Genomic DNA, 144,179 nt, shown 5'->3' on the forward strand with positions numbered 1-144,179 from the left:
GGTTTTTTAAATGCTAATTCCTAACTATATAAGGCCTGAAACCTATGGTTTTTTCAGTGAATTCCAAAGGTTTTTTTAAATGCTAATTCCTAACTATATAAGGCCTGAAACCTATGGTTTTTTCAGTGAATTTGCAAGGTTTTTTAAAATGCTAATTCCTAACTATATAAGGCCTGAAACCTATGGTTTTTTCAGTGAATTTCAAAGGTTTTTTAAATGCTAATTCCTAACTATATAAGGCCTGAAACCTATGGTTTTTTCAGTGAATTCGCAAGGTTTTTTAAATGCTAATTCCTAACTATATAAGGCCTGAAACCTATGGTTTTTTCATTGAATTCGCAAGGTTTTTTAAATGCTAATTCTATTAGCGGATAACGTTTTTATATATTAAAACGTTTTTTAAATCTCAAATGCCTGCTTTGCTAACAGAGTTTTTAAGCACAGGCTCTTTTGTCTCTGGTGGCCATCTTGGGAGACTGCATATCAGAATGTTTTTAATGAAATATAAGAGGATTTGAGAAGTCACTCAAAATGTGCCCTAATTTTCCTTTCTTCAGCACTAATCATAATTTCTATGGCAAAATGAACCCCCTCATTTTGTTCCTTTGCAAATTAAATGTTTTAAGTGTTAACACTTTATTACAATCAAGATGACTTCGGGTGTGCCATACTTTTGTCATAAGTAAGACTGTTAGCGCTCTAGTTGGTCTTTAGAACACTCTGGGACATTCTGTCATTGGGCTATAGTTGGGCTACATCTGGCTGATATTTGGGCTACATTTGTTTTTTTTTGTCTCTGGTGGCCATCTTTGGGCTACATTGGGCTACATTGGGCTACATTTGGGCTCTAACATATATATAGCCCAATGTAGCCCAATATATATTTTTTCAAAGTTAATTTTCGTAAAAACCACTGGAGCACATATCTTGAGACATAGCAAAGGCACATCGGGCTACCAGTCCCTACAATTTTGCCAAGTTTGGTGGAAAACCATTCAGCCGTTCGGGCTAAAAGTGAATCCAACCGCCCTATGGAAATTAACAATTAAGATGACTTCAGGTGTGCCATACTTCTGTCATAATTAAGACTGTTAGCACTCTAGTTGTTCTTTAGAACACTCTGGAACATTCTGTCATTGGGCTATAGTTGGGCTACATCTGGCTGATATTTGGGCTACATTTGTTTTTTTTTGTCTCTGGTGGCCATCTTTGGCCTACATTGGGCTACATTGGGCTACATTTGGGCTCTAACATATATATAGCCCAATGTAGCCCAATATATATTTTTTCAAAGTTAATTTTCGTAAAAACCACTGGAGCACATATCTTGAGACATAGCAAAGGCACATCGGGCTACCAGTCCCTACAATTTTGCCAAGTTTGGTGGAAAACCATTCAGCCATTCGGGCTAAAAGTGAGTCCAACCGCCCTATGGAAATTAACAATTAAGATGACTTCAGGTGTGCCATACTTTTGTCATAAGTAAGACTGTTAGCACTCTAGTTGTTCTTTAGAACACTCTGGGACATTCTGTCATTGGGCTATAGTTGGGCTACATCTGGCTGATATTTGGGCTACATTTGTTTTTTTTGTCTCTGGTGGCCATCTTTGGGCTACATTGGGCTACATTGGGCTACATTGGGCTACATTTGGGCTCTAACATATATATAGCCCAATGTAGCCCAATATATATTTTTTCAAAGTTAATTTTCGTAAAAACCACTGGAGGACATATCTTGAGACATAGCAAAGTCACATCGGGCTACCAGTCCCTACAATTTTGCCAAGTTTGGTGGAAAACCATTCAGCCGTTCGGGCTAAAAGTGAGTCCAACCGCCCTATGGAAATTAACATGGGGACCCCCCTTTTATCTCGGCCCCCGCTTGACGAATCCCCCCCAAACTTGCAGGGAAGGACTGGAGCGCCGCGAGGCAAAGTTAAGGAAAATTTCAGGAAGATTCCTCAACCGGCGACAAAGTTATTCCCAATAGAATGTTGCGATTTCCCTATGGAAAACAATCCTAACTATATATACCTACTGGCTGTCGCCAGTAGGTTACATATATATTTATATATATATATATATATATATATATATATATTCACTGAAAAAAACCATAGGTTATAGACCATATATAGTTAGGAATTTGCATTTACAAAACCTTGAAAATTCACTGAAAAAACCATAGGTTAGAGACCATATATAGTTAGCTGGACATTTTATTGACATAAAACCAATGAAATTCCATATATAGTTAGTTGCACTAACTATATATCGCGCACCCGCAATCCACTGCTGATGATGTCACATATTACATCATTCATGACATGGTCAGTGACATCACTGATGACATCACTGATGACATCTCAAATGACATCACTGATGACATCACTGATGACATCTCAAATGACATCACTGATGACATCATCTAGTGTCTGTGTGTTTTTGTAAAGTTTAAATATGTTTTACATATTGAAGAATGAGTGGATGTATGGAAGACTGAGTGTGTGTGTGGCTGGCTGGGAGGTGTGTGACTCTGTACATATCAATGTGTACTTGTATCAGTGATTGTATAAGAGAGTAAGTATGTGTTAGTATATGTGTGAAAAGTATGGTGTTCTGTGTTTAACTGTATAGATGAGGAAATCGAAGTGTGATTGATTCTTCACAGGACTGACTAGGTGTATGAGTGCATATGATAGTGTTGTAATAATGAGTGACTGTATGTATGAGTGATTGTATTCAGATGTGTCACACATTTGCCATAAATTCTGAATGTTAGCACTCTAGTTGCTCATTAGATCACTGTAGTAAAGCTAGTGCTCACCAGGGAAGTCTGCTGCTAATCATGGTTTGCAGCCATTTTCCCGCATTTTTTATCCCGCAGACTTTCAGTCCGCATACCATTATCCCGCAAGGTCATTGACCTCGCATACCATTATCCCGCATTTTTTCAAAACGCATGTGCATTTATCGCGCATGCCTTTACAAAGAATTACGTTTTAAAGGCATGTATGGTAAATGCATTTGCGTTGTGAAAACCACGATGACGAGAGAGGTAAGTGGGTTTGTGTTAATTTTTTCGTGGGTTAGTGATTGTGTAGTGTAGTGTAGTGTTGTGTAGTGTAGTGTTGTGTTAGTGTAGTGTAGAGTTGTGGTGGTTGTTTAGTGTAGGGTCATGGTGGGGGTAGTGTTTTAGGGTTTAGGGTTGTGTTGTAGTGTTTGCGTAGTGTAGGGTCATGCTGGGGGTAGTGTTTTAGGGTTTAGGGTAGTGTTGTAGTGTTTGCGTAGTGTAGGGTCATGCTGGGGGTAGTGTTTTAGGGTTTAGGGTTGTGTTGTAGTGTATGCGTAGTGTAGGGTCATGCTGGAGCTAGTGTTTTAGGGTTTAGGGTAGTGTTGTAGTGTTTGCGTAGTGTAGGGTCATGCTGGGCGTAGTGTTTTAGGGTTTAGGATAGTGTTGTAGTGTTTGCGTAGTGTAGGGTCATGCTGGGGGTAGTGTTTTAGGGTTTTGGGTAGTGTTGTAGTGTTTGCGTAGTGTAGGGTCATGCTGGGGTGTAGTATTTTAGGGTTTAGGGTAGTGTTGTAGTGTTTGCGTAGTGTAGGGTCATGCTGGGGGTAGTGTTTTAGGGTTTTGGGTAGTGTTGTAGTGTTTGCGTAGTGTAGGGTCATGCTGGGGGTAGTGTTTTAGGGTTTTGGGTAGTGTTGTAGTGTTTGCGTAGTGTAGGGTCATGCTGGGGTGTAGTGTTTTAGGGTTTTGGGTAGTGTTGTAGTGTTTGCGTAGTGTAGGGTCATGCTGGGGGTAGTGTTTTAGGGTTTTGGGTAGTGTTGTAGTGTTTGCGTAGTGTAGGGTCATGCTGGGGGTAGTGTTTTAGGGTTTTGGGTAGTGTTGTAGTGTTTGCGTAGTGTAGGGTCATGCTGGGGGTAGTGTTTTAGGGTTTTGGGTATTGTTGTAGTGTTTGCCTAGTGTAGGGTCATGCTGGGGGTAGTGTTTTAGGGTTTAGGGTAGTGTTGTAGTGTTTGCGTAGTGTAGGGTCATGCTGGGGGTAGTGTTTTAGGGTTTAGGGTAGTGTTGTAGTGTTTGCGTAGTGTAGGGTCATGCTGGGGGTAGTGTTTTAGGGTTTAGGGTAGTGTTGTAGTGTTTGCGTAGTGTAGGGTCATGCTGGGGGTAGTGTTTTAGGGTTTAGGGTAGAGTTGTAGTGTTTGCGTAGTGTAGGGTCATGCTGGGGGTAGTAGTGTTTGTGTAGTGTAGGGTCATGCTGGGGTGTAGTGTTTTAGGGTTTTGGGTAGTGTTGTAGTGTTTGCGTAGTGTAGGGTCATGCTGGGGGTAGTGTTTTAGGGTTTAGGGTAGTGTTGTAGTGTTTGCGTAGTGTAGGGTCATGCTGGGGTGTAGTGTTTTAGGGTTTTGGGTAGTGTTGTAGTGTTTGCGTAGTGTAGGGTCATGCTGGGGGTAGTGTTTTAGGGTTTAGGGTAGTGTTGTAGTGTTTGCGTAGTGTAGGGTCATGCTGGGGTAGTGTTTTAGGGTTTAGGGTTGTGTTGTAGTGTTTGCGTAGTGTAGGGTCATGCTGGGGGTAGTGTTTTAGGGTTTAGGGTTGTGTTGTAGTGTTTGTGTAGTGTAGGGTCATGCTGGGGGTAGTGTTTTAGGGTTTAGGGTAGTGTTGTAGTGTTTGCGTAGTGTAGGGTCATGCTGGGGTGTAGTGTTTTATTGTTTTGGGTAGTGTTGTAGTGTTTGCGTAGTGTAGGGTCATGCTGGGGGTAGTGTTTTAGGGTTTAGGGTAGTGTTGTAGTGTTTGTGTAGTGTAGGGTCATGCTGGGGGTAGTGTTTTAGGGTTTAGGGTAGTGTTGTACTGTTTGTGTATTGTAGGGTCATGCTGGGGGTAGTGTTTTAGGGTTTAGGGTAGTTTAGTTGTTTAGTGTATGCTAAAGGCATATTCGTTCTAAAAGTTTTCGTTATTTTAATTTGCGGCCTAATAGTACATGCGGGATTTTTTTTGTGGACTGATGGTATGCGGGATTTCGTCATATATTCGCTAATCATACTTTCTATGGCAAAATGAACCCCCTCATTTTGTTAATTTTTAAATTAAATGTTTTAAGAGTTACCACTTTATTCCAATCAAGATGGCTTCAGGTGTGCCATACCTTTGTAATAAGTAGGACTGTCAGCACTCTAGTTGTTCTTTAGAACACTCTGGGACATTCTCTGGTGGCCATCTTTGGGCTACATTGGGCTACATTGGGCTACATTGGGCTACATTGGGCTACATTTGGGCTCCAACATATATATAGCCCAATGTAGCCCAATATATTTTTTTCAAAGTTAATTTTCGTAAAAACCACTGGAGCCTATATCTTGAGACATAGCAAAGGCACATCGGGCTACCAGTCCCTACAATTTTGCCAAGTTTGGTGTAAATCCATTCAGCCGTTCAGGCTAAAAGTGAGGCCAACCGCCCTATGGAAAATTGCATAGGAAAAACACGTTTTGAGACCCCCCTTTTTTCTCGGCCCCCCCTTGACGAAACCCCCCCCAAATTTTCAGGGGCTGCTCAGAAACAAAATGTTCCATTTTCCTGAAAATTTCAGCCAATTCTGTCCTCAAACGCCATAGTTATTCGACATAGAATTTTCAAAAATCCCATAGGAAAAAAATCCTAACTATATATACCTACTGGCTATCGCCAGTAGGTAATATATATATATATATATATATATATATATATATATATATATATATATATATATATATATATATATATATATATATATATATATATTTATTTATATAGATATTTATAAATATATATATATATTTATATATGCAATGTGTGTTATATGAATGTAAATAGATTTTAAAGATACGCGTATTTCATGTTCCTTTCCCGCGTCTATCTATATAAAGCCTCGAGCCTTGTTACAAGGTAGGGTATACCTCCCACTTTGTTCCGGCTACTCCTTCTATCTCAGGGAAGGGTCGCCCCTCGGGGGGCCTACTTATCTGGGTTAGTATTTCGTTAGGGCTTAATGTTAGGCAGTGTGCTTTCCTGTCACCTGATTTAATGAGACTCTCTCTTAGTGGCTCCTTTAGAGGCCGGTCTTTGGAAATTTTTAACATCTGCACCAGAGGCGGATGTAGGGACTTGTCCTCCTCCATTATATTGGGGTTAGAACGTGATCTCAGCTTGTGTACTCCCAACATGTACGTTTTGGTTGCTGGTGACTTTAACTGCACGTTCGAGCCCCTAGCTGCAGATGATATCCTTGGGATAGCAGAGGAGGACATGAGGAGGGGCATTCCACCTCTAGCATTAGCACCCATAAAAAGATGGTCCAAACGTGCTACGCAGCTGAATGCCCTAGTTCTTGAGTATGGCTTAAGGGCAGCTAATGGCAGAACAAAGTCGGACCCCTATGGTTCGCATACATTTAATAGGGTTGGCCATTCATCTAGAATAGATTACTTTTTATTGGATTATAAGCTTTGGGCTTTTATGTCTGATATGGTTGTCATTCCTTCTATCGAAAGTGATCATAATCCGCTTTCCTTGTCGCTTTTGCCCATGTTGACGGCTCCTTCCCGTTCGCGGGAAGTTTCAGTCTTGCGGACAACTGGTGAAGTCTGTCCGGTTAATTGTGGGAGGAGACTTAAGTGGCAAAAGGTCAGTTTGGATGAGGGAAAGGTCCATGGAATAGGCATAAATATGTCTAAGGCTATGACCAGTCTAGGTGGTAGTCGCCTTACTTTCCCATCTGTTTCCTCCCTTTTTTGCAATACTATTGATGCTCTTGGTGACCTATTTGTGATTCGTAATAAGAATCCTCCTAAGAAGTTGTGTAGAGAATCTAGAGGGTCTCATGGATGGTTTTCTAACAAATGTCGGAGGGCGAAAAGGGTCTTGATAGGAGCAGTAAGGTCTAAGAGTCCGGAATGTATTGGGGTGGCTAGGAAGGCTTATAAAAATGGCATTATTAACGCAAAAAAAGAGTGGGATGGCCAGTTCTGGTTATACCTGAAAGAGCCTAGTGCCGGGAGGGACCCGAGGGGTTTTTGGAATCTAGTTAGGTCAAGAAATAGGCCGGTCGACTCCTTGCTAACTCGTAATATCCCGGAGGAGGCATTGTTTAACCACTTCCTTAAACTGTACTCCTCCTCCCAGGCCGACCTCGGTGGGTTGTTTGTCCTGCCTCAAATGAGCCAGGTTGAGTTTAGTGAAATTCAATCTTTTACACCTAAGGAGGTGGAGAGGGTAATTTCCTCCCTAGTACCTCACAGAACATCGGGTCCGGATGGGGTACCCGGGGATTTGTTTTGTTTAAATTTGACTGAATGGGGGCTACTCATCTCTTCATTACTCAATGCCTCCTATTGTGGTGCAGTCCTTCCTGACTCATGGATGGGTGCGGAGGTCGTTCCTATCTTTAAAAAGGGGGATAGGGACGACCCTGCAAACTACAGGCCTATAAGCTTAATTGATTCATCCCAGAAGGTGGCAGGGAAGGTGGTTCTGGGGAGAATACTCCAGTGAATAGAGGATAACAAAATTCTTTCAGATCTGCAGGCTGGGTTCAGGTCGCGTACTGGGACTATTGAGCAAACCTTCAGACTGATGCTTCTGTATTGGAAAGTGGTCACCTTGGGCAAAGGCAGTTTATATCTCGCCTTCATTGATCTGCGGACGGCGTTCGATCTTGTCCCCCGGAACCAATTGTGGAAGGTTCTGCTTGATTTAGGAATGCCATTTATCTGTTATCTTTGGTGATCAAGCTCCATTCGGGGAACTTTGCTCAGTTGAGGTGGGGCAAGTAGGGTGAGAAGACAGTAAAAATACCGGTAAATAGGGGTGTCCGCCAGGGATGTGTGCTCGCCCCCACTCTGTTCTCGTTGTACGTGAACGGAGTGGTGGAACATCTTATGGAAAATCCGTCCGATTCACCATCCCTGGCGGGCAGGAGAGTTTCTACCCTACTTTTTGCCGATGACACCCTGCTCATCTTTAAGTCGCCCATGGGCTTACAAACTCTCCTCCACAGCTTTCAAGTTTTTTGTGAGAAAAGGGGCCTTCAAATTAATACAGATAAAACCAAATATTTGATCCTTAATCCTCCGAAAAAGCTTGGGAAACCACCACTATTAAATCGGGTACATTTGGAAAGGGTCAAAGAATTTGATTATTTGGGCATCCGTCTGTCAGACACAATGAGGTGGTCAACGCACCTTCAAAAGATGCTGTTGAGCCATAAAAGGGTGGTGGGGGCTCTTCTTAAAGAGCAGCGTTCATCATCCTTTAAACCTATAGCTCCTGTATTGGACATCTACTCAGCCAGAGGGGTTAGTGGGGCCCTGTATGGTGCTGAGCTATGGGGTCTGGAGAATGTTGACCAGTTAGCATGCTCAGAATCCAAATTTCTGAAAGATTTGCTGTCCCTCCCTTATAGTACCCCAACCCTACCACTATTTTTGGACTTGGGATGTCGCCCCATTAAAGACCAGGCAAGGCTGCGCCCTTTGCTCCTCTGGGCTCGCCTCTGGAGAGTCCCAGAACTTTCTAGTTATGCAGATGGTCTTAGGGAGATATTAGAACTGCCTGGATGGTCAAAGATTGGGTGGCTACGGGATGTAAAATGACTGCTTGGGGAGTTAGGGCTTTGGGAGTCATGGTATTCTAGGACAGCCCCGCCTAAATCTACCCTGAAGAGGATTCATTGGGACTGGCTGTCGGGGAAGAGAAGTTCGAACCCCGATCTTTGTAGATCCTCTAGGGACTTTATCTTGGTAAAGGATGTGTTTTTTCGGGAATCCTATCTCGATGTAATATCAAAATCTAGAGACAGGGTCCTGTTTATTAAATTTAGATTGGGTATTTTACCATTGAGAGAATTGACATCGACCTGGAAAATCCCGGTGCAAACCATTTCCACATGTCCCTTCTGTCCCCAGAGGACTGAGTCGGTTCCTCCTTTACTTTTTGAATGTCCTGTCTATAAAGCCCCTAGAACTAGATGGCTAAAGCCTATTTGCAGGGAGTTGGGTACGAATCATTGTATGGTAGCTCTGAGAATTTTAAAGCACGACACTAGGCCCTTATTTGTGTGTGGCATTGCAAAATTTTTAAGTTGGGCCTGGGTGATCAGATCAAGAAGGCTTAAACTAATTATTTAATCTGACTTATTAATTGTGTCTGTTTTAGCTAATTTATAAATGTAATTTTTTTAATGGAAATCTTAAAGAATGTACTGTTTTGAATTCTTTATACTATGTACTGCTTTTTAAGATTTGATTATCGAAATAAAGCCTATTGACTGACCGACTATATAAAGCAGACGTTATGCGGCAGATACAAGGACCTAGTTGTCTGGACAGGTCGCTTGTTTAATCCAAGGAAGACACGTTTCCTGTGCTGGAAACACATCTTACTCATTAATGCATTTCAGACAAGTGATAAAAGCGAAGCAGCAATGGCAGGAGACTGGTGAAGTCAAACATCCATCACTTCACTAGACAGGTGAGGGAATGCAAGATGTCTAGTCAAATTCACCAGAGTTAACGTGATTGGATGGCTGATGCACCAATGTCGAGCCGCTCCAACAGCTGCAGTTCCGTAATGAGAACGGAAATGAACAAGACAACTGGGAATTTGACCTGCATCGCGAGGTGTATCTCTGCTGGGTACAGAGCTAAATAATAGGGTTTCGAATTGTTGCGAAAACAGTTTTATCAGAGCACAAGAAGCAAAACTATTAGCAGAACATGCCCAAGCTAATCAGTGGACTGCAGCTAGCTAAGTGCTGTCACTACCCCTTATTCTGAGTGAAGACAAGTCGCTCTTCATCTTTTTTTTTGTTTGAGTCGTATTACATTTCAGTGGCAAGATAAATGTAATCTTTGCAACACTCTTTTTTTCACATACAGTGAAAATCCTTTTACCAGATGCATCCTTAAGAGCATTTGTGCATGTCAAAGTTTCAGGCCCAAATGTATTACAACTTAGCACAAGTGCTCCAAGAAAGCTAAGCTACTGCGCATGACGCACAGCGAGGGGAACACAGCGCTGATCAACTTTCTCGCAAAATAGCTACTTTGCTGAGAAGGTTGACATGGCAGCTTCATCTAAGCGCTTTATTGCACAGTGACATTTGGTCTGGTAATTACCTAGGTCCCCTCTCACCCCTACCCTCTGCCCCTGGTTCTAGGATGACAGCCCTCCACCCCCAGGCGCACAGGATTGGGGAGACCACACCAGTTGTTGTAAGATTTTGGAATAGGGGGGAGTGACCCCCCAGGCCGTATTTATTAACAAATAAAACAAATATTAAAAACTTTCATTTTATACAACATTACGCAGAAAGTACAGATACATTGTTATACACATGTTGTACATCCTCTTCTAATGTATGCAAAAGAAGCATAATGGGATGGTCCAGTACAAACCGCCATGTCAGTGGACACAAAGTTAATGTACTAAAATATCACAAATTGGCTTTGAGTGAAACCAGATGCCATCAATAGGCAAGTGGAATATTGCATAATATTTCCCGGTATACTATGCAATTTAAGTAAAACTACTCATTTAATGTAACTTAAATGACAGCTTTTTGCGTTGAAATGGCGAAAACGGCTCAGAAACGTGGGCGAAGAGCAGCTATTCCGCATTTCAGGGGCAGAAATCATGATGGCCAGAAGCATAGATACTGGCAGGTGAACCTAATTTCAGGACATCTCCTCATGATGAAGTGTAAAGCCTGCTGGCATCAAAAGGCGTCCCGTGCAATCCTATTGAGCTCTGCATGCTCCCACGATGTCCCTCGAACAATTTTCAAGTTGAATGGCATTGCATGCTCTATATCTTAAGAGATCGCTATCACAATGCCAGCAAATTGTAAATGCTGCAAAGGAGGCCTGCCGTTTATCCAGGTTCTGTCCTAGGCTTTGCTATTTTGTGCAATGTGACACACAGTCTCGCCCCACTCAGACAGCCAGTGTGTGCCTTATTGCACATAGCTCTTTTACATGGAAATAAATAGGATAATATGTTGCTATGTAAAGAGTGTTTTTGCTCGCAGCACACAGTAATGTGCTCTGAGTTGTATATTTGAGAATCAAGGACAAGAAATTCATCTTACCTAATAGTTGTATGCGGCTTTGCAGGAAGATTGAGCTTTTATTGCATAGTAGCAAGAGCCTAAAAGTCAGAAAAATACTTTGACCACATTCAGTCATCCAGTTAACCATGTGAAACTGCCTAAACTTTACACTAGTTGTGGGACATTGGGTTTTTGATTGAGGTGGGTGAGAATCCTTATCAAGTAAGAACAAACCATGTCAAACCACAAAAGTCGCTTAATTAACCTGTGCATAACCCTCTGGTAGTTTGGCACAAAAGCCATCAGGCTTTACTTAGAGGCAATGTGTAGAATATGTATGCAGCTCAAAAACAGAAATAAAGTGAAAACACAACACAGGTAAAATACCACACCAATTTAGAAAACGATAGTACATTTAAAAAAATAAAATGATACCAGAATGACAACAATCCAATCAGTAGAACAAGAGATACACAGTTTCAAAGTTTTAGCTAAGTATAGCTCCTAAAAGCACGAAACGCCAATCGTGGTCATATGGTAATGCTAGACCGGGGGAAAGTCACACCTTCAGGCCGAATGTGATGAACTGCAGTCTGGTTACAGGCACCTGGTTAGTCCAGTTGAAAAAGGTACATTCTCAAAGTCAGGCAGGAAGAGTCTAGTTCACAGTGGAGGAGGCCATGAGGAGCAGGGAGAGCATCGCACACGGCAGAGAGTTGCGGACGGGCATCACTAGTGCTTCATGTTGGCAGTCACAGCAGGCTGCCATTGCTGTAGTGCGAAGTGTAGTTGTCAAATTGCTGATCTTCACTTGTGGTCACAGTAGCGCGAAGAGGGGGGTCACTGGAGTTTCACAATGGCGGTTATCGCGGGCAGCACAGTCTCGGTGCAAATGGGTAAATGGAGACGAGGAATCCACAACTTCAGAATTTCTCCCTTTTCTTAGGAGGAGTGAACTTTAATGCCACCCAAGTGTCCAGGATCTCGGGGGGCACCTCTTGAGGAGCAGGGACTCACTGTAGCAGAGGCCAGCATGGCTCAGGCAGGTCCTGTTGCAGGCAGCAGCAGATCAGCTGGGCAGTTACAGGGAGGCCTCTGGAGCTTGTTGTGTCCTTGTAGCTCAGAACAGCACACCAGCCAGCTAACACTTGGAGTCACTCCGGTGGTCCCGAGTTCAAGAAGCAGGTGCAGGCTTTCTTCCTCAGGCAACATGACAGCAGGGCAGTCCTTCTAGCAGCAGAACAGGCAACAAGGCAGCCCTTCTTCTAAGTCTGCCACATGTCCAGAAGGGATCTGATGAGTGATTTAAGAGGTCCAATATTTGTGCATGGTGCAAGCGTTTGAAGTGAGGGAGGACTCCCTATACTCCCCCATATTGCTACAGGAAAGTTCTTCCCTTCTCCTGTCAGGGCCTCAAATTGTGTAGGGTGACAAAAGACAGGTGCCAAGTCCCTTTGTATGTGTGCTGGAGGCAGCCATTTAAAATGTAAGTGGGGTACAGATCAGCTCTTCCCCAACCACCCTGATAGAAAATAGATGGATCTACTGAGAGAAAAAAGCCTAGGACTGGGTGTAGGGAGTTCCCCAAACACTAGATGTGCGAAACATAGGATTGGCATCCTACCTCCATCTTCTCATAACATTCCTGGACCTGAGATGAAAACACCTTGATGAAAGCAGACTCCGCCTGACTGTTAGTAGAAGACTTAAGACCTCCTTACACCTAACAACACTCTGAGACTGTAACTGAGGGCAAGTGGTTGGCCTCCAGCTACCTGCTATAGAAGAAGAAAAATAGGAAGGCTCCGGGCTCGAAGAAGGCTTAGCTGACTAGTGTGGATTGGATTCTGCAGGCGCCCTGGCAAGAGGAAGGCTTGGTTCTTACAAACCTACCTTGAGGACCGGAGAGCTGTAGGCCTGACCAGGACAAGCTTTCCTAGCAACAGGAGAAATGTGAGGCTGTTTTTTCATTTCTGGACCATTGGTGCAGGGCACTGGAGGTTACCTTTGGAAGACTCACTCTCAGTGGACAAGAAAACCAGTTTTTTTTCCAGCTTCAAGCTATTTACCATGCTGAAAAAAATTTCAGCAGTGTGAGATACAAATTTGAATTGCTATTTGGAAAGGGCGCCCTAAACATTTACTTTCTAAATCATTAATTATTAGTGGGTTCTAAACCCAGTTTGCAATTCGGTTACTTGTTATTGAACTGGGAAGTGGGTTTAGTGCAAAAAACTATTTTTCAGATGCAAACCATGTGATTTTCCAAATCAGAGGTTTTGTGACCACAAAATTAGATTGTACATCAGGCCCCGGGTTTCCTTCAGCATTATTGATATATAGCGCCACTGACTATATCAAGGCTAAACTCAGTCAAATCATAAACAGGGCCTCTGAAATTTTGTGAGTTGTGGCCACGGCATTTTCTGCATAATTATGGATTTGCTGCGTTTGCCATATAATCCATCATCTGCTGCATCATCTTTATTTCAGCAATAAAAAAAAATTGTTTCCAGCTCAAACAGAACACAAGTTAATAGTGCTATTACGTGTGAAAATAACAAAATAATAAGGTTGTACTATTACAAAATGTGCCACATTATGAAGCATATTTGCCTTTTCTTGTTACATAATTTATTCAACCCTGCACATAATTTGGTCCTCCTCTACCACATAATTCCAGTGACCCTGATTTAATACAAAGAGTTTGTTTGAAAAAATCCTTTTTTGTATGTTAAGTAGACATCAAGCAAAAAGTGCATATATATTCCACTTTTATATAGTTTGGTCTCAATAATTGTTAGTTTTATAGCTCTTTTTTGATATCACTCGACAGTGGGCTCCTATTCATAAGCTCTACTACAAATGTACTGCTTCTAAGAAAAAGAGAGAATTTTCCTCATCAAACACATCCATTTAATATGGTTATTTCAAATTTAATAGTTACTGATGTATATCAATTACTTGCACAGTATGTTATCATGCATACCTTCATGCATCCTTTTTGGAGCTCATTCTTCTATTATTGCTTCATATTTCAAACAAAACAAAAGCTTTTTTTTTTATTTTTAAAAAGCTACATTCTACAGTGCTTACTTTTGCAACTGGTCCATGTTGTAGGTCTGAACAATTAGAAACCCTAGAGCGATTGGATAAAAAATATCGACCTTAAATTACAGATAATTGTGCTTTGGGAAAGCCAAGCCCAACCATACCGAAACTCAAACTATTAGAAAGCCTTTATTATAGTGAGGGCCAGATATACTAAGTATTTTATCAGTCGCAAACACTTTTATACAATGTTTCAGACTGGTAAAATTCTGTTTTTAATGTACTAAAGCCATTTTAGGAGTTGATAAACATTTATCAACTCCTAAAATGGCTTTACTAATGAATACCGATTAATAATTTGGACGAGACATGTTGTAGGAATAACTTCCAAAATGCAAATTGGTATATGATGTATTAATGTTTAGTGACAGCAATCCATTCACAAAACATTAAAAAAATTACCAACTCCCGAATTGGAGTTGTATTGCATTTTGCAAAAGGGAAGGGGCCCACATGGGATTTCACGGTTCCATAAGGGTAACTGTGCAATACCGTCCATCAAAAGATTCTGGTGACATAAACCATAAGTCAGAAGGCTGATTGGTATGTAAACGTCACTAGAATCCCAAAATGGTCATATAATACATTGTGCCTGGTATGTATTTTCAATATTGCATGTTTATTTGGCGGCAGTTCGATTGACAGTTAGCTAACACTGGGCACTGGCTGGAATTGCAATGTTTAGGCTTTGTTTACTGTGCTTGAATACATTGTTAATAAAACAAGAGGCAATGTGAACCATCGATGTCCAATTGTAGCTTTAAACTAAAAAAAATATGGAAAATAATTGTAACAGGGATTTCCAAATGGTTCAGGAATCACGACGAATGGCCTAATTTATCTTGGCCAATAAGTTATTTCTATATGAAAGTTACTGTTGGGCAGGTCAGGATTTTTCAGAATCATCTTACTTCCTGTCCTGAAATGATTGTTTAAGATTCTCCCCTGAGGTCAAGTCTGGCACATAAGGCTGCTAGAATCTCATGACATCTGAGTATCATGGTTGATGGGGTCACCTGCACACAGATTTCGTTCAGCTAGGCCTGAACCATTTGAATCCTGTTCAGAGGCCAGTTTCCTTTTACAATGAGAAGAACATAATCATCTTCTTCCAATGCAGGCTATCTCCACAGCACCTTTACCAGAGCCCTGTCCCAGACACTGATGAGTCTATTGGCATGCAGAGTACTGTTTCTGCAAACATCTACCAGGCTGGATGTATGTAGTACCTATTCAAAGTCTAGGTAAAGTTGTTGGCTTAAGGAGACTGGCCCAAGGGGACTAGGGTTAATAATGATTTGGGGGGCTGGTGGGATGTCAGAACTGCACAAAGACAATGTTTTCTTCTTAATATTTCAAAATTTCCTCTAATCTTTACAAAGTACATCTTCCTGTGTATTCTTCTTTGGCATTAGGAAGGGCACAGGAGGAACATATACCAAGTGGCCAGGCTCTGGCACTATCCTGAAGTGAGGATCATGATATATTATATGGTATGCTTGTGCGACCTTAGTATGTAGTACACCTGCGAAACCATCTTGGATCTGGTTAGGCTTGTTTGTAAAACCTTTAGCTCAACCCTGGGAAGTTGCAACTACCAGCAGCTAAACTCAAACAGAGGAACTAGTGTAAATCATTTAAAACCACCAAACAATGGGTTAAGAAACCTTACCTGAAATATCAAGAAAACGAAAAAATAAGCCATCTAACCAGAATGTAGTAATGGATTAAACTGCACATTTATTGGAGATTCATGTTGTCTGTAATGATATTAACATTGTGAGTTCAAATGAGAACAGAACATTTGCAGTGCATCGCAGGTTGTATGTTTATGTAGTATGGCCACCGTTTGTTTCTAGGTGGACACTCCAAACTAAAACTGATGTTCAGAATCACTGGGCTGTTGCCAGTATGCTTACAAACATGAGCAATTCAGTATCTACACAATTTATGACACTTACGAAGATAGGCCTGTCTTTTTCCAGCATCTTCTGATGGTGTCTCAAGGACCGCCTTTTTTTTATTCTTTATAGACCTTAGCTAAATTAGGGGAAAATAGATGCCCCCAATGACATGATGAAAACTGAGTTTTTGGGTCTGAGTTGTGGTTCTGAAAATATATATTTTCAGGCTTAATTGATGCATGGTGCACTGAAAAGAAGTTCAGAAGATATTTTTTTTCAGTACCCGCTGTGCATATTCCAGACTGATTTTCCATTGTTTTCGAGCCCTATCGATGACATTTGTCAAGCTGAAATCCGTGAACCTATCATAACCTCTAACTACTTATCCCTCGCAGTTATGGTAGCAGGGGAACGGGGCATACTTTATCAGTTATAATGGACATGTGATTATTCCTTGCTTTTCGATTTTGGATGTATTCATTGTTTGGAAATCAATATTGCAGGACTATATTAAATTAACAAAGTGTATACCTGTCCTTTTGCAGTGCCAATGTTTTTAAAACAATCATTGTATGATTGATATGATTCTCTCCGCCCATGGGAATAAGATGAGAGGGCTTAGCCACTTACCTATTGCTCTAGTAGATTAATCCTGCCTATACGCTTCATAACCAGCACCTATGTAGTACTATATATTTATTTTTTTTAAAACCGCAAGTTCTCATTAAAGCCACCCATATAAAATGTTCACCGAGATCGAAGCCTTTTCAGCTTTTTTATTGATTGGAGAAAATATTTACTTTAATGGCAAAAGATATTAACTCCCAACACAAAATCACTGGCATACTGGATTCCCTGAGCCTTTTGTTAGCTCTCCTAGCACGTTGCACGTTTTCTTTGAATTAGTCAGAGCTCTAAAGTACCAAATTAATTTCCAGATAGAAGATCCTTATCTTGGACTGACCCTGCAACGATTGGCATCTTGGAATCTGAGGACTACCTGGACATGTATAATAAACCCCTGCTAAGTGGAAAATCTCCAAGTGCCAATGGTTGTCTGAGCGAGCTGCACAAGAGGATTTCTGGGGTATTTGGGTGCATCTCTCTAAACAGCATTTCAAGATGTTATACAAGGTGCTTGACCCATCCTTCTTGAAATGCGACCAAAATCGTACTTTCCCCCCAGGAAGAATAAACCTTCACATCATTGTTCCTCACCTTTGAACGTGGTATTCAAATCTACACACAATTGCTATCAGCTTGATTGTCTTTGGTTATGAGTAATCTGGGCTTTCCTTCAATTACCTATCCAAAAACAGTATAACTTATCAGAAAATGAGTCTGAGTAATTGGGCCAATGTTCTCAACGATCCTACAGCAACCACACAACTAACCTACACCTCGGTTCTATAATGTTTCTAATGAATCACCTCAGGTGGTGGTGCAGTTTACTCTAAAGACATAAACTATATCTATTTGAGCATAATAAATCAATGCACAGATTACCCAGCATGTAAGGATATTTGGCTCGGCAGCAAAGTTACCAACTACCCTCAAGAGAGCCTGAGTTAATGATGTATCTGTGACTTGGTTCACTTATTGGTCAACATAACCCCTTGGCCGCGGCGGTAATTCCGCTGCGGCGCTGGGGGGGAGAGGGGAGCGCGGCACCGCCATGCTCGGGACGGAACCACGCTGTCATAAGCCACGGGCGAACTGTACTTATGACGGCATGGTTCCGTCACGACTCCGCCCACTCACTAATTCCCCCGTACAGGCAGTGAATCAGTGAATCAGTGCCTCGTGGGCGGAGCGGCTGCAGAATGATGGAACCACGCTGTCATGAGCACATGCTGTACTTCAATTCCTGAGGTCTCTACACAAGTATGCATACATTTTAGTAGTCTCCCATCTGCCTTTCTGTGTGAAGATCTGTACTTCAATTCCTGAGGTCTCTACACAAGTATGCATACATTTTAGTAGTCAAAGTGGGAGGGATGGGGTGGCTGGAAAATAGGGAATACATTCTAATAAATAGGAGAGATTTGGCGTGGCATAAGGGCTTACTATTTTAGTAGTGCAAGGTTTTCCGCAGACACCCATTTTCCCAATAGGAGTCTGTGTTGTTGGTCAGAACACAGGCTCCCATAGGGATCAAGGGGAGTCCTTTCAAACAGTCTTTACAAGCATCATAATTGGTCGGGCAGAACTACCAACCGCAAGTTGGTCGGAACCAAATCCAACAAGAAGTCGGGCGGTTTTGTTTCTAACTGACATCATGATGAGAATCTAAGTGTGTGAGTGAGTGCATGAATATCTCCTAACTGTAACCACTAACCTCTGAAACTATGTGTGTGAGTGAGTACATGAGTTTCTCAGTGGGTGTATGAGTGTCTGAGAAGGTTTGTAAGTGGGTGTGAGAGAGTATGAGTGGGGCTGTAAGTCGGTATACGAATGTCTGAGTGCGTCTGTGAGTGGGTGTCTGAGTCTCTTAGAGGTTCTGTGAGTCAGTGTATGAGTCTCTGAGTAGACCTGTGAGTGAGTGAGTGAGTGAGGGAGGGAGGGAGGGAGGGAGGGAGAGAATGAGTTGTTCTCTATGTGCATGAGTGTCCAACTGTGTCTGTGAGTGGGTGTACTTGTCTGAGTTCATCTGTGAGTGGGTGCATGAGTGAATGGGTCAGTGAGTGTCTGTGAGAGTGTCTGAGTTGTTCTGTGAGTGGGGGTATGAGTGAAAACTGCTCATTTTCTGCCTATTCTGCTCACTTCTGACCTTTGTTTTACCCATTCTACTTGTTGCTTACCTTTATTTTCCTTTATCTGCTTGTTTCTGACCTATATTTTGCCTCTTTTTCTAGTTTCTGACCTTTATCCTGCCTCTTTCTGTTTATTTCAGACCTTTATTTTGCTTTTCTGCTTATTACTGATCTCTATTTTGCATCTGTCTGCTCCTTTCTGGTCTTTTTTTGCCTCTTTCTGCTTGTTTCTGACCTCTAAAGTTCCTCTTTCTGCTCATTTCTGATCTCTATTTTGCCTCTTTCTGCTAGTTTCTGGCCTCTATTTTGCATCTTTCTGCTCTTTGCTTACCTTTATTCGGCATCTTTCTGCTAATTTCTGACCTTTATTCTACCTCTTTCTGCTTGTTTTTGACCGTTATTATGCCTCTTTCTGCCTGTATCTTATCTCTATTTTGCCTATTTCTTCTCATTTCTCACCTTTATTTTGTCCCTATCTGCTCATTGCTGACATTTATTCAGCCTTTTTCTGCTTGTTTCTGACCCTAATTCTGCCTCTTTCTCCTTTTATACCCGGGACCGCAGGGGAATCCTCAAGGCACCTGCCGCCCTGACGGCTCCCTGCCTCCTTCCGGTATTACTCTCACAGACAGTGAGCTGCTAAACATGCAATTCCCTTTCTCTGAGAAGCAATCCTTTCATCTGTTTCTGTGCTGAGAGCAGAGTTTGTGTTTGCCCTGACCTGGCGGGAGCTATCAAATTCACACCAAGTCAGAGCACACAGCATTATCCCAGGGGTAGGCACTCGGGACATAGAAGGAGCAGGCCCTGTGGGTGATGGTCCCCAGGGCCATTATTGGCTCCAGGAGGGGGCCACGTTGCCCCCCTCATTTGAACTGCATGGGCTGGTCCTAAGGAGATGCTGGTACCAGGGGCCGTATATTTCCCGCGAGAGGGAGCGCATGGCCCCCTCCCAGTTTTTTAAATGATTGGGGCATGGGGAGGTGGTGGTCCCTGGAGCACGGGGGAGTCTGTGAAGCCCTCATTCCTTTTATATTTATCCATGGGGAGGTGGTAGTCACCGGGGCTTGTTATAAGCTCTGGAAGGGGGACCCCGTGGCCCCCTCCATAATTATTATGAGAGCCTTAGGAGGGGGACCCTGTGCGCCCCCCTCATTTTTTTTTTAAATGCCTGGGGACCTGGCCCACCTATGGGCTCATTTTAAAACAAGCGAGGGAGACCAAGCTTATTGGTTTTTTCATTTTTGCCACAAATCCGCAAGTCCACCCGAGTTCATTGCAAAAAAGAAAAAACTAATAATTCTGGGAAAGTCAGGAGGTCAGGGCATTGCTAGCCTTTCCCTCTTTTCTATATTTTGACTGTTTTTTGTGGGACTCAGATGAATCCGAGTGACAAGATGGCTGCCAACACTTCCTGGTTGAAATGCTGACAGTCAATCAGATTATAGCATGGGGATTGTCTGATCCGCGGAGGATCCACTCCCCCTAGATATGCAAATTTGGATTTCAGTTAATATAGCTAAAACTACTGAATGGATTTACACCATCCATTCTGACAATTTTGGTGTAATTCCTTCCAGCGGTTTGGGCTGTAGTCATGTCTAAAGTCCCTAAGGGAATTAACATGGGGTAAATGCGTTTTGGGATCCCCTTTTTCTCAGCCTCCCGAACGACGAATCCCTTGAAAACTGTCCTGATAGCAGCTGAAGTGAGCATTGAATTAGTCATCAAGATTCATCAAACAGGGGCAAAGTTATTGACAAAACGAAAAATGCTCTTCCTATGGAAAGTAGGTCCTAATTATAGCTTCTTACTGGCAACTGCCAGCTGGTAATATATATTTAATAGTGTAACATTATATTTAATGGGGTGTTAACTTAAAACACTAACACCATTATTTCCCATTATTTTCTATGGGGCTGTATTGCTGTCTTAGTGGTTGACCATATGTGGGGCTTGACTTATTCCAAGGTTAGGTGGAAGTAAATTTAAGTCTAATTTGACATTATTAGGGCTGTAGAAAATATAGAAATGTATTTTGTGAATTACAATGATCTTACTCTGTTGAGGGTGTGCATTTTCTCTTAGCATGTCCATCCCTAAACCCCTCCTTAAATGTCATAACCCCACTAAATAATTTATAGTAATTATTCCACATTTTTTTCACCACCTGGTCTCCCCCAAATTTAATACAAAAATGCATATCCATGTGCGTGAAGTTCTTCGCCCCCTCGGTGAAGATTTCTGTACAGGAAAGATAGCTGAGGCATAAGTAAAGATTGTCGTTTTTTAGGTTAGCAAACTGCAGCCCAGATTTATTAAGGTCTGTGTTCTCCTTGTGCCACAACCCTATTTAGCATATCATTTAAAACCAAGGTTTAAGAATAAATGTATGCACTTGAGGTTGGGAAGATATCCGGCTAAGGATGGCATACCGAAATGGGAGAACCAATGGTCATCGAGTATTTGCAGGCTTTGTGGGCAAAGTGATGAATCAATAATTCATATAGTAACTTTATGTCCAGCTTTGGCAGACGCTCGGAAGACCATTCTAAAACCGATCTTTAATGAATTAGGAATTAGAACATGTAGACAAGCACTTACTACCTGTTTGAGTGGAGCGCATATTAAACTTACTTATCTTTTTGTTAAGTTTATCATCATTGCAGAGAATAAACTTAAAGGCTTAGAACGGGTAAATAATTGTATTGCGATATAAAATACGTAAGGAACATAATTTAACGAACGTTATATGAATGCAAAGTGTTAAGCTAGCTTAAGGGTCTGGGAGTATATTTTAATGTAGTTAGGCACATTGCACTTTATTATCGCTTGCACATGGAACACAGCTAAAATTTGTATTTGTAACTACAACTGCCAACAGAAGTCACTTTATGTAAACGCTGCTATAATAGTTCTTGGTGCAATTATAAGGCATTTTAGTAAGTTTTATTTATTTATTTATTTATTGCATAATATATTACTGTTGTACTTTACCCTCGCCTGTACATGAAATACAGCAAAAAAATTGTATTTGTAATTGCATCTGTCAACACAAGTCACTTTAAAGTAAATGCTGCTATAATAGTTTTTGGGGCAAATCATAAGGCATTATAGTTGGTTTTAAGGATTTAAATTATTGTGTATTGTATGAACGTTTTGATGGAATGGTCAATTATCAACGTATTATTGGAGTATCACTTTATGATGTTAATAGCACTGTGTATAGTATATGCTTGTTTTATTCGGTTGTTTTATCTTTCCTTGTTTGTAATGATTTTAATTAATCAACAAATACATACTTTACTTCCTTACTTCCTTGTGCCACAGAAGGGGGTGCAGTATGGAACAAAACCTAGAATTAGATTTTCCAAGACACGCCAGGCCACCTCGTGTGGCCCTGGGTGACTTAGCAAATCTGGAGTAACAAAAAGCAGCACAAGCAGATACCTTGCGTTACTGTGTGTGGTGGGGGTGCTACATGGGTGGATCATGGGATTTCCCATGCATCCACCAATGTATTCTGAAGCATTTCCAGTTTTAGCAATTTGTCTAGTATTGTTGTATTTGGACATTAGTAAGTAAAAGCCAGGGTATTTGTTTATTTAAGCGTGGTGAATGAGATTTTTGTTTCAACTTTTTAAATGTTACCAATTTTGTAATTATAAATGTTATTCTTTATTTATGTGACATACATTCGTATTAGTGTTTATAATATATAAACATTTTACTGCTCAAATTTAATTAATTCCAAGCAATTGTTTAATGTTAAAAAAACACAATGCAAATTCCACATAATATTTATGCGGAAATGTTTATATCTGTTCGCGTTTTGAAATTAAAAAAAAAGTTTATGCACATCATCTGTTCAGTAGATAAAAAGCGAGGAGATTTATAATGGTTGGTGATGCAAGCAGTAACTTGCAACAGACATCTTCTCCCAAGAGAAGAGACAGATATCTTCACTGTCATCTTCTATAAAAATAAAAGATCTTTGTGGTTTATAGATAGTGAATTTTTTATCTTCCCTTGAATCGGCCACAGATTAATGGTACGAAGTTGTCCATGATGGTTTTTAACCCTGTTACTCCGACAAGTCACATGAAAGAATGGTGATTGAGTACTGGATGTTACTCTAGTAACAGACAGACCTGTGCAGCCCTTTATTAGGTCTAGCCTACTAGAAAGCAAGCCGCATGTCTGTTGTGAGGCATATTCTGGCTTACCTATAACCCAGAGGAGCTTGGAGCCCACCAGTAGCTTGTCACAGGTTGGCTTTCCCGTCACTCGTGTTGCCTACATCTTATTAGTGTCTCAACTAGTTAATCTTGTGGTTGATCCTCTCATAAGGCATGGCCTCTTTATCATCGCTTTATTTGCCTAGCAACTCCGCTTCCACTGCTCGCTTTTCAAGCTCTACTTTTTATGTGGTAAGCGCTTCATGAGAGTGCATGTGTTTTGGTGCTGTCGCCCTTGTGTACATCTCACTCCCTTCACTCTTTGTTGTTCCCTCTCACCTGAGTGCTTCCTTCTGCCCCGCTCCAAGTGCGCTCACTGTATGATTCGCTTCATTGCCTTCCTGCAGCCTCAACATTGCTTCCTCTACCCGCGTTTTCCACTCTCCCTGTTGTTTCTTCCCCCCACCCTCACCCTTCATTTTGCTTTCTACAACCCCTGTATTGATCCACCTTGTGCCACTTTCGTTGTTTTTGCATCTCCTTTTGTCTTCCATGAGGTTTCTACAACCCCCTTGCCCTAACCTGTACTGCTTATGCCCACTTGTTGCTTCCATTCATAACCCACTCACTTTGAGCATTTTATATTAATTTTGTCACCAATCGGTACCAAAAAAGAAAAAAAACCTGCTTAATTTTGTAGCCGTAAGCATGCGTAGCACGCACAGGTACAAAATGGTGTAGGAAGCTTCAACGGATTTTTTTTCTTTAAACTTCAACCACGCTGCACAGCATTGGCAATGCTGTGTACATGGCTAAAAGCCATTGGCAAAGCCAACAGGTCGCAAAGGCAATATCTATTAGCTTAGCCAATTCTTGTTTTTGAATATGTTTCTGCACCCTAAGATTCACCTATGTATCACAAGCCAAGCCAAACCAGTATTTAAAAAAGAGGATTATTAGTCAGTTTACTGTAGGTCATAAACGTCTGCTGGGGATATTATATTTATAAGCTTGCTATTTTGTACTCTTCTTTTGTCTTAGCTGTTTTCTATATATTTGAGCTTTACAGTTGTCTTGTGTCATACAGTTTAACGGAATATGTCAAACTGTTATGTTGGCTTAACCTACCCCATGTTACTGTTACCTCCTTGTTTTGAACCGGGAACACACTAGCCTATCCCCAACACACCACACTGTGGAGTGTTGCGCAGGGAATGGCCGTGGGAGTTTCTGGCTGATGCTTGTTTACCACTAAGCAGGAGATGAGCTGAAAATCCAAAGCCAGTTTTATCATTTGCTCAGCAGTCTTCCAAGCACACGCTGCTGGTGCACGTGTGTAGCAGGTAGACACGCGACAAGAAAACGGTGCCTCTGAGCTGAAATAGAGAGCGGTCTGTGGCCACAGAAAGGAGCAGAGCTGTCTGTTTAAGGAGCCGGGGGGATGTGTAATGCCAGCCAGCAGGACAGAATAAGCCCTGGGATTTGAGCGCGAGCTGCAGCCGACGCTGCCTGGGTGTTGTAGACGGGAACAATGCTCATTCCCTGATTAAACGCCGACTGCTGCTCTTGTTCATGTGTGTTCGTTCGCAGCGAGATGTAGGTCTGGGAGGCTAGCGTCTCCGATACAGGCAGGCAGCGTGGTTCCCACACCGACGGCGGAGCAGCTGCATGATAGATGACGGCGAGGACCGCGTTAGGCATGCCCACCTAACCTAACTTGAATCATGCGAGAGGGGAGCCGCTGGAATCCAAATAGACTTTCTGGTTCCCGGCAGCCGGCAATAATAGGATGCTTTCAGCAAGATGACAGATGCACGGGAAAGATGTTATTTTGCACTATCTTGATTTGTTACAGCAGCCAACTTATTGGCACGATGGAGTGACGAGAACCGGCAGCTGGCATGGAAGGTAGGATTAGCACTAGCCATTGCATCATTATGAATGTAATTATAAGCTGCCCGTGACAAAGCATATGTTGGGGCGAGCGGCAGCTGACAGGGGAGGATCTGGAGCCGAGGGCTCCCAACTCCGCGCGCACGGTGCCGCGCGGCAAACAGCCTTCCAGTCAGCTTCATGCCTGCATTACATGCCTGTCACCGTGCCGGCTTGCTCGGCTTGGGGGGGAAGTAACCGCTTAATAGAAGCCATTCCATTAAGATATGATCTCAAAATGAAGCGATGTGCCGCTGTGTTAATGGCTCCAGGTAGACGGAGCTGGAAGCCACCCAGTGCGATGCTGGAGCCAGTGCGACCATGGAATCTTATAGCACAATGTTTCATCAATATTTGAGAGAAAAAAATGTGCATGCCATCTAAGGAAGATTCAGGAAATGCGTTTCCGAAAATATCATCTGCGGGTGGGTTTGATTCCGTGGGCTCTGCCTGCCCTTCTGCGTGTCTTTTATGAGACTTGCGGCACTTGACATTTATTTAGTGGTGATTCCGCGCGATATGGAAAAAAAAAACTGAAAATATCTCCTGGAGGGGTTTCCAACAACTCCAGCATCTGTTTCTGCTGCTGAACTGTATTCATGTTCAGCCAACTTGATGTCTTCCCAGCTGGTCTATCATTTCCCGGTTGATTACTGTTCTTAATTTCTGTGTATCAGCTTGCTGGAGATAGGGGTTGGAAGGCTAATAATAGGAAGTGACAAACAGTGCTAAATTATTGTAAATCAGGGCATCTCTTTAATGCCAGTGATTTTCCATCAGCGGTATTGAAAACAAACAGCCCCATTCTGCCTGCAGCCACAGGTCTCCCATCCACTCCCTATTTCACGATCAAGTTTCACATCTTTTTAATGGCGATGTGATGAACAAAATTCCCAGCTCTCCGTCCCTAAGAAGTTGTCTTTTTTAAATGTAGCTTTTTTTTTGGATAACACTGTCAACTGTGTAAAAAAACAAATATATGTTTTTCATGTAAATCTACATATAAGATTATAAACATGTGCATGTGTTCGTTTTCACTTACCTCCGCATGATCTTAAATGTATATGCATATGATTTAATGAACGTCATTTCTAGTCATATATGTGCCAGCATGTACATGTGTGGTTGTAGATAGACAGATAGAGAGATCACTTAATTAAATCTATACTTCAAGCAATAATTCAGTGAGTGAAAAAACTGTGATCAATGATAATAGTCCCTAAATTAGACAGAGGCTGTGAGCGAATATGCATCTCTTATTATATGAACTGAATTGTCACTGTCCTTTGTAAATTGTTCAGACTGTGTCTGTCTTTATTGAAGGACGTGGAAAATAGTAATGCAGGATGGAATCGAATGTGGTACCACATCAGGACAATGTTTTGGGAACTCCATCTTTCCCGTGATATTATGCCCCAAATGGTGCTGTGGGAGTGGCCTTACCCATTTTTGGCTTGACGTTGCTATAGTGCTCTTTAGGAGTTTTCCAGCCCAGAATTGCTACTGATCGAATTTCATACAGTCCTGGTGTACCTTAAAATCCCATAGGCTCAGAAGCTTGTTAAGCAATGCCCGACATGATGGACAATGCTCAGCAGCCAGTTGTGGGTTCTCATGTAGTGATGGGTTTGGGCAGAAATGCACTGTTTGTCACTATCTGGAAAAGATGCACCATCTGGATGAATGCATCTTTTGAAGAATCTGGCTTAATTTCAGTGACAGAATTATTTACTAAAAGAGAATGCATGTAAATATAGCATGCCACATGATTTCTAGAAAGTTAAAATAAGTGCTACCCCGTGTTGGCTTTCTGACATATGGAAATCGTATTTGCATAATTTCTTGCATTTGTTGATATTAAGTATTTTGACTGCTGCTCTGTTCTGACTATGCGAAGTAGAAACACCAGGTGGAGCCTGTTGTTGATATTTGAGCACATCTGCGAGGAATACAGATGATTATGGAATAGTACTGTGACAAAAACAAAACACAACTTGGTTTGTTTGCAAGTCTTTGTAAAAATGTAATGACAAACGACTAGACGGGTTATAAAAAGCAAATATACTGTCGCCTTAACTGGGAAACCAGTCACCGAACGCTTTCAGAAAGAAAGGTTTCAGAAAGAAAGGTGTCATTAACGAGTGAAAAGGAGTAATAATTAAACTCTCTTTTAAGGCCACAACTGACTGAAGAAGTCATAGAGAAAGAGCTCTGATGTTAACGTGTTTTCCAAGAGCTTTTATTTTTTTAAATATATTTTTTTAATGTAGTTTTGTGCCCTGACTTTCACTAAGTTAGCTATTGTTAGAATCAAATAAAACAGATATCTCTATGTGTAAAAAGGTCAGGCTACCAACCAGAATAAAAGACCCTAAGTATTGCCCGGCGGTGTCGCCTCTTAAACCCACAAGATATAAATCAATGAAGAGGCAGGCGCTGGAGACTGGAAGGCAGGAAACAAGGGTTTTATTCTCTCCGGAGGAGAACACATCAGTTCGGACAGCCAGTATCGTCACGAGGTGCTCTAGCCGCATCTCTGAGGCCTGGCCTCTTATACACATTTTCATGATCTTTATTGCAGGTAACACATTCTTGTAATGCTTTGAAGTATGAAAGGACATCCTCTGAATCTCCCCTTCAGGCCCGTTCCCACACACATTTACAGTTGAAGTCCCCACCCCGGTCACAACAGGTGATGATTATCGCGCAGCTGGACATCCCGCCGATTCACGGGATGTGGGGGGTTGATCGGATATCATAGGGTGGGGGCTTTGATCAACTCGAGGGTCCTTTGATGAGGGAAGCTTCCTACTGTACGGGGGGGGGGCAATAAACAGTATCCGCAGGGCTAGGTGGCGGCCTGGGAACGAGGAAGACAAACGGGCACACAGGAAAGGGGGTTTGTATCAAAGGGCCTGGGACCATGAAAGGAATGAAGGGAGGTGTCGCTCTGGGAACAGGATGGGGTTCTGAGGCAGAGCTGCGCTGAAGAGGGGTTTATGACTCAGGGCATGTGAGAGCGGGGGGGGGGTTGTCAGCGCGCGGGGGGGATGCCTGCGAGGTTGAGGGAGAGTGACGCGCTGGCTATCAGCGAGGGGCAGGGAGGCCATGGTGCTCAAAATGGCTGCCGCTTACGTGCACGAATGGGTTCAAGGAGAGCAAGATGGCGCCGATAATGTTGACGTTTGCAGCCTAACTTTTAACAGTCCTCCCTTTTCAACATATCTAGCCAACTTGCCTATTCAATGTCAATCTTCATCAAATTCCTAACCTCGACATCATATAATGCTCCCATGCGTTCGTTTCCAAAGTCCACAGTCTTAGGGCAAATACAGTTTGCACATAATGAACACAGGGGTGGCAGACATTGGATTCCTAAGCATAGACCGCATATTACAACTACAGGAATCAGGATAATGGTGAACAGTGTCAGCCCCAGGTCTTAACAGTGTTCCAGAACCAACCACCAAGCGACCATTCTTCCTGATCCTGGTGGACTTCTGAAGAGAGTCTGTGAAGATGTTCGATGGCTTTGTACACTGAGGGCGAGTTGTCCGGTATGTATGTACAGCAGCTGGACCCAATAATGCGGCATGCTCCACCACGGTCCGCAAGAACCACATCTAGGACAAGGCGGTTCTGGAGGGCCACCAAGCGGACCGCTTGGAGTTCGGCGGTGTTGTTAGCAAAGATACCAGCTGTGATGTTCATCGTTGTCTCAACTGCCTGAGTCAGATGTCGGATGGCACGGCTGTTTGCCATCGGGCCCCAGAGAGGAACAAGTCCCTTCATAGCATCGAGGAACTGCGCTCCTGTTGAGTCGGCTTGCTCAATGTCCTTGGCTCGTTTATGTCTATGATGATTCGCTGGGGCCACATAAGTCGGAGGGAGGATGAAGGAGATGAAACAAGTGCCCCCCCAGCCTTTGGGGAGCCAGGTGTAGGCCTTTGTGCCGCAGACGAAATACATGTTTGGGGACGACACAAAGGAAGGTGGATCCGTGGAGTCCAAAGTTCTGGTAAAACGGCAAGTACTGCGGCCCACCAGCTGTGTCCCATGTCCTTCTATGCACATGTGGCCTGTGACGTTGATGACTGACAGGGCCACAGTCAGAGTGGCAGCCGTTCGTTTCCGCAGGTAGGAGAAGGTGGGTCTGGTTGGATTGTTGAACACCTGCATTTCAATTCGTTCTTTAGCAGGGATGTCCATGTGGATCGAGTCGTTGGAGGTCTGCGGGCAGAAGTGTGCCTTTGTTTTGTTCCGCCAGACCCCGTGGAAGAAATGCGTTACGGTTTTGCTGGAGGTGGCATTGTCCTTATAGCTTTCTTGCAGGAGGATCAGCCAAGCAAGGCAGGAGCCATGAACTGAGAAGGGTGAGGGGATGAATGGTATCGAGTGTCCAGTGGCGTGGGGTAGCAACCCACAGATCCAACAGTTGGTGGCACTGGTGGCGAGATTGTGCTGGTGAAGGAGCTGTACGAAAGAGTTATTTCAAAATTCCTTTCGCCTCTCTCTGAGTTGAGGAGAGAGCGAAATCAGATAATGTTCCTTCATGGTGGTAGGCTGAGCAGTGGTCAGGAATGTTTCGTGAGCAGGCGCATTTTCTTCCACAATCCAGAGTGTGGTCATGAGGAGAAAGCAGAAAAGGATTGCGATGAAGATTGCAATTGTCTTTGAGCTATGGAGTCTGTCTGTCCTTGGGTTTCTGTAGTGGGTATTTCCTGTTGCCTCCATCATCTTCTTATTTGGCGCTTCCATCATCTTCTTATCTGGCGCTTCCATCATCTTCGTTTTCAAGGTGCTCGGTAGTGGGCAGAACCACAGACTTAGTTTAGCTTCTCTCCAGGTAACCCTTGGTTGCTTTGGGTCACCGTTCTGAGATTTAACTTAGTTCGTGGTCTGCTTAGCCGAAGCTCCCTCCTTTCGACGCAGGAAATACCCTTCTCTGGATGGCACAGTGGGATCAGAGAATTTTGAAAGTTCAAGTGCTTCGGTATCGGGATAGCAGGTTAGCGACGGTCGGTCTTTGTTCAGGAGCTCTTCTTGGTTGTCGATGTTTTCCGTCGTGGCCAGGGTCGAGGAGACCTTCTTACAGTGGTGTGCGTGCAGCCAGTGCCGTTTCCCCTCCACACGAAGAGCCGTCCGGGTGGTGATCAACACTTGCCAGGGGCCCGTCCACCGGGGTTCCAAACTCTTCGACCGCTGAAAGTTCCGGATCAGCACGAAATCTCCAGGTTGGATGGCGTGACCCGGACCCCTGGAAGCATCGGGGATGGCCTGCTGCACCTGCTGATGAATGACAGACAGAGTTTCAGTCAATTTATACAGATAATCAGACATTAGGACGTCCGGGACGTCATGAATGGAAGTTGGTTTCGGTGCAGACCAGACACTCATGGGTCGACCGAAAACAACTTCATAAGGTGTCAAGTGATGTCGGGTGGGGGTGGAACGCATCGATAGCAATGCCAGTGGGAGGGCGTCTGGCCATTTCAGACCCGTGGTAGCCACTATCTTGGCCAGTTTAAGCTTTAGTGTGGCATTGTGTCGCTCAACAAGTCCAGCAGACTGGGGGTGGAAGACTGCGTGAAATTTCTGCTTGATGCCCAACCCCTTTAAGATGAACTGGATGACTTCGGCTATGAAGTGGGGGCCATTATCGCTCCATAAAATACGACAAAGGCCGTAACGGGGGAAAAACTCCTTTAACAGTACTTTTGCAGTGGCCATAGCAGTGTTGTCACGGGTTGGATATGCTTCCACCCATTTGCTAAATGCGCACACCACGACAAGTACATATTTCAGGCCTTGGCACCTGTCTAGCTGGATGTAGTCCATCTGCAGGACTTCAAATGGGTGATTTGGGACCCCAAATCCTCCCCGGGGTACTACAGTTCCTTTCCCGGGGTTGTGTTGCAGGCATATCAAGCATTGTTGGACCAGACGTTTGGCGGAATCTGTGATTTTATCATTGTGCCAAACTCTGGAGACAAGTTCAATCATGGGGGCTGATCCTATGTGGGCAGGGGAGTGTGCCATAGCCAGTATGGGAATCAGGTATGAGTCAGGTAGCAACCATTTGTTTGTGTCTCTTGTCCGCCAGCAGCCTTCATCATCTTTTAATCCCACCCGTGTCCATTCAGTCAGCTCGTGTTGTGTGCTAGCCGTTTGAATGTCTCTAATAGTGTCCCTAGCGTCAGTCCATTTTTCTGCTTGTGACCTGGTTACATACATATGTGTTGTCGTCCTATTTTCAGCTGTCGTTCGGGCCGTGATGTCGGCTAGCGCATTTCCCTGCCCAATGATGTCTGTCACCTTTTTGTGTGCCTGGCATTTGACGACTGCAAGCTTTTTGGGGAGAAGGACAGCTTCGATCAAGGCGGAGACTAGATCCCCGTGTAAAATGGGGGTGCCGTGTGAGGTCAAGAATCCCCTTTCTCTCCAAAGGAGCCCAAAATGGTGGACCACCCCGAAGGCATACTGGCTGTCGGTGTAAATGTTCGCTGTGGTTCCTGCTGCCAGAATGCAGGCTCGTGTCAGGGCGATCAGTTCTGCTGCCTGGGCAGATCGTTGCGCGATGCGGGCTGTCTCGACTACAGTTCGAGCCGTGGTGACCGCATAGGCAGCGGAAGTGGTGCCATCGGGGAGTTTGATGCAAGAACCGTCCACCCACAGCTCCCCGTCAGGGTCAGGGAAAGCCGTGTCTCTGAGGTCAACCCTACTTCTAGTCTGTTCGTCCGTAAGAGTCACGCAGTCATGTACAGGGTGCACATTGGGATCGTTCTCTGGCAAGGGTAACAGAGTTGCCGGATTCAGTGTGGTGCATCTTTTCAGGGTGATATGGGGTGCAAGCAAAGTCAGTTTGTATCCAGTCAGTCGTGCACTCGTCAGGTGTTGCGTCTTGGTTTGGTTCAGGAGGGTGTCAACTGCATGGGGTACCAGTACCGTGAGGGAATTCGAGAGTACGATCCCCTCACTCTGTCGGATAGAGATTGCAGCAGCAGCTACAGCTCGAAGGCAGGCAGGCAAGGCTCTGGCTACAGGGTCAAGAGTGGCAGAGAAGTAAGCGCACGGTCGTTGCTATGGGCCAATGGCCTGGGTCAGGACAGATAAAGCGCACCCCTCCCTTTCGTGAGTGTAAAGGGAGAAGGGCTTTTTGTAATCGGGGGTACCTAGGACAGGGGCCGAACAAAGGGCATCTCGTAGTTCCGTGAAGGAGGTTTGACACTCAGGGGTCCAAGGGAGTGGGAAGGGGACGTCTTTACCTAGCAGAGAAAGCAGCGGTTTCACAACGAGGCTAAAGTTCGGTAACCACTGTCGGCAGAAGGAGGTGAGGCCTAGTAGGGAGCGAACCTGTTTCTGGGTCTTAGGGACAGGAGTTTCGAGAATGGTTTGGATTCGATCAGGAGTGAGTTTCCTTCCCTCTTTGGACAAAAGGTGGCCGAGGTAAGTGACCTGGGGTTGGCAGAATTGCAACTTCTTCTTGGAGACCTTGTGGCCATTTTCCGCAAGGAAGCGCAGGAGTTGAATGGTGGCTGTAACTGCTAATGGAGTGGTGTCGGCTGCCAAGAGGATGTCATCGACATATTGCACTAACACCACTCCATCGGGTAACTGGACTTGATCCAGTTGTCTCTTGAGGGCCTGGCTGTAGATGCTAGGGCTCTCTGTGTAGCCCTGGGGTGCTCGACAGAACCTATATGAGCGGGCTTTTAGGGTGAAGCCAAAGAGATATCGGCTGTCTGGGTGGATGGGGATGGAAAAGAATGCCTTTTTGAGGTCAATGACAGTGAAGGTGGTGGCTGTAGAAGGAATCAAAGTCAGGATGGTGGTGATGTCTGAGACCACAGGGTACTGGGGTACCACCACTTTGTTGATCTCTCGAAGGTCAATGATAAAACGGTATGCTTTCTCATCTCCCTCTCCCTGTTTCTTGATGATGGGCAAGATAGGGCTGTTGCAAACGTTGCTTACCACTTCCTCTACCACTCCTGCATCTATTAGTGACTGAATAATCTTTACCAATGCCTTCTCGCCCTTGGGCGATATCCGATATTGTGGAAGTTTTGGGAGTGTTGCGTCTGGTCGGACAGTAATGTGCACTGGGTCAATCAACATGCGCCCTACGTCCGAATCCGCCTTGGCCCACAGATACGGAGGCAGAGTGTCAAGCAGGGATGTGTCAACGTCGGTGATGGAAAACATGCGTCGGGGAGGGCAATGTCTAAGCAGAACGGGGTTGTCGTAAAGGAAAACTCGAACTCCGTCTTGAGAACATCTGATCGTCGCTCGGAAGTGTTTCAATAAGTCAAGTCCCATAATGGCGTCAGGGCTATTGGAGGAAAGTAAAAACGTGGTGTCAGTGGTGTTGTTTTCTACGTCAAAGAGGATCGGGGCGGACAAAGGGTTAGTGGAGGGCGTTCCATCGAAACCTGTCGATGTTATAAGTGAGCCAGACAAGGGTGCCCTTGGAATCAGTCGTTTAGATAACGCACTACGTGTTGCGCCAGTGTCTACCAGAAATGGAGACTTGGTACCCAGGACCTTAGCAGTGACGTAAGGGCCTTGCTGGTCAACATAGAGCTCGACTGGATCCCTCCCTTGCCCTTGGCTGTCCTATGCAAAGTTGTGGGCATCATCGTAGTCAGATTGCTGGTATTGGTTCTGTCTGGGTCGATCAAACTTATTTGGTCTGCCTGATCTGTCGTTAGTCGTGTCATTTGGGGGCCCTCGCTGTTGTCCCTTATTTCTCGGTCCACTTGCTACGTCCTTGGGGTCTTTGTTCCTGATTATTTCCAGAAGGACTGGGCACTGGGATTTCCAATGGCCAGTTCCTTTGCAGAAAGCACACTGGTCCTCTCTAAGGTCTGTACGTCCACTGTGGGGAGTCAAAGTGCGGTCCTGGGGAAATGCAGCCTTAGGGGCGTTTGTCTGATAGTTTCCCCGGTATTGGTCTCGCCCTATAGTCACCCCTTGCAGTTGGGCCATCATCACCCTCTCTTTCAAGTCCTTCTTCTTTTTCTCTGTTGCCCTATCGTTTTCATTTTTCTGATGTTCATAATATTGGGCCATCTGGAGGATAGCCGTAGGTTTGGAGGCTGCCCAACTACTCTCGCTAGCCTACAGTTTCTGGGAGACCTCCGATGACAGACCCTTAACATAATTCTGGACAAACAGATGGTGTCCGGTTGCAGTGGTCATGTCCTGGCCGCTGTAATCGGAGAACACCGTTTCAAACCGGGAGAAGTATTCCGATACATCCTCCTGGGGTTTCTGGCGACAGGCCGTTACTATCGACCAGTCCACTTTCTTTTCTGGGATCAGGGTTTTTAATTTCTGTACGATTTTATCTGAAAGGTCTAGAATGGATTTCAAAGGCTTTTGTCCAGGTCCTCGTTGTTTATCGATGTTATCGAGTTGTGACCAGGTATGTCCAAACAGCTCAAGGTGGTCGACTTTCCGGATTTGCTTCCACACATCAGCTGGTAGACATAACCCGAAAAACAAGTCGATGTCAGCCAGGGTCATGATCGTTGAACCTAGGGCTGTACCCAATTCAGTGTAGAAGGCCGTGGGGTTTTTACGTAGGTCAGGCAGAGATTTCCGGAATGTCAGAATCTCTTGCCGGTCCCATGGCTGGTAGACCCAGTTGTACACTACCCTTCCCTTTGCATCTGGGTGGTTTGCATCATCGTTAGTCCCTGCACCTCGTGGAGGAACCCAGTAAGGGGCAGCCTCTCGTATCGGCATCATGGTGTTAGATTGCTCAGTTTGTGGCTCGGTCGCTACGGAGGTCGTGGGTTTAGTTCCCGATTCTCGTTCAGTGAGGTGGCGGAAAACCTCAAGCGTACGCGTAAGGAGGTCCGTCACATCACACTCGCCCTCATCCCCGATATCGACCTTCCGGTACAGAGTCGTTAGGCTCTCGGGACCTTTGTCTCGATATCGGTCCTCGTATGCGTTCAAGACATGGTAACACAGTCGGACGGTAAAATGTCGTCTGTGACTCCCGGTATACGAGTTAAACATATCCGTGATGTACTCTTCATCTTCCTTCCTTTCTACCAGTGTCCTTGCTATCTTGTCGATCCCTGTTCGCTCATCTTTGCTTAGTCTGTTTGTTCTTGCAGAACCAGCCCTTCGGGTCTCGGGGTCGCCTAACGTTGTCGTTTGTGTAGTATTTAATACAAGGGGTTCGGCCGGCACAGAGGCCATGGGGGCCGAAGCTGTGGCGCTACCTTCGTTTGTTCCTGGGGGTGGTGGGTGCTGTGCTAAGGGTTAGGAAGGGGCGTATGGAGGGGGCATGTAGATGGTCGGAGGACCTAACAGCAGATCATCGTTGGCTCGTTGTCTCGAGGGTAAATCGGGGTAGAGCATGGAGGACGTTCTAACCGGACACTGACTTGATGTTTCCATTTCTAGTTTCTGTTTGGCTTTCTCTCTTTCCTTAATCTCTCCTTCTAGTTTCTGAGCAGCTAGGTGGGCTGCTTTTCGCAGCTCTTTTCCCAACCTACTCTCAGTTTTCTTTTTACGTTGTTCAGTTTCTTTGCGCCACATGCCGAAACTATCAAGCATAGTGGGCGTTGTCTTGTTTTTACCAAGGGCTGTTTCTAGCGCATTTATTTTGTCATCATCGAAGGATCCTATCAGTGGCCACTGACTTTCTCGATCCTTTTTCGTATATTTATGCCACAGTTTGTTATAGGCTATAGCGATCAATCCATGCTTCATGAACATGTCCTTATTAGGGGGACCCTCCAGTGGAGCCGGATGGTTCACCTCTAATAAGCGGTCCGGGCTAAACAGGCTACCAATCAGTGGGGAGAAGACAGACATGACGGAGCACAATGGGGACAAAAAGTCAGCACTGCCTATCTTATCACTGCGTGCAAAGACTAGACAGAATATTCCTATTCTACGTTGTTTGCAGGCAGTGAATACCTCATGAACCAATATCAAATAGTCAATGTTCGGTCAAAACAATTCAGTGGCGAGAATAAGTAGGCCCGCAAAGGTCTGCGTTACCTACCCTTTCACTATCTGTAAAAAGGGGGGGGGGCTCTTTCCTGTTTGCAGACAGAGAATCTCCAGAAAACAGTCTGCGAACAATAGTTCAGTTTCAAATAATTAATCAGTGGGGGAGAAAGATAGGCGCGACGGTTGCATTACCTATCCTCCACTGCTTGCAAAGAGAGAGCCTGTTGTTTCTCCGTTTGCAGACAGTGGATCTCCAAATAAATTAACAAAGAGTAATACTAGTATTTTCTAAACAATTCAAATAATCATTTCGCAATTCGTCGTGTTTACACGACCTTACCCGGACCGCATGGACAGTTTCTTGTCTTCCGAATCCAGCGCCCGATCGTCCTCTTTTCTTCGTAATCCTCGCGGCACTCCTGATGGTTCCCAGTCAGGACCGTAGATCACTCGAGAGAGGTCTGTTCGGAACCAGTGAAGTTCGGATGATCGGCTGTCAGACGAGGGTCTATCGGACAGGTGCACTCCCGATCGTTGCAGTCATTCACTCTGTCGTCAGGACCTCTCCCACTGGATCCACGAGTCACTGATGGGCCCCACGTTTGGGACGCCAATTGTAAAAAGGTCAGGCTACCAACCAGAATAAAAGACCCTAAGTATTGCCCGGCGGTGTCGCCTCTTAAACCCACAAGATATAAATCAATGAAGAGGCAGGCGCTGGAGACTGGAAGGCAGGAAACAAGGGTTTTATTCTCTCCGGAGGAGAACACATCAGTTCGGACAGCCAGTATCGTCACGAGGTGCTCTAGCCGCATCTCTGAGGCCTGGCCTCTTATACACATTTTCATGATCTTTATTGCAGGTAACACATTCTTGTAATGCTTTGAAGTATGAAAGGACATCCTCTGAATCTCCCCTTCAGGCCCGTTCCCACACACATTTACAGTTGAAGTCCCCACCCCGGTCACAACAGGTGATGATTATCGCGCAGCTGGACATCCCGCCGATTCACGGGATGTGGGGGGTTGATCGGATCTCATAGGGTGGGGGCTTTGATCAACTCGAGGGTCCTTTGATGAAGGAAGCTTCCTACTGTACGGGGGGGGCAATAAACAGTATCCGCAGGGCTAGGTGGCGGCCTGGGAACGAGGAAGACAAACAGGCACACAGGAAAGGGGGTTTGTATCAAAGGGCCTGGGACCATGAAAGGAATGAAGGGAGGTGTCACGCTGGGAACAGGATGGGGTTCTGAGGCAGAGCTGCGCTGAAGAGGGGTCTATGACTCAGGGCATGTGAGAGCGGCGTGGGGGGTTGTCAGCGCGCGGGGGGGGATGCCTGCGAGGTTGAGGGAGAGTGACGCGCTGGCTATCAGCGAGGGGCAGGGAGGCCATGGTGCTCAAAATGGCTGCCGCTTACGTGCACGAATGGGTTCAAGGAGAGCAAGATGGCGCCGATAATGTTGACGTTTGCAGCCTAACTTTTAACAGTTGAGGCTAAGTGTAATCTAATATTGGACTTTTGGTCGGTATGCTTCCATCAAGGCCACTTTTTTTAACAACATGTATTTGCTTTAGTCTCCTTTCTCTGTTTAGCTTCTGGCTCCTGCCGATTCACCACCAGGCTTCCCCTTTCCACTGAAGAGGATTTCATCTCTTTAGTCCACAACAGTAGAGCTTCGGCTCCCCAGCAACCTTGATATCTTCTAAAATTCAGAAGAACCTATAACTCTTAAAACATTCCTTACTTTGAGCCATCGTTGATGGTTCTTTGTCAACAGGGTCTGTTCCAAAAAAGTCTGATGTCTGCGTGTCTTTCCAGTTATTGAGGAGGCCTTTACTTAAGCCTGACAACAAGGCCAACTATCGACCAATTTCTCAACTTGCTGGAAAAAAAACATCTTCCTATAATTTTCTGAGTTAGTTGAATCTAATCAGTTATACTGTGCAGAGGACAGTTTGCAACCAGGTCATATTATTGAGCTGTATGTCGTGACAATGTTCCAGCTGGCATAACCACACTGGTTTATTGCAATCTAGGGACATATTTCATTGAAGTTCTGAGGTTTTACCTGAAACATTTCTGTCGCCATAGTGACTGAAACGCATGGCAATGCCACCCTTATCTTTGACTGGAGGTATTTCTCTGCAAAGTTAGAAACTTTCCCTTTCTGCAATCACAGAAGTTTTCTTCATTCTTTTCTATTGGATACAGCAGAATGTATGCAAGCTACTCGGTTTCCATGCCAGCACGGAGGCACCCTTTAGGGGACTGATGAGCTTTATAAGTATGTAACTTAACCTACCCTACCCTATTGTTAGATCATTGGATTCCTGGAGTATGAACCAGGCCACATGGGCTGCAGAGGATTTTACATGAAAGTACATCTGAAAAGCTGTAAAATATAAATGACAGAGTCTTCTGTTGAATCTTGAGGGAAGGAGAAGAGGTTGGAGGCTAAGAAGACAGTTGTCAGTCTGAGGTAGAAAGAGAAGAAACTAACTGGCTAGATTCCAAGCACATGTCTTCGAAGATGATATTCCAAGTATGATAGCATGTAAAATAAATAATGCTCTTCACCCAGGACTGTTGCTAATTGGGCAAGTTTCACAGCCATTTAGTTAAAAGTTAGCACTGTATGCATTATAGTTTTCTGCCTGTGATATACCTGAATTTCTAACTCTTTCGTGATCCATAAATATTCTCAGGAATACATATGGGAGTCTTTGCAAATTATAGATTTCTCTGCCCTGCAAAATATGCACGGTGCGGATAGTTCACAGGATTTGGTTCTGGGAATTTGTGACTCAGCATGTAAAAATGTATTTTTCCACATGCAAATGTTTCCTTCCACTGGGCAGACCTTTTCTCCTTTACTCCCAAGTAATATTGGATATGCCTTTCCCTTTGAGATCCGCGATACAAACTCACTCCTATCTTATGTGTGGGAAAGCGTACCTGGATTTCAAATGGGATGTGACCTGTGAAATGGTTAAGAATACCTACAAATATTTATTTGAGATTGTGGACGTTTACTGGATTTTGCATTGCAATTAATCTAATACGCCCAATTTCCTTCACTATCTCCAACCATAGTACTGCAGACAATATACCATTCTAGTGCATTGTCAGAAGTGCTAAGAGCCATATGTCGGTCTCAGTTCCTGTCCTGATTCTGTGATTCACAAGCTCCCGCTTTCTTTTTGTGCATTTAGATTTTCTGTATTTGCTTATTTCACTCTCAATGCCGGTGATATACCTGAATTTCTAACTCTTTCGTGATCCATAAATATATTTCACACAGAGCGATTGACCATCATCATTCCGCTAGGCAGCCAAACTGAACGAGAATATGTGTCTAAGCTATCTCTTTGGTTTATTGCAAGGAAAGACACCCACCCTTGTTTATACATGTTTTTTTCCTGATGTAAAAATGTATGTCATAACATAAAACATGAAAGTCGCCTTGCTTGCAGTTTAAAGGATTTATTGTCAGCTTGAAGTCATGTATATAGGGTAACAATGCAAACCCAGCATATATTTAAGGGGACTTATATTAGACACATATTTGTTTAGAAGTCACTGAGCTCAGACATCTCTGAAGCAATCACAAGCACATTTAGAGAATGTGATTAGCAAGATCACTTCTGTAATACAAATTGTCAAGTGCTTCACACGGTACTGACTTTCCCTTAATTTTCAAAAATTGCAATGTAAAGAAACATGTACCAATTATCTCCTATTTGTCAGGGTCTTGATTAAAGGAAATACATCAAGCATTCCCGATTGTTAAAAAGAGAACAGTTTCTTGATAGCTGAATACTTAAAAAAAAAATTGGATGGCCCAGGCGCATTTAGTTTGAATGTGGCTAAAAAGTATGTAAGCACTTTCTACCCGGAACTGTTGAGAGGAGTGTACACTTTCTTTATGAAAAATGTGGAAGCTGTCATGGCCTGCTCTCCAAGATACTTAGATGGTAGGATGATGATGTTCGTTTTATGGTATGTTTTTATTTGTTATGGTTGTGACTTATTCCGAATAAAGATTATTATTATTATTCTATAGCTGGTCAGAGTAACCCTGGGAGTCTTTGCAGTACACCTGCCACATTCACAAAACGAGATACCACACTCGTTAATTTAGGTGTGGTTAATAGAAATTTACTATGCTTCTTTATAATGTATTGCCTTGTTCTTTCTGTTGCATGGTGTGATTATAAGACGACCTTATTAGGAAACTATGGGTTAAGTTGACCTTGTTATTCTTACACAACAATAACAATTTGTACATAGTGTTTTCACATCACAATTCAGCATTTTCCAACCACTGTAAATAACCAGAATTAGTATCACGTATTTTACATAATTTACCAACCTTTGAAGGATTCACGGTTGAGTCGGCCTTGATCGGATACAAATTTGCGACATGGATATCACTTCATTTGCAGCTACGTCTGCACAACACATTAAACCATCCCGCTATGAATTTAACTTGTTTCAAAATATAACAATTTGTCTTTTAACTGTTTGAAATATTTTATTTAGTAAACTGTGCCTTCTAATTGCTTCTGAAAAGAAGTCTAGTGCTTGGTTTGCTAAAAAAAAAAAAAAAAGTGAAAAAACGCTACTTCCAAAACCCATCTTTACCTCTTCTCATTGATTAGAACACATGCTTTTAGTGGTCTTCAGTTTTTTTCCCCATTTACACTCTTACCACTGGGTTTGGGCTCCCAACAGCAGCCACGGCCGGGGGTAGGTGTAACTGCAGGGCGGTGACGTCGGGAGGGGGAGGGGCAGGGTGGGGGGTTGTAATGTATGGATTACGGACATTAACAGGTAAGTAAACATATAAATAAATAAAACGAAATTCGTTGCGCGCACTGCATCGCATTTGGTGATGCAGTGCACACAACGAAATTCATTTTATTTATTTATATGTTTACTTACCTGTTAAAGTCCATAATCCATACATTACAACCCCCCACTCTGCCCCTCCCCCTCCCTACATCACCACCCTGCAGTTACACCTACCACCGGCCGTGGCAGCCAAACAGCAAGGCAAAGCCTCAAAGAACTAAATAACAAAATAACTGCCAGTACTGTAAATGCTTTGATTTCTTAATGGCTATACACTAATTGACACAAAACAAAAAGTGACATAGACTACTTTTTCTGTCTGAATTTATCAAAATGAAATTATTATATATTAAAATATCACATTTCTCTTGCTCAATTTTTTGTACTTTTCCATTTTTCACAAAATTACAACATTAAAAACACATAAATCTACAAATTCAAGAACAGCCAATACGCTTTCAAACACTCCAAAGTCCGGATTTTCACACCTTCAGTCACATCCACTCAACACAATCACCACATACAACAACCAATATATTTACAAGAGTCAGACTTTTTTCAACAATTCTTTTTACAAAGCCACAGAAAATTAAATCAAACAAAATTTGTTCTTCAAAAATCTTTTTGAGTTTCAAGTTTCTACACTCTTATGGCTGGAAAAAAACTGGTCTACACGTTTCGAACTCTAGCTGGTTTATAGAGTTCTCATCGGGACCAAAAATACAAGCTGTGGGGAAAGGGAATAGTAACCTAATTAGTATCATTGCTCATATGAGCCTTCCCACCCTCTCTTTTAGTCTAGGGCATCTCTTACCTGTCTTCACTTGTGTGTGACCCAAAGGATTCCGTCGCAATACACTGCAAGGGAAATTACAATCAGTGCATTAGCACTTGATATGCAGCAAAACGAGGCAGGGGTGCCTCTGTTGCATCTAGGCTGCACACAGTGTGCCAGCAAAAGGAGAACACAGTATTGCTCCATATCTTTGTAAATATGGAGCATTTCTGCTCTCTCCCTTTCATGCAACACAGGGCAGCACAAGTGCTTTCTGCTCTGTGTTGTGTTAAAGATGAGTAAATGTGCCCTTGTGTATTTCTGAGGCATCTGCTTTGATTAGAAGTTGTGTTACGGGCACATAATCTTATAAAAAACTGTGTGTCTCTCAAGAGCCCCATTTAAGTGAAGCCATATTTCTCTGAGACGCGCCTCCTCCAAACCTCCATGCTACCAAACCTCTTCAGATGATTTGGGAATTATATTGGCAGCTAGCTTCTTCTTTCTCTGATTCCGAGATGGTTCAGGCCCAGCAGCATAGGCAATGGGCATTGGTCCAATGCCCCTTTCGCCAATCCGATTTATCTTCTACATGCATATCTAATTAGGCTGCTGGAGAAGATGAGCAGGGGTGTTGGAGCTCAGCATACAAATTTACAAACATGTTGAACTGGATGGGAAACATTTCTGGCCCTAAATCTGGGAAAACTGTGCTCTAGTTATAGGTTTTGATAATTTTCCTAATATGATGGGCACAAAGTATGTCACTTCACATTAAAGTTATTGATATGCAGAAATAAAAAAAGGTGAACACTTTCGGATTCACTTTTGATCTAATTTAATATTAAATGAAAAAGTAAAGGCCATCTCTAAGAGTATACTACCAGAACATTAAGATTGGATTGCAAAAATATCATAGCAAAAATATTTGCAAAAGAAATTGTCTTGCTAACCACATATAAGTAATTTTACTATAGTTATCTCTATCTTTATTTACCCAACAGATATATATTTGGAACTAAGTCTAATAAATATATGTTTACAAATGTACTTTCACCTTTCACAATAAATTCACTGTTGATTTTCTGGCATGGATACATTTGTAGCACATTTTCTTTCTGGTAAATATTCTGACATGCCATCTCACAAAAAGTTGTAGTTATTATTAGGGCTGGGCGTAGTTCATGATGTAGCGCTACGCGTAGCTACGCAAAGTGCACTTCGCACTACGCGAGCTACGCGTAGCACTACGCGAACTGCATAGTACCCTGTTTGCACTGTGCAAGATGCCGTTTTCAATGATTGCACAGTGCGGAAAAGCATCCAGCACTGTGCAATAATTGAAAAGGGCATCTTGCACAGTGCGAGCTGTAGTTTTCTGCCGCTCGAGTAGATTTTTACTCGAGCGGCAGCTTTCTCAATGTGGACCGGTAGTTTCTCATCTCGAGCGGTCGCGAGCATACGCGACCACTCGCAATGAGAAACCTGAACTCCCTGCGTTGAGAATCTCACGGGGAGGTTTATTTTCCATGCTCGTGATCGGCAACTTGATGTTGCTGATCGCGAACGAGGAAAAGGTCTCGCCGGGATGTCATTTTGCTTGCTCGCGGTCGCAACTTGACGTTGAGGACCGCGAGCAAGCAAAAATTGACCACTGCACTACGCTACGCGTGTTTGACTGTGCAACGTGCAGTTCGCGTAGTACGAAGAAGCGCAAACATTGCAAACTACGCAAGCATAGCGTAGTGCTTTGCCCAGGGTTAGTTATTATTTGTACATACTGATCAAAAGTAAATTCTTACTGGATGAAAAAACAGAGCCACTGTTGCTACAGAAAGTATTAGCTCAAGATTTATTTCTGGTTGCCCCCTGTAGGTTTGTCAACCAGCACCTGAAAATCGAAACCTATACGGGTAGATTAGTATTTAGAGCCCCACAATTTGCTTATTTTACTACTTTCCTAAGATTTTAACATTAGATTTCAAACTAAGCAAGATTGCACCTCATTACTTATGCACAGATTGTTATGTGGAACTGGCCCTGCTTACTGCACCACACTAGCAGCTCAAAGCATAAAAAGAATCTGACCTCTGCTTGCAGATTTAGGTGCCAGCCTATGAGGGAAACCCCATTTAAGCCGTAGAGGAGATGGTGTGGCACAAAGTTCCTCTAATGTCTGACTAATCTATAATCAGAAGAGCATTTAGACACTCATCTTTATCAAACTGTCTAAGAATATTGTGCTATCAGCATTTAAATACCCACAAGGTTAATGCATTATCAAATGTATTTTGCTGCTTTTGTATTGTTTCCACCGCAAAGATAGCCTTGGGAACTTATACTGTTACTGAAAGATTATTAGAACATTGGAATGTTGGGAGCTCCATTGAAAACAATTGAGTGCTCCGGGCTTATAATGGCTGGTATAAGCCTGGAGCTCCAGCATTCCAATGTTTCTTTGTTCACAGCTCTGGCTCTGAACAAAGGCTTCAGGGAGTCTGAGGGGATTCCAATCCCCTCACGCTCCCATAAGGCTTTGTTCTTTTTTGTTAGAACATTCTGCCCTCTAGTGGCAGAATGTTCTAATAGCCTTATAGCCCTTCGTAGCTGGGCTATACTGCTATTAAAGTCCCTCTCCCTTGTTAAAGGCCCTCGCCTTCGGCTCGGGCCTTTAACGCTGGAGAGGGCCTTTATTAGCCGGTATAGCCCTCTATGGCGGGCTATAAAGCTATATTAATCTCTAGAAACTAAGTGCACTAAGTAACTGATGACTCTCCTTCTGGAGAACAGTTGGTGTGCGCCCAGGTGCAAGAAGCCTCGAGTTGTGTTAACGGTGGATACATAGTAAAGGATGACCATTTAGAGGGGGGGCAGAAACATTTGGCAAGTCAAAGGATAGCTGTTATAGCTCTCCTTTTGAAGTGGAGATCCGAAATTGGATTATCAGGAGCTGAAACTATTCATGCTCAGAGTCACCCTAGTCTTTCTACCTGTGATCCTAGTGGGAGGGAAAAGCAGATTCAGCACAAGCATTTGAAAGGCTGCCATATGTCTAGATGGGAGGGGCAAGTTGCAGGGCAGCACTCCTGTAACTGAAGCAAGACTAGAACTACTCGGAATGAAGGATGCTGTGTTGGTTTGCAGTAGACCTAGAAATAAAATGTTGAAAAGAAAGGCTGAATTGTTTTAGAAAGTTACAGTGAAAGGGTGCAAGGAATCCCCTAGTCTGTGGATAAGACTGGCACCTCGCCACTACTTTTACTGAGCATTCCTTGAACTGGTAAGAATCATTTGAAATGGAAAAAACACTGTGTTGATGCTGTAAGAAATAAGCACCAATGAATCTTGAGTCCTGCTCAAGCACATCGCAGGGCTCTGGGGGCAGGGATCCATAGCCCAGAAACCCTTTCTGCTCTTTGCCTGCCTGGAGGAGGGACCACAGCTCTCTGCTAAGAGTGCAACAAATCCCCTCAGTGGGGTTGCTCAAGCACATCACAGGGATCTAAGGGCAGCACTTCATAGCCCAGAAGCCCCTTTTGCCCTTCACTTGCCTGTAGGAGAGGCCACATCCCTCTACTAAAAACAAAGCAGACTCCCACAGCACGAACATGACCTGCAGCATTCCCCGATGAAGACCGGGCCAGGGACGGGCCTGTCTGCATATGTCTGCACCTAAATGCGTCTGGGCCATTTCTCTTTCATTAGCAACAGGACTTCTAGGGCAACATGGGTAAGCATAAAAGTCCTGAAAATAATATAAATGTTGCAACGGAGGTGTCAAGGCTCCTCCATTATTTATTTTCTGATATTGACTATGGGGACTTTATTGGAAGAGATTACATTACATCGGTTAAACATGAGCTAGGACTAGCCTCAGAAGGAGGCTGGAGAATCTCAGGAACTCTGACCAGTAAAGCTGTCGATAATGTCCGGACTTAGCGACTTCTGGTAACACAACTAGAATTCTGCTGAGTGCAGACGTTCATCATCCTAGTCTGGAGACTTTAGCTGACTCTGAGCCCCCTGCACAGAAAATAAAAAAAGGGACCCCAAAGTGAAAAGAGTCCAAAGGCCATTGTTGCTTCTAACTGAGGGGGTTGCTGGGCACTGCCCCAGGGGGACTAGAATGCCCACTGAGGGGACAGGGGGACAAAACAGTACTAATACCAGTCTGCTGGACTCATTGGTATGTTGCTTGTACCTCAAACTCAAATTGCTTGTGAAGAACTCTTTTGACACGGTCAATTGAAGATTGTCAACTATTGGAAAAAATATTTTTGACCTAACTACATTTATAATAACGAATTTAACCATGGCACCCATGGGGTGTTCAAGCCCCCTACACCATCACGTCTGTGTCAGGCCATGTAGAGGTGTGGAACGGAGAAGGTTTGGTCTGAGAGAGAGCATGGGTTTTAACATAGTCCTTAAATTATCCTTGAGTAAATAAGGACATGCCCATGATGGTTCCACCCTCACACCACCATGATCCAAACACCTTATATGGCAATACTCTACATAAGGAAAGAGTTTCACACGCATGGGCAGATTGGTATTCCCACAATCGATCTAGAGCACCCTCGGCACTAAACATCTGATCTCTGCCACCTGATTCCATTCCTTATGTTGCTATTTTGGTTAACTTATCACCATTAAGTGTAGGGGGCAAATATAAATGTCACCTCTTAAAAAACAAAGTAGTCTGCTGTTGTAATGGATGCATTGGAAGACATTTTCTTATTTAAACATATAATCATGATGAGACAAGTTGACTGGGTGGGGACATGACCAAAAAATGATGATTTTGATCAGTCTCAGCTTGTCGCTAGGCTACTCTCACGCTCCCCCATCAAGGTTAGCCGCCCTCTAGAATTCACACTGACCTCTTGTGTTTTTTTATCCTCGTCGATCTTTTTACATGCCCGGGAATTCACAGATATCTAGTTTTTATTCTGCTAATGGCGCACAGGAAAATGTAAATATTCCATTTGCTAATCGTTTTGACACCTTACGTTTCCTGGATATACATGATTGACTGCTCACTAATGCAAGACACCCATGCACCAGGGGTACATCAGAATTGGTAGGCGGGTCTGCTATAGTCACTGGCAATGTCCCAACTATGTCGAATGTCCTAACTTGGAATATAGCAGGCCTGCGCAGAAAATGAAGCCACTAGCTGGATTTTCTTAAAAACTTTACTTTAGTATGATAGCTTTCCAGGAAGCATGTGTGGGTATTAAGTCCCTCTTTTTGAAAGGATTTAGTTCCTTCTTCTACCCAGTGATTCCTGCCCCATTGGGTAGAGCTAAGGGTGGCCTGCCTACCATGATTTTACTCCAACTTGATTGAAAAGTCGGCCTGTGAGATGTATTATCCTAACTTGCTAGTGGTGTTGTAACCTTTTCCAAATCTACAGGATTTCTTGAAGTCTGAAAATTGGGGAGCATTAAAGGCCTTCTTAGAGGCCTCAGAGATGAGTTTGCGTTTTCATCTCCCTGGCTGCCGCAGAACAGGTCTGTGGTTATATATCTGGGCAGGATATTAAAGGGTAAGTTCTCTAAACATTGGAACACACGTTAAAAGGCAATTTGTTACCCACATTATTATGCAATTTAACCATTTATTCTCATGGAAAGATGCTTGTACAAAGTCCCCTCTAGTTAGAAGTCTGATGTTTACAGAGAGAGGGGCATCAACTGTTATTGTTTATATATTTATTTTAGCCTCCCTTACCTCTCTGATTAAAAGCTACAAGGTTATTTGAAGAGGAAACAGTGTTCTTAATCCTGTTAACCTTTCCGTTATCGGGGTAAAGACAAAGGATGATAAGTCAGGGCTAGTGGCGTAACGAAAGTTGAGGGGGCCCCCCTTTAAAGTACATGGAGGGCCCCCGCTCTGGATTTAGTCCAGAACTCTCATACCTAAATACTGTGCTGAGAAGGCCCCCTGCAGCTCGGGGGTTCCCTGCACCATGGGAGTTGCAGGGGCCTGTGTTACACCACTGGACAGGTCCCCATTTAAGTGGTCTGAGAGTAATTCCAACTGATCGAGGCCGTAGGCTTAAATGGAGGAATTTCTCAATAGTTTGATTGTTAAATGTGCCTCAAATTTTTGAGGTCTGACTATCGGAGGGCTTCCAAATGCAGCTGTTTTGGTATCTTATAGAAATATTTGTGAAAAGATAAAGGTGGATTTGACTTACTAACACTTTCATAATTGTGCTCTACTATGCAGATGGCTCAATAAAAATTGCTTGAGTGGACTTAATAGAGACTTTGCAGGAGAAACCCAGAGCTTGAAATGAAGTTGTTGCTTGTCGTCAGAAATATTAAAAAGTTTTAAAAGAACGGGAAAAGCATGTTAGAGGAAGCATGGGACCAGCTTTTGTACCCAAGAATTACAGACTGTGGACGTGATCAACAAAGAGCTCCCCTAGAACAGTTAAAAGTGTAAAGAGATTCTCCACAAGGATACATGTTTCTCCCTGCAAAAAAAAGCAAGTAAACCTGAGCATGTGCATTGACACTCCTGGCACATCAATTGTCTCAATCAATACATATATGTATATACCTTCGATGGTGAGAATGGGTTTCAAAAACTTATTCCAGGAGTACCACTCCAAACCTGTGACTCAAAGAGTTTCATGTACTTCTGAAACGTTTCTACATTTCTGGAACAGTGCGAAGTCTTAGTCTGTGAATCCAGATTTGCAACTCACTTTGTCTTTCTTTTTTCTTTTTTTCGTTCTTTCTTTCTCTTTTTCTTTCTTTCTTTCTTTCTTTCTTTCTTTCTTTCTTTCTTTCTTTCTTTCTTTCTTTCTTTCTTTCTTTGTCAAATAAATACTTAATATGACTAACTCTTGAAGGACGCTTGGACTTTGCCTTCATTCCAAGAGAAGGTTGAGAGTGCTGGAAGTAATTCGTACAACCTCACAACAAAGTATTTGTGAATTGTGCTTATTACTTCTAGATCATACCCATGCATTCCAATGTTATATGTTGTGCAGCCCCTTCATCAAAAAACCTGAGCAGCATGACAAAAGACAGGCACGTAGTAGTTGCTCCATTTGCTGAACTAAACAAACAGGTACACAGGAAATATGAAGTGTGTTTCTGCTAACGCGACGTTCTGGTGAAAGACTGCACATGGATCAGTCTTGTAATCAATACATATTCGGATACACATGTTTTGGTATGAGTGCAATCTTTGCATTCTGCTCAGTTACCTTTGTTGATACTTGTCACTCTCTGGGAATACTTATTTGCTCGTCAGAAATGAAAGAATTCCTTGCACAAAAGCTAATGGTAGCTATTTCTTCCTCTCTAACATGCCTTTAGCTCTCTTTGATAAAGGTTATTGCACAAAAAGAATTTGGAAGCAATCCTGGATATAGAAAAACACATGTAATGTCTGCAGTGGTAAAGCTGTATCTCGTAAATTATTTATTTATACAGTGCTGTATTGAAGGAGTAATGGAAAACAATCGAAAATGATTTCTTTTTGCTTCAGTTGTTATGAGTCATGATGCGGCGTAGCCTTGTTTCAACTTTAATTCACTTGCTGTCAGGTTCCACTCAGTAGATGCGCTGCTAGGACTTCTGATGTATTCATTATTAAACGTGTGAATTTTGGAAAAGGCACCAAGTAAAAAAGAAACGATGAATAAGACCAATGTTGAGCTCTGAACAGGAAACAATAACTCAGCCACCAAGTAGCAAGATTAGTCGGCAGAACCAATAGCACAGCATTGGATAGAATGAATACATTATAGTCTGATAGAATTTCCAAACAAGAGCCTACAGGATCTGAGTTTGGCAGGAATTATACTTGTGGTAAATTTGTTGGGATGTCTAACCATAGGCAAAAAATATTTCACCTACATTTTATGACATGAGTAAGGTGGTACTACAAGGTTTTGAGTGTCCATAGAGCAAGTTGCAGAACCTAAAACTGTTGAAATGGCATAGTGTTTCAGGCGGTGGTTACACGGGTCAGATCAGAGAAGTATCTGCCTGTCAGATTTTGAGATGTCCACTGGCCCTGCGGAAACTCTTGCATTTACAGCAACAACTTGCATTGAAAGATTGACAGACAGCTCGTCAGCATGAGGAAGCTGTGAGGCCAAACATTCAATGTTTTTTTCCAGAAAATCCCAAAGCGGGATTTTCTTTTTGACAGAAAATCTATGTTTAAATATAATGACCCCCTCACTATAGGCGTTTTTTCTTATGGCATGGGAGACATTGATCAGTTGTCACTGTCCCTTTGGCCATGAGGTACAGTGAAAGCTGGCGTAGTGTTTGTCCACTCTAAATAGGGTGGGTGGACAAATGGGCAAACTTCAGATGGCCCTTTCTCTGTTGGGCCGTCAGAGGTGTATGTCGGTGGCGGGGAGAGAGTAGTCTCTGCCATTGATATACCGAAGGGCTCAATTGGCATTGCAATACTGTTAAAAGAAATAATGCTGGTCCCTTTCAGGTCTTTAATGTTTTATCTTCAGTCAGTTGCCTTTTTGGCTAGATCTATTACAGACCTTAACAAATGAAGCATTGCCCATAAAACATTGATTCAGTGCATAATATCATTCTTAAGTCACTGTCATTTAATGGAACCATTTTCTGTAGGTGATATGCTGTTATTTATTACAATGTTGCAGGATAGTTTATATGACGAGTGCATTGTTTTCCTAAAGGTTAACCTAATGCTTTGAAACAGGCCTTTCCATATGAAATGGTATGAAAACAGAATAAAAATTAGATGAATGGATGGACGGACTGATAAATGATCGGATGGATGGATGGCTGGACCAGTAGGAAGGCAGACTGAAATCTTGGCTGGCCAACTTCAGGTTTTCATTATTCTGAAGTATGGAAAATTAGTATTTCTGAGTTGGGTAATAATCACATATGCAATCAGCACTTTGAAATGCTGAAGGAAATTATCCTTCTATTAAAATGCCTTACAGTTGATGACAATTGTTTTAGGTTCACAGCTTTGGAGCAAACAAAATCGTGAGCAAAGCTTGTAGTAACAATGTAAATTATGACTTGGTGGTACTACACTGATTTTAGGAACAGGAGTGAATATTAAGTCGACTTCACTCTCAGATAATGAATGATGTCCTCTTAGGATATGCATCACAGTTGTTGAGGGCAGTCTTCTCTCATTATTTTGCTCATGGACATGATAGGTAGTATCCAAAAACTGAAACTTAAATCAGGATATCTTTTTAGCCTATCCACAACTATCTTCCTCATGCATTCTATTTAAAGTTGTCTGGCAAAAAGCACAGCTAGGTCTACAGTAGTTGATCTGCGGGGTCGCCTCTTTCTCCACCGCAGTGTTTTAACCCCTTCCATGCTGGTGACGAACCCCAGCCGTCACGCTCCACGGTGCTCACGTGCGGATGGCGGCTGGGGTTCGTCACGGCCCCGCCCTGTTCGTTTGTTTACCGCACACGGGGGGAATCGCGGCCGCACGGAAGGGGTTAATAAAGAAAGGTGCAAATGTTCTGTATTAATGGCAGATTAAAGCCGTAGCATGCAACGTTCATGCACTTAGAGCTGGGAAATGTGCTCTCCTACCCCCGTAATAGTGCCGAAAATTAACACTATTTCTTGATTAATTCTGCTATTTTGGTAATGCAGATTCGAAGTCAACTGTCTCAAAAATGAGAGGGGAAATTAGCGTTTTAGTTACTTTTTGCTTTATTTTTTTAAATGCCTAAAATAGAGATTAGAGATTTCACTGGCTATTGTGCACACCCTCTCAGTTGATCATTCTGCCTAAAATTTTGCATCCCGAAAATTACCGTTGTGTAATAAAGTCTTTGTCTCACTTTAATTCTAATGCATTGTAGTAGATTCTTCAACAGTCATAAAGCTATTCAGACATAGGTCCGGTGGTTGAAGTCACTGATTTTGTGATGCGTCCCATCAAAAACCGGCGAGTTTGCAAATATTTTTTTCTTTTCCACTCCTGTTCTTCTTTCCAGTTTTTGATGACCTTGTTGTTCATCTCCATAAATGAATGTGCACCATCTTTGAAATCCATTTTATACTGGGTCTCTAACCCTGCATTGTGAATAAAAGGTCACTGTGGTGTGATGGGTGTCAGAGGGGCATGAACTGCCCGCAAAAGATTTAAAAAATTCCATTTTGATACATGATTCTCTAATTGTGCAGTTTGCCCAGTGTCAGTGGCTGACTCAGTCCAGGCCAGAGCCTGTGCCTCAAGCCAGCTGTGCACATACAAAAAAAAATATGGGGCATATATATAAATCTTTCACACAGTGGAATGCAGCAAGCCACCTTATTGCGTGAAAGGGAAATAGCAGAAATGCACCGTATCTAACATTATTTGCGCATTCCTAGTGCTGGCGTACTTTTGGCTACCTAGCACCAACTCAGGCATCCTTGTGTCATGCTACAAGTGTGCCTGTGTTGTTGACAGGAATGTTTTTTTTTGGGAAGGGACACCTTCCTGCACAAAAACAATGTGTGCACATCAAAAGAGAAAAAAACAAGGAGAAATAAAGATATTTCTCCTCGTTATGCCTCACCTGGGGAGGCGTAGCATTTTGACCTATTCCCAGGTCTGATCCTAATGGTATAGCTGGGCATGCAGAAATCATGTATATTGTGTTTAAATGTTGTTTTCTGTATGATCCACGTATCTGAGGGAGTACGGGATAGTTCACAGTGTTTTGTTTAGTTTCATAGCTTGCATAACAGTCAATCACGTTTAATTATGTGGTATGCGTTAAATGCACCAGAAACGTTTATGTTTGTTTGGTCAGCACTTTTACTTTGGTGGTCGGCAAGGTTTGGCGTGCATGTGATTGAAGGTAACTCTGGTTTGTTAGGTAATGGCGGCTTGAATGCACCTTTGTATTAATTTCTTATGACATGATTTTGATGACTATCAATTTATGTATTTTGGGTGACGGTTTCTGACACAGAGCATGTTTATTTAGTATCGGCATTAGACAGCATGTTCTATTTTCATTTTCACAATGTTACACGTGTTTCTTGGTTCATTTTATTTTTCTTGTTTTTGAATGGGTTTTGTTGGGAACGCCAAACAACAGTCCTGTGGTGACGCGCTGCGAGGGGGCTCGCAGCTTACCTGATCCTTTGGCAGCACCGATCTCATTGGGCATTTGGGCACAGCTGGGCTCCTGACGCTGTGGTCTCCCCCGACGGCGAGCTGCTGACATTGCTCGGCCGCGGAGCGGGGTCGAGACTACAGCTCCCAGCCTGCCCTGGGAGATCGCCGCCCACTTCCTGCTTGGCGCGAACGGAGGCGCATAAAGGCGGACAGCCCCCGCAGAGGAGCGGGAACGCCAAACAACAGTCCTGTGGTGACGCGCTGCGAGGGGGCTCGCAGCTTACCTGATCCTTTGGCAGCACCGATCTCATTGGGCATTTGGGCACAGCTGGGCTCCTGACGCTGTGGTCTCCCCCGACGGCGAGCTGCTGACATCGCTCGGCCGCGGAGCGGGGTCGAGACTACAGCTCCCAGCCTGCCCTGGGAGATCGCCGCCCACTTCCTGCTTGGCGCGAACGGAGGCGCATAAAGGCGGACAGCCCCCGCAGAGGAGCGGGAACGCCAAACAACAGTCCTGTGGTGACGCGCTGCGAGGGGGCTCGCAGCTTACCTGATCCTTTGGCAGCACCGATCTCATTGGGCATTTGGGCACAGCTGGGCTCCTGACGCTGTGGTCTCCCCCGACGGCGAGCTGCTGACATCGCTCGGCCGCGGAGCGGGGTCGAGACTACAGCTCCCAGCCTGCCCTGGGAGATCGCCGCCCACTTCCTGCTTGGCGCGAACGGAGGAGCATAAAAACAGACAGCCGCCACCGCATCGCGGACGCGCGCGGGCGGCACCGGGCAGAGCCCGGGCAGAGGGCGGGCCGTCTGTGGCCGTCCGGGGACGACGAGGGACGGGATGGGCCACCCCCCTTGGTCTGTACGTCTATGATACTACACACAGGTACTGTACTCTGGCCATAGGGGATTTTCTTAGGGCAGAGGAGCCCTTGAAAGATCACTCGCTAAACCCCCACGGTAGCACGCAGGAGGATTGGTAGAATCCAACGCCACACATTGTTGTGGCGCAAAGGAAGGAGACCACAGGGGAACGATGTCCACTCACCCCAACACACGCTCGACCGGGATTAAGCCTTCTAAGAGAACTACCCCTAAGCCAACCCGGGGGGAAACAAAGGAGGCAGCCCATGCAAAGGGGAATAAACCTACAGCAATTGACCTAATGCTAAAAAAAGTTACAGGTGAAATTGAACGAATGGAACGGAGCTTATCCTCCTCGCCCAATCTAAATGCCATTAGCCAAACTCCTCCCAGAGACGCTTCTCTGATTGATAGCCTAAATGCCCAGGGCAGTATGTCACAACCAAATTATGACACAGTGGATGTCCCTTGTGCCCAAACCTCAGGGCTTGAATCCCCGCAACTTATTGACACAGCCCCTCGGAAAGCAAGGAAGCGAGTGGGGAGGAACAAGGGGCAGCAGAGGCAGAGGAAAGCACCCCCAAGAACCAATTCCCCAATAAGCCTTCAAGAGTATAATTCACTAGAAAATAATCCCCTAGTAGACACTATTCCCCCAGGGTGGATTGAGCAAGTAGTAATAGATATTAAAAAACAGTTAGAATCCTTCATTGCGGCACAATTAAAACCCATCATAAGCAAGGTAGACAAAATAATCTGTGAGTTCTCCAAACAATCTAAAGCATTAGAACAGGCACTTGTAAAAACTTCCGCTGACCGTCCACAATTGATGGAGGAAATTACAAATGATAAGGCAAACACAAAGAGGGCCCAAAATAACAACTGTGTTAGCCATGTCCAACAGGCTATAGTCCAGATCCATGAGGCCCCCAACTCTGTCCCAAACCCCAAAGGGGGAACAAATGATAATTCTAGAGGGAGACAAAATCAAGGTGCGAATAACACGCAGAGGGAGAAACCTCCCATACAACCACTAATGCAACGGAGACACGATGAGCGCCCGCAGAGAGAAGGGAATTACAACCACTGTCATAAAGACTCTGATCCCTTTGACAACATCAACACTCAGGCACCACATTTAGATCTACCTCCCGAGGCGAATCCCTTTGTAATAATCTTTGCAGGGGTTCCTGAAAATAGGCCAAATGAAAGAGAAACACACCAACAATTGCTCTCAAAAATTTCCAAATGGTTGAATATCCACAGACCCTTAAATAGTGGGGAAAGAGGAGAGATTCTAAGTGTAAGAAGGGTAAACTGGGTTGGGGGGAGAAAGAAAGACATTAGAGGAGACTGTATAGTCGCAAACTTCACGGACACTAGCCTGGTAGAGTATATCCTGAAGAACTCCAATAGGAACCAAACAAGCACGATTTGTGCTCTCTCACTGGGATATTTCTACCCAAAGACAAGAAATAACAATCGTGTGGAGGATGAGGGAGGATGGACGCTGGTTAGATCACAGCGCCCATACAGACCTAGACTAGCAACCCACCCCGAACAGCCCTATTTCCATCGTGATTACCCTCAATGGAGAAATAGATATGACCCATTTCAATCTTTAGAGGATATAGATTGACTCAAATTCACTCCACCCACTAAAAAGAACTTTATAGGAAGCCCGGCCATTAGTAGTTATCTTGGGCCACAAGTAGGGATTACAGGGGGGAGCAAGGAGAGTATATCAACTAGGGGACTAGACTCACCCCGGCCCGAGAGGGAAAAGGAAAAAACAACTACATTGGATTCACCATTAGATGGGGAGGTGAGAGCAACTGAAACCCATAAGGCAAGAGGTACAGGAAAGCGGGAGGGCCTGACCATTCTATCTTGGAATGTTGCAGGGTTGGAAGCCAAATTAAAAAACAAGGAATGGCTAGAATTTATCAAATGTTTTCATGTGATAGCGCTCCAGGAAACATGGGCAAGAGATTCGGGCCCATGTCAATTGGAGGGCTACAAATGTTTTTTTAAACCCGCACAGGGTACAAACTCGGGAAGAGCAAAGGGAGGTTTAGTTTTATATGCAGACTTAGACCTGAAAGGTTCCTGGTCATATACCGATTGTTCCTCAGATAACTTACAAGCAGTTAGACTTACTCTTCAGGGGGAGTGTCTACTGTTTGTGAATTTCTATAATTCCGGACCGGTGGAGGGAAATTACCCAATCTTAGAGCAGTTGGAGAGCTGTCTAATCGAGGAATTAGATCAAAGGACGACGGGGATTGAACCAACTGTCCTGTTGATGGGGGATTTTAATTGCCATCTATGCCCCAAATTACTCCCCTTAACTTCCGATTGGTCAGCTTGCCCTCTAGAAAAGGGCCCCCACTTCTCACACACTAAAGAGGGCAGATTATTGATGAAGCTATTAGACAACTTTGCCCTCACTAAGGTCATGGATCTAGCCGCTTATAAAGCAGGGGAATCACCAATACCAACATTCAAGGGTAAAAGCGGGGGTTCTATAATAGATTATGTTATGATATCCACCTGGGCTAGGGAAAGGATCATAAATACCAGGACAGAGTGGAGTCCCTTTAGCGACCACAACCCTATTATAACAGAAATTAAAGGGAATGATGTTATTAAAGCTCCAGGGGTGATCCAACAAGCAGAAATCCAACCGACAGATCGAGGGAGACGCATAAGGTGGTCAGTGATTAACCCCCAAGATTTCTATGCTAAACTAGTCAGTGAAGGGAAAGACCACATAGAGACCTGTCTAGAGGTTTCAACAGAGGGCAGAGGAGTAGTAGAGGTGTTTGAGTCCTTAACTAAAATCATAGAGAAACTCCTGACAACCAAGAAGCCCGTAAACCTGCAATCCACGCCCAGATGGTTTGATGCCAACTGCTCTAAAGCGTTAAGAGACTTAAAACAGAGCTTGAAAAGGACACCAAGGGATAAAAATGAAATCACTCGCTGTAGACTGAACTATAAAACCCAGGTTAAGATTAGAAAAAGCACCCTCCATAAGGAAATCTGGGCAGACTTAAGGGAGGCCGGCGAAAACAAGGACTATATCCAGTTCTGGAAAATTATAAATAAACCATGTTTCCACGATTCAAGCTCCCCAGTCATCAGCTCAAACATTCTGCCGGAACAATGGATTATCCACTTTAAATCCCTTTACAACCAGCAGGATGTAGACACTGGTGACGGAATATGGAGGGGGCCAAGGGCGGAAAAATTCGAATTATCCCTGGATGAAGTTCGGAAGGCAATCCTAGGGTTAACACGAAATAAAGCCCCGGGTCCAGATGGAACCCCCCCGGATCTATATCTTAGCAACACGGACCTTTGGGCCCCAATGGTAACGAGAGTACTGAATGCAGCCATCAAAACGGGCCTGCCGAGATCATGGTCCACTGCGGTGATTGTCCCGATTTACAAGAAAGGCTGTAGGGACAGCCCGCAGTGTTACAGACCAATCTCGCTTATCGACGTCTCTGCCAAGGTACTGGGGAGGGCACTTCTCAATCGCCTACTGGACTGGACGGACACCCATAACATCTTGGTGGACACCCAGTATGGGTTCAGAACGGGGAGATCAACCACCGACCAGTGCCTCAACCTGTACCTGCTCACTGCTAAGTATACTAAGGCGTCTGAAGGCACCATGTATATGGGGTTCATGGACTTAGCAGCGGCGTTTGACAATGTTAACAGAGCCAAATTATGGTCGATCATGTCCAACCTGGGAATTGACCCGGATCTTATCAACATCCTGAGGGAACTTCACTGGAACACCACTGCCAAGGTCCGCTACAGTGCGGGGGGGGGGTGAGTACCGATCCCTTCCTGTGCTCAGGCGGAGTCAGGCAGGGGTGTATCCTGGCACCTTTTTTGTTTTCCCTCTACATAAACGGTCTGGAGAGCGACCTTATAGCATTGGGAACTGATTGCCCAAAGGTGGGCTTACGTCACCTGCCAGTACTTTTGTACGCCGATGACGCCGTCCTCCTAGCCCGGACGGCGGTCGGCCTGCAGCTCCTAATCAAGGGTTTCGCAGATTTCATGAGGAAATTGGACTTATCTGTAAACATGACAAAATCCTTCATCATGATAGTGGGGAAGAAACCTAAGAAGAAATTCGCATTCAAACTGGGGGATCATGTCTTGGACAGTGTCAAAACATTCCCATATTTGGGTCTTTTATTCGACGAGACGCTAAAGTTCGCCCCGCTGGTAGAGGAGAGGGCGAGGAGACTAGTCTCAGCCAATGGAGCCATATTAAACTTTGCTCGTCGAATGGGAAGGTGGTCCCCAGAGCAGGTGTTGACTTTGTACAGATCAGTCAGCATCTCAAAGACTATCTACGGATCTGAAGTCTGGGGCTTCAGAGATGCTAAACTAATTCAATGCGAGGAAGAGAAATTTTTAAAAAAACTGTTAAAACTTCCCCAGAGCACCTCAGCTGCAGTAACACACAATGAGCTGGGAATAACATATATAGCGGACTTGATTAGATTGAGACCCATACTGGCCTGGATCAAAATTTGGCTAAATCCCAATGCGGAACTATCCAGACAGATTATCCAGGATTGTTTGACGAAAGAAAAGTGCCTCCAAATCCCCTGGTTGAAATACATTAAAGACACCCTGGGGGAAATAGATGAACAGAGACTATTTCTGGATCCATCCCTGGTGGACATATACACCACCCGCTCGGTACAAGGGCAACTGCTGGACAAATTTAGTGGCAGGAGGAGGGAGCTTGACTCTATTAAATCCTCGGTAGTTGCTCACTCGCTAGTTTCAAATCAAGTTGGCATGGAACCTTACCTCTTTTTATTGCATAGTCAGCATGAGAGGTTTTTAATGACTCGTTTTAGGCTCAATTTGTTGCACCACAATTTAGCTCATCCATCAGGTTTTACTCCAACAATTGAGCAGAAGGGTGCCTGCGGCTGCGACAATAGGTCTCCGCAGGACACCCTTCATTTTGTATTATTGTGTCCTTTTTTTAAAACACCTCGTCAAAGATTTTTAGTAGGGATTCTAAAAGACTCAAAAATTATCCATGCCAAATCTGCATTACTGTATCTGCAAAGAGCCACTGAAATGCGAACCCTATGTGCCATTATAAGCTTTCTTAAAATCGCCTTTAAATTGAGAAACACTAGGGGATGTTGAATTGGTTGGCAAGGGAGGCTTTTATTATGTGATTCTGGGTTTCTGTATGCCATCTGCACTTTGGTCCTATTACTTTCAAAAACTCTTCTTTTTTAAATGTGATGCCCCTTTTTCCCTCCTTTTTAAAAAAAAATAATAATGATATGTTGTTGAGAAAGTTTGTGATCATGTATGTATGTATTTTACTGTGATGTATTTTCATGATGGTTTTTAACCTTCGAAATAAATAAACAAACTGAAACTGAATGGGTTGCATGAAAGCAGAGGTTAAATCATAATCGTGAAGGACTGCATCTTGCGATAAAGGCATTATTTAGACTGGGGTGGGTATTGGTGAATTATATGCTACCTGTTTTATTGTGGTTACCCCTGGAGATGGGCAGTTGTTGCCTGAAATGCATTGGGTATAAAATTAACGTCACACTATGATGAAGGGTAGAATCCTCATGTGTTGTCTCGAATGGCCTGGACAGGCATTAATTGAACATGGTTTAATATATTTAATATGCCTGGATAAGGATGGATCATGGATTTAGATCTAGAGCTAATAAAATGGACTAAAACAAGGAAGAAAATATTGGAATTTATTTGCCTGTGGAATAATTTCATTGCCGTGCTTATTGTGCTGGGACCTGACGAGAATCCAACATTACTTTATGATTTCTGTGAATGTGCCATAATCCATGGGTTGATGCAAGGGAACACCCATGCTCCACCTATGGAACAAATCCCTGGGGCAGAGTTACTCAAGGCAGAGTTTTGTGCTGCCTTCCATTACTCTAGACTTATCAAGCCATGCAGGGTCATGCAAGAAAGCCTTGTGTTGCTGAATGAATCTCACTTAAGTTTTGTGTCGCCCTTGTGTCCGCTTGCGTGGCACAAGGGTGACACAAAACCTAGATAAATATGCCGCCAGGTGTCTACAAAGGGCATGTGCCTACACCGTGGATGTGCGCACTTGCGTTTGCTACATGGTGGAGTGGTCTTGGTGCTTCAGTTGCCACATTTATTTTATCACTTTTCACATAGCCAAAGGCCAATCAAAGCTGGTTCAATTGCACAGAATCTGGTACAAGACCTATCTGCTGGTGCTGCACACAGGCTGTGCTAAACCAATTGCTGTGCTTGGCTTGCTTTGAAGAGCTAACTAACACTAGCAATGGTTCTTCTGAGAAATATTTGCTTTATCAGACATAAGATGAATGGAATAACCTGAAGGTTGTTGCAATCGATTCCCACTAAAGGAAGACCACATTCACATACACACAAAAGTATCAAGTTTAAATAATGTAGAAAAAAAATAGAAGTCTCAGGGTGCTTTGTATGGAGCATTGGCACAGCCGGTGCATCTGCATTTTGAAAGCAGCCCACCAAAAAGACACTATATTAACCATAATGCTGAGTTAATGAATCTGACATAAACTATTGCTAAATAGCTTTCACTTCAATTGTAAGCTTCATACCTACATACCTGTGATATATAGTGTCTTACAGCAACAGCATGTAGACCCTGTACACCTATCACAGACACAGAACAACGAGCTTGACATTTATAAACTGGTTAATGGGGGTGACTTCATGGCCCGCATAACCTTCAAGTACCCTGTCACATTGCTGCCTAGTGGAATCATGTCAAAAGAGACTTTATTGTCACAGGCCGTGATCAAAAAGTAATGCCAGGGGCTGCTAAGCCATTGAATACTAAGGGCATCATTACGATGGCGGGCGGACTTTCGCCAGCCACCGTAACAGTATGGGGGACAGTCGGCCAGGGGTGCGGCGGTCCCACACCTGCAGGTAGGATGCCACCGCCACCTTCCTGCTCATAAACAATCAATAATGGCCACTACCTACTTCTATGTGTGCTGTATTCTGTAGCACATATAGAAGTAGCAAATCACCATTATTTAATGATTGTTTATGTGCAGGAAGGGACACCATAATGGCATTTTGCTCTTTCTATGTGCATACACAGAAAAAGTAAGAACGAGTAGAAATAAAAGCATTTCTTCTTGTTGCGCCATTCTAAAGCCTGCTATGGTGTGGTGCTAGTTTTTGGCACTGCCTCAGATTTACACCTCTTTACAAATCTGGAAGCAGCATAAAAAAGCTATTGGTGTTGCAGTAGAATTCCCGCAGCAACATCCAATGCACACAGATATCTTGGTGAAAGAGGACCATATTCATAAAGGAGTATTAAGCCACAAAATGAGGCTTTACGCCACTTTGTAAATAGGGTGGAGGGCATTACGCCACTCAAAACCACAAAAGTGACATTCCGATGGCGCAATCCCCTTGTAAATATGCCCATTAGTATTCAGAATCCTAGTACCACATAAGACTTCTCTCCAAGCCACTGATTATAGCCTGGAGTAAGAGTCTAGAGCTAGCCTAGTAGAGCGGAGATCCTGGCCTCAAGCTGCAGCTGCTCAGCTATGTCCAGGGAGGGCAGGGAGCCATCAGTTGCAGCACTTGCTTAGCCCCTGGTCCCTATAGACAGACAGCAGCACCATCCTGCAGGGCATGAAAGTGGAGGCAATTTGCAGAGCTGATCAGCCTCAGAATGCAGTAGTGGGTACTGTTTGGGGTGCAGATAGCCCTACAGGCACTGGCAGTTCCTTGAATTGTCTGAAGGAAATATTGTCACAAGAATGCCCAGAGGGATCAGCAAGACAACTGCCACACATGACTGCCTGGCAGGAGCAGACCTATTGCTTTGCCAATGACAATTTGTGCATGTGGAAAAATGCCTGATCCAAAAACCAACTCCTCGTTGCACCAGTGCCATGAAGTGGGCTGACCGAAAGCAACCAATGCTCTAGCTATGTAGAATGTATGTCGGGGTGACAAGAAATTCAGCAGACATCTAAAACTGTAGCTAGTTCAGACTGAATACACTTAATATGCGAGTAACTGATCCTAGTACGGACAAAGCGTGTTTTAACCCCCCCACCCCCCCTCACCCCCGTGAATTCCCGAACCCAAAGCTACCTAGACAAGAACCTTTTCGATGTTCAATTTCTTACTGTTACGTAGGAAGGATTCTAAGGTAAGTTGTGTCCACTCCTCGTGCTGGTGGGACGTTTGCTGACCTAGGCAAGTGCTCTATTTCTTTGTTGGCACTCTGTGATATACACAGGCAAATGTCATGAAAATAAAACACAGGGATTCCTGGATTTGGTCTGTGTTGAGTCTCGTGTAATATTCTGGTTGCGATGATTCGTGACGGATGTTGTCTGGCTACGACACGCAGAAAGTTTACATTTTTAATAATGTTTAGCTGTTTGATTACCAAATTTATAATGCACATCAGCGCATTTATTTTAATGTTGAGAGTTGAAAAGAGAATCAGGCTCCTGGCATTTGAGTATGTAAGTTCAAATATGAGACCGTTTTGAAGTTTCTCTCTGTCAGTTCAGTCAAAGCAATGAGAATGGATGGTGAACGATTAGCTTGCGTCTGCACTTATTTTAAAGTGGAGTGAGAGAAAGAGGGACTTGGGGAATAGAGTGACACTACGCTGACACATTCAGGTACAATAAAAAAAATCACCAAGTTTGTCTGTTGTTGTACCCTTTTCCAGGGGCGGCTCTAGGCTTATGGCGGCCCTGGGCAGAGAGCGTAGGTAGGGGGCCCCCGGAAGAGGGGGTCCGGGTGGGGCGGAGCACGTAGGCCAGTGAAGAGGGGGGGGTCAGGGTGTTTCGAAGTGGAACAAAGCCGGAGGCTGCCAAATCCCTGCGAGGGGCCGCCACGCAAATATGTATCCATCCTCAGAGGATTATTATATTAAGGATATATATTGGCTTTGTGGCCCCTGGGGTTTGGTGGCCCTGTGCAGGTGCACAGCTTGCACATGCCTAAGGCCGCCCCTGCCTTTTCTCCTAAAGAGGGATGGGGGAAAATAACTGGATAAGGGCACTAGCTATTAAGACTTCACATTGATCATGACAGTTTAAGATCTTGTCCTTTTTGATTTTATCATGCAAACGCACACACATACAAATTGGAATTGCCTAATGACACCACTTCCGGTTTCTTATTTCTCTGTTGGGTATAATAGTGTTTTTCTTCCATGCATATTCAATTCCTGAATTATTGTTCACTTCCCGACTCTACAATATTGTACTTTGGTAATGTTAAATATTAAGTCTATTAAACTTATCAGTTGTTTTCGAATGCGCACATATAGTACTAAACACAAAATAAGCATATTTGTAACACAATGTTAATAATTGTGAGCATACTTTGATATTGTACATCAGACCTCAAGTCTAGGAATGCTTCCTACACTTTAACATGCTCGGCATACATGCATTGCCTCCCACTTCCAGTTCTGTCATTGACATGAAAAACGTACAATGTTTCTTGTGCAGTAATAGTAATTTTAGAACTTAACATTATACAGGCCTGGAGAGTTTACATATCTTTGTATGTGCTACGAGGATAAACTGGATTTGAAATACAACTTGAAAGGTTGCAGCTAGAAGTGGAATTTCACACCATTCTCGCAAAGATTCATTTATAATGTATGTGTATTTGTCAAGGAAATGCAGTGTTTTATTCTTGTAGAGAGAATTAGTTTCATTATGTTGTGCAGTCTTTCCTTGTTTTATGCCTATGTGTCACAGAAGGATTTTTCACCTGCTACAGATGCCTGTAAACAATCTATATTATAAATGAATATTTTCAGTTATGCACCAGTTAATGCATATTTTAAAGGAAATGCGTTGGTATCGGGTAACGTGGCATGTCTCAGGACCATTCTACCAGCTGAACTTCGTTTCAGAGAAAATGTAAGCGTACACTAGGCTGATAATTAGTGGATTATCAAAATATTTAATGGAATTCAAAACAAAAAAGAAATCAGAATGAGAGAGTAGAGGAAATAAGGAACTAGGGGCCAGATGTAGGTAAATCTATTTTACCGACTCATAAATACCGAATTTTACCGATTCGGTATTTATGAATCGGTAAAATAGAAGCAGGGAGATGTAGGTACATCCAGATGTTTTTTTACTGAATCGGTAAAAATTCGGTATTTACCGATTCGGTAAATACCGACCGGTAATGCCCATTCATTCCTATGGGCTTTGAAGCCCATAGGAATGAATGGGCATTACCGATTCGGTATTTACCGAATCGGTCAATACCGAATTTCATAAGGGTGCAGGGGGTGTCACTTTGACACCCTCTGGCACCCCCAAAAGAGGCTCGGTGCCATGTGGCAGGCAGACCTGCCCTAAGGGCAGGTCTGCCTGTCATATGGCATAGGTGTGCATGCACACCGGAATCGGTATTTTACCATCAAATTGGATTTGATGGTAAAATACCGATTCTGTAAGGCTTGTGGGACTCTGAAGAGTCCCACCTACATCTCAAATGTACTGAATCGGTAAAAATACCGATCGGTAAATTTACCGATCGGTATATTTACCGATTCAGTAACACATGCCCCTACATGTCATTCCTGCAATACCGGTCGGTAACGGCCGAAAATACCGATTTTCGGCCGTTACCGACCGACCTACATCTGGCCCTAAGTTATAGGTATGTGTAGAGGAACTAGGATATGGGCATAGGGATATATATGAGTGTATAGACATGGTTAGGAGAACCGGTGTAGAGGTAGCACTGTTTAGGAAAAGGGACTTTGTTATAAGTAGGACTAAAAACAAATGTAGGATATAATCAGTCCACAGGACAACAAGGCTATAGTCAAGGGTGTAGTCAAGGGTATATGTAGGGCAGAAAAACTACTGTACAGTCAGTGATAGAAGAACTAGGGTACAGGTACAGGTATACGTACTAAGTTGACAGAGAATGTTGATATCGCAAGACTTGTTGGTTGCGTAGGTAACTTTCAGAGTTAAAATTAATTCACAAGTAAGGGAGCTCATACTGTTTTCATCTTCTTCATCCATTCTTCTCATTCATAACCAGTTGCAATACCTTTCAGCTCTCGGATTTAGGCAAACCACAGTCACCAGTGCAAGAACACCAAGTTTTGTTCTGCATAAAATGTTTTAAACCAATGATCGCATCAAAAATGTGGTAAAAGGTAGCAAAAAGTCAACATTATTTGCTGAGGAGCATAAGATATCCCAGCCTCAGTAATGTGCTAAGTGGTTCAGGCCCTGGTCATTTCCACACTAGGCTTGTCAATGCCCTGCTTGGAACAGTATCAAAAATCTGCCTGGTACCAGTGAAGGTGAACAACATGCAGCCATGTCATCTCATGACCTTGTCGCTTTAAATCAACCCCGTCCAAACTGGATGATAGAAGCTTGGTGAGTTTTCAAGATGGGTTATTTGACCTACAATGTCCTTTATCTAATAACTCCAAATTTCAGACTCACTATTCCAGAAGGCTGCACATATCTTTGCAGCAAAGAGACTTCGGGGCTGATTAGAAAGGACCTTCGCAGTCATGGCGGAGGCCCTGCAGTCGTAGTGGAATGAGAAACTGCAGTGCTGAGATTCCACCATGAGAGTGGAGACTCCACTAGGATAGTGGAGCCTCCACCACAACTGGGGAGGCTCTTTGTGAGTCGGGTCCTTTAGGTCTGGAGATCCCTTAATTAAAAAAGCAATAGATTCTGAAGCACTTATTTGTAGGGGGTGCTCCAATAATTTTGAATTGACTCCCCTCAGGATTGGGATTTACATCTCACTTTTAATGTATTCTAAACACAGTCAAGATTATGGCCTTCATGAAACACCTTACTAATGAAACTTCAAACACTCAGTCACCTCACTAACCATGTAACGTTTCAGTCTTTGACCACTTTGGCATTTACGCCCTCTATATAACTGTTCTTCTTGGTCCACCTCGTCTATTATCATTGGCTGTCTGGCCTTTCTCTCACAACCCTTTCCTTCTTCATTCTCCACTTCATGCCTGCTCTTATCAGTATCCCTTTCCCTTATGAGATGCTTTTTAATGGCATCATCCCCTCAGGCTCTTTTTCCATAATGACATTATCTCACTCTTAAGCTGAAAATGTGATGACTGTCATCCTTTTTCTGTGCACCACTTTTACTTTGATTGAAAATGACTTCTCCTCCCAGTTAAGTTTCCTCACCATTTGTCTCAGCATGTTGGATTTCTTCTGGTTTGTTCAGGCTCACCTGCTAGCATCATCCCTTTCTCCTTTGCTGATAGCCCAATCACCTGCCACTCTCACCTATATTATCTTAAGGTGACAAGTTACTTGCTGTTTGCTCTCTTTCCATTATGGTCTTCCTCCAATACTCTCTAACCTGGGCATTTCTTCCTACTCGTTTACCTCACATCTTCTATCTAACAACCCCCTGTTTGCCTAAATCACACTTAAGAGAATTAATCCCGTCAACCACCAATAGATTTACCTCCACCTAATGTGCATGGCATAACTGCTAGTGATTTCAACCTTCTTCCACAGGGTGGTGGGGCAGGTGGGGGATGAAGGGGGAGGGGGAAGGAACGTTATTTTAAAATAAGGACTTACATTTTACCGGCAGCTGCCGCCTCTCCTCTGTCCTCCGTCCACCTTCCTCTTCATTGTTCTGTCTCAGCTGGCAGCAGCAGGAAGCACCCGGGCAGACAGGCTCCCCAGAGCCAATCATGACGCTGCAATGCAGCGTTGTGATTCGTTTGAGTGCAATTGATCGGCACTCAGATTGGAACAGGGAGCCTTTGCATGTTCCCAACGAGGCTGTTGTAATACAGCCTGATAGGAACATGCAAAGTGCACATGAACTGTTTTGTTGGCCCAAGAGGGCCAGCCAAACACTTCATGCGCTCTATTGGAGTGCAAGCCACTCCTCCCCTGCTTTGGCCAGCCCTTTTGTCTGGTAGCAGCCGCCTCTGGTTGCCTTACTCAAGATTTATAAGGCAAATCAAAGACACACAGGGTGGCTTTGCGGGGCTTCATAAATCAAGCCTTGCGTCATGCATGTCCCACTTTACTTGGTGCAAAAGTGACACAGAGCTCTCATAAATAAGCCCTCTAGTTTATATGAAGCAGAATGATTCATTCATGTATGGACTTTTTAAATGGGTAGCCACACTTGCACTTGAATGGTTACTAAGTGTAGCTCCACTCAGAAGTCTAGCAAGAGCATTTGGCAGTCGCCTCGTGTACCAGTAAAGTTGTTTAACATAAGAGAATAAGTGTTGGGTGTTCTTTTCTAAATGGGCCCTAGAATTCAGATGTTTTCGCTTACAATCAATATGTGATTTATTTGACTTTCTTAGTGTGCACCTGTTTTGGTTTTCTTTTCCTAATTGATTTATCAAAAAATATTTTTTTATGTCTCTAGATTAGTTCTCTGGAGCAACTTGTTTACTTTTGTTTAAATAATTTGATAAGTGATCCCCTTTCCAGCAATTTATCTTATGATATTTTTAAAAGTGGCATTTTAGGAATTAAGATTGAAAAAACGACTTCACCATTAAAGAGGGCTTTTAATTTGAATTCTTTAGAAAACAAACTGGACCTGTCTACCTATTCCCTATTGAAAGTTATCACATATTAAATGTAATAAGGTGACCCAATGTTATCCTTTGGGCTAGGTATGCCTTAAAGTAGTGAAAAATGAATGTAGGTGTTTTTCACTACCAGGACATTTAAAACTTAAAAGTGCATTTCAACATTTTAAATACACTGCATCCTACCCTCAGGGCTGTGTAGGACCCACCTTAGGAGTGACTCATTAGTATAAAAAATGAAGGTTTGAGCCTGACAAGAGGTTTATCTTGCCAGGTCGAGATGGCAGTTTAAAAGTGCACAAACTGGCAATGGCAGGCCTGAAACATGTTTAGAAGGGCTACATAAGTGGGTGGCAGAATGAGTGCTGCAGGCCCACTAGTAGCATTTAATACACAGGCCCTGTATATATGTGGTAACACTCTACTAGGGATTTACAATAATGCAAGTCTATCTTGTTTTAAGAAGAGAGAGCAAGCATCTTAGCACTGGTTAGCAGTGGTGAAGTGTGAAGAGACCTAAGATCAGCAAAAACAAGATTAGCAAAAATAAGAGGGACAAAGGTAAAGGTTTGGGGAAAGACCAGCCTAAGACTGACCGGTCTAATAAACACAATCTGTGATTATCTCTCACTTGATCAAACAGAGATATGTAAAACTTCTAAGTGGTTAGGTCGGGAGTTTCAGCATACCTACTTTGCCCCTTTAAATATTTCCCATAGAAAGCACACATATCAACACTTAAATATCGTTGGTCATTTCATTATTGTGATAGGGTTCATTGCAGGACATTTTTCCATAAACCCATATTAAAATCTATTTATTCGAGACAAGATATTTTTGGCTATTTTTCCTTTGTATATGTTAAATTAAATTTCTTTGTATTATTTTTAATGAAATCTCCATTATTGGAACATTACACTCTTTATAAATTAAAAGAAATGTTCAATGTCCAAACTTAAAACAATCTTATCAAGGTAAATTTTCTACACTGAGCTAATTAATTGCCTGAAAAACAAACTGGTTCAAATAATTACGGTTAAATAGAAGCAGCAAGAAACGTGTTTGAAACCTACTACAAAAATATCCGCTTTTAATAATGAAATGAAAATTATAAAATTAACTATTCTTCCTGAGATGTCTCTTAGCTATTTGGATGGAAATTCATGTCTAATGGAAGTGTAGCTTTGCATAATGATAACCACTGTTGATAGGTTGGTAAAGCAATATATAATTGTGCTTTCATTTTGCTTAAGTGTGAGGTATGAGTTTAAATCAATTCAATAGTATTGAAGCTAGTGGGATGATTAAACAAAATATGCCTTCCATCTGCAGACACCTCCTTGTCAACTGGCTTTCCCATTAACTAGAATGTGCATCTTATACATTTTCATATTATTATCAATATCTGAATAATGGAGCTGCAGAGAAAGCAATACTCAGTTTTCTGAGCAACGTTGCTTAACTAATTTCCTAAAAGTGTCCAAAACATATAGTAGTCCGGTTTCTCATAAGAGACAGAATGGACTAAAGTACTCAGGCTGATGCCCCTTCATGGAATGATCCATCTCTTGAGAGCACTTTTGGCAAGTCTTAAAAGTTCATATAATTGACAGTCGTTGCATAAACACCTACAGCTCAGCTTTTCATGCAAGCTCTCAGTGACAATGAAACTGAAAGCTCAATTTTGGACTCCCCCCCCACCTTATTGCTAAAGCCTCTCACACTGAACTGGTCACCTACCTCAGTTCTGCTCTCGAATGCCTCGCCATACTGTCATGCCTAATCCCTCCAAAGTATATTGTTTCTCCCTGTTGTTAGCTGTTATTATCTAATGACAACTACCCTTGAATTTTAGGATTTGTATTTCTTATAATGGAAATAAAATATAAAAATATAAACAAAATTAATTCGAATTCGTTTGCACCTATAAATAATGTAGATTTTGCACTCCTGCTCAGAATAGCACATTAGTACAAATGTTGGTTTTATGGTAAAATCTTGTTTATTTATTGGGAGTTCTTTATTTAGCTCAATTAACTTTAGGATAACAATAACGTGGAATAATGTTTGCTTAGTTCGAGAAGGTGGTGGAATTTGTTTTGCTTCACTATTGTTTTATATTTGCACTGTGCTGTGGAAGAACTATTTTCCACCAATAAGGGGGAAAAATCACAAATGCTCTAGTACAGCAGACCGACCATTTAACTTTCTTTAAATGTTTGCATGGTCAACGTTGTGACATTATATTTTTATATCTATGAATGTGTCAAAATAAACTTATTTTATTGGATGTTTTATTATTTACAAACCCGTTTGTGCCCCACATCTATAGTAATTAGTGAATAGCAATGCCCTTACAGTCATGTGAGTAGAAGGTGCACAACGGTTGCTCTGTAAAATCTGAAGAGCTGATGCGATCAGTGGCAGCTGTTCAATAAACTGGAAGGCTTTGGTGACAGTTGCTGGATGTCCAAAGAATGAGTTGAGAATTGTTCCCTTCCAGTCATCGCAGCCATTAGCATTCTACAACTAAGCTTGCAGTATAAATTCGACTTTTTCTTTTCTTCAAGGTTACAAACTTGTTCAAGTTTGCATGCGCTCTACTTATTTTACATGATGCGTTGTTTAACAGTTCTAAAGAAGTTAAACATATCTAACTGTTTAACCTCTGTGTTCTTTAGAGATAAGGGAAGTTCACGAGCACTCATTCCGGATGTTTAAAAAAAAAAACATGTTCAGTATAAAAGATAGTATGTAAAAATATTTGCCCGTTTTAATAGAGGTAGGCCTCTTTCTGTAGAACAATTTTGTTTATTTATTTGAGGAGTTTTATATAGCGTAAACAAGACACGTCCGGGTATCAGAGAGCTGCAAACAGCAAACAAGTTAGACATAAAAATGCAAAAAGGAACAAGCAAGAAACAGTATCCATACAAAGTAACAAACAACTTAGTAAATTCAGAATCCAGAGATGCACACAGGAAAATATTCAAGGTGAGTGACTTCAGATCTACTGTTGAAGGGATCTATTCAGCAATCACAGTATGACTTTTTTTTGAAGGAGGTAGTCAAGGGGTTTGACCTGGTTTTATTGAACTTCTGTGGCTTCAACAACAGAGAGGTAGCACTTCTTTGTGCATGACTCCCACCTGACAGTTTGAACTTTTTTGCCGAGTAGACGGGAGTGTGATGAAAAGCTTTATGCATCATGCAGGCTATCTTCAACTGAATCCTTACTTTAAACAGGAGCCATTTTAGATGTTTTAGATCTAGTGCAATGTGGATGGGTTTTCTAAATCCTGTGATGAACCTCGCAGCTGAGTTCAGTGTGACCCTTAACGGAGCCAGCCTAGCTTTGGGTAAACCTGTAAAAGTAGCACTCCTGTATTCGAATAGGTAGATGACTAGGGATTCGACTGCTGGCAGTCATCCGGTGACAAGAAGTGTTTGATTTTCTTTATTGTGTTCAATTGGTAATTGGCTCCACTGGTGGTTGCATTGATATGATCTTGCATATTAGTAAAGTGATTTTAAGTATAATTGAATTAAACAGGCGAAGGTAAAATGAATGGAAATGTGTTGTAGTAATCATGACTTGCTTTTTGTAATTTATTAAGCGAAATCCCATAGCTTTATAATGGTGCTAGTCAGGGTCTGACTGGCATACAGGGCACTAGGTGTTACGGTTACCGGCAGGGTGGGGGCCAGTTTTACTGCTGATGGGGGCTAGTTTGTTGCTGGGGACCTGCTGGCAACGTTCCTACATGTAGTTCTTCTAAATAATTATTGAAAAACGAATGTTTTTAAAGTATGATTTAAGCATGCTTTAAAACCATTTATTTTAGAAGCACTGCAAGTAGGAACGTGGTCGCTGATCCCCAGCAACAAAACCTGGTCCCACCGCACTGAAAAGAGTCTCTATCCTGCTAGCCCACCCAAATGCCCAGTAGCCACATCAGCCCTGGTGATAGCCACATTCCAACCAACCAAATTACCGAGAGAGAGATTGGATTTAAAGAGCCATGTCTTTAAACATTTAAAAAAAAATAGGGCATTCTTTTATTTTCGCATGGTAGAGGGAATAATTCCTGTTTCATGTACAGAGCTTCATGTTTACACAAAGTGGTTCATTGGTTTACTCTTTGCCTCTATGTGAAATCAAACATTAAAATGGTTATCATTCGTATCTAGAGGTTCAGGAATGGCCAACATTTTTAACACAAATAAGGGAGATGTTGATAGTGAGCAGAAAAGTGTGCGTTTTGGGAGAGCTTGAAATATTAAATTGTTGCATCTGGCTTTGTTAAGTTAAATCTGCATATATTTTTCAAATGGAACAGTTTGATGGAAAAATCATAATATGTCAAGAATCTAGGACTATCACTTATGATCTTGAACTGTAGAGTACCTCTGAACTTAAAGCACAGACACATATTCTCTGTAGAACAGGGAGACCATACTTAGACCTGCCAGATCTATTTCATGTCAGAAGTCAAATTTCACTAAGCCATAATACTGAGTGTTAGACGGGGACCTGGAGGGTCGGCCGAGCACAAGGGGAGAGGCCTCCGATGAGGGCCGTCTCCAGCGATCGTACAGACAAGTAACTTCCCCCCCACAGATGGACACCACACGAAGATCAGATTAACACCTTTTATAGGCAGTTCTTGAAGTAAGGTAGTACGATACAAGGAGATCAGGACACGATGATCCTCTCAATTCTAGTCTCTAGTAGGGAAAGGGGGTAGCGGGACAGTCTTGGTACCTACGGGTACTGAGGTGAAACGGCGGTAGCTCACAATCCTCGAGCTCGGCGGTCGGACGGGTCGGACCGCGGCAGCGCCAGCAGGTCCCGAAAAGATCGTAGGGGGCAACGGGCCGCGGCAGCGCCAGCAGGTCCCACGAGGATGGAAGTTACAACGGGCCGCGGCAGCGCCAGCAGGTCCCACGAGGATGAAGGTTGCAGAAGGCCGCGGCAGCGCCAGCAGGCAGGACGATAGTTCACAAGGCAGGGCTGCGGCAGCACCAGCAGTCCGTCAAGGATGAGTTCTTCTCCGTGTCTCACGACTCCAGGATACAACTGCCTTCCTGCTCTGGGGCTGCCTCAGTTATAGGTCTGGCGCCCTTTGATGTCCGGACCCTCGCACTGGGAGGTCGGGAGGTCCGGGATGAGGGAGTCCAGACACCCAGCAGGGGGGTGGAGCCAGCACCCGGGGAGGCTGGGGGCGATCGGCACCTGGCGGGGGAGAGCCATCGACACTTCTTTCTCCCATTAGCCTGCCAAGTGGTCCGTTCACCTCCTGTGTGGATGGTGGTGCCGGGATGGCGGGGCCTGGCCAGGCCCAGGGTTGGGGTCGAGCTGAGGCCACGCGGCCGAGTGGTGCAGTGTCCAAGATGGCGGCTGGGCCGGGCAATGGGGCTGACGGGGGCCCGGGCCCGTGACACAGAGATATCCGGGAGCAGGCGTCCCGGAGGGGACGGGTTGCGGGTTGCTTCTGCGGGTAGCCCCCGGAGAGCCGGTGTCTGGGCCCTGTCATGCGGGGAGGGAGCGAGCCCTTTGTGGGGCCTGTCCAACATGCGTCCCCCCCAGCTGAAGGCGGGGAGAGTCACCCATCCTCTTGGGGACTCTCCTCGTCGAGGCGGAAAAAGCGGGACAGGCCATCCGCGTTGGCGTGGTCTTGGCCAGGGCGATGCTCCACAGTGAAGTCCATCCCCTGCAGGGAGATGGACCATCGCAATAGTTTGGGGTTCTCCCCCCGCATTTGCATTAGCCATTGCAGGGGCCGATGATCTGTTTGTACCCGGAAGGGGGTTCCGAAGAGGTAAGGCCGGAGCTTCTTGAGGGCCCATACTACTGCGAAGGCCTCCCGCTCAATGGTGCTCCAGCGCTGTTCTCGGGGCAGTAGGCGTCTGCTGATGAAGGCCACTGGTTGGTCGACTCCCTCGGGGTTCAGTTGGGAGAGGACGGCCCCGATGCCATGGTCTGAGGCATCAGTCTGGACGATGAACCCTCGGCTGTAGTCGGGGGCCTGGAGCACAGGAGCGGTGCACATGGCGGCCTTCAGCCTCTCGAAGGCCGCTTGACAGTCGGGAGTCCAGTTGACTGTTTTTGGGTTGGTCTTGGATGTGAGTTCCCTGAGGGGCCCCACATTGCTGCCATAGTCCTTTACGAACCGCCGATAGTATCCGGTGAGCCCCAAGAAGGCTCGGACCTCAGTTTGGGTTACGGGGGGGCGCCAGGACTGGATGGCAGCGATCTTGAGCTGGAGGGGGGCCACCAGACCGCTCCCCACTTGGTGTCCGAGGTAGGTCACGGACCCCTGGCCGATTTGGCACTTGCTGGCCTTGATTGTGAGGCCGGCCCGTTGGAGGGCCTGCAGGACCCCTCGGAGGTGGCGGAGGTGGTCTGACCAGTGGCGGCTATACACCGCGATGTCGTCCAGGTATGCGGCGCTGAACTCTTCGAGGCCCGCCAATACCTGGTTCACAAGTCGTTGAAACGTGGCTGGAGCGTTTTTCATGCCGAATGGCATCACTCTGAAATGGTAGTGTCCATCCGGGGTGGAGAAAGCGGATCGTTCTTGTGCCCTGGGGGTGAGGCCGATCTGCCAGTAGCCCGCCGTCAGGTCGAAGATGCTTAGGTAGCGGGCCGCCCCCATGCGGTCAACTAGTTCGTCGGCTCGGGGGATGGGGTGAGCGTCGGTTCGGGTGACAGCGTTCAGACCCCGATAGTCGACGCAGAACCGGAGCTCGGGTGTGGTGCCCGGGGCCGCAGCTTTGGGGACCAGTACAACCGGGCTGGCCCAGGGGCTGTCTGAGGGTTCGATGACTCCGAGTGCGAGCATCTTGGAGACTTCTTCTTGGATGCAGGTGCGTACCCGATCTGGTACTCGGTACGGCCGGTGTCGGATAGGAGGACTGTCGCCAGTGTCCACGTCGTGCAGGCACCAGGGGGTGACCCCGGGTGTGAGGGAGAATAGGTTTGCAAATTGCAGCAGGAGGGCCCGACAGTCTTGGCGCTGCTCCGGGGTCAGAGCCTCGGAGAGTTGGACCCCGTCCACCGAACCATCTTTTTCCCCGGTCCCCAGTAGGTCAGGGAGGGGCTCGGAGTCCTCTTCAGCCCCACTGTCTGTAACCATCAGCAGGCTGAGCTTCGAGCGCACGAAGTGGGGTTTGAGTCTGTTGGCGTGGAGGACCCGGAGGGGGTTCCGGGGGGATTCCATGTCGATGAGGTAGGTGACGGGGCTCTTACGCTCGACCACCTTGAAGGGCCCCATCCACTTGTCCTGTAAGGCACAAGGTTCGATGGGGGACATCACCCATACCTGCTGGCCAGGCTCGAATTCGATGGAGGAGGCATGTTGATCGTACCACTTCTTCATGTCCTCCTGACTGGTTTCAAGATTGGCTTTGGCGATCTCTCTGAATCGCCGGGTCTGATTACGGAGGGTCAGGAGGTACTTGTAGACGTCTGGAGGGGTCTTCAGGGGGGCCATTTCCCACTCTTCTTTAACTAGGCTGAGAGGCCCGCGAACAGGGTGTCCGTTCAGGAGTTCGAAAGGGCTGAAGCCGAGGGACTTCTGGGGGACTTCTCGGTAGGCGAAAAGGAGGCACGGTAGTAGCACGTCCCACTGGCGGCGTAGGGGTTCTTCCAGCCCTATGATCATCCCCTTGAGAGTGCGGTTGAATCGCTCGACCAGTCCGTTTCCTTGCGGGTGATAGGGGGTTGTGAATTGGTAGGTGACTCCGCACTGTTGCCATAGGGATTTCATATATTTTGAAATAAAGTTTGTGCCCCTGTCGCTGACGACTTCCCTGGGGAAGCCCACTCGAGAGAAGATCCCCATTAAGGCTCGACCTACCACTGGGGCTGTTACAGTTCGAATGGGAACCGCCTCAGGATAGCGGGTGGCGTGGTCCACCAGGACCAGGATGAATCGATGCCCTTGTGCTGTTCGGGGGTCCAGGGGCCCCACAATGTCTATTCCCACCCTTTCGAACGGGGTGGTCACAACGGGGAATGGTTGCAGAGGTGCCTTGAGTTTGCGGCCGCTCTTCCCGCTGGCCTGGCAGGTCGGGCAGGACCGGCAGTGGGTGGAGACGTCATTTCTCATTTTCGGCCAGTAAAAGTGAGTCACCAGGCGGTTGTATGTTTTGTCTTGCCCCAAGTGTCCAGCCAGGGGGACATCATGGGCCAAGTTCAAAAGGAGGTCTCTGAAGCGGAGGGGCACCACCAGCACTCGACTGGCCCCCAGCTCCGCTATTCTTTGTTCGCTGTACAGGAGGTCATTGTCCCAATAGATCCAGTGGGCCCCTGCGGTGTCTCCCGCGCCCTGGGCGAGCGCTTGCTGTCGCAGTCCCTCGAGGGAGGGACATGTCTTTTGCTCTTGCCGGAATTGTTCTTGGGTGGGCCCCCCTTCCTGACGCCACTGAGCCAGGTCCGGAAGGTCTTGGGGCTGAGCGGGCTCTTCGTGGGTTTGTTCCGGGGTGTCGGGAGGGATGGAGTCTCCCTCTGGAGCGATCGGGGGAGGAGGTGCTGGCCATTCGGGTTCTTCAGATCTAGGGATAGTGTCGGCGGCCATGGACCGGGTTGTTACGCACGCCCAGCCCGGGAGGCCTAACATCCCCAGGTGCTCTCTTCTTTCAACGGCTGCCCACGGGGAACTCTCGAGATCGTTCCCCAGGAGGCAGTCCACGGGGGCATCGTCGCGGACAGTCACTTTTAACATACCGGAGACTCCTCCCCATTCGAAGGGGACGCAGGCCATCCGACACAGGCTCTCCGAATTGTCGGCCGATTGGACGGGGCAAAGAACGTTTGGCAGAATTTGTTCTGGGGTCACCAGGTGACAACGGACGGCCGTCACACTGGCCCCTGTGTCACGCAGGGCTTCGGCCTTACGCCCATTTATGTTCACCCACTGGCTGTATTTCCTGGTGTTGGCTGGTAGGGGAGCCCGCGGGATCAGGTCTCCTCCCCCTAGGCAGGCCAGGGTCATGGCGGCAGGTTCCCACTCGGGCTGCTCCTGCTCGTACTCTTCAGGCTCTTCGGGGACTTGCTCTTCTCCTAGGGCGGCGGCAGCCACCTGGCGGGGCCCGGGGGTCTGGTTCTTTGGGCAGGTCGGGTCACTGGCATAGTGGCCGACTCGCTGGCATCGATGACACGTAACGTTGGCTCGGAACCCCGGGCGCATCGGGGGGTTGCCCCGGCCGGCCGGGGGCGGGGTGTTGTTGGCGGGAGCGGCCGGGACGGCGTCTCTGCCCCGGCCCTGTCCTCCTCCTCCTCCTCGGGGACGATGATGACCTTGGTTGGTTCTGTTCTGCTCGTTTGGCCCACTCCGGGTCACTCGGGTGCTCTCCCATCGGTCAGCCTCGGCGGCGAGCTGCCGGGGGTCAGTCAATTTACTGTCGAGGAGGTGCTGCCTGAGCTCGACGAAGCAGTTGTTGGAGAGGTGCTCCCACACAATGAGGTTGAAGAGCTGTTCGTAGGTTGTTACGTTGCTACCCTTGATCCATCCCTCGAAGGCTCGGCTGAAATAGTTCACATATTCTATCCAGGTTGTACCCGGGATCCGGGTGCAGTTGCGGAACCTCTGGCGGTACATCTCGGGCGTCAGCCCATATCGACTGAGGAGGGCGGCCTTCATGTGGTCATAGGACATCATTTGATGGTCCGGAAGCTGCAGCAGGGCATCACAGCCTTCATTGACGAATCTCCCCCATAGACCGGCTCCCCAGTCACTTCGAGCGATCCGGTGGGCAGTCATGGCGATCTCGTAGGCCTTGAACCACTGCTGTATGTCGTCGTTCCGATAGTATTCACGGACCACATCCTTGGGGATGTGGACCTTCTGTTCGGTAGTACCTGGGGGGCGCGGTGGCTCGGGCACCCCTAGGTCTTTGTTCTGTTTGCGCATTTCTATTTCCGCTAGCTTGCACTCGTGTTCGTATGCCAGTCTTTTTTCTTCGAGTTCTCTCTGTCTCTGCTTTTCCTCTTGCTCTTCTTGGAGCCGTAAGTGTTCTAAGTTCATCTTTTGTTCTGCCAGTTTCAATTCTCCATCTAATTTGAGCCTTGCCAACTCTAACTCGTGTAGTCTATTTTTCTCTCGTTCTCGGATCTCTTCCCGGGAGAGATCCGTTCTCCTTTCTTCCGTCAGAGTGGTGTTTGTCTCCGGGGCTTCGGGGTCCCGGGGTCCGGCGATATTTGTCTCTGCCCAGGATTCTAGGGCGTGTTTGAAGTCCTCTTTCGTGCTCAGACCGGTGGTGGCAATGCCTAGTTCTATGCAAAATTGTTTTAGCTCTCGGTGGTTGTACTCTTCCAGTTTTTCCATCTGGAATTTCTCTGCAGATCCGCTCTCTCTGGTCGTCATTGTGGATTAGTCGTAGGGTGAGTTACTCTCTGTACGGTTACGCGTTGGTTCGGATCGGGCCGCTGGCCACCAATGTTAGACGGGGACCTGGAGGGTCGGCCGAGCACAAGGGGAGAGGCCTCCGATGAGGGCCGTCTCCAGCGATCGTACAGACAAGTAACTTCCCCCCCACAGATGGACACCACACGAAGATCAGATTAACACCTTTTATAGGCAGTTCTTGAAGTAAGGTAGTACGATACAAGGAGATCAGGACACGATGATCCTCTCAATTCTAGTCTCTAGTAGGGAAAGGGGGTAGCGGGACAGTCTTGGTACCTACGGGTACTGAGGTGAAACGGCGGTAGCTCACAATCCTCGAGCTCGGCGGTCGGACGGGTCAGACCGCGGCAGCGCCAGCAGGTCCCGAAAAGATCGTAGGGGGCAACGGGCCGCGGCAGCGCCAGCAGGTCCCACGAGGATGGAAGTTACAACGGGCCGCGGCAGCGCCAGCAGGTCCCACGAGGATGAAGGTTGCAGAAGGCCGCGGCAGCGCCAGCAGGCAGGACGATAGTTCACAAGGCAGGGCTGCGGCAGCACCAGCAGTCCGTCAAGGATGAGTTCTTCTCCGTGTCTCACGACTCCAGGATACAACTGCCTTCCTGCTCTGGGGCTGCCTCAGTTATAGGTCTGGCGCCCTTTGATGTCCGGACCCTCGCACTGGGAGGTCGGGAGGTCCGGGATGAGGGAGTCCAGACACCCAGCAGGGGGGTGGAGCCAGCACCCGGGGAGGCTGGGGGCGATCGGCACCTGGCGGGGGAGAGCCATCGACACTTCTTTCTCCCATTAGCCTGCCAAGTGGTCCGTTCACCTCCTGTGTGGATGGTGGTGCCGGGATGGCGGGGCCTGGCCAGGCCCAGGGTTGGGGTCGAGCTGAGGCCACGCGGCCGCGTGGTGCAGTGTCCAAGATGGCGGCTGGGCCGGGCAATGGGGCTGACGGGGGCCTGGGCCCGTGACACAGAGATATCCGGGAGCAGGCGTCCCGGAGGGGACGGGTTGCGGGTTGCTTCTGCGGGTAGCCCCCGGAGAGCCGGTGTCTGGGCCCTGTCATGCGGGGAGGGAGCGAGCCCTTCGTGGGGCCTGCCAACACTGAGCATGGAAAATTACCAGAGACTCACATGCATTTTAGCATTACAGAATAGAAATTTCTCATCATCATGACTATCCTATAGACATAACTAGACATTCCATCTAACCGTTTCCCAAAAGGATCAATGTTGACCACCCCACAGTCCCTTACTTCACCGAAAAAAATGTACTTTGCCTTAAGCAGAACCCACGAGGTCCTAAACAATTCTCTTGCAAGGCAAATTTAGCTGTTCCTTTAGGATGGAGGGTGCTTGGGCTGGCATGTAAGCTGGTCCCCCAAATAAATATGCCAGAGGCAACCCAAAAAAGGGATCCCCTGGCACCCTTTGGGGGATGGGACTGGGCAACCAGGCCATGCATTGTTCCCCAGCATCCTCTGGTCCATGCAATACTGTGTCGGAGAAAGCAAAAGACACTCCCTGTAGTGCCCGTCCCTACAATACAGACCACAGTATGACTGTGATAAGGCTTAAGGCTTAAAAACCAAAGCCATCCTGATATCACCCAGACTTACATTTCTGATGTCGAGGTGTCTACCTGGTTTGTGTCTAAACAAGACTCTGACATGTCACAGGTCTGGGTGGTTAACTAACTGCCCCCCCCCCCCCAATGTTTAGTGTGCTAGTGTTGTGAGAGATGTTACACCACAAAGGCTACCAAGGTTTCAACAAACAACTTGTTAACCTGAGCTGATATCTGTGGAACAAACCCTCACCCCCGAGACAACCATTGGGAATTGTCTAAAGTAGTTTCAGGTTAAGCTACTGCTTCATCTGGCTATTCAAATCCTTCACCGATTCTATAATACCCTTGGATGAATGGTCTACTTTCAACACCCTTCTGGGACTAGGCGACCATCAACCCAGGAAATCTCTTAGATAGCCAAGAAATCTCCACTAATAAGTACTGAAAGAGCCTAGTGATTACTTCCTATATGAGGTATGATGAACACAGGCGGCTGCAACCACTGCGCATAACCTCATCAACAGGCTGGTGTAGACCATAAAAGCGAAGACTGCTTCAATTAGTCTACCGAAACTGCACCCGACTCAGCTGACTGCTTGTGCAACTGATTCTGCGTGAATGTTGTTCCCATTCTTCAGACAGAGGAATGTCCAGGAACCAACACTGGCTATGGGAAAGTGACGTAATGCAACAATTCACAGATATAAAGAATATGATATTACTTAAAAAAATTCCCATGAGCTAAATCACTTCCTACATCATGCTCAGATGGACATAGCATAGCAATCTGGCCTCCACCTGTCTATTCTCTTGACTGTCTCAACACTAAGACCTGCTCCCTAAGGAGATGTCACTGGCTCTTTCCTAAAGGAATGAGAGATGTAATTACTATCCTGAATACCTGCTGTCTTGAGGGTCATGCGCAATACTTGGTTTTATGTATCAGCTGGTTGCACTGATACTTGGCATACCTGTGATATGCACCAGTAGGTCAGTGTTAGCTATAAGAAGAAGTATACACAAGAAGTTGGCCACAGTGGTGACCGGACAGCGCGGAGCACCTCAAACCTGTCTTAAAACCTCTTGGTCACCTTCTGCTCCTAACAGGTCAGTTTAGGAACGAGGAAGTGTGAGCACAAGGTCATGCCACAGCTAAGAGATGTGACTATGTAGCATCCCCCTCCCCTGTGACTGTCTTGCTTTGACCTAAGTTCAGAAACCCTAAATTTACCATAGAATGTGAGCGAGAAGGCTAGAGCGAACTCATAATCTGAACCAACACCATGTGCAGCACACAGAGGATCTTCCCCAACTTTTCTATGGGATTTCTGTGGTGTGTTGCTGCTCATTCCAGACTTTCCCAGCCCCTAAGCACCTTCTTAATTGAGAAGGATTGAGAATGATCGGGGTCCCCACCTAGCTTTACAAAACATTTTACCTCTCAGATATGACAACTAGCAAATGCTATTGATCTACTTTCTACCCACATATGTTCAATAAAACCCAGCCAGTTTTTTATGGAAAAATTCTGCACTTGGTGGTGGCATTCAATATATGTAAGATAACACTGAAAAGCCTTCTATTATGCCCATTTTTCTGAAATTAGATCTGGAAGGACTACGCTCCAAGATTCCATAGATATCCTTGAAAGTGTGAGGGTTCTTCTCCCGTCCTATGATGGAAACACCAAATGTCCTCTAACTAGAGACTAGACAATGCACCAGCTGCATTATAAAAATATACCAGGTACATGCTTAGCTTTAAACACAATGTTATTTTTGAAAAACCCTATGAATGATTCTTTCAACAAACTTAGTACCATTTTGGATATTACATGCTGGAAGATAATCAACTCGACCACAGACATGCTATCTGATCAGAATATCACTGATTGTTTGCAGAACTGATATGTCCAGAAATGCAACAACACTTCTGTAGGGAAATGTTCTTCAAATGTGATACACTTCACCAAACCTGAGGTCCACAATAGCTGTGTCCTGGTCTGGACACAGCACTTAGAGCCCAGTATGGCACCAAAACAAATGCTATCTGCCTCATCATTAAACAGTCCTGGGTAGACCGTAAGGGAGCATGTATCCCCTTGACTCAAAGACATTTTCGAGTAACCACAGCCATATGCTATATTGCGTCTTATATATTCAGATAGGTGCTTATCTTGAGAAAGCTTGTAAGATGGAACATGAACAGGGGAGACCCTTCTGGAATATCCTTAAGGCAAAATTCAGTTGGCCCAATAATACCTGCTGCTGCCATAGAGCGACCTTATGCACCCTAATACAAGATTACAATAAAGACCTAAAGGCTTCAACCTTTTAGATCCGCAGCCTGTATACTCTTTTTTTTAAAAAACAACTCAATTTCAATACAGAAAAAGACCAGAGTAATAGTTTGCCATGGGTACCATAATAACGTCTGACATAAATACTATGAAGGAGGATAGTGACTTGGCACAGCACTATGAATCTCTGGGACCAAGGATTAGGAAATCATCCAAGTAATGAATGAATAAGGCAGACTTGAGTACCTGTGTGAAGACCCACTCTAGAAAGGAGCTAATCTGCTCAAATTAGGCACATAAGACTGAGCACCCAAAGGGAATACATTTGTGATAGTAACATTTTCCTTGAAACTGAATAGGTGATAGTGCTCTGGATGAATTGGGAGGAGCCAACTTGAAATCTACTTTTGGCCACTGGACATAACTGCCTTAATATTTTGAGGACTCCATTTAAGCAGAGTAATGTGTCCGTTGTCTCATTAATCGAGATCCCTCTTGGTGCAGACAGATTGTGAATGATTCTTAATGACCTGGGGTCTTTTTTGGGAGCTAAAACTAGTGGTGAACAGACAAAATGTTCCAAGGGGGCAGGATTAGCTAATGGCTCTGCTATCCTTCCCAGTATGAATTATATTCTAATTTTCATACCAGCGACATCCTTGCTCAAATACAATGACTATCAATTTTTAGTCCTTGCATCCCTGAAGTTGGTATTTAGAAACCGCCCCGATTTACACATTTTGATATGGATTCAAAGCAAGCAAAGACACAGGAGACATCATTTTTGTTTTTGGCATCAGAACACTGTCACTTCTGATCACACTTTTCTCTGGATGTTTAAAACATTCAAACTCTGGGTGCCCGGAATTTGGTCTGAAAACATGCCAGGATTTGTGGCCTTCTTCAACCAGAAGGCATTATCATAGTCTTTCCAATGGGATCCCCCAAATTCTTCATATGCAGTAACTATTTTCCTTAGGTACTAAGATGTCTGTGGACCCAATTCTGGAGATGTTTCAAGGGGTACTGACTAGTACATGTTAAAACCCTGATCCCATTAATTCAGGTTTTCTCCACCTTAGGTTTCTTCTGTTTATAAACATATTTGTTGGTATCCTTGGGATCTTCAAACACTGGCATCATTATGGTGAGCTCAAACAAAAAGACATATGCTCCTTTCCTTATTTTGCCTTCATGCCTTCTGACGAGGCCTCACTGATCCCTTGGGGCAAGTACCTACTCGATACCACTGGTAGGGTGAATTACCTCCTCTCTCTTCCCTTTAGAAACATATCCGTCCAGGGCTGTCACACTCACTGTTGAGGTACTGGGTATTGCTACCTTGGACAGATACAGGTAATAATTGGGTCTAAGTAGGGCTTGCTATTCCCCAGCACCAGCATCACTTTTATGTTGCTTGCAGTAAGCCCTCTCCACTACGTTCTTTCCCACTGCTAATGCATCCCCGGAGGCTTGTAGGCTAGTCTCTTCTAGGTACAACTTCATGACTAAAGGGGGCAGAGCATTCTCGGCCCTCCTTCCACGGATCTGGAACGATATACCGGAGAGCCTGCTCAAGGAACCGGCCCTACTCTCCTTTAGAAAGCTGTTAAAAACACATTTGTTCAGAGTGACATTGACATCTGTCTAATGCTCCGTCCCTGCAGACATGCAGTGAACTGCTCCTTCTCTGAAGCGCTTAGAGACCAATGGTGATTTGCGCTATAAAAAAATAAAATAACATAACATAACATAACATGAGCACCTTGTGCTACTATTCCCGCAGTACCCAGCCTTGACTACCAATGTAGTAAGCAGGCTGGATTGGTAACCAGGTCGCCGCTTTCCTCCTCCTGTATTAATCTGTTTCTTTACAGAGCCAGCTGCTACTCCTCCCCGACTGTAATGATCTTAGTTTGCCTGAGCCCGGGTGGCAGGGTCTCCACTGAGACTGATCGAGGAGCTGTACCGTGGCATCCCTTTTACCAGATGCTCCCTTCCTTGCACATTTTGGGGCAGGTAGAAATAAACTATTTTTCCCACCTGTCCCAAAACGTGCAAGGAAGGGAGCATCTGGCATAGGGGATGCCACTGCTTTTCACGGAACCCTGGCTCTTCTAGGGCACTCCTCATGTCCCCTGCATTAGCCCCCACAGACACAGGACTTGGGCTTGGGGAGTCAGGGGGGGTTGCAATGAGGCTAACTAGTCATCAGTGACACCCAGGAATCCCATTTGAAGTGTGTTCTCTAGTCCTGTTAGAGGCATAATGCCCTAGGAGAATTCAACAAGGTTGAAAACATTCTGAGTGTACTAGACAATAATGGTTGGTACTACATCAGGCCACTTAATACCCTGTGATGAGTCTGCCTCAGAGAATTTCTCTTTGCAAATATGACAAATGTCAAAATGCTGCGTCGAAATGCCTAAGGAACTCTGGCAATTGTTTTAACACAAAATGAAATAGAAAAACATCCAGGCTGCCTCACAAAAATGTAATCATCCTGCTGGACCACTAATGAGGGCATCTGGCAGGACAGCACATGCCCAAATGCAGGCTCTTCTAACGTCGATACTGCTGCTGGAGCCCAGTCAAGCATTATATCGGCTCAGGCAGGCCAAAGGGCAGGGGTGGTCTGAGTTGGAGGAGGCAACTGTGACAAGGAACAGTCCAGAAGAAATTCCGGAAAAGGCAAACACTCTGTGAAGTGTATGTCAAAAAGCAGAACTTCATCCTGGACGGAGAAGCAAGGGTCTTTAAGCAGTCATCAGAGGCAGCTAGGCAACAGCATAGTGAACATGTAGAGTCACCTTGGGCCAGATATATCAAGGTTTTGCGTTGCCCGTGTTCCACGTAAGGGCCACAAGGGCAACCGAAAACTTAAGTGAGATTTATCAAGCCATGCGAGGCCACCTTGCGTGGCCCTGCATGGCTTGATACATTTTGAGTAACGCAAGGCAGCGCAAATCTTGGCCTTGTGGTACTCTGCCTCAAGGAGGCGTTCCATGGGTGGAGGGCAGGTGTTCCCACGCATCCACTCATGATTATTTGGTGCATTCCCAGATTTACCATTAGTGGTAGACCTGCGAATACATCAAAATGCAATGCCTCACCAAGTGAGGTGTAATGAGTATTTGCAGCACACATAGAAAGAGGAAAATGCCTCTCGGAAATGTTTTAGTGCAGAAGGTGCCCCTTCCTGCACAAAAACAATTCTGCCTACATTATAGGCACCCTTGCACCATGATGCAAGGGTGCCTGCGTTGGCGCTAGGCAGCCAAATGTGCACCGGCGTGGGAACGGACAGGAATGTGCTGTATTATGGTAAATACAGCCCATTCCTGCCCTTTCTCTTCCATTCAGTGCAGCAAGGTGGCTTGCTTTGTTGCGCTGCGTGGAAAAAATGATACATATGCCCCTCCAGTTTTTACCTTATTCCCGAGCTCCTGCCGCATGTCCAGGAACTCTCCTGGCCCGTGGCAATCAATGGTTGCCGTCTGCCCTTTCCCACAGTTGCAGACAAACCAGCAAAATTTTAACAATGCAGCAGACATTTGCTGCTCCTGCCTGATCCAATCTGGCTCACCTGTCTTCAGAGCTCGTCATTACGGAGAAGTCCTTTGATCCTTCTCCCCCCTGCTCAGAACAACGAACCCAATGAAATGGAATTCTTCCTCTTTGGTCTACATCAGAGAAGTTTTGCTTGAGTACTAATGCACAATGAGCCTTATGACTACAAGAAAAAATAATCTTATTTTTATGGATTAGCCTTCAATTGCCAGGGTACAACATTCTACGTTTACCCCAAGGGTATAAGAATTGAAAAAACAGGTTGGTAGTATTCAGCAAGTCATTTTCTATACTTAGTCATGCTGTTTTCATAGTCAATATTCCTTAAGTATTTGCAGCCACGAGGCCTCTGTTGCAAATCACTGATATCGTGAGACCCCCATGAAGGGGAGGATTTTTTGCCAATATATTTTTTATTTAGTATTGGATTTTTTATGCTTCGTCATAGAGTGAGATTTCAGTGATTTCTGGTCAGATCTTAGTGTATATCAATTTCATTCCATTCCTTAGCTCTTTCAAATGTTTACATGTATACCTGCTTCCAGTCACACGATACAAATGTCCTATAAGCTCACAGAATGTTAAAAGCGGCCTATATTTTTAAGACCGCTTAATATTCTTAATATATTTTACTATGTGTGTTGTACTACAGTATTAGAAAACGAAGAACTTGTAAGGGATCAGAAAAGACTATGGTAGAGCACAGTAAAATTATTTTAGTCACTATAGTGCCGTGTGGTCACGGACGTGAGCAAGTGCAAGTATTTTGCCGCTTTAGAGCTTTCTGTTCTCAAGACCGGGACAACTGATCGGAACTCTAAAAAGTGGTTAATAATTTACTTTGCAGTAACTGGGATTAACTGCACTTTACATAAAATAATTGCTGTCTTCTGATTGAAAATGCAGCTGTATTATAATTAAAGGCAGAATAAATGACCGAAGGGGATTGTAATGATTAGCAATCAACTTGCATCCTGCAACACCTGGATAGATTAAGCTCTATGTTCAGATATTACATTTAATTCTGCCGCACAACCTTGAATTGAGGTGACTAATGGCTATCATAATATTTCTTGCATCAAAACAAAATTGCTAACACCTGGAAAATGTCTTGTCAATGCATTCTCATTCAAATATTATGCTAACTAAAACAAGAAAAAATTTGTGAGGTAGCCGTTCTTTATGTAAGTTAACATTTTCTTTCTTCTTAACGGTCATGGATTATTACACCCTCAATATTTCAAATGCTGCACGTAATTTTAATTTGAAATTATGCTACTTGAAATGACACATGATGTGAATTGGATTAAGAATATTTTTTTTGCCAAGTAGTTTGGCTTGTTCTTAAAATCACATTTCCAGATCTATACCGCCACATGTCTCTTAGGTTGAAAAATACTCTTTTCGATCACTGTCTCGCCCCCTTGAGCCTTTTCTGAAATACTTTCACCCCAGGACCTAGGCACAAAAGAAGGTCTGGGTATCTACGGACATTAAGAAAAGTGTATCCATCTACACAGGTACACGTATTCCTAGGCACAGTTGTATGTTTGAAACATTTGGCTATGCACAAAACTTACCCGCAGTCTATAATGCTGTGCCAGTCGTAGCAATAGAGGTGTGTCCTTTGAAAAGTTATGCAACTGTTTTGGGTGGTAGGATTTCTCCAGTGCTAAATTGTAAGCACAATAACATTCCACTTTAAAGAATGGCAGTGCAGCTATGAATCTGCACATTTTTCCTTTATTGTCTCTTTTGGTAATTTGTTTTTTCTGTGGACAACCCCCTTCCCCTACAAGCAAAATAAGTTAGGAGGTCTATCTACTCTTCCCATTCCCAACCTAGAAAGAGATTTACTCCTGCCCTTTCAAAGAGCAACGGGCACATGCATCAACGATAATTGCATTCGCAAACGGTGCGAATCGCAATTTTCGGCCGTTTGCGAATGCAATTATCAAAAATGCAATGCATCATGTTTTCCGCAATTTTAGGAATCGCAATCATGTTGCGATTTCTAAAATTGCGATTGCATTTCAGAAATCGCAATTTCAGATTTCTGAAATGCAATGCATGAACATTTTTAAATAGCGAATTTTCAATTTGGAAGGGGTAAATTAGCATGAGGTTGAACCTCGTGCTAATTTACCGAAAACTTTCAAACATGCAAAAAAAGAGCATTTTTGAAAGTTGCATTTTACACACATACATGTCCTTGGGACATGTGTGTGTGTAAATTGCAGTTAAGTTTAATTTCAGGGGTGCAGGGAGGGGTTCTTTGGACTCCCCCTGCACCCTTGAAATTGCATTTTCAATTTGCGATTCGCAAATTGAAAATCGCAATTTGTAAATGCCTTCCCATTGATTCCTATGGGCCTCTTGGCCCATAGGAATCAATGGTAAGGGTTTTCCTTAATTGCGATTCGCAAATTGTGAATATCAATAAAGGAAAAATACAGAATCTCTAAAAAAAATGCGAAATAATCATGCATTGCCGTTTGCGAATCCTTAATTGCGATTCCTTAATTTTCGCAATTAAGGATTCGCAAACGGCAACATTGATGCATGTTGCCGCAAATCTCTGGCCTTTTACTGGGTGGGAAATGGTCAAGATGAAGTTTGCGAATAATCAAAAACTGAAGTGTTTGTGAAGCATCCACAAACTGCCAAGGAATACCACACCTTGACCCATCCTACTCTTTCCCTTGCATGGAAATGTATTCTCTTCACGATATTATGAAACTGTGAGGTAATATTATGCGGGAAAATATAGATACTGCTGCCTAGTGGATCACTGATTCACCATTTGTGATCATAAAAGTATTTTTGATACCAAATCTGCTTTTGGAATAAGCCCCAAACATTTTAGACACAATGATTCAATTTAAAAGGGTCAAACATATCCAGGCTCTAATGACAGTGTCAATATGAAAATTAATTTGTAGACGAAATTATACATGTTATCCCGGGGTTTTACTGACGCTCAGCCGCACCGCATAAACGCTCTGTATTTTAACTCTGGTCTCTTTTGTGCATACATTTATGAAGTCTTACAGTTTCATTAATGTAAGTGAAAATACCCTCTGCGTCATATTCATCTGGAAGCAGGGCATGGCAATCGAGTCCATCTATATTTGATGGGTGAGTCGGATGACCTGTTTGGGGTGAGTGTAAAGACCATTGCTAAGATATCAGGCACCACGGGGCCAGATATTGATCAATAATTTAAGACTAGAAGTCTATGAGCCAGGCTTCGTTAAGTAGTGGGTCATCATTAACTTCCATATTAGTGTCTACATTTGTTTGAAACATTGACGATTTAAAAAAGGCTTTCAAGGTAGTACAGTGTATTTTCTCTGAGATTTCCTGCCCTGAACCTTGCTGTATAAGCCTAAGGGCAATTTTTATGGTATGCTATCAGCATTTGTAGTCACCTCCTCAATTAGTATGGCACGAAAGCACTTTCTTAACTTGGGTGCCAATTGTCAGAAGGTTCTGGAATATCCATCCATGGATTGTGTATGGTTGTTTGATTGTGTTTGATCATATATGAATGATAGGGATTTGTTGGTGACTAGTTTAGCAGTGGTTCATGCTGCTTAATGTGGAAGCAAATTGAAAGTAATCCTGCTAAAGATTTTTGTAGTTCGTTATGTGTGAGTTATAATGTGTTGGTGTACCAAAGTATTTTTTAGGTCTCGCCTACGCAGCTCGCATGCGTTGCATAGGAAAGAGACCTTATGCCATCGGTTCCTTTTTTCTCCCAAAAACATGCACGCGTTGCATTGCCTTCAACAGCAACGCGTGCCCGTTTGGCGATTCCCTTGCGGGAGCGAGCAGCTGGCGCCATATGTTATCAATTGCTGTGCCTTGCTGCTCGCTCCTGCAAGGGAATCGCGCAGGCCCCCTGCCGCAACGCGAAGCGCGTGTGCTTGTTTTTCTGATCGCGTTGCCGATGACGTTGTGTAAACACTGTAAATAAAATGAAGGGCAATATAAAAGTGTTTCTGCACATCTTTCAAGAGATTTGGCACCCATGTTGTTTCTGTTACTGCATCTTGGCGATCTGAGGTAATGATGCTGCCCCAACGAGTAGTAGACCTTGGCCGTCTAACCACGCATCCATGCATGATTCGCCCAGCATTTGGCGGGGTTCGATGGTGTGAGCGGCTCAAGATATTATCAAAAGACGCTAGAGGAGGTCAGACAAGCAATAGGAAAGGAAACTGCCCAGCTATGCGGCAGAAAGCAATACGTTATTTGATGCGTTCTATGGTAGAAAACCACTGTGTTTGTTTCATCAGCGATTGCCTGAAAATTAGAAGAAAACATGTGGCTGCAAGAGTCGAAGGTGCTCGGTGGAGAAACACTGTTGCTGATACCTATCTATTCACAACTATTTGTCTTGTTAAACAAATGTGTGAACGGAGTCCTAACAATGGCCAGTTCATGATCCCTTTCACAACACCGAAGAAATAATAAAGGCCCCCCTCTTGATGCATGGTATGGTATATTGCTGGCTCTGGATGGTAAATCTGAAACATTACCGCAAAAAATCATAGCCTTGTGTACTTCATAACCAAAGGTGCTGACAATTTTGAGTTCCGGGTGTGACCCTTGAGAGGGGTTTTTAAAGATGCAATCAGAGCTGTGGAATTTATTGTTGCTCTGAGTATGTTGCCTGGTTGCGGGAAGGGTGGAGGTAAGTTACAGATTCTTGTTAAAATATACGAAAATATCGCTGTGAGCCATGATCGCTGTGATTATTACTATATCAGTACCCCTTCCGGGCATGTGCCCTGGACCACGCGATCTGAGGTAATGATGCTGCCGAGGAATAGACGCTGGCCATCTAACCACGCATCCATGCATGATTCGCCCAGCGTTTGGCGTAGTTCGATGGTGTGAGCGGCTCAAGATATTACCAAAAGGCACTAGAGGAGGTCGGACAAGCAAAAGGAAAGGAAACTGCCCAGTTATGTGGCAGAAAGCAATACGATATACGAAAATATTGCTGTGAACCTTGATCGCTGTGATTATTACTATATCAGTACCCCTTCCGGGCATGTACCCTGGACCACATGTTTATTGATATTTGATCTCACGGTATATCCTGCAATGTATGTTTTGACACACAATAACGATTCATAACAAAAAAATCGGAATTGCTGGTAGATGAAACAGTCATACCATAATAGCACATGTATTCCAATTCCATCACACTCTAAAACAAGCATTGGCATAGCCAATAGGTCTCGCTTTTGGGACCTTATAAGTGTTTAGCCATGCAACAGTTTATGTTGTTGCACCAAGGATATTATGCTGCATAACTAAAAACTTATAAGGTCCCAAAAAGCGAGACCTATTGGCTATGCCAATGCTTGTTTTATTTAGCGGGGCGTTAAGTGTCCGTTGCCAAATACTTGCAAATTGTTTTTGAGACTTTAGTTCCACTCTTATCTTTAGAGTGCTATGGATTCCAGCTACGAGGGAGATGTTGCCACAACCAATGCTTGCAATGTACACCAATCTCATGTTTCTGCCGGAAATACTTTGATTGGCTGTGATGGACTGAGTCTGCTCGGCAAGCTAATCAGTAACAAAGGGAGTGGTTATTTTCATATAATCAGTAATCTTCTCAGCCTGTATACATCATGCTCAGCATTTCTACAGAACACGGAGATTAGATATCAATTAATTCCACTCCAATTTAGTTGAAAAAAAAAGTAATGCAGAATCAGAAAGTATAAATTAAAAAGAGCACGAATTTCACCAAATAAGGTCCGGCCATTAAAAATAGACATCCCCGCAGCATTAAAATAACACATCTAGGATGAGGGAAGATCAGTATAATTGAGATGTAGAGGATTTGATGAGACATATCCAAGTGATGGCATACCTTTTTAAAATACTCTAAATAATACTTAAGAAAAATATCTATGTTAAATATACTGCCAACCATAACTCTATTAGTAGGTGTCTTAAACTTCACATAAATAACCAGACCCTTAGGAAAGGAGGTCACCCTCACACCGAGACTGGGTCTTCTTAATATTAGGGAGCAGACTGACCTCACAGAAGTGACAACTACTAACTATACTAACTTACTACTAACTATACTGGGCTTCACCCTTGTCAAGCGTGAGATTGCGAAGGGATGGGGGCGGCAGATGCGCCTTCTTCCCGAGTATGGGTGAAAGAAATAGATAAATGCATGATTGCAGAAACAGAAGTATTTAAATCGCGTGGGTGTCCAAAGAAATGGAATAGAAAATTGGGCCAATTGAATATCTACCGTGGCAGGCTGTGAATATCCCCATCAGAGGAGCTGGCAATGCAAAGAAGGGAAGAATGTGATGTGGGGGCATTATGTTTGCAACTATTTTCTCCTTACCTATGATGATGCAGAATCGTACAATTATTTGAAATGGCAGCTGGGAAATATATGTGACTTTAATGATAAATTAATAAAAAGATTTATAAAAGATTATTAAAAAAAAATAACCAGACCCTGACGCAAATCCATTCTCTCAGAGTATTGGTGCAGAACTGAGTATTACCCCCAGGTCCCTCCTGTCCTCGTCCCATTCATGACAAGTGGAGATAATCATCTCCCAACAGAAAAAAGGAGCAGAGGAATGATGGGACCCTTTCCCCAACCCATCCCACTGGGAGTATATAATCAGTACTTACCCAGCATTCCACCTGTTTTTTTTTTCTGTCTGTCGACAGGAATGGGATGAGGTGCTGGTACTGCTCCTGCTGGGGATGAAGCGGCGTTCCTCTTTGGTCTCTGTCTGGCTGCCTGACTGTTCTGGACGGTGCATTCCTGACCTGCCGGGCGGCTTGGATGTTTCCAGCCGGCCCTTGGTGGCTGGTGGACTGCCTCCTGTCCAGTTCCAGGTTGGAGGATGCATCTTTCTATGGCATGGCCGGGTGGAAGACATGCCATGGTTGCTGGTTCCAATGCCTTCCTGTCTCTCTGGCAGTACCACATGCTGTGGGCTTTACAGAACGTCCGATCCTCTGCAGGTGCAGTTGTTCCTGCTTTGTTCCTTTGGTGTCTGGATGGGAGACTGCCTTGGTGGCTGTGAGACCGCCTTGGTATACCCATTGCTGTGGTAAGGGTGGTCTTTGATGCCCCTGGAGTGTCCGGGGACGGGGCTGCTTGCTTTCATCCTGCCCTGGCGTGGTTGCTGGTGGTGTGCCTTGGGCTGGCTGGAGGAGGGGTACCATGTAACTGTTTGCCTTTTTCCTTCCTCTCTGCTGGTGCCTGGTCTCCTCTGTTCTCTGCGGTTCTCCCTGTTGGGAGCCTGGTGCAGTGGTGTGTGTTTAGCAACCTATGGCTATGCCGCATGCAAGCTTCTGTTCTCATCTGTTCTCAGGAGATGGGCTGGTTAAGGCTTGGTTTGTACGTGGTTGGGTGATTGCCTGGGCTACCCTGTTTGGGAATCCGCCTGTGACTGCCCTGTGCTGGTGGGTTATCTTTTAAAGATGTCACGCTGCTGGAGTTGGGGTGTTTTTACCCCTGTTGCTCTGCGCTCCTCCTTCCTTGGTGCTTCTATGTGACCTGTGGCCATGCCACCCTGTTTGCTGCTGGGTGGGGGCCAGCCTGCGATTACCTGGTGCTCTGTGCTTCTTGCTGTCATTTGCCATGTTGTGCTTTGGCTAACTGGGGCTGTTGCTCTCTGGCATGGTCCTGAGGCTGTTGGGATCTCTGGTCTTTCCATTGCCTGATTTTTGGTTGCCCCTGCGATGCTCCACAGTGAGTGTTCATCTTTCTTTGACCCTTGTGTGGTTGGTGGTCTGGGGGCTGTTCTCTGTTTACCCCTGGTGGGCCAGCTTGCGGGTGGTTCAGCTTGGCCTCCAGCTGTTACACCTGGGTGCCACTGGCTCTCTTCTTCTCTCTGTGGTTCAGCAGGTTCGGACCTGGCTGCTGCCTGGTTGGGTATCCACCTGGTTTTCAGATGCTGTGTGCTCTGTGTTGTCTGGGCGCTCGCTTGGGGCACTGCTGAGCTGCCTGGCGGGCCGTGTTTGGGACTGGCTGTTTAGTGTTTTTTGTGCCAGCCCAGGGGTGTGGTCTGTCTGGCATCCCCCCTAGTCTTTGGGTATATGTGTTCTGCGCATTTCCTGGGGGTTGGGATGGTGTCCTCTGGTCTCTGGCTTGCGTAGTCTCAGCCTGATGGGGTGGCTGGTATCTCTGCAGTCGGGTCCCGGTTCTTGTGGGAGTGGGGTGTTCCTGCCTAGTGTGGACTGTGCCCATTTCTCCTGCTGTCTATGGTTTGGTCGGCTGGCTGCCAGGCCTCTTTGGAGGACTATCTAGCTGGATTGTTCTTTCTGCCATTTCTGGTCTTGGCTCTTCTGCTGCTGGGGTTGGGGCTTACTTGGGTTTTTCCCTTGCTGTGGTTCTCAGTTCTCTTGGCTGCTTGGTCGGCTGGCTGTTCGGTTGGGGGACCCGTTGTGCTTCTACTCCGGTGGTCGGTGTGTGCCTGTAGTTTCCTGCTCTGGTCTCTCCCAGGTTTGGGGTTGGGGTGTCCTCTTGGGGCTGTTATCTGGGGTGGAGTCTCACTGTTGGTCCCCTTTGTTTTTTGGTTTGCCCTGGTCTCGATGGCCTTGGGGGATTGCCTCATCTGCCTGTGCTGGTCTGGCCTTTTGTGTCTGGCCCTAGTTTGGTTTGGGTCTGGGGCAGATGGTTTCCGCCCTTTTGCTTTTCCTTTAGTTGGGCTCTATTGCTGGCCTTATTCCGTGTGGGGTGTTGGGTCTCCTTGGGTTCTGGTCTCTGGCTCTTCCCCTGTCCTTTCTGGATCAGTTGGGTTTGGGGTCTGGCTGTCTAGTCCTCCTGGTTTGTATGTTGTTCTTTCTGAGGCTGGTTTTTATTTGGGTGCTTTCACCTGCTTCCTTCTGGCTCTAGGGGCCTTATGGGGCACGTTCCAGGTGTTGTGTTCATGTTTCTCCAGCAAATGTGCCTTGGCCTCTGCCTCTTGGCCTGTCCCTGGGCTCCCGCTCTGGTTCTGTCTCCCGAGCTGGGTGCTTGGTGGTTGTCGTGTTTCAGATCTGGTGGTTGGTGCCTGTCGTTGTTCCCTGGGGCCTGGCCCTCCTCTGTGGGGTTTTGGTGGCATTGTCCTCTGGGCTATATAGGGGCCGGCTTGTTCTGGTTGTGGGGGGCATGGGACCAGTGTCTGATCTTAAAACATATTTTTCCAAACATTCTCAAATGAGAAGGGGTCCCTTGTAACCCCTTCCCATTTGCAAATGGGTTACCACCATTTCTCATTATGGTTGCAAAACATTTGTACATACCATTTCAAGTCGGCATTATAAAGGGACGCCCTTGAGACGCCCCTTCCAAGTACTGAATCGCAAAATCCAAATAACGATTCTGTAACACGGACTTTGCACATTCCAAAAAGCCTTTTTCTGTGTGTACATCCCAAAAAGCCTTTTTGTGTGTGTAACCTGCCTTTTTCTGTGAATCATGCCATCTGCAACCACAAAAATGCTTTGTACATCTAGCCCCTAGTGTAACAATCTACACATGAAATGGCACATTTATAATTCCACAAGGTACTTCCCATAATATTTGAAACCGTAAGTCAGATGAAATTACTGTTAATGTTTGCTGTTTACTACGTGGTACTCTTTAAAATAATTCACATCGAGAACAATGAACACTCTAAATTATTAAAAGCACAAATAATAAAATGTACCCCCTCAAACGGCATTCTAGTATTTTCTGTGATTCTTGGCAGATAAAATGAATAATTCTTCTTATCAAGTCGAATTGGGCATCACTCAAGTCACAATTAAGTGCCATTGAGCTAAACGTTTTGTTTTTCATTCCCTGTTCAATGTCGAATTGATTTACAAGTTTATTGAAATACAGAAGTGTTCTAGAGGGCAGCTAAGCATTCAAACCCATTTAGAATCTGCTGATTATGGAGTCAGAGGCTCTGAGTTCAGTGCGCACATAATGACAATTTGACTGAGTTTATAGGTTGATTTTCCTTTTTTGCAAATCACTGCTGTTTCCTTGATGCCACACTCAATGCCCATATAAATGCTGTGCAAACTATGAAATGATAACCAACAATAAAGACTGAAAAAATCTGGAGGTAGGCGAGCAGTCGCAGCCGGCATGACTCGTGGGTAAGGGTGGGGCGGGGTCATGCAAGGTGGTTTAATTTAAAATAAAAATACATTAAAGAAAGTTAACTTACCTTCCCCGGACCTGTCTTGCGCTGTCTCTGCTCCTCTGCTGCTCTCCAGCCTCCTGCAGGAACAGAAAGCAGGCAGGCTCCCTCATCTCCCCTAAGCCAATAACAACGCTGCACTAGCAGCATTGTGATTGGTCGGGACACCGACCAGCCAGGCGCCTCTGGGGAAACCATTTTCTCCATGTAGGCTGGATGCACCCTACAAGCAGAAAAGACAAAGTGCGCATGACTGGTTTGGTCGACCCTAGGGCCGACCAAACAGTCAGCTCCCTCAGCAGTGGGCAAGCCACTCCTCCATTGCCCTAGAGCAGACCCGACCACCCGCCCGCTCCCAACCAAACCCTTCTGTTTTCTCGCAGAGTGAGAAGCGGAAACATAAAATGGTAGTTTTACCATTTTATGTTTCTGCTTCTCACACTGCGAGAAAGCAGTGGGGCGACACTCCTCCGCCCTAGTGGAGGAGCCGCCCCTGTGGGTGAGTCAACAAATTAACTGTCAGATAATCAGGCCAAGGGTCTTGCTTGGGACATACAAGAGGGAAGGAGAAGGAGAGCCCGTGCATGAGGGGAACACCGAAAACGTTAACTATGTAAAAAAGTGTATTTTCCTTAACATGTGGAAGCTTTGATCCTAATACATCACATCATTTTCCCTTAAAAGTCAGTGTCATAATCAATACATAATTCATGTTATTCATCAAATATATCTGGTCATGGGTGGCGGGCTTAAGACTGGAAGATAATAACAATTTTTCAAATTCTAGCAAAGGAAAAATGATAAATAAGAAGAAGACTTATACATTTTTTAATTTTTAATTGTTTCAAATTGCGCTGTTGTCTTTCCCAAAAACTCTCCCCCTTCCCGACCGCTTTGTGCCCTGATGAAGGTGTGGCCCAAGATCTGGCCGTACACCGAAACACGCGTTGGCGCCTCAAGATTGTCCCGCAACTTTGCTATCTGAGTCTCTATGTTCGTTTGAGACTCCACGGGACTGGATTCATCTTTAACAACTGGCAATTGTAATGTGATATGATGTGGATGAATGAATGTGTGAGCATGTGTGAATTGGATAGGATTGACTGAAGGGATGTGTGGGAATTGGATTGAAATAACTGACTATTTATTATGTTAATGTAATTGCGTTCTAATTTAATGTCTAAATGTATGTGAAAACCAAATAATCATGAAGTTTTTCTTATCTACTTATTTGCTTCGGATGTATTAACTCTTGCTGGTCGGTTGGGCTCAGACTGACGATATAAAATTGGGACTCACTCTATTAGAGCCACTGTTTATCTGTTGGGGCAGCATATTTTTTGTGTTGAATTGTTGCATAGGAATACCCAAAGCAACACCCATGGAACGCCCCTTCCATGCAAAGTGCTGCATGTGAAGGGGCCGTATTTACAAGGAGAGGAAAAGTCATGCAGGGTGGCTTTTCCTCTCCTTGTAAATATGGAGAAGTGAAATGTGCATCCAGTACATCACAAAAAGTGACTTACTGGTGGCGCAGGGGGCTCGTAAATCTGCCCCTAAGTTTTTGTACAGCTGCTATTCTGAACTCATATGTCTGAAAGTTCTTTCATACAAAAATATAAAGAAAAAGGAGTTTTGGTGAAATCAAATATTTGCCTAAGATCACACTGCTTAAGTGAGGAAGCCACAATTTATCCAGGTTTTACCTTGTACTAATCAGTCAAAAATGGGTATCTATTTGTTGCTCCTTTTTATGTTAGTGCTTTTTGTTTTCCTTTTTTTGCATTTTTCTGTCGCTTTTATATTGCGGCAAACTCGACCCGAAGAGGCGAAATAGTCTGAGGCAGCAATATGTTGGTGATGCTGCTTTGACCCAGTTAATCATAATATGAGTTGCCTCACTGTGACCCTTTCCACAGCTGTGAGCCCCGCCATTGAAAGGTTGGCGGTAAGGCAACTCAGGGTGCCCATAAAGGGCCCCCTGATGCCTCTGTGCATGGGGATGTATGCAGAGGGGCACACGGTGTGCCCCTGTATTTTTCTACTCTTGTTCCTGCACAGAAAGAAATTATAACATTGAGAATATATTTCAGTGCAGGAAAGGGCTGCTATGCTCCTACAGCAGTGCCTTTCTAAGGCTCTCCTGTGAGCCTTAGAAAGACACTGCCATGGAACCAACGCTGTGGGACCACCACCACAGGACCGCCCACCAGGATTATACTCATAATCTGCGGTTGGTCAGACTACGGGTTTGGCAGTCTCGCAGCGGAGCGCTGGCTTGACGGCCCACTGCGAGGTCACCAAAGTCATAGTCAGGCCCTAAGTGATTTGCATCAATTGACTAGAGGCTGAGCCAATGCCTACACTCGAACAAGGTTCTCCAGTTGCAAAATCAGCAGCTTTGAAGCAGGTGTGGCAGACAGAAACCACATGAGAGCTTGTTTCATTATGTGTTTCAGTGTCCAACATGACCTCTTGCTGAGCCACAGCCAGAGCCAGGCTTCAGTCTCGAGCCTGGCTTGAGCTTAGAGTGGCTCACCCACTTCTAAAAAATACATTATACTTTGTTCTATAACTCTCCTGAGGTAAAGAGCTTCGACGCCTACTCTGGGGTCCTAAGCATTATGAATCACAATACAATTGTGCTTCCATTTTTGTTCTCTTCATTACATTTACTACAGTGGTTCTGTCTGGGTCCGACCTTTATTTGAAGCCTACATTTCTCGCCTCCCCTTTCCCCAATATTTTTCTTTCTCCTTTCTTTCCTCTCCTAATGTATTGCTTATTTTTTTATGTAATGTGTAATTGTTGATCTTTTTCTGTTACATTGTTGAATCTCATGTAAAGCGCTCTGAAACCTTCGGGTCTAGCCAGCGCTATATAAAACTCTTTAAATAAATAAATAAATAAATAAATAAATTGCTTACCCCAGTAGCCTTTAAGAGCTGCAGACTCCTTTGGCACTAAGTGAATGCTAAAGTGTGCCTCTGATTTAACTGAACTCCTGCTTCTCCTCTTTGGGAAAGCCAACAAGCATTAATGCTCAGGGAGCAAAGCCAATAATCTGTTCCCAGAGGACAGACCAGCAGGGAAGGCACTTCACATGCACCCGGTATTACTACTATTTCCACATCACTGATTTCCATTTCAGAGTGTTTCACGGCAAATGGATGAAAGCCCCTTCTGTATTAGCGTGGCTGGTTCTCAAAGTTCTCCCACATTTTGAGGATTTTACAGAGGATCTGATTTCACACAGAACATTCGGTCAAATTTACAAGAACTGACTAATTGGCAGCTATCCGTCAGATTTGTTGTGCCTGTGTCAGATACACTTATGACACCTTGGATGTGCTCTATTTACAATACAGAGCTGAATGGCGCAAGGATCCACAGATTTGTCTGAAATACTGATGCATCTGTGGGCCTAAAAGTGGTGCACTACTGTAGTTTGTCATAACACTGATGCAACTACAGTAATGCAACAAAATGCAGAGGCGATTCCCATGGCAAAGCCACAGCATTCATTTCTACGCATGATTTGAAGAGGCATAGGAATTTTGATGCATTTAAGGCTTAGAGTGATGGAGTGAAATCTTGTAAATGTCACCGCATCAGTTCTAAGTGACTTTTTATGAGGGAACGCCTACCCTGCATACATTGCACACAGCGCAGCTATAACGTGACGCAGGCCTACACAAACTGACGCTTTGGGCCCAATGTGCCAGCTTGTAAATGAAGGCAATGTGGAATACTGAATATAGTGCTGCTGCATCAAACAAAATGATTCAGCAGCAGCACAAGCTCCTTGTAATAATGTTCCACAGTGTTAAAAGGTCCTGTAACATGTAGGTGCCTATTTAAAAGGAGCTTGTGCCACTGCTGAATAATTTATTTTGGCGCAGCGGTGGAGCTGTCATTGCTACAAATTTACAAGGTGACACATCTAGGCTGATGCACCAGCCCATATTAAATTGGTCCCAATACAGTAGGCTACTTGCGTCAGTCGAAACTGATGCTTCGCCTCTGTTTTTTGATGCATTGCTCCAGTTGAGTCAGTTTTATGACCAACTACAGCAATATGCCATTTTTGGTCCAGATGCCTTGCAGCATCCTTCCCACGGATACATAGGAATTTCTGACAAATCCTTGGGACCTTAAGCCTTGGAGTCCCAGACTGTAAATACAGCGCATCCATGGCGTCATAAGGATTTTTCACGCAGGCGCAAGAAATTTTGACGCATCACTGCCTTGGTGTAGGGATGCGTCATTTCCTGTAAGTATGCCCCGTAGAGTCTTTCCCCTAGGAAATGGCTTATCCTCTTCTATACGCTGTGTCCTGTGTGCACTTTACAGGATATCAGCAAAATCACACTGCGATCTTTGGTGCAGAATACACCGTAATGCAAATCACCCGGTGGCTGTAAACTTGGGGGAGGGCCATATTTACAATAAATGGAGCATCCCTGCTCCAAGACAGCGATGTGTCAACCTTTCTTGCACCTGCATGAAAAATCCTTGTACTAAATATCACTGTCGCTTCTACTCCAACATTCCTGTGAAACACCACAGAATGCATACAAGTTTGAGCCTGTGTGTAACTAGTTGTGTTAGGTAGGACTGTATGATGAAAAGAAAGCCATTTGTTTATCAGCAAAGCAGATCAGGGTTTACTTTCGTTGAAAAAGAGAGGCAAATATTACAAATTTGGTAGAACGTTGGCAATAAAGTCATATGTCATGTCAAAGGTTCTTATATAGCGCCTCACCGCAAGGTCTCAAGGCGCTTCCTTTGGGAACCCGTCCTGGCTTTTTCCCTGTGAGATAACCCGTACTGGGCATCCCCAAGGTGAAAGCCAGGCATCCCGCCGTGAGGGGCGCAGGGGAGATTAAGCTATTGCCCAGAGTTGCAGAGTGTGAGCCCTAGATTCGAGTAGGCACCAGAGCGAGAATTGTCGAGTCCGTGGACATTTGGGCTCAAGACCCTGCCGTCAGGAATTGAACTCTGGTCCCAGGTCTGACCTCTGCTTCAGGGTCTGCCTCTAACCAGTGAGCCACACTTCTCCTTCTTCTATACTCGTGGAATCAACGTACCATGCTATCACTGATTTGCAAGTTATTCTAGAAACTGCCATGGTGGTTTGGAAGGGAAAACCAGCCATTGATTATGATCGTGGCTGACGGGAGCCTGCTAAAAGAAAATGTTCATGGTTGCTGAGAGACAGGTCAGAAAACAAGTGATAAGGAGAAACCAAAATGCTGGCTCGAGGAGACAGACGATGATGTGCAAGGGCTAGAAACAAGGTGCAGGCCCGCGTCATGGCACACAGAGCAGAACAAATGCATCTAGCAGCAATGTGTTAGTTCAACTACTTGAACTACATGCACAGGCTGTCCACTACATGAACATGAAAGGTGAAAAGCATTGTGGGACTTTGGCGCGGACTGACTTATTTTTTATTGGATTTTATGATTTTGGAACGCACAAGCTTAACCCGAGGGATAACAGAGATATACAGTTTCATAGCAGAGTTATTAAAAAGGCGTATTTTATAAGATACTGTTATGATGGCAAATACAAGATAGAAGTTGTAATCAATTCGACATAACTCTGCAGTCCGAGCAGTGTGTTAAAGTGTTGTGCTTCCTTGTTACTCACATTATGATTTTCAGCAAAAAAACTCAGCGTGCCATTTATGGTTTACAAAATGCAAAATTGCTTGAACAGAATTAAATGTACAATCTCTGTCAAATTACGTGAAATAAGAGACTTACCCCCAGATTCATCAATGTCCCGATTTGCGAGTCCTTAATAGCGATTATTATGGAATCGCTATTAAGGACTTGCAAAACGGGATTCATGTAGAAATCGCAATATTATTTGCGACTTCTACAGCTTCCTTATTTGCGATTAGCAAATCGCAAATAAGGATGCGATTTCAAGGGTGCCAGGGGTTTCCAAAGGACACCCTGTAGCACCCCTGAAATGTCAATGTAGACTGATGTTGCGCACACACATGTCCAAAGGACATGTGTGTGTGTAACATACAACTTAGAAAAATGCACTAAAGTGCATTTTTCTAAGTTTTCGCTATTTACCACGAAGTCAGACTTCGCGGTAAATAGCGGCAAAAAATAGCGAATTCGCAATTCTTAAAAGGTTCATGAATAGCATTTAAAGAATCTCTAATTGAGATTCCTTAAATGCGATCGCAATTTGAGAAATCGCAATTATTTGCGATTTTTCAAATTGCGAATTCATGAACCATTGATGAATGTCAAATGCCATTTTTGCGGGCGCAAACGGCCGAATTTTGCGATTCGCACCGTTTGGGCTCGCAAAAATGCTTGATGAATCTACCTGTTTGCCAATAGGTCACCGAATGTTGTATATCAGTTTTGAACATTCAATATTATACAGAGATTGTTAATATAAATAGCCACATAGCCTACAGTGAATACAGTAATGGTAGCGCCATGTACTCTATATGTCAAAGACGTACACGATGTCTCTTTCACTTTTGATACATGCTACCATTCAGGGCAGTCATGCACCCGAAGAGGCACAATTGAGTGTATAATGCATTCAACACAGATTACAAGGTGAGTACCTAGAGTAAAAATAAACATAATTATTCAGATGTGGTCTCAATACTTAGCTGTACTTGAACAAAAAGAAAACCTGTAATTTATCGTTATTCAATCATGCCTGAAGCTGACACATTACTAGAAATGAAATAAGAAACGTTTCTTAAGTAATTTGCATGTGATGCTAGTGAGAATGCATTATTTATTTCTACCCTATAAATGCAACCTTCATTTTTCATAAAGGCATTTTAATAAGTAGCCTCTTCTTTAGGAACTATTACTCATTGTCTGCTTTTTGTTGAATCACTGATAACTTGGCATTTGCGTTGCCTTGATGAGATGCCGCAACTGGGCTGAGTGAGCGCAACGTTTGAAGTAGCGCTTGCTGTTGCCTTATAAGGTCAAAGCCCTGTATTTGATATCTGCCATATATTAACTCGGTGGGAGTCGTTTTATTGATCTCGAAATGATGATAGGCTGAGTGGGCAAGCGAGTTGAAAACTGACTGCTGAATCAGACATATTAACCTATGCAGATGACGTAATGTCTCAGTGAATGTTTATTTCATACTATGGGCAACAGAGTGCCTGGCTATCACAATAAAATTGTTTGGTCCTTCCTTTAGTCGATTCTAAACCGTCATGTGTGTCTAATTTCAATTCAATGGCCTGGCAAGGTTGTCATTGGTCCTGAAGCAAGCAATAAGAGCCTCTGCCTGTTCCTGGGGTTGACATTGCATGACAGCCATAATATAAGAGCAATGCGCACTGAGGGATCTTGTAGCACTATACCGTCTTTCCACTATTTGGTTGCCTGCGCAGAGAATCCTGGTCAGGGGTGTAGCTTGGTCAATGAGATTTGGAGGGTGTGAATCCCAAATATCCCAACTAAAAAAGCAGTGGGCTGCATTGTGGAGTTGTGAGATGACTAGGGGTTTCGGACGGACTAATTCCTTGAGGTGCACTGATGTGTATTAAGTGGGCCTCTGTCTAGAGTGGCACAGTGGGTGAAAAATGATGGGTTGGAATTCTACCCTAAGGAGCACCACAGGTTAGACTGTTTACAAGTATTCATCCCATCACCTTTCACACCTTTTGGGATGTTAAGTTGCTATTAGTATTTTTCCCATTTTTTTTTAGAGTTTTATAAAGCACAACTAACCCAAGAAATTGGGTATCAGAGCGCTTTCCATGAGCACCATTTTTCGTTACAGATGGACACATTAATTTTAGTTAGGCGCGAGGAGATTACGTGATTTGCCCAGAATCACAGGATGTTGAGTGTTGTTGCTGGGACTCGAACCCGGTTCCGCAGCTGCGAGGTGGACCTAGCCGTAAGTCTACACTCTCTCCCCTAAGAATGCCCAGAAACCTGAAACTGGCACAGTGTTCCAAGCCCACTACTTCCAATGATTTAAATTCCAAAAAGTAGTATAGGTGCACCTACTAAAGGAGTATTTCTATGGCTGCAGATTTACTATTTATTGATAAACCATGAACTATATATATATATTAAGTTTGGACTCCAAAATAAGCTCTTATAAAAATGACAATGATGAGTAAGACCAATACGGGCATCACAGCACCAACTACTAAGCCAATAATACATTTGGGCCTGGTAATTCCCTCAGGTAATTCATGACTGTTAGACCTGACATCATTGGCATGAGTCTCTCCTCCATTTTTTCTGTTTGCCTCCTCTGTTTACGATGTTTTTGCTGGTATATTGCTTTGGGCACTGTGCCCCTGCTGATCAGTGCCACAGTGCAAGTGCTCCCTATGTGAAATTGCTGTATTGATTGACTTCCATGTTTGGCTTATTTGGTTTACTGTCAGTCCCTAGTAGAGTGCACCAGGAGTGCCAGGGCTTGTAAATACAAATGCTGCTAGTGGGCTTGCAGCACGTGTTGTGCCACCCACAAGAGCGGCCTAGTAAAAGTATGTCTGAAGGTCTACCATTGCTAGACCACGTGCAGTCTGACTGTCACGAGGACTGCGCAAGTACACCTACTTGCCAGTCCCTAAACCTTCCCTTAACTTCATGTTAGTCACCCCTATGGTAGGCCCAAGGGCAGGGTGCATTGTAAGCATAAGGTAGGACAAGCCTGACAAGGTTGGCATGTCCTGATAGTGAATGACAGGCATATTCGTTTTTCACTATTGAAAGGTAACCTGCTCTCCATCAGTTAGAATGGGCTGCCAGGATTATTAATGCTATAATCCTAGCGGGCCCGGGGAGCATGGTGCAATGTCGAGTGTGGTATCCCTGAACTCAGGGTTTAATAACGCATCCGTTTGTGTGGATGGTTTTTGGACTCTGTGCTTGAAAATAGCACTTTTAGAAAGAAGCTATTTTCTTGTCTAACTGTCTACCGGTCTCTGCTGGTTCTGGTGTGTGTGTGACAGGAGCTGGGTGGCTCCAGAGGTCTGAATGAGTCAGTGTGGGATGAGTGGGGCATTTGCATTGAGAGTAGGGGAAGAGTAGCTCCTGATAGCCTGCCCTGCCTGATACAAGGCTGGCTCCGCCCCCCTGCCAGGCGACTGATGACTCTGTGCCTGCCAGGGACTTTCCTGGCCCCACCTCCTGCCGGGCAACTGATGGCCCTGCCCCTGCCAGTAACAATGCTGGCTCCGCTCCTGCTGGGCGGCTGAGGACTCTGCCCTGCACAGTGAATAGGCCAGGTGCCTAGGCCTGGCAACACCCACAACAAACCCAGGATGGGGGGAAATTCCCCTGGATGGACAAAGGGATCAAAGCCAAAAAGGGGTATAAGAGAAGGACCCCTGAACCAAGAATTTAGATCACTTCTGACAAGGAAACCTGAACCAAGGACAAGAAGCCTGCTGATCCAAGGACTGTCTACCCCTTCTGCCAGAGTGCTGTTTGTTGGGGGAATCCTGCAGTTGTTTCTTTATTTTTGCCAAGGAACCAGGAGAGAGGAACTGAGTGTGTACTCTCGAACTTGCTAAGAAAATCTCCAAGGGCTGGAAGAAGTGCCAGCCTCCTGTTGAAGTCACAGGGTCAAAGGACTTCATTTATTTGCTGAAAGTGCTTGTTGCTGGAACCTGAAATCCAGCACCTCTGAAGAATCCAGCAATCTCGACGCCGACGGACGTCGCCGAATCCAGCTTGACATCGTGAGTAACGGCTCCAGTGTCCCGCACCTTCGACGCCGGCCGCCGGGCCCGATCGACGCCAGTAGCGACGCCAGTGAGTAGCGAGTTCGGCTCCAGCTCCAAGTGACCCTGTGTCGACGCCGCCGCTGATCGCATCGACGCCGAGCCCTCTCGACGCCGTGAGCGCTGCTCACTCTTGCAACATCGACATAGACGACGCCGTATCCTGCTTCAGCTCGTGAGCGCTGCTCCCGCCTGACTTCGGTCGACGCCGCTGCAGATCGCCCCGACTCCGAGGCCCGAACGACGCCGAAGACGCGACGCCGGACATCTCGACGCCGCTGATCATCGAGTGCTTCACTTTTCCAAGGTACTGTGTTGTTGGGGTCTGTGCGACTCCGGGCTCGACGTAGCGCTCCTCGCGGTCGACGCCGAACCTTTGGATTAACTTTGCCTCGACGTCGTGTGACTCCCGTGTGGGTTACATTGTTGCCAAGAACTGTATTTTAAAGAAGAAGAGTTGCTTTTGATACTAAAGACTTTGTGCTAAGAAGAAACCGTGCTTGAACTATTATTTTTCCTTCCAAGAGTATTTATTAAGATCGTGGTATATTTTTGTCGTTATTTGGTCTTGTGCTAAGCCTTATATAAACATTCTTATTTTTATAATGCTACTGTGTCGTGTCCATTTGTAGTGTATTCACTTTATTACTGTATGTGGTCATAAATGCTTAACGCACTGCCTCTGAGATAAGCCTGTCTGCTTTGCCAAGCTACCAAGGGGGTGAGCAGGGGTTATCTAAGTGTGTGATCCCCTTGCCCCGACTAGAAAAGGTGTGTCCCTATTTGTCAGAAGTGTATACCTCTGCCAACTAGAGACAGCCGCTTCTAACATTGGTGGGTCAGCGGTGAGGATTTGAACTTTGCATTTATGACCCATGTGCAGTGATTAGTGTGCGCTACATAGTGAAAGCAGACCATAGCGCAGCTACAATCTGTTTTGGTTGGATATCCTATTTTTGTTCTCCGCTTTCCTGGAGCTTGATTTTTGAAACTGCCAGTTTTGACCATGAGTGATGCCGGAGTCACTACCCCTGTTGTTGTTGTGGAGGAATTTGATAGGAGTAAGATGAACGACTATCTGTTAAAGAAGCTGAAAGCCTTTTGCAAGCAGTTGAAAGTTCCTACCACAGGGATTTCAAGGAGACCAGATTATCTCAAAGCATTGCAGGCCTGGTTAGAGGCCAGAGATCCCTCTGATCCGGTGGTGGTACCGACAGGGGAAGGGGAGGAGGAGGTGCCAGTGAATGGGCCCACATCCCCTCCTGGCAGCAGTGTTTCCTCCAAAGGTCTTTCTCCTGAAGAAAGAGAAGAAAGGGCGAAGGAGCGAGCATACAACATGGAAATGGCAAAACTTAAGATAAATGGGCAGTTGGAGATAGAGAATGCAGGAGGCAGGAGAGAAGCTGATATGGAGATCAAAAGGTTGGAGTTTGAAAGAGAGAAGTTAGCTTTGGAGCGTGATACCAGGTTGAGGGAGTTGGAGCTCAAAGCTAAAGAGTTAGAATTGAATCCCTCTGGTGGCAGCATCCCATCTGTGCCTGCAGAAAGTAGGTTTTATTTTCCCAAGGATGTGATCAAAGATTTTCAGAAGAATGAGGATATTGGTCAATGGTTTAAAGCATATGAGTTAGCATTGTTGGCCCACCGGGTCCCTGAGAAGGATTGGGGAGCGGGGTTGTGGGGTCGCTTTGTGAATGAGGGGAGAGATACCCTGTTAGACATGCCTGTTGAGGATAGGATGTCTTATACTCATATGAAAGATGCTTTAATGTTAAGGTATGGCCTAACCCCAGAAAAGTACAGACAGGCCTTTAGAGAATGTAAGAAGTTGCCTGGTACTACGTGGGTGGAATATGTGTCATATTTTTGCAGAGCCATGGATGGTTGGGTAAAGGGCAGCAAAGTGGAAAGTTATGATGCTCTTTATGATTTGTTTGCTTGGCAGCACTTGTCTAATAACTGTTTTCCAGAGCTGCGCCAGAACCTTATTGATAGCAAGATATCTAACCCTAGAAAACTTGCTGAAGAGGCGGACCGCTGGGTCAGTACCAGGGTCCACAAGGGTCCAGTGGGAGACTCAGCCAAAGGTGGGCAGGGTCCCCAGCAGAAGAGTGGGGGGGACAAGGGTAAACAGAGGGAGTTCCAGAAAGGGCCCCAAAGTAATCCCCAAGGGAACCAAGGGAAGGGTTCCCAGCCTCCCCCTGTGAAGAAATCAGAGGCCCCGCCAGGTAAACCTGGTCATAGGGGCCCAATGACCTGCTTCGCTTGTAAGCAGGTGGGACACCGTTTTTATGATCCTCAGTGTCCCTTGAAAACTCTAGTGCACCACCCAGTGCACCACCCCGTCAGTTGGCGAGTGTAGCCCTGGGAGGGGAGGAGATGGTTGCCCATGGTGGGGAGGGTCCCGCAGAGATGTCCCTGGTCTCTTTAGGAGACATGGAAATGGTCCCTCCACCCCCTCTGCCTAGTAACACTAAGAAATATAGGCAGTGGGTGACCATTAATGGCCATAGAGTGGAAGCTCTCAGAGACACCGGAGCGAGTGTGACAGCTGTCAAGTGTCACTTGGTGTCCAGAGAGCAGGTTGTTCCCCACGCATTCTACCCAGTGATAGCTGCTGACAACTCCCAGAGAGAGTGTGAGGTAGCTCAAGTTTCCTTTGAATGGGGGGGAGTTTCAGGTACTCTTCAAGGTGCTGTAAGGCCCGCCATGCCAGTTGATTGTCTCCTGGGCAATGATTTGGAAGACTCCCCTTGGGCTAAGGTGGAGAGGGAGACACATTTGAAAATGTTGGGTGTGCCAGAGTGGGTGTGTGCAACCACTCGATCCATGACAGCAAGTAAGGGTGTTGATGGGGTTCTGGAGCCTGAAAGTATGGCCCAGGACCCAGCTGTGAAGAGAAGAGGCAGGGGGCGCGGGAAACCGTCCCCCGTAGTTCCCGTGGTCCAGGAGGAGGCAGACCTTGAGGGGTATGCCCTGGAACCCACAGGTGAACAAGTTGCTGAACTGGGAGACCTGCCCGAGCTGACCCACTGGCAGCAGGATGATGGTCCCTCCAGGGAAGAATTTTGTGCAGAACAGAAAGTGTGCCCTTCTCTTGTGGGTATGAGGCAGCAGGCCTCAGCCCAGACAACAGGTGATCAGTCAGGGTCACATTTGGTCTACTGGGAGAACGATCTCCTGTATAGCGAGCCTAAGGCTGCTGAGCCTGGGTCAGCCCGTGTGCTGGTGGTACCCCAGCGCTTCAGAGCCTTCCTACTGGGTTTGGCTCATGACGTTCCTTTAGCTGGACATCTGGGGCAGGACAAGACCTATGACAGGCTTGTCACCCATTTTTATTGGCCTCAGATGAGAAGGGATACAGATATCCATTGCAAGACCTGTCAAACTTGCCAGGCAAGTGGGAAAAGCGGGCGGAAGCAGAAGGCTCCCCTCCAACCTTTTCCCGTGGTCAGTACCCCCTTTGACCGGGTGGGGATTGACATTGTTGGGCCCCTGGACCCCAAGACAGCCCTGGGCAACAGGTTCATCCTGGTCTTGGTGGACCATGCCACACGGTACCCGGAAGCCATCCCTCTCCGAACAGTGACGGCCCCCGTGGTGGGACGGGCACTGATGGGTGTTTTCTCCCGCATGGGGTTCCCCAGAGAGTTGGTGTCAGACCGGGGCACCAACTTCATTTCCAACTATATGAAGTCTCTGTGGAAGGAGTGTGGGGTAACCTACAAGTTCACCACTCCTTACCACCCTCAAGGTAATGGGTTGGTTGAAAGATTCAACCGTACCCTTAAAGGCATGAATATGGGTCTTGAAGAACCAATGAGGCGTAAATGGGACGTCCTCTTGCCATGCCTGCTGTTTGCTTACCGTGAGGTGCCACAGAAGTCTCTAGGGTTCAGCCCCTTTGAGCTTTTGTATGGACACCCGGTAAGAGGACCTTTGAGTCTGGTCAACGAAGGCTGGGAGCAATCTCCCAGGAAACCTCCCCAGGATGTATACAGTTACATGCTGGCCTTTAGGAACCAGGGCGCTTCAGAGATCTTGCTCAGGCAAATCTGGAGGCCAGCCAGGAAGAGATGAAGCGGTGGTACGACCGGAATGCCACTCTGGTGGAGCTTCAGCCTGGACAGAAAGTTTGGGTCATGTCCCCTGTGGAACCTTGTGCGCTCAAGGACAGGTGGACTGGACAATTTGAGGTTGTGGAGAAAAAGAGCGATGTCACCTACATGGTGGACTTGAAGTCTCCCAGGAACCCCTTGCGGGTCCTGCATGTCAACCGTTTGAAGCCCCACTTAGAAAGGTCCGAAGTGGGCATGCTCCTAGCTACAGATGCTGGAATGGAGGAGGAGAGTGAGCCTCTTCCTGACCTCCTGTCTGCAAAAGAGCAAGATGGGTCAGTGGATGGTGTTGTCCTCTCTGACACACTGACCCCTGAACAGCAGCAGTATTGTCGCCAACTGTTGGGAGAATTCCCTGATCTGTTTTCCTTGATTCCTGGTGTCACTCAGTGGTGTGTCCATGATGTGGACACTGGGGACAGCACTCCTGTGAAGCACAAGGCTTACAGAGTGACTGACAAGGTCAGAGCATACATCAAGGAGGAGGTCTCCAAAATGTTTGCCTTAGGGGTGGTTGAGTCCTCTAGCAGTCCTTGGGCCAGCCCAGTGGTCTTGGTCCCAAAGGCTGCAGTGCCTGGTGCTTCACCGGAACTTCGGTTCTGTGTGGATTACCGAGGACTCAATTCAGTCACCAAGACTGACGCGCACCCCATCCCCAGAGCTGATGAGCTCATAGATCGGTTAGGGGCTGCCCGGTACCTTAGTACGTTTGATCTAACGTCTGGGTACTGGCAGATCGCCTTGACTGATGGGGCAAAAGAGAGGTCAGCATTCTCCACACCAGATGGGCACTACCAGTTCCGGGTTATGCCCTTTGGGATGAAGAATGCCCCTGCCACCTTCCAGAGGTTGGTCAACCAGGTCTTGCCTGGACTGGAGGATTTCAGTGCCGCCTACCTGGACGACATCGCAGTGTTCAGCGCCAGCTGGGAGGAACACTTGCGCCACCTCCAGGAAGTGTTGTTGGCCCTGCGCAGAGCAGGCCTCACAATCAAAGCCAGTAAGTGCCAGATTCGGCAGGGTTCAGTGGTGTACTTGGGGCACCAAGTAGGGAGCGGCAAGGTGGCCCCCCTGCAACCCAAGATTGATACCATCCTGGCATGGGCACCGCCCAAAACCCAGACTCAGTTGAGAGCCTTCTTGGGTCTCACGGGTTATTACAGGAGGTTCGTCAAGGATTATGGTAACATTGTGCACCCCTTGACTTCGCTGACTTCCAGGAAGCAGCCACGACTTGTGATCTGGACTGACGCCTGTCAGACGGCCTTTGACACCCTGAAAACTGCAATGTGCACAGCACCCATACTCCAGGCACCCGACTTTTCTAAAGAATTTGTTGTCCAGACGGACGCTTCAGAGCATGGCGTGGGGGCTGTTCTAGCTCAGGTGAATGAAGAGGGCTGAGACTTACATGTAGCCTTCATCAGTAGGAGGTTACTTCCCAGGGAACAGAGGTGGAGTGCGATAGAAAGAGAAGCATTTGCTGTGGTCTGGGCGCTGAAGAAGCTAAGACCCTACCTGTTTGGGACTCACTTCCGGGTTCAGACAGACCACAGGCCCTTCAGATGGTTGATGCAGATGAGGGGTGAGAATCCAAAGCTGTTGAGGTGGTCCATTTCCCTACAGGGGATGGACTTCACGGTGGAACACCGCCCTGGCACAGATCACGCCAATGCTGATGGTCTGTCCAGATTTTTCCGCCTTAGTGATGAGGACTACCTAGGGTAAGGGTAGTTCTCCCCACATTTCAGCTGGAGCGGACACGTGTTAGACCTGACATCATTGGCATGAGTCTCTACTCCATTTTTTCTGTTTGCCTCCTCTGTTTACAATGTTTTTGCTGGTATATTGCTTTGGGCACTGTGCCCCTGCTGATCAGTGCCACAGTGCAAGTGCTCCCTATGTGAAATTGCTGTATTGATTGACTTCCATGTTTGGCTTATTTGGTTTACTGTCAGTCCCTAGTAGAGTGCACCAGGAGTGCCAGGGCTTGTAAATACAAATGCTGCTAGTGGGCTTGCAGCACGTGTTGTGCCACCCACAAGAGCGGCCTAGTAAAAGTATGTCTGAAGGTCTACCATTGCTAGACCACGTGCAGTCTGACTGTCACGAGGACTGCGCAAGTACACCTACTTGCCAGTCCCTAAACCTTCCCTTAACTTCATGTTAGTCACCCCTATGGTAGGTCCAAGGGCAGGGTGCATTGTAAGCATAAGGTAGGACAAGCCTGACAAGGTTGGCATGTCCTGATAGTGAATGACAGCCATATTCGTTTTTCACTATTGAAAGGTAACCTGCTCTCCATCAGTTAGAATGGGCTGCCAGGATTATTAATGCTATAATCCTAGCGGGCCCGGGGAGCATGGTGCAATGTCGAGTTTGGTATCCCTGAACTCAGGGTTTAATAACGCATCCGTTTGTGTGGATGGTTTTTGGACTCTGTGTTTGAAAATAGCACTTTTAGAAAGTAGCTATTTTCTTGTCTAACTGTCTACCGGTCTCTGCTGGTTCTGGTGTGTGTGTGACAGGAGCTGGGTGGCTCCAGAGGTCTGAATGAGTCAGTGTGGGATGAGTGGGGCATTTGCATTGAGAGTAGGGGAAGAGTAGCTCCTGATAGCCTGCCCTGCCTGATACAAGGCCGGCTCCGCCCCCCTGCCAGGCGACTGATGACTCTGTGCCTGCCAGGGACTTTCCTGGCCCCACCTCCTGCCGGGCAACTGATGGCCCTGCCCCTGCCAGTAACAATGCTGGCTCCGCTCCTGCTGGGCGGCTGAGGACTCTGCCCTGCACAGTGAATAGGCCAGGTGCCTAGGCCTGGCAACACCCACAACAAACCCAGGATGGGGGGAAATTCCCCTGGATGAACAAAGGGATCAAAGCCAAAAAGGGGTATAAGAGAAGGACCCCTGAACCAAGAATTTAGATCACTTCTGACAAGGAAACCTGAACCAAGGACAAGAAGCCTGCTGATCCAAGGACTGTCTACCCCTTCTCCCAGAGTGCTGTTTGTTGGGGGAATCCTGCAGTTGTTTCTTTATTTTTGCCAAGGAACCAGGAGAGAGGAACTGAGTGTGTACTCTCAAACTTGCTAAGAAAATCTCCAAGGGCTGGAAGAAGTGCCAGCCTCCTGTTGAAGTCACAGGGTCAAAGGACTTCATTTATTTGCTGAAAGTGCTTGTTGCTGGAACCTGAAATCCAGCACCTCTGAAGAATCCAGCAATCTCGACGCCGACGGACGTCGCCGAATCCAGCTCGACATCGTGAGTAACGGCTCCAGTGTCCCGCACCTTCGACGCCGGCCGCCGGGCCCGATCGACGCCAGTAGCGACGCCAGTGAGTAGCGAGTTCGGCTCCAGCTCCAAGTGACCCTGTGTCGACGCCGCCGCTGATCGCATCGACGCCGAGCCCTCTCGACGCCGTGAGCGCTGCTCACTCTTGCAACATCGACATCGACGACGCCGTATCCTGCTTCAGCTCGTGAGCGCTGCTCCCGCCTGACTTCGGTCGACGCCGCTGCAGATCGCCCCGACTCCGAGGCCCGATCGACGCCGAAGACGCGACGCCGGACATCTCGACGCCGCTGATCATCGAGTGCTTCACTTTTCCAAGGTACTGTGTTGTTGGGGTCTGTGCGACTCCGGCTCGACGTAGCGCTCCTCACGGTCGACGCCGAACCTTTGGATTAACTTTACCTCGACGTCGTGTGACTCCCGTGTGGGTTACATTGTTGCCAAGAACTGTATTTTAAAGAAGAAGAGTTGGTTTTGATACTAAAGACTTTGTGCTAAGAAGAAACCGTGCTTGAACTATTATTTTTCCTTCCAAGAGTATTTATTAAGATTGTGGTATATTTTTGTCGTTATTTGGTCTTATGCTAAGCCTTATATAAACATTCTTATTTTTATAATACTACTGTGTCGTGTCCATTTGTAGTGTATTCACTTTATTACTGTATGTGGTCATAAATGCTTAACGCACTGCCTCTGAGATAAGCCTGTCTGCTTTGCCAAGCTACCAAGGGGGTGAGCAGGGGTTATCTAAGTGTGTGATCCCCTTGCCCTGACTAGAAAAGGTGTGTCCCTATTTGTCAGAAGTGTATACCTCTGCCAACTAGAGACAGCCGCTTCTAACAATGACCATGGTCATGTACCATTTAACAGCCTGGATTCCCTGCCCAGAGATCACTTATTTTAAATGGATTGCACTGCAAACACTCTTGTTCATCTCTGCTATGAGAAGCCTTGATGGTAGGTTTGTCAAGTTGGTGCATGTAGGCAGGTCTCCAGATTTCCAGTCCTCATTGTCTACAAATCATTTTATCCAGTGACTGGTGTACCAGTACACTAAGTCCAAGTGGCAAATTGAGGTTGGCTAGCCAGCAAATTAATAAGGTGAGCCGAGCTAAGCCATGTGTATGGGTTGGCTCTAATAGTCCGTGCACAAGATAGGCATGAAAATGTTTGGCATGTATATAGTGCAACAAACATAATACAAAAATATGATAAAGTCTCTTCAAAATTAAAAAAAAGTGTATTTCTTTAACAAGCAGAGTCATTTCACCTCAGTACATTGGATTATATCGCTGCATAAACAGGACATTCATTAAAAGTGATAGCAGTGAAATGTGCCCATTCATGGCAAATTATAAACAACTGTGCCCTTATCAGACTGCAACCCTACCTGAATCCTGCTATTCCCAGCACCTAAAAAGGAAATGTTTGCAGTTCCGCTTCAGACCCCTGCAAACAGTGGACAGTTTACTGGTGTGGATAAAATGGACAAATGGCAGGGTTGCAGAATATGTAGTTTAGAGAAAGAAACAATAATCCATATAATATATCAGTGGCGGCTCCTTGAGGGAGGGCTGCGGGGCGGTGGGCGGGGGAGGGGCAGGGTGCCATTTGGCGTTGCAACAGGTGCAATTTAATTTGTTTTATTTATTCATTTATTTACTTAACTACATTCGGCAAAATGCCGGAGTTTGCTACCCCCCGCCCCACTGCCCCGCAGCACTCCCTCGAGGTGCTGCCACTGTAATATATACCTGCCTGTAACTTCTAAAATAGCGCAGACAATTCTTATGGAAACCACTCAACCAACTTGTAATCTGCACCCACAGACATGCAGTTATTTATTGACTGAACCCTCCAAACACCATCCTGAACGTTGGATTCATTAAATTCTTGTGATTATTAAAAACAGAATTAAGAGTCTATCACACTGAACAAGTAGCCAACCTCGGAATCGTCCTTGATATTCCCACAAACCTTATGTGAGCTTCATGCACATGAATAAGTACTGCATCCCCTACTTTTTATCGGAAGTCATTCAAATTGCATCAATACTAAGCTTTGTAAGGAGGAAGTTTTATTCTGAGCGTTTGTTGTCATTTTGATGGTCCTGTAAGAACAAGTGAGGATCAATTGGCCAATGTCCTCGAGACAAGAATGCATCTTAAATGAGTTTCATGCATATGGACAAGTAGATCATCTCTCTGCTTTTTGTGAACTCATTTGAATTGTATCATCATTACATTTTGCAATCAAGATGTTTTTATTCTGTGCTTTTATACATGTAATGGTTTTAACTAACTACAGATGTTAATTAAATATTATAATTAATATAATAAAAGTGATCGTTTTTAAGCAGTATTTTACAAAACATCACAGTCTCGCCCTCAAAGGATAATGCCATTAGTGAACTAAGAGGCAAGTCAGAAGTAATGTACAAGTCAAACATTGGTCTATATTCTTAGCATAGATGGAGCAACATTTTAATCTATGAATTAAAAAATTCGAGTTTCTTGAACAGAGCATGTCCTGATCTCAAGTATTTAAAAGTACTCTCATATGTGATCAGAAAGAAAAAAGGTCTGTGAAATAAAATGGTTGCCTAAGGTCACATAATTTTAACAAATAGTGAAGCCTGTATTGATTCTAGGTAATCCTGTTCACATTTTGAAATTCAGCCATCTGGGGCCGCATTAAACAAGCACCTTGGGGATCAATGGGTGTTTGCACCCACTTTATGCCCCCTGGGGTGCTTTGATATTAACAAAGGGGGCACAAAGGTTGGTGCGGCCCCATTTGTAATACAAATAGAGCTGGCGCACATATAGCGTCGCTGCTATCATTAGAGGGTGTTCTCTCATTTGCTTCTGTGCTTACGCTGTATTACCGTCATGGGCGCAGAGACAAACATGCCTTTAGAAAGCACAATGAAAGTATGCTACGAAAGGGTGACGCACATTTAGTATGCTTTCTAAATGCAGCCTACTAAAGGATGACATGGTGTCTCATGGACCCCCCCAGACATCCCCATGCAGGCGGTGGAGTCATTCATTGCACCCAGGGCCGGACTGGCTACTGGGCATTTTGACATTCTACAGTGCTGGGGGCTAATTTCGTTGATGGGGACCTGCGTGTGCAAAACGAAATTCGTTTTGCATTGTTGATTTCGAGGCACACGCAGGTCTCCATCTACGAAATTAGCCCCCACCGCAGTGACATCAGCACCCAGCTCTGCAGAATGCCAAAATGCCCGGTAGCCAGTCCGGCCCTGATTGCACCCACCTACAAGGGGATCTCGAATGGCTTTAAAAGTGCAGGTCGGTTTCCACCTGCAAAGAGAAACACTGAGAAGCTTTTAAACAGCTGCTCCGTATTTCTCCTTAATGCACTGCCCTGGGGGCAGCGCAGATTCGCAGCTGCCCTGAAAGCAGCGCATACTTCCTGATTTGGCGCACTTTCCATGGTTACACATGATGCACCTTCTTTAACATGCGCTGTGGTGAAAACTTGGAAAGTGTGCCCTACCTGTAGTACGGGCCAAGATGTATATCTTTGTCTAGTAGTCCTGTTTTACACCAAAGGTCACTTTTTGTATTTCATTCTTGGCGCATGACAAGAAAAACTGACACAGACATAGCACTCCTGACTCAGCGCCACCAGAGCCAACCACCAAGCCAAGAATGACCTCATTCAGGAGTGGCACACACCACAAACACCCCCTTCCCCCGAAGCTGCACTCTTGTGGGGGAGTTTTCCTATAAGCTGTACTATTGATGAAGTGTTGTTGGCACAGGGCAAAACTGTACAACAGGTCTTTCAGAGTGTCAAGCTGGCGTCCCCACGCTGCCCCAGAACCCGTCTTGGTGGACACTCCCTTGAGGTATTACTGCCTACAAGGGGAATACATCGGATGCAGGGGCGGCCTTGGGCATGTGCAAGCTGTGCACCTGCACAGGGCCACCAAACCCCAGGGGCCACCACGCCCATATATATCCTTAATATAATAATCTTCTGAGGATGGATACATATTTGCGTAGCGGCCCCAGGCAGGGATTTGGCGGCCACCTACTCTGTTCCACTTCTAAACACCCTGAAGTCCCGCTCTTCACTGGCCTCCGTTCCTCCGGGGGGCCCCTACCTATTCCTCCGGGGGCCCCCTACCTACGCTCCCTGCCCAGGGCCGCCATGAGCCTAGAGCCCCCCTGTCGGATGCATGCTTTGAAGATCAAGCAGAGGCAAATGCAGGGGCTTCTTTACAAAAAGAAAGACCCATTGGCTTTGAGAATGCTTGATAAATAAGAGTGGACGGAGAAGAATAGCAGCACAGCATGGGGGTCTACACCTTTTGTAACTATGCCTGATGCCTGGACTGCAAATTAAAACTGTACAAAAAGAAACAAGCACTTCAACTTTTTAAATTTCATGTCCTAGTTCGTAAGCTGTTATTTCATGTTGTGTAGATGGGAGGTGATACTGAGAGGTATTGAAACAACAAAGCAAGAAAAATTGCTCATAATAAGCTACAGTCACCTGTAAACGCAATCAGTATTCCTTTTCTCCTTAGGCTAGCAACAGGAGATGAACTAACGTACTTATGGAAATAGGTCTATTTTCCAGGAAAACAATATTCAAATGTAAATAGAGAATGATGTGAATTTCTTTCATGTTTAGATAGAAGGGATACATGAAAGATAACCCCGCTGCAATATGCTTGTATTTCAATGAGTATAGTGTGGGCGGCCCGATAGGCTTCCCATTGGTAGGTGGGTGATGTGTGAGTAGAGTGATAGTCACCTCTGGGAGGGTGTTTAGATGTAGGAAGCTGTTTCCAAATGGTTGGTAAAGTCAGTGGGCATTGTTCATGATTTGCTATAGTCATTACTGATGCGTTTACTGCAGGCTACACCGAGCTAAGGCAAAATCATTTTAATAGTGGCCACTAGATGAGGGGACTGGAAAGGCTTTACTAATCAAAGGAAAGGATAAGTACATTTTAAGCAACTTTTTTTTGTTTTGCAGGTGATGAATGAAAACACATTCATGGACTACAATGTGTATCACCGTATTTAATGTTACTTTTGTAACCTGTATGCCTTCTCAGCTTGCCATGTGCATCATTAATCGTTAATATCATTACTAATTTGAAGACGAAAGTGATTAGAACAGAAGGGGATGCAGTGAAATTGTAATTTCGAACAAGAAATGTAAAATGGGTATTGCTTTTACCTGTAGCCCTGAGATGGCTTAATACCTAGCGCTCAATCGATCCTTAATTTATTAGCATGTGGTTTGATTAACTGCAAAACAGCTCACGTGAAAACACACATTTTCAGAAAATATCCTTGAATTCAGCCATATGCACATCCCTTATTGTTCCCACTATGTCCCCGTCTTGCTCCTAGCCTCAATCTTTTCTCTCTCAAACGATCAATCACGGGCAGGTAAGATGCCAGTCATTTACTGCTGTTGCCACGGGCAACAATAACGTGATTCTGCACAGACACCTCTTCCGAAGCGCGTCCACGATATCTTGGCTATACTTATCAGAATCATATAAGGAGGGAAGCAGGGGTGTTAATCTGTGCAGGGAATCTGTACTGCCTTGATCCCTGTTTCTTCGGGGCTCAGAAGGCTACAGTTTCCCTTTGTAGCAGAGTACTTGCAATGCCTTATTTTTATGTAGCTCCAAATGCAGTAATGTCGGAGATTGAGATACGTTTTAGAAATCTGTTGTTATTTGTATCAAAGTGAAGGCGAAAAGGGCATGTTCTCTCTCACTGGTGCTATTGCGTGTTTTTCACAGCAGCTGCGCTCCTCAAATAGAAACGAATAAACAAGGAACAGTAGTAGTTCTGATCCGATTGTTGCTGATCACACTTTTCATTTTGTCTGTTTCGGATTATTTTTTTATACATTTTAATAGTGTTGAGGACAGATGGCATCACTTCTGAACATTACACGTCTAGTGTATGCTATATGAACAATACAATTAAAATAGGAGCAGACTATTCAAAGAATCGGATATTAATCGTGATGAATGATGGTGAGCGATTTTTTTTAAATTCCTAAAATCATCTAATCCCCGTTTACCATAATCTTGCAAGAGTGATAAGAACATGTCTGGGGACATCAATTACGCAGTATTCATGAAATAACTGTCTACACTGTGGAACATTGCAACTGACCAGATAAATACTAAAACTGGTTGAATTTCCCCATCATTTTACAATCAGAAACTGCCTTAAAATCAGCCAGAATCACACATTACAAGACTATATACCTGCAAGAAATTGGGTTACTGGTTGGTGGGGAGGGGTGAAACCAAACAGAAGAAAGAATCACAATCTTTGTCAGGGGGAAGCCACATGCAAACTCTAAATGAACCTCTGCTCATCCCTCAGGTAGCTTGTCACAGAGCTGTCAGGCTTGACTCAGAGGTGATGTATAAAGTATTTTTGCAGCGCTTCAAGCAGTAAAACAGTGAAAACACACCACAAAGGGATCCCACACCAGTTAAGAAATTAGAGTAATCAAAAAAACAAGAAACAAGACCAAAGCAACCAAAATCCAATTGGTAAAACCAGAAATATGTAGGTTTAAAGATTTCAGTGAAAATAGCACCAAAAAGCACAAAGCGCCATCTGTGGACTTCTGGTCACACCAGACTGCAACAAAGGCACCAGTTCAGGCTGACTGCATGTGAGCATGGAGTAGAGACAGGGACCCAGTTAGTCCCACTGAACAAAGGGCCATAAATCCTGGTTTCTGAACCATTGCTAGGTTTCGAGCCGAAGATGCGTTTTCACAGCCGAAGGGATGAATTAGTTCCAAGAAGCAGCGAGGTTGCGATGTAGAGTCTGGAGTCATTGCTGTGGCTGCCATCGATGAGAGATGCGAGGGCCTGTGCTAAAGATGTGTTGTGCAGCACTGGTTCTGATGAGGTGATGGACAATGGCGTCACTAGGGGGGTGCGGGGGGTGCGGACCGCACCGGGTGGCACCCCATCTGGGGGTGACACCAATCTACTACATTCACTGAATACGACTACTACCTGCTTTAGTGCAAGAAGAAGCGCACCACCGTCACCACCCCGGCCCGTAGCTGATCGCACGTGCACCAGACATCTGCATTCTGCACGGATGGGTCACAGTCACTGTCACACACAACAAAGGGTTTGCAATTGTTCTGAGACTGTGAGTGAGTGGGATGAAACCGAAACCGAACCCAGTTATGCATGCATATACCAGGCAATGGCATGAGTTAGCTCTGAACTGAATAACTATACTTCGGACACGGAAATATATGCAGCTGTTTGGGCACAGCATGACAGCAACAATTCCCGGAAAGGTTCCCAGTGCACACATACATTCTTTAAAGAGAGACAAGCACATAGCACATACAATTCCTTCTCTCTAGACATCAGGAGCCTGTGGTCTCCAGTATTTGAAGTTTAAGTAGGCTCTGTATCATTGGATGTTATTTTATATAGCTGCAAGGCAAAACTGCTTCATTTAGAGATCATGATACCATTCAAAAAACATAATGACGTTGACGACGAAACTTCTCTTTCACCCATTACTCAACACTTGGTTTGTGACCCTCACTTTCTTTTTTTTCATTGACGTACTCGGCCTCCGGCCTCCCTTTCGCAGCCACTTTTATTGACCTCCTGATGTACCTCCTCTCTTATTCACTTTTTTTTCTACTCGGTCCGAAGTTAATTTATGCAAGTTAAGAATCGCTGTCCTAAACACAATCCGTCCACACTTCAGAAAACAGTAACAATACATTTCTAATGGTGTCACCAGTGCAGTACTAAAATAGGGCATGTTAAATGTTGATTGCCAGACGTGCTGAAAACCCATTGCTTGCCAAATTAATAAAGTGTAGGCCACAACTCCCTGAAAAGTAAAAATTATTTAAATGTCAAAAACAATTTATGTATGAAGAATTAGAACTCGAGGCACTGTCCTTATATTATACACACACACAAACACACACAATTACTTCACTACTGCTACATACTCCCGGAAATCCATTTTGTAAGCAAATTCTCGCTGTAAACAGTAGCTGAACAACTTAAAAGATACCAGAGGATAGCGTGCCACATCATTCGAAAGACCAGCAGGGAAAGTTGTAACAATCACGTGCAAATCTTATAAAAAAATAGAACACAGCCAAATCGAAACTTGATAAGCGCCAGAGTCAGAACTTTAGTACTACAGTGTTAACTTGAAGGCTCTGCTTCAGTTTTATTTGTAATTTATCTTTTCCCCTGCATTTGTTGTGGATACATTCTCGCTGTGCACAACAAGGTCCGAATAGACAAGATTAAGAAACAGACCAGCACCAGACAGGAACATCATGCTCTATGATGGATGTACTACTTATGGAATGTGTTTAGTGACTGGGGGGGTCTAAGTCTTGCATCGCCTTTCTTGCACTGTTCTTTCAAATGGCAACAGGTGGAGGTGTTGCAAAAGAGGTGCCGGGTGCTTTAAGGCACTAGTTCTTGGGAACAGGATCACCTTAAAAGAGCTTTTGTTCGTGGAATAATGTGTGCTTGTGCAGTGTTGGACGGTGCAATGAGCAATTCACCTGTCCTGGCCATGTCCATCAGGATGTTCTACATCTTCAACTGGGACCCTGACTGCCTGGCACTCTCAAGGAACTTAGGCGAGATGTGCTGTAGCATGCGGTGGCACTTTAACGGGCCCTGTCTTCGGTGATCCTATGTCCCCTGCCGTGATAATTTTAAATAGTGTCAGGCCAGTCATAGGCTTAGATGATGTCGTCCTTATGGGTGGTGAGCCTACTGTGGTGAAGGCTGCTATATGTATGTTTGTGGGAGATGGATTGGTGGAGTGAGCATGAGATTTTACTGAATTCTTACCCGGGCGTGTGTGCCACTCAGTTTTAGATAGGGAAAAACTGTTCAGGTTTTTGTCTCGCGGCCTCCTCTGTGCCTGTAATGGTCGCTGTGACTGAAAGGACAACAATGCTGCGATAGGAAATTAATGTACCGTGGCAGCGAATAGGGCCAGCGGCGTTGTTGTTCAGAGTTCAGACTTTCAGTTTCACAGTCACTCTTGCCCAGCAGTTTGGGTCCCAGGGCCGTCAATCTTAGCCCTACTACCAATCACGTGACGGCCCTGGGACAGCCCCTGCGCGCTGTGCGCAGTGCGCAACTGCTGTTCTTAGCCTCTGATGCGTCACGGCGGTCACGCGCCCCGCCAGGGAGAGTGCGTGCGCGGTGCGGTGGTGCGACTGTGCGTCGTGAGAATAAAGAACAATTAATACCGACGCCACGAGTCAAGACGACGACATCAGAGACCACCGGTCCGACTCCAGACCGGCACTATTGCTGTGCTTGTGTCTCTCCCCTTCAAATTTGGAACGGTGAGAGACTGCTGTCACTAGTAGAGAGAGAATAGTATAATTATTTTTAATGTATAATATACTGTATATATCATATGCATGTCCATGAAGTAAGTAGTAGTAAGTTAAAAATGTGGCAGTGCAGTGGCACACAAATGAAAACATGGCCCTGAGGGCAGTGCCCTCTTCGGGCGGGTGCACCTGCCACTAGCCAGGCTCAAGCTGGCTTTCTTCCTATGCTGCCCCACACATGCCCTTTTCGAGTCAGCCCAGCCCATCCCCACCGCCAAAACTACAAACTTGCATATTTTTATTGCCCAGGCAGGCTTGATAATATGCCCCTAATTCTCTGCAGACACCTGCATATATATATTCCTTAATTATTTTGAGTCTATAACTGTCCCTGAACCTGTTGAGTATTTTTATGTCCGGCCGGAGGATATTCTGCTTCTCCACACATTGGGTGTGGTATGTATGCAGATAACACACAGAGGGCCTCCCTCATATCTGATTGTACCTAACACACCACGGGCTTCGTTTCACTAATGAGTTCTGTAGTTCTGTGAGTTCTCCGACCTTGTTGAATTAAATGTTTCTTCTATGGCCTTTGTAAATATAGGAACTAAATATACAAACGTTACTAAGGATTCTGTATGGTCCCGTTATTTGCCATCTGTGTCCACTGGCAGACTCGGAACGGAGGAGGTCCATGCGGTAAGTCGTGAGGGGGTGACACCATGAGTTACCCGCACCGGGTGACACTAACCCTAGTGACGCCACTGGTGATGGATGCAATGTGGGTCTTTATGATGGAGCGATCTATGCAACAGAGGCAATGCGTCAGTTCTGCTTTGGGTTGGCCCACACAGCAAATGAGATGTGTCAGTCCTGCTGAATCCACAGAGACTGACAGAACACTGTAGACACACTTCCAATTGCCCAGGACAGGGGTGGCACCACTTGACAGGGTAAACGCCCTAATGGCAGAGTCCAGGGGATGGGTTTAAAATTGTTCGAGTATTCTATCACTGAGGCTCTAGACAGGAGCCTGGCTGATGAGGATTATGAATCCAAAACCGGTCCCAGGATGCTTGTTTCCGGTCCAGGGAAGACATGGCTTGGCAGTTCGGGCTGACTGTTCCCATAAGGCACAGGGTCAGACTGATTTGCATATAGCCATGTCTGAACTGGGGTGGCTGAGTGAACTAAAGAATGGTGATGGATTAAACCCAGATCAGTTGACTGGGGGTGAGTGTTTGATTTATACAAACGCTCCGTCCATCATCCCCTTTTGTATCACTCTAGACAGGAACCAACAAGCCCTTGGAGTCACTTTGGAGTCCTCGGTTCAAGAGATGCAAGTCCTGTCCTTGTCTCCCTGGCATGAGGAAGGCAGTAGTGCAGTAGTTCTTTAAAGCAGCATTCAGAAAGAGTGGCAGTCCTTTCAGCAGCACAACAGTCTTCTTTCTAGTAGAGTATTCACAGGTCCAAAAGTGTACTGAAGAGGTGGTGTCTGAGATCAATATTTATACCTGATGCCCTCCCTCTGGAAGGAGGGAGAAGTTTCTAGAAGCCCCCAGGCATCCTGCCTTCCCTGTCCTGGCTCCAGACTAACTACACAGTATGCAGCCTTCACATCCTGCCAGTGATGGCCCATCTAGGCACAGCTATGCTCTCTTATGTGTGGCTGCTCAGGAGTCACACACAAAGCCCAACTACAATATCCACCCATTCATGTGACTCAGAGACAGGCTACAGGCACTACATAGGTAACATAGGAAAATGTCAACTTTCTATTGTTTGTAACGTGTTTTGCATTGGATTATAATTTAATTTGAGAGTATGTTTATTGTCATAAAAAATAGTGTCTTTCCCTGGTTCTGACAAGAAAAGAAAAAAAGTAAATGGTCTAGAAAAAATACAAAAGGAAAAGTAAATACGTACTAAAGGCCAATGTAATCAGTGATTGGTCTGAATCTGTTCAAATAAAAAACAGCATTTAACGTGACAGCTAGATAAAATGTTAATCTAATTTTACAGGCCCTATCTAGCTGTGTGAATTAGGGCCAACCCCTGTATAAAGTAAAACTTTCTAAAAGTAGCATTTTCAAAATTGCGATTTATAATCCAACTACACCATGAGGCAAAAATCTTCATAACAATTCAAAGACACTAAACGTGATCTAGTTTCCTACTCCCATTTGGAAATTACAACTTATTAAATGTAATAAGGTAATCCAATGTTATCCTGTGAGAGAATTATGCCTTGAATTAGTGAAAAATAAATGTATGGGTTGGTCATTACCAGGACATTTAAAACGTACAAGTATATGTCCTACATTTTAAATACACTGCACCCTGCAATGTGGGCTGATTAGGGCTTACCCTAGGGGTGACTTATATGTATGAAAAGGGACGTTTTGGGGCTGGCAAAAGGTTTATTTTAAGCTACCACTGGAGCCCTGTCAGGATCCCCAACCCAGGATGCAGAGCCGACATATGTACCATACATAACATATCCAACCATGATTTTCATGTTTCTAATGTTTTTATTCTAACAATAATCCATAGTACTCCATTTAGTCAATAGATTTGCATATAAGCTCAACAAGTTCCACGAGTGCCACTCAGGCTTTGCTCCAAGACACTTAGAAATGCATAATTCATCATAATTTAAAGTGAAGGTGTAATTCTCAATGCATTTCGGACTAACTACTTCCCTTCCTCTGGGGAACTCTAGAAAAAATGAGAACTGAATATTAACAGATGTGACTGCACAATTCAAAACAAACTCATCCTTCATGCAACCCATTGTGAATTCAAAAATAAAACCAGAATATGACATACAAAGTAAAACTTTCTGTGGTATCAAATTAACAACCCAAACACCCTGATCATGACTGCTTTCAAATAAAGACCCAGTTTAATTACAGTGTTAATCTTCACATGTTGTGCTTCCCAGGATGAGTTTTAAAATCCACATGCAACACCCTTTGTGCTGCCCAATTAAACCTCCATACGGAAACCACATTTAAATTCCACCCATGTTTCTGCGCTCGGTGTACCTTCACCAATGTTGTCCCTCATCCCAAACCAAGATGTGAGTGCTTAATTGAGACTGAACGAGTGTGTGCTATATTTATACCGGGTGACCCGTGACGAGTGTCACATGAGAAAATGCAAAAATACTATATTGTATCCGCTGTGTCACTCTAAATTTATGACATTGTATCTGTTTGATGTTGTGTAACATATGATGATAATAAATACACAATATGTGAAGACCAGTAAATCTAAAAATAAAACTACACATTCCTAAAAGAAAAAGATGAAAAACAGAAAAATGAAAAACAACACAATAGTCCATCGTGTTCTCCTGAAACTGCAGTTGCAGAATAAATCAACAAAAAATTCAAACAGAGACTGCCAGGGTTCTGAGTACTTCGGATCATGTCCTACAAATTTACTTGTAGTGTCTAGTGTCCATTGAACAATTTCTTCAGTTTTCTTTTTATATTTTACTCACTCATCAAGTGGCATGTCTTTAAATGGAAAATAGACAGCACAAATGGGTGTGCATTCTACCAAACCTTGTGATAAAAGGTTAATTTTGCCAGGTCAAAATGGCAATTTACAACTGCACACACAGGCTGCAAATGCAGTCCTGAGACATATTTAAAGTGCTACTTAAGTGAGTGGCACAATCATGCTGCAGGCCCACTAGTGGCATTTAATTGACAGCCCTGGGCACAGTTAGTGCCACTTTTCAAGGGACTTACACATAAATTAAATATGCCAATTTGGTATAAGCCAATTCTACCATGTTTAGAGGAGAAAGCACAAGCACTTTAGCACTGGCTAGCAGAGCTAAAATACACAGAGTTCTAAAATCCAACAGAAACAGGTTCAGAAAACAGGAGGGTGAACTTGTTGGGGATGACCCTGCAGAAAGGGTCAAGTGCAACAGTGCGCTTAACAAAATCACCTATTACTTTAGTAAACAAAATCATTTATATGTTGAAGTTAGATATGTACTTGTTATAGTTGTCTAGAAATAGTTCACATAAAAGCAATGTGAAAATGGTGACAATATAAAAAGACTCTTCAGTGCTTGCTAAACTGGTCATAACACATTCTAGAAGTAGATTAAAAAGCCAACCAATTTAATTCATCCACATATTATGTATGAAGAGAATATACGAGAACTGCGTCACTCAATCCAGAATGAGTGTTTTTTACTCGGTTCCTTCATGAACAGAACAATGTATTGTTGGAAGATCTTGGGCCCAATCACAAGGTTTTTTCATGCATAAACGTGGGTATACAGCTAAAACATTTTTATTTATTTATTTGCGGGTTTATAACGCGCTAGGATCACCTCCCAAAGGAGTATCTCCGCGCCTTTGGCAACCTTCCAGCGCATAGCAGTAGGTATATAAAATTTACACTAGTTTTGGAATAAGAAGGTTTTTAACTGTTGTCTGAACGGGAGATACTCCTTGCAAAGTCTCAAGGAAAGTGGGAGGTTGTTCCACAGCTTTGGGCCAGCAATTGAGAGGGCTCTACCACCCTGTCTAGCCTTTTTTGCTCTCGGAACCTGCAGCAGGGCTTGTTCACTAGATCTCAAAGGTTTATAGGGGAAAAATCTGTTAAACAAATACACAGGGCCTTTCTTCTATAGACACTTGTGTATAATGCAACAAGTCTTGTACTTCACCCTTTGTTTAATGGGAAGCCAATGCAGGGTGTTCAAGAGGGGTTTGTAGGGGGTGCGAGAGGGCTGATTTAGAACAAGACGGGCCGCGGTATTCTGGACTACCTGCAATCTGGCAATTACTCCCTCATTTGCTGATAGAAGCAACCCATTGCAATAGTCCAAGCGACTCAACACTAAGGCCTGCACTAATGTCCTCCTGGTTGAGTCAGGGAGCAAGGGAAAAACTTTCCTCAGCATTCCGATGGCATGGAAGCAAGACCCCACCACTTGGTTGCCATGTTGCTTCAGGGACAGCTCCTGGTCCAGACGCACACCGAGATTTTTAACCACCTGCTTGGGCTCTGGGACTGGGCCAAGATCTTGCGGCCACCAGTCGGGGGACCACAGGAGTTTGGCCTCACCGAACAGCATCACCTCCGTTTTTGCAACATTGCATTGCAGGAAGTTAGATGCCATCCAGTGGGCCACTGCCTTCATCCCCTGGGAGAAGGAGTTCCTGACCTCATCCGTGAAGTATTTAAAAGGAAAGAGGAGTTGGGTGTCATCCGCATATGACACAGGGATAAACCCATGGGACCTCATGATGTTCGCTAGGGGGGCCACATAGATATTAAAAAGGGTAGGGCTCAAACAAGAGCCCTGTGGCACCCCCTTCGAGATCCCCAACTCCTCTGACCGATAAGCACCCAAGGTGACTGTTTGGGTGCGATCTGTCAGGAAACTCCTCAGCCACACTAGAGCCCCACCTTCCAGGCCGATGTTAACAAGCCTGGTGGTCATGATGTCATATGACACGGTGTCAAACGCCGCAGACAGATCCAACAGAACCAGGACAACAGAATAACCTTTATCCTGGAACATGTGTAGATCATCTGCGACTGACAGCAAGGTGGTCTCGGTGCTATGTCTCGGCCTGAAACCCGACTGGGATGGATCCAGTCCATTTGTCTCCTCGATGTATCTAGACAAATGCCTATTAACAAATTTCTCTATCACTTTACCCATAAAGGGAAGGAGAGAAATAGGTCTCAAGTTGGTAAGTTCCGTCCAAGGAACGGTGGTATTCTTTCTCAACGGTCTCACTAATGCCCTTTTCCAATCCCTCGGAACCTCTCCCGTGCTTAGTGACAGGTTAATTAGCTGCTGGATTTCTGGGCCCAGGACTTCAGCCAGCATGGGCATAATGCGGGCAGGGATGATGTCCCGAGGGCTACCACTCTTAATCTCGGTCACTAAAGCAGTAACTTCCTCTAAGGAGATAGGGGGAAAGCTTCTTAGGCAGTTAGCTTGTGACTTCTGTTGTGTGTTGTTGTGAGAAAGGTTGTTAGGATCAACCACCTCAGTTGTCTTTGGGGCCATTATCTTTCCGTAGATCGCATCTATCTTCTTCATGAAGAATTGTGAGATCCCGTCACATAGATCTTGGGATGCAACCTCTACCGTCTCGCATGCCGCAGGCTTAGTGAAAGTTTGTAAGATTTTAAATAAAACTTTAGAGTCTTTCCCTGCCTCTGTGAGTTGCATTGCGATGTGGCTTTTACAAGCTGTCCTTATGGCCTTATGATATGACCTAAGTGAGGTTGTATGATGTTGCTTGTCCTCCGGCCTCGGAGACTGTCTCCATACTTTTTCCAGCTTTCTGGTTTTTTGTTTCATCAGTCTCAGATCCTCGGAATACCAAATTTCTTGCTTGACTGCCTGGCGGGGTTTATATTTTTTCAGCGGGATGGTGTAATTAATCGCTTCGCTAACTGCATTTTCAAACCGCTTAAGTTCAGTTGACATTATTCCCGTATAATCATTAATCAGGGGAGCTTGATAGGCTTCTCGGAAAATGTCCACCGTTAATTTGTGCCAGGGTCTTCTTTTAGTGGCCAAGGAGGTCTGTATGCGTGGCTTATCCATAGCATCAGTATAGAACTTTTTCATTTACACCCATTAGGAATTAACAGAAGGTTTGACTAGCACGTATATCTTCACCTAAAATGCACAGATATACACAGTAGTAGACCCCATAAAAGAGGTGCTGGCTAGGCAGAACTATGCCTGGTTTGCCTTGTAAGTTTTTGAATGTTCACAAACTTGTTAGTTTGTAGCCATTTACAACACTGATTATATCCTTTCCCAAACTGGAAATGGTTGGAGTTTTATTGCAGCAGAGGACTTGAGCAACTCCTTTTTCTGAGTGGGAAGGAAAAAGGACCACAAAGTGGTTTCTCTATGTTTCTCTTTTTTTATCGAGTAGAACAATAGGTACAAAAAGTAACTTCTGGAAATAGAATATACATTCTTTTTTTACAGATAATAGCAATGTAGCAAAAATCACCGGCCGGATCTGTTAATTGGTTATAACATGTGCAAAAGAAATAAACAATATTAGTTTTGTATTTTATATTTAAACAACGAAAGAGAAAGGGTAAAACGGGTTACTCTTCTACCCCTTAGTAATCAATTCCAAAACAACATAAGAGTACCTACTAACGTAAAAAAGGGGAAAGAGAAAGGAGAGATCGAATTAATTTTCAAACCACCACCTTCTCACAGAGTGAATCACGATACCACAGGGGTGTGTAGACAGAGTGCAAAGCATATATGATGAGGAAAAAAGGAACCCTCAGGCACCTACACAAGGCAGGTAGCCAGTCATCTTCATCGGGTTCCTGTTTGTTAGTAAGTAAATGATACTAGAAAAATAGTGCTAAGACCTCTTGATAGGACATTAGGTTCAAGTTCACACAGCCTTTTGCATGTCTGACTTTTTCACTTGTTTTTAATTGGGCTAGCACTACCCCTTATATTAAAGTCTTTTGTGGGGGGAGTAGGCTTGACTCATTTTAAATTAGCACTATTTTTCTAGTATCATTCACTTACTAACAAACAGGAACCCGATGAAGATGACTGGCTACCTGCCTTGTGTAGGTGCCTGAGGGTTCCTTTTTTCCTCATCATATATGCTTTGCACTCTGTCTACACACCCCTGTGGTATCGTGATTCACTCTGTGAGAAGGTGGTGGTTTGAAAATTAATTCGATCGCTCCTTTCTCTTTCCCCTTTTTTACGTTAGTAGGTACTCTTATGTTGTTTTGGAATGGAGAAGAAAATATTAGTTTTGTACCATTTAAAAAGCAACATTTGATCATTATACTACAATTGCATTAATAAATAGCCAAACGCAGTCCAGGTTCATTAAAGTGCGTTAATAAAAAAAAGTGGCTAAGTGCCTTCGTAATAGCCAATAAAGTGCATAATATTTAATAGAGCCAAATTTAAGACCTCTTTCCAGAAATTCAACCCAAGCTGCTCGTTTTCAGAGCCAAAGATCATGATCTGTATCATGTGCAATGAAGTGTGACAGTGATATTTAATTATCAAAAATATTCAATGATTCCAATCATATACTAATACATTGTAATATCTTAAAAGGCAAGTAAATTAGCGCATAGGAAGTGCAATTTAGAAGGCAGAGCAAACATTCAGATTCAGAACTTATTCATTAAAAAAGAATGCTACCCAAGATATTGTTAGCCAGAAGCCAAGTTTTTAAACATTATCGGGGCACCCTAACAAACACACTCACTATTGGCTTTGAATGCCCTAACACTTTATTTCCAATATTGCTAAATGGCATTAAACCTCTTAGGTCCAACCACCCTCTTTGCATATACCTCTTCAACATTCATGGTACGAGACATTTTATTCTTCCAATCCTGGACTGTCTGAATCTTTGCTGTCCTCCACATCTGGAGGATAAAAGAGCATGCAATGAACAAAGCTATCAATATAAAATATTGTTGACCCTTTATTAATTGTTGGCTCCTTTTAGAAACATCAAATAGTACTAGAGTAGCATCTGAAGATACTGAACACTGGATTGCCTGACCGAATACCTCAAACACTTACTGCCACAAATTAGAAGGATGTCCTTCACCTTGTTGAGGACAACGAAAACAATTATTTGAAACTGCTGGAAAGTTTCCAGGGTATAACATGCCATCCATCTAGACTGGAATTACATTCTGTTAAAATTTGCAGCCCAGAGAGATTTGTTTCCTATCTCTGCAATTAAATGCCAATCACTCTCCGATAGATGACATTGTGTTTGTTTTAATACCCTGGAAAGAAAATGAGTTAGGCCCGGCTGCAAAGGAAGTTCCTTCAGCTGTCTGTACCAATTTCCTAGTCCTTGAATTCTGCTCTTAACCAGAGCACTACTGATCGAATGAGGCTCCTGAATATCACTTTTAATATTGACCTGCATAAAGTATTTAATCTGGTTAAAGCTTAAAAAATGTAGCTTACTTTGAGGGTCACTCCTAGCTAATAGTTCTTCCGAGGAGTTAGATTTTCACCGCATAATGAAGTCGTCACAGGTTTGAAAACCTAGGGAGTTCCACAATCTAACTTTCTGATCTGCTAAAATAAAGCCCAGGCATCTGATCTTCTGCAACAACAATACAACTCTATCAAATGGCAACTTATAGAGTTTGAATAGGGCAGTCATCTGCTCGAAGGTATCCCGTAGAAACTTATACCTGGTTTTCTTTGGTGGCTTCACTATTTTGATAAAAAGCTGGTAGGCTACTTTCTGATTCCTGAATCATCCTATTAAAAAAAACGAATGCTCTGCATCCATATAAATACCTTGATAGAAGATCCATTAAAGCAGCCTGATGGTATCCTTGAATATTGGGGAACACCAGCCCTCCTTGTGATTTCTGAAGTTGTAGAACCCCCAACTTTACCAAAGAAGATTTCTTGTTCCAAACAAAACTCCTAAAAGCAGAATCTAATTCACTGAAAAAAACTATAAGGACTTTTTTGGAACATTAGAGAAGAGAAATATCAACAGTGGTAATACCGATATTTTAACCATGGAGATACAGCCTATAAATGTCAAGGGAACCAGTGACTACCCATCAAGCAATCCTTTTAGTTTCCGTAACATTTTTCGTAATTCAAATGGAACAGGCTAGAAAGATGATATGTCACTGATATCCCAAGGTATCTTATTGGGGACTGTGTCCTTGCTTGAGGCTGTAATGATATCGGGGTGGTCTGCAGCTGTTACATTACAAAGCAATCATTCTGTTTTGCTTTGATCTTACAGCCTTCAATTTTAGAAAAATCTATAATCGTCTGTACAGCTTGCCTGATGTTATCCTCATCAGGCTAGAGGTATAAAATGATGTAATCCATGAATATTTTAAGCCTACACATCTCTTCTATGGGTGCCCTAATCATATTTTTGCAGAGTTGTTCCGCAAGGGGTTCAATAAAGAAAGTAAATAAAATGGGGTATAGAGTGGTTGCTCTACAAGTAAAATGTTCCTTTGAAAAAAGGGAAAGAAAACATATTACATTTGCTCGCCAAGCTGCCTTTTCACAGTGTATAATTGTACACTGTGTGCACTGTTGGAGTGTGACTATGGGAGCCAGGAGAACAAGTCACACAACAGAAAACCTTTGCCTGTTGCGGCTTCCCTGGCCGTCTTCTGGCAAAATTTGTGATTTACAGAAAATCTGCACTCATTCACATGAGAGCTACAATGGGCTCAGAGTCACTACTTTTATTTGTGAACCAGGTCCCTCATCGTTCTGCATATAAGCAGCATAAAATCTATTGACATAACATAATGCTGAGTTATGCAGATGCAAATGCACGTCTATTCAGAAAATTCTGTTTTTTGTCTAGGGTCAGGAAAGGTGGTGTCCAACTTTTTTGCAACACTTGATATAGGTTACAATACAATAGGGTGACCTAATTTTCCAAAACGTAACCTGTGTATATATTCCTCTGGTTTCTTTTGGTATGTATTCAAAGGATGTTTTGCTACAACACACCATGTTTGGAGCAGGTGGTAAAAACCTAAAGTTGTGTCTAATACTTTCATGATCCAAGAAGATAACTGGCTTGTATTGTACTTAAATACCTAAGGGTTTGACATTAGACTTCAGATATTCAGTATTTTTTTAATTCAGTCATTCATTTAAAACAAAAATGTTTCAAGTCTTTGTAATTGTAATAGAATGAGACTTTCATGACTGTTTGTAGTAGGGCCAAAGTGGGAGTGTGCTCTGCAAATCCTAAAACATCTGTGCATGGCAAAGTATAGTGAAAGTGATAGTGAAAACGAAAACATTACGGGATTGATAATGTCAGATCCCCAGAATATACAAATGTTGTTTTGAATTTTGGTGAAAACTCCATTGGAGACCTATACCTGTCCTAATTTCCAAACTGGAACTAGGGTTTTATGTGAGATGGTTCATTTGGTTCATTCAGCACAGAATGTTAATTTTTTTAGGACAAGCAAAAATTTTCCAATTCAAGAATCAAAATATTTAGCTTAAAATTAAAAAAAAGGTGATTGAAAAATCAAACGATCTCTCTACATTTGTGGTAGTGGTGCGTGGCCATTACTGTCCTGTTTAGCATGTTCTTCATTTCTATGTAAACAGACATGGCTCTAGTTTGACTTGACTCCAGTTTTTTCATGCCTGACTTTTCTAAGGTCTCAGTTTACATTTCTGCACATGCCTAATTGTTTAGTTTTTTGAGAGCCAAATACATCGGCCGTTTCTAGATGACCTAAGTAACACTGGTTTCATGACGAGTGGACATTTTTAAATGACCCCTTCTGCCACTAATCATGTCTGCTTTTCTCTGAGACAGAGATTTTTCAGCAGTTAAACTAGGATTGCAAACATTTTAGCCATGGGTTGTGCAGATACGAGTCTATCACAAGTGCTCCAGGTGAGCACATTTTTGAATTTCTTTAATGTCCATTTTTTAGACGAAATGTGCATTTTTCTTCGATTCAATTAGTGATCTCAAGGTAAATTGCCCTTCTGGATGTTTTTTCCTTTGACGGTATGTTGTTAAATTGTAATTTGACTTGCCCTATAATTATATTTCTCTAGTACTACAGAAACTGCAGACTTAACACTCGAATAAAAGGTCTATTTTCTTCCAATGGGTGAGCTCTATATGCGTGTGTTCACACTTGTCTGCCTCTTTACTGAATAGTTATTTGGTGTTCATCTTTTTTCTGTTGGCGCTTGTTATAATTATCCTTGGTGAAGGTTCCACAGCTGCCTCCAGCTGACTGGAACCTGTGGTGGTGGAAGGACATTAATAAAGAAGCTGTCTTCTCTTACCTGTGTTGTCTTCATTTCTCAACAGCTCACATTCATTACACAGGGGCCTTTTTTGAACTGGTAATTAGGCCTGGGCGGTAAATTCCGTTGCGCTCGCGGAATTTGAATATTGCCAAAAATTCCGTGATTCACGGCTTCGCAGAATTTTTTTCTTGTTCGCGCTTTCATAATGCGTGTTCGCAAGATATTTCTTCCTGAGCACGCAATCAGCATGCGCAGACAGGAAAAAAGCATTGTGAACGGACAGAACAAGCAATTCCACATGGTGCACTTTTAAACAGAACAATGCACCCAACTGTGATGAATGCTTTGCCCAGGGCAGCCACGAATTTCAAGTGAAATATGGAGCAGCTGTTTAAAAGCTTCTCACTGTTTCACAGTGCTGGTGGCAACTTGCCTGCACTTTCAAAAGGGATTAGAGATCCCCTTCCTGGCGAGTGCCGTGGTGACTGCACCCGCCTGCAGAGGGATGTCTGGGGGGGGGCATTCCCACTCAAGAGGACTGCACAAGTGCTTTCAGTATTACAGAAGGGGCACATAAGCGTCTGCGTCCCATCTGTAATATAAAAGTGCCCCGGTGGCACACAAAGCAGGCCCATACACCGGTTGGCACACCTGAATTGAATTGAATTGAAAAGGGATTTATCCAGCACGACATTGCCCATATGCGTCAAGGCGCTAATGATGGAATAGGCTGTGAGCTAAGGGGAAGGAATTACAGATAAGTCTCCCTGAAGAACCAGGTCTTCAGGGCCTTTCGAAAGAGAGAGTAGGCCGACTGACCTTTAATATCCACTGGAAGGGTATTCCAGATCTTGGGGACAAGGGAGTGGAAAGACCTCCCGCCCCATCTAGCTTTGTAGATTCTGGGGATCACAAGAAGATTTTTGTTGGCCGATCGAAGGACCCTACCAGGGGTATAGGGTGTTAGCAAGGATTTGAGATCTTCCGATCCACCGGCATACAGGGCACGGTGAGTAAGACCTTAGGTACGTTTTGTAATACAGACCCTGGTTCATGCATGTAACGCGATTGCTTTTATGGCAAGAATCATTTTCTAAGGTCCAAATTGTGTGTGAATTAACAAAATATTGCAAGTTCTAGTTTGGACATATCTATATGTAATAACACAATATTGCAGTCCCTTTTTGTTTCAAAACGGGTGGCTGACAATGACATGAACAAAAAAAATCTGCTCGGATGCAACATATCTGGATTAGTACTGTCATCAAGGACAAACCTAGGACGAATGTTATATAAATGCCATAGTAACTTAAGCGAGGGTTGCAAGAAGAGTGAAAAAATGGTGGGATCTCTTTTCTCATAAATACTAATGTTGCACCTTAGCAGATCCCGAAAACAAAGAAAAAACGACTTTTAGTTATTTACTTAACCTCTGCAATGTTTATGTTGAGAATGCCACAATCCACAACTCATAGGTCACCTACCATTACTGATTTGATAAGCTTTTATTCGATATGCAAGATATCTTATAAGCGTACACACAATACAGCCAATACAAATCTATAAAAAAAAACATCATTTAAAAAGGCAAATATTAGGTGCACATTAAAAAAGTAAAAGGACATGTAATGCCATAAATAAATTAGCTAAAAAATCATTAAACCGCTACTGACAATCTCTTGCATCTTAACAACCAAAACTGTTTTAAAAATTTGGCTATGCCACATACAATAGGGGGGGAAGTGTCCGTCATTAAAACGCGCAGTGCTGCTAGATAGCTACGTGTGCCCATATTCCGGCGAAGGGGTTTAAGCCAGAAGCTCCTGGGCTTTGCATAATCCGGGCATTCAAATAGGATATGCGTAATGGACTCTATCCTATTAGGGCAACATGCACAATAAGGGGACGTGTGGGCACCTGATTTCCACTTGGATACCAGAGCCCCTAGTGGTAGCGAGCTTACTCTAAATTTAAAATACAGTGCTCGGTCATATGGAAGAGTAATTAGGTCCAGATAAGGCTCAAACACTACAACATCTTTTACTGTTAAAAAAGCAGCAGTGGACTTGCAATGATCCGGGTTTATAACTAGCTGTTCCGCAACCCAGTTCCAGTACAGTCTCTTCAGCGCCTCTTTTGGTGGAGCCGATCTTGATAACCAACAGTCCCCCAATCCGATTTTCTCCAAAAGTTTTTTAGTGTCACTCAGCCATCTTATTTTTGCCCAACCGCCCAAGCTCATTATCTCCGCCAACCCATCAGCATATGATTTTAAGTCTTCACCCCTCCAGATGCATGTCCATAGAAGGAGAGGGCGAAGTCGGGCTTGGTCTTTAATGTTTTTACAGCCTGTATCCATCAGTACTGGTACTGTCAGAGTGCTTGAAGGGACGGCAATTATGGATTTTAAGAGCTTACTTTCTACTGTTGCCAAGGCGTCCAGGCAGCAATGCCCCCACAGTTCAGCCCCATACAAGGCTGATGTTACTACCTTAGCCTTGTAGATGTCAATTACTGGGGTAAGCGACCTCCTAGGTGATGCCCGGAATTCCCTCAGGAGGGCTCCTCCTACTCTCTTGTGGTTAAGGACCATCTTAGCAATGTGAGGTGACCAGTTCATGCTATCCGTGATCCGAATTCCGAGGTAGTCAAATTCGGATACTTTCTCCAAGGCAACAGAATTAAGAATAGGCGGGCGGCCCAGTTTCTTTGGAGGATTTAGGACTAGGAACTTAGTTTTATCCACGTTGATTACTAGACCCTTTGCAGCACAGAAATCCTGGAAACGTGTTAACAGTTTCTGAAGGCCTTGCGGAGTCTTGGAGATCAAGAGCGTGTCATCCGCAAAAAGCAGGGTGGGGATCCGCACTCCTCCGAGACAGGGGGCGTTGGCTGGTTCTTGCTGGAGATGTTCCACCACCCCGTTCACATATAGTGAAAAAAGGGTGGGCACCAAAACGCATCCCTGCCTCACACCCCTAGACACTGGTATTTTTTCTGTTAATTCTCCATTTCTACCCCAGCGGACCTGAGCAAAAGTATGGGCGTGGAGGCTAATAAGGAGAGACAAGATATATGGAGGCAATCCCAACTCATGAAGCACCCTCCATAACTTCTCTCGGGGGACTAGGTCAAAGGCAGTCCTTAGGTCAATAAAGGCCAAATATAGACTGCCCTTGCCTAGCTCCACCACCTTCCACCCCAGTAGTGCCAACCTGAACACCTGCTCTGTTGTCCCCATACCTGCCCGAAAACCTGCCTGGAAGTCTGATAATATTTTATTTTCCTCCACCCACTGCAAAATCCTACCAAGTATGGCTTTACCTGCTATCTTTTGGGTGGAGTCTATCAGGCTTATTGGGCGGTAGTTCCCCGGGGATTCTCTGCATCCTTTTTTGTAAATCGGGACCACTACCGCCCCCTTCCAGGAGTCTGGCACTGACCCTCCCATCATGATGTCATTAAGGAGAGCTGCAATGACCCTTCCCCACTCCACTGGAAAAGCACGCATAAGATCCCCCGGAAGGCCATCTGGACCAGCTGCCTTGCGGGGGGCTACCCACCCAATTACCTTTTCGATCTCTAAAGAAGTAAAGAGATCCTAGGTATGGGGTTCGAGTGCTAGTGGGGAGATCACCCTAACATTTAGTTCCCCATCTGCCGGGAGATATAAAGCCCCAAAGTGTTTTACCCAACTTTGTGGGGGGATGTTACAGGGTCTCATAGCTGCCTCGGGCCTATTCCGGGAACCTACAAGGTTCCAAAAGGCCCTTGAGTCCCTACTTTTGCTGGCATGGAGTAGGTCTTCCCAGAATTTCTCTTCCCACTCCATCCTGGCGGTTTTAAGGGATTTATTGTAGGCCTTCCTTGCTTCCAGTATACCGCTATGGGATTTATGCTTTACTGCCTCAACAAGCCTTGTTTTGTCTACCCTACACGTATGAGTATACCAACCATCACCCTGCTTGTTGCTTTGCTTTTTTCCTGACTTACTAGGAGGGATGGTAAACACGTTTGTCAAAGCCTGTACTAGAGAGGCAAAGAGTCCACTCACCCTTCCCACCCCTTCCAGGGGGAGCCCCAGGGTTGTCACTGCTTGATTTAGAAGGGTTGAGATTTCTCCAACCCTTTCCTCAGAGAGGACCAGTTTAGCCCATTTTATGCGCCTTCCACAGAGTGAGACAACAGATTCGTCGGGGGTGCTAATACGGGGTTACTAGGACCCTTTTTTACAGGGCACCACCACTGTGCCATGGTTAAGGAAAGTGAATTATGGTCACTTTCAATCGTCGGGACCACAACCATGTCCCTCACATGGTTCCAGAGACAAACATCTAATAAGATGTAGTCTATTCTAGAGGAGTGTCCTGGTCTATTATAAGTGTGAGCCCCCCCCCTATCCGAGATTGTCCGTCCATTTACTGCCCTTAGATTTAGTTCAAGGCTCAGGGAATATAGCTGTAACGCCACTTCTGACCATTTCCTAATGGGAGGAATCTCTAATACAGGGATCCCTATCCTGGTGTCCTCCTCGTCCTGGTCAAGGGCAACGTCGGAGCCCAAGGGCTCAAACGTACAGTTCATGTCACCCGCGACCAGGGTACATGACTTGTGTGGGTTTTTATTCAGGATGGTCTCAAGGAGGGATAGTACAGGCGACTTCCTCCCGCCCTTGGTCCCTCTGGCGTAAACATTATAAATATTTAGAACAATTCTTCCCCTTTGGTCTCTTAAAATGATATTTTGAATATCCGGACAACCTGTCTGTAGCTCCTCTGTTCTGCAGTCTAAAGAGGCTGCTACCCATATGAGTAGACCGCCCGAAGGGCGTCCCTTCCCTGTTTTCGAGGTTAGGGCAAGTACAGAGTGGGAGGAAAATCCCACCCTATGTACCGGCTCCAAGCTCCAGGTCTCTTGGAAGATGCATAAGGAGTGTTCATCAACCCAAGCATTCCAATCAGGGAGAGCCAACTTTCTTGTGATCCCTGCGACATTCCAGCTGAAAACCTTAAATACTAGGTCCGTCACAGCTGGTGTGTCACTGGTCGCAAGAACACTACTGCTTGTAGCCCTGGCCAAAGAGGCCTGCAATAAACAGTAATCTAAAGGAGTGTCCATGATGGCTACCGTCCCACTAGCACTTACAATTGAGGGGACGGTAGTTCGGGAGGGTGATGCTACCAATTGGTCAATTCTATTCGCTGCTTCTTTAACTGCAACTACCTCTGTATTTTCCCTGGGGTTCTCCACCTCCAGTCAGCAACACCCTGGCACCCACAGGGGGTTCGGCCCACTACCCCCAAGACCCCCTGCCCAGCGTGTGTCCCAGTTTTTGCAAAAATCAAAACCAAATCAAAACCTACCAATACAAATGCATCGGAAGAGACACAGGGGCTGATAACTGGGAGAAGGGAGTCCTATGGCCTTCCCTGAAAAGGGATGTAGCAGCTAGAGCTGAAAACTTTGGAACCTGGTCACGCAGAATCGAATCCTGCTTAGACGCTAGACTTAACATCCCCTGGGCTTGGGTCACTTGATGTACACGATTTTGTAGACATTTTCCCGTTCCCCCATACCATGTACTGTGCTCCGTTTCTTCCTAGCTGGTTTTGCATTACAGACATGTATACCACACTAAGCTCTTTTCTGAGATCATATACACATTGCCTTCTTTTCCAGAAGGTAGTGAAACGTTTAACACAAGGTTCTGCTTGGCCTGAGTGTGGTTGTATAATGTCAAGTACAACTATTAGAGAAGATCTTTACTGCAGGCAGCTTATAATGAACTGTCATAAGCCGCTCCCATCCAACTAATGCACACCCACTAACCCTGGAGTTCAATTAACAAATTCCCAGTTGTGACTGCTGGAAATTTCAGATTGTTTCCAAGCCATCAGATTATTAGCAGTAGCAAATCATTTATAACACCTAGATTCATGAGCTGACAGAACTCGCCTACCTAATAGTTACATGTATTAAAGTGGCTGTGAGGTTGACGTATTACCTTTTAAATAAAAACTCCATCAATCAATAAATAAATATATAGACATATTGTGTCATTAATCTCAGTAACATGAATCAGCTACAAAAGACTTGAGGGTAAGGACTAATGAAGCTGTACTGAAAGGAATTTAAAGGGATAATGCAAATCACCAGTATTTGCATAACACCTAGGGTGCACAGGGACCCTCTTTCCCACCTCCCATGGGGTACCCTCAGGGTTGGCAATAACTGTGCACTACTTCAGAGTTGCACATAGTCAGCGTGCCTGTCAACAACACCCTTGCCTCAGAGCCCACATGTATATTGTGGCACGAGCATAGAGATAAAGTGTTGCCTCATTTGTATGGGACCTACAGCCCTATACAAATAAGGAGCACCCCCTAGAGATCGCTCAAGTGCTACAAGCGTGCCACAGCAATCTGAATTACAGAAGCAGCTGTGCAAGCATCTTCATCCCCTTTTGTAATACTAAGGTGCAATGGGGGCATATAAAGCAGGCACACATGCCTAAAGTGCCCTCGGGCACTTAAAGTAATTCCATCCCAGGGGGGCTGACTTTATAGAGGTGCTACTTTGCTAGTCCAAAGTGTAAGATTCCCCAATTGTTATTATAATTCTTTGATGCATGCTACTGAGAATGACCTTTCTTTAATGAACTCACATGTTCCTATTGACTTTATAACATATCCTTTTTATGAGTCAATCAGACTCCTGTTAGACAGAGAGTTCCAGCTGATTAAGTCCTTTTTGATAGCCTTTATTCAGTGTGATAAAGGCTTTGAAGATAAGTGCACGATGTGTTTTCACACTCTTCAATTGAGTTACCTAGTTACAATCATAAAATAGTTTCACATTCCTTGTGTCTACTTTTTTGCATGCTGTGCACCCTTAAATTGCCTGGTGCCACTTTTCTTCAGGATTTAGGTACTGTCTGGCATTTAACTGTTAGTGAGAAAATATGAGGCTTGGGTTTGATGTGCTTCAGTTTATCAGCTGCCGTGATTTTATTCACAGATTATTTCCTGTAGAACCCATACTTAGATGTTTTCCATGGGGCAAGAAAAGAGATTTCTGACCCTATGGATGCACCTGCTCATTTAGCCGAACTGTCGTATGGTGAAAGGTGCAAAGTAGTAAAATCATATGAACATACATTGTTAAGAAAGGTCAACCCCATGGGTGGCATGCACAATTGTCCATGGTGTAGTGTTGCACCTTTGGTTTCTCAATGAAAAAGCAGGACCTCGTTACAGGTATTACGTTTGCATATTTCTCTAGTTAGGCTTCCATAAATACCCTATGTGAATGCCTGTATTTAAGCCAGTGCAGATCATGCTTTTTGTTCCACACATCATGTCTTTTTGGCGCATTCCCAGGTTTACCAGGTTTGGTAAATCCGGTAATGAGTCAACAACCATGGGAGTTGCGTGGGAAAATCCACGCAACCACCCACGGAACGCCTCCCTTGCACAGAGTAATACAATGGAGCACAAATTGCTGTGTTGCACTACTCCAGATTTTTGAAGCCATTCAAAGCCCCGCAAAGTGGCTTAAAAAATATGGCCGAAGTTTTGGATCGCTCTTGCTCCACGTTGCGTTGTGCAAGAGCTACACAAACCGAGTTATAAATATAGCCTTGAGTCGACAAAGAGTTCAGTTACCCTTAAAAAGTCAAACTGAATGTTACACATTTACCAAAACAACCTACAGTAAGTTATCAATGGAGATTTTATCAGTTGTGAGATATGAACATGAATGTATGAATACTCTCTCTTCTGGAATATACAATTTACCTGAAATTTGGTCTCGTGGACATTGGTTAAGCCTTTTGCCATCTCGGGTGGTGTAATGCACTGTATTGTAACACATCCAGAGGAAACGGCTAATGTTACCAAGGTAGGATCATAATATTGCTGGTTTCATTTTTGACCCTATATGTGACACTTTTGGTGATCTTGGTGTTGGATCCCCCTAATGTTTTATGAGTGTGATTAATTGAATTACCTAGTATCAGTAGGGGACACTGTTGGGTCTCACGGAGAACTGACCTGCCAGGGGGGTAGCCCTCCATAATGTGAGGAAGACTACACTGTCTCTCTTGCACTAGGCTATGTGAGTTCTGAATGGTATAGGGCTAGGTAGAGGATTTGCCAATCGCTACACAGACACAAGATCCACTATTATCACAAATCTAGGAGAAGGTGATTGATTAATTTGCATAATCACAAACCACCTAGCTGTACCAAAACCTCCTCACCAATACGGGTGCTCTTTTTCTATGAGACGTCTCAAGGCGTACACTTCCAATAAAAGAACAGCAGAAACGCGCCTTGCCTTCGCTTTGTGACTTTTAACGAATATTAAAATATGCAGATGGATGAACGTTTCAGGACGTAGTCATTGTTCCCAAAGCAGGGAGCTGCAAAGCTGCACCTTTCAAGCTGATTAGATTTTTTTTGTTATTCTTCATTTGGTATCGGGGCCAAGCACGACATTTTTTATGATGCAATCATGTCTCTTTCAAACGGTACATTTAAAGTCCTATAAACCCCCTGAGTTCTGCATCAAATCTTTATGTTTCGAGTTACTTGTGCCTGTGATCTGAATGGCATTCTGTAAAACATTTATACAGATCTATTAAATGTGGATGACGGAATCACAGCACTGTTACTCACAGGTCAGACCACAGTAATACCCAGGTAATGAGGCAGAATACAATTAGTTTTCCCTTCCAAGTGTTCATGTCCTTCTTTATGCAGCTCCTTGAAGTTCTTATATTGACACTGTATGCATTTAAGTGAATGCAAATAGTTGAAATATATACAGTGAAGTGGGTTTTTCGAACCTTCATTCAATTGGTATGTAATATACGTCGAGAAAATTCGTGTTAGTGAAACGTTTGAGTTCTGGCTCTGAAAAAGGTCAGCTGACGTTAAAAACCTACATAGGTGGCAATTCATTTTTGTTGCACATTTTACTTTTCGAACCTGTACAAGTGACACTGAAAATAAATCACACTCACCTGCAGACGGCTTCGTTTCACATTTTCTTACACACCCATATCCAATTGCATTGAGCCTAATTCTATGGATAAATAAGTGATACCACACCCTATTTGTTGGACAGCTCATCACAGCAGTCACCCAGTTATACCTTCTTTCAGACCACAATCTATGTGCAATAAAAAGGGCTGGCTTTAGCGCTGGTAGTGCACGGTGCATCAATCATTTTTGGTGCCCCTTTCACATGACCTCCTCCTTGGATTCCCTCACTACCACCGGGCAAAAGTGTCCCTCATCTCTCCATCACCCCTCTCTCACATACATTTCATTTGTTTTAAAGCACTGGTAAAGGCTGCCTTTACTGATAAGAATGTATATTTACCCAAATCGATCCTTTTCTAGCAACATTAGGAATAGATAATGAAAGACTGGGAAAAAAACCATGACGTCCTAGCTATTTTATGCAGTTTGCATACAGCTCTTTAATGACAGTTCATAACAGTCACTTTTCTATATTAGGGATGTATCTTAAAAACTGTGGTAACTCAAGGATCTCTGTGACAAAAGCAGTAATCCACTCAGCTATTCATACAAATACAGATTTGTGATCTGCACGGTACTTCTTCTTTGCAGCAGGTGTATTAACTCTCTGTGCTAATGTATGCCACTAGACAAAACTCGGATCCCTCTGTCTAACAGAAACATTAATCACAGGGGCTATACAGAAATTTATTTTTTTCTGCCTGTAAGTTGGATGCACAAGGAGCTCTGCAGAATGTGTTTTGAAATCGTAAGTTATTGCTAAGGACAGCACTGCCTTGAGGTCAGTGCCCCCTCCCCATGTCATCGCCCTGCTACCAAAAGCAATTTTTTATTTATTTATTCATTTATTTAATGCAATTTTCTATAGCGCGGACATTACCCGAAGGTGTCAGAGCGCTTTTACAAAAGAACCAGTTGTGATACATAAGGATTTAGGATTACATGAGTTACATAAAAGATACAAACAGGAATTTTTTTTACAAATGTACAAGTTGTAAAGTCACACAGGGTACAGATACAAATAGAAACAATTGCAAATGTACAAGTTGTAAAGTCACTCAAGGAAGAGATGCAAATGGATAAACTCTAAGAATCACATAGGAATGGTAGTGAGTACAAAGGTCTACTACATATACTAGTGGTTAGAGTTATCTCTATATATACATATACTAGCAGCCCGTCCCGACCTTGTCCGGGTTCAACAGGCTTCCCCGACCCCCGCCCGCCCCGACATTGTGCAGCAGCCCGGGCCCCCGCCCAGCCTGTCCCCCGCCCGGCCCGTCCCACGCCTGCCCCGACCCCTGCCTGCCCCGACCCCCGCCTGCCTCGGGTCCCCTTCCCTGAGCCGCCGCTCCTCCCGCCTGTCCGCTGCTCGCACCGCCGCTGGCCTGTCCGCTGTGTCCGCTGCTCGCACCGCCGCTGGCCTGTCCGCTGCTCCTCACGTCACCTCTCCTCCCCCGCGCCATGTCCGCCGCTCCTCGTCGCGCTCCTTGACGCCGCTCCTCCCCGCACTCCTG

Source organism: Lissotriton helveticus, chromosome 8 (assembly GCF_964261635.1).
Source record: "Lissotriton helveticus chromosome 8, aLisHel1.1, whole genome shotgun sequence".
NCBI classification, from domain to species: Eukaryota; Metazoa; Chordata; class Amphibia; order Caudata; family Salamandridae; genus Lissotriton; species Lissotriton helveticus.